Raw genomic sequence first — 144,179 nt, 5'->3', positions numbered from 1 at the left:
AGCCTGTGCATGGGCAGAGCTGCCAAAAGGAAGGAACAATTAAGAACTCAGAGTCGATATGAGAGTAAGGCCACAAGTGGACAATGAATGGCCCTTCCCATCAGGATTAAAAGAGGAGCAAAAGGGGTGGGGGCTTTTGCAGGAAACAGCTCGCTCATTCATTTATTCCAACCTCATGAAGATTTGTCTTTGTAACCCAGCCCTTCCCTGTCAGCACTGTGCGTGGAAATATTTACTGGGGAACTTTCCAGGATAGATAAGGTCTGAGCTGATTAGTATTCCTTTGCAAGACTGTTTGCCAAGCCATTGGCTGAATGTGAATGCACTAAATTCACATAAATTTAATAAAAGAGGTTTTGACAGGACTCAGAGTTGCTTAGTGGTTTTTGGGGAAGCCTAAGACAGAACATTTATGGCCATTGCAGCATTTCCATGGTCACAGGATCAAAATTCAGACGCTTGGCAACCGATGGTGGTAGTATCCCATATGTCATGTTTCCAAATAACTCCATAGAAAGCAGGACTCCGAGGCAGGCAGGTTCTTCAAAGAACAATTTTATTGGAGATACCATATTGGCGCAAACTGGTGAAAACCGATTCTGAAAGTTCCCATGGTTTTCAACTGATTAAAACATGAAAGTTCCCCCTTTCCCCAAACAATCAGTTACATTGTCCAATCAAGGTTCTGGCTGGTTGCCTAGTTACTATCTCTCCTCCTCTCTCCAGCCACCTCTTGGAATGTCCTTGGTTCCCAAAAGAAACTATTTTGTTTGGGCTATAAAATCCCCCTCGATGTTCCCCCTCCTTATCCCTTCTTCACATTGTGGCCTTCAAAAGGTTCACTTCAGAGTTGACACGAAGGTCAACTCCTGTGTGATCTTCTGACAAGCAAAGTCAATGGGATTCATTGAACAACTGTGTTACTGACTTAACAATGATTCACTTCACAATTGCGGCAAAAAAGTTCGTAAGATGAGGCAAAACTCACCGAACTAATGTCTCACTTATCCACCGAAATGTTAGGCTCAGTTTTGGTCATAAGCTGAGGACAATCTAGAATTTCAAGCGGGATTCTTTACGCTTGAGAAATCCCAGCACAGAAGAGAACAAGGTGGTAGCAATTCTTGGTTATAATCCATGGATATTTATTTACTAAATTTATAGGCCATCCATCTCACCCTGCAATGCAGTTCTTGAATCGTATCCTTCCTTCTCATGCTTTGTTCCTTCTTGGGAGTCTCATCAGAGCTGAATTGTGATGTTTCCACATGTTGGTGAAAAAGAGAGAATCTTGGGCTATATACCATGTTAAGTTGTGGGTTTTTTAGCTCTATTTTATGCCATGAACCAGAACAGACAGAATTTATACAAGCCGTAAAGCATGCTTTACATAGCTCAAAGTGGCAACACAGTCAGCCATTAGCAACACAAGCGACAAATAAACCCTAGCATGATGTATGAGCCTAGCCAGTAAATGTCTGAATATATTTTTATTTGTCTTTTCGAAACGGCCGAGAGAGTGATTTGAAGGCAGGCCGACTAAGCAAATCAGAAACTGAGCTTCTGGTTGAACGTCAGTGTAACTGACTCAAATCTCTGCTCCTCGCCTCTTCCTCATCTCATTCTCAAGATGCTTCAAAGTTGCTTTAGAATTCTTTGGAAGACATTTTGGGGTTTTTGGGTTTATTGTTGTAAGGAAACAAAAGGAGAAAACAATGACTCTATCGCTTTGCAGGTCTCTGTTGTCCCACTTCCTGGTCTGAAAGAATCCAAAGGAAGAATTTATCTCTTCTCTCATGGTTGCATCAAGAAATTGGGGACAGGTAGAACGCAGAACATGAAATTGTAGAGCTGGAAGGGATATTGGAGGTCTTTTAGTTCAATCTCTTGCTCAAGGCAGCAGACCGTCTTTCCCCCCCTCTCTCTTTCCCTCTCTCACTCTCTCTCTCTCTCTCTCTCTCTCACACACACACACACCTTCAGGAGGCAAGCAGTACCATTCAAAAAATTTACTACCAGTTCCATGGCCAACTCACTATGGCCAACTCACTATGGGACAACTTACTGTGGGACAATTCAACAATTCAGTTTAATTATTTAAATTAATTTTAAAAGTTATTTTAATTTTGGCATCCTTTCTTTAATGATTCTATTCCACTATTTTTTCGATATTAGTAGGACTCTTGACCGGCAGTGAATTGTCCCGTGGTGAGTTAGCCATGATGAGTTGGCTGTAACAAGTTGGCCATGGAGAGTTGGCCATGGAGAGTTGGCCACCGTATGTTGGCTGTGGAGAGTTATCGTAGATGCTCACCCTTCAACCTCCACAATGGATGCCTGGAAAAGAACAATACTTACGATCTTCTCTCTCTGGAGATGCAGCAATGAGCGGTTTTCTCAAAAGAACTCTCTTTGCAGATGACATTTCCATGATGCATCTGTGGATTTAGAGGGCAATGTAACCCACCCTCTGAGGCTGGGTTGGGTATGCAGGTGGCATAAATCCTGCCGAGAAGCGAGGTGCTGCCAATGGCCACCAGATGGTCAAATTCGCCCGTTATTTATACCTATAATTAGCAACAAGCTGTGATCTCCGGCCTGTAGACCCTGTCAGTTTTCTATACAATGCTTCTTGCTGGGGGGTTTTTTGGGGGAGGGGGGAGAGAAAATCTGGAAGGCGAGGCTGAGTCTTTGGGGAAAGCATTATGAGCGCAACGCAAGCCTCTAGTGAAGAAAAATGAGTCTTGAAAAATCAGCATATGTTCCCCAGGAGGACAGTGCTGAAATTATCCCTTGTAAAGATTTTATCTTCGCTTCCCCTGGATTTCAAGTATTCACGGGAAAACTTTAAAGGTTTTGATAGCTTTGATTTCCCCAATTGCCTTTTTTTTTTTTAGTGTACATATAACATCCCTTTTCTTCGGCCCGTTGCTTGCAAAAGGCCTCGATCAATCCGACCATTAATCCTATCCGAGGTTTTAGTGGGAGCCCTGACGACACACAATCCTTGGATCCAAAACCGACTTGCTGAGAATATATAGGATCCCCGGCTGCTTTCTCAAAGTAAGCCAACTCTTAAGTACTCTACTTTCTCTAAGTAAAACCCCAACGGTCTCCCATCTTTTAACGCCTCCTCCATTGAGGTGCTGCGCATTAGCAGGATTATCTTGGCTGCTTCATCCGGTCAATAGGGGAAGCGATGCTGCCCCTTTGCCTAGATTTCTCGGTGAATCCTGTAATGGAGAAACTTGCTCTTTCTGATGCTCTTTCTCTCCAGCTTGAACAAAAACCGATCAATGGTGCTTTAGGTCTTCCTAAAAGGCAAAAGACAGCATGGAGTTAGCTCAACCTGATCCATAGACTGGGCCTCTTGGAGGTTAAATTTAACCTTTGGGGGAATACCTTACTGGGTCAGCTGATCTCTTTTTTTAGACTTTCTGTAAGAAAGAGCTCTACCATTATTTATTTAACGTGCTTTCACTGGAATAGTCACTGGAAGTTTTAAAGGAGAGGTTGTGCAGCCAGAAGAGTCTCTTGCATCCCTTCCAACCCTGTTACTCTGTCTCAAATGTGGGACTCTGTGTGGCTCACGATGTAAACAAGAGTTTTAAAAACCCACCAGCATTTTAAAACAGCCAAAATAACATAGATACAGTGGCTCTCCTTGTTCAGTTTCCATCCATTATTCCTTGTCCGGCCTTCGGGTGCTTTGACCCTTTCCTCCTCTCTGTGGCAGCCCCTCAAATACTGGAAGACTGCTATCCTGTCTCCCCTGGACCTTCTTTTCCCTAGACTAGCCAGGCCCAGTTCCTACAGCCATTCCTCATACATTTTAGCCTCCAAAACAAACACGCTCACAGAAAACAGGTGAAGCCTCTTTTATTCCTTCAGTTTGCTTCCAAGCTCCGAATATCTTTGACAGAGGACAAAAACACTCCCACACAAACAGCCCATGAAGGGGATCGAGGCCCTCTCCTCCCAAGGAGACCACGTCTCTCCCTTATCCATCTCTTCCTTATCCTCTCCTCCCTGCTTGCCCTAGGATGGAGAGGGGATGGGCCTGGGTCCTCCTCTGACTGCCCAGCCGGTCTCTGCCCTTCCCCAGCCTCCTCCGCAACCTCCGGAGCCCCACTTCCACTCCCTGTTGGCTGTTCCTCCTCTCCCTCGGAGTCCATCTCCACCAGGGGCACGACAGTCCCCACAACAAGTGAGACTCTTACAATTGGGACTCGGAGTCTAACAAGACAGAATGTGCCTCCTTCTCTTTATCATCCCTTGTCTCTGTCTAATGGCAAACCCATTAGGTTGAAGTGTACCTGGCTAGTTTTTTGACAAAAACTGCTAGACAAAACCATCCTTGTCCATGCCATACAAGAGCCTGATAGAGAATATCCCTTAATTGCTTCTCCTGGGCAATAAAACCAGCAAAATAATACATATTTAAAAGCTCTCCCATTCTCTCTAGCTCATTTGCAACACGCACGGCCTGTCTATTAGAGCAGTTAGCTTGAATACACATCCATGTGCTATTTATAAATTAGGCCAAAACCAAGTGGAAATTTTGCGGGAGAGCTTTGGCTTTCAAAGCTCCCTGCGATACAGACGTTGCTCTCTTTCCTCTCAGAAATAAAAGAAAGAAAGAAAAAAAATGTTTTTTAAAAACTTCTCGATGTTTAACCATGGGTGTTGTTGCTCTGATTCTGCAGATCTGCTCCCCGTAACAACATTAAATCTTTAAAGCTGGATGGTTAATATCGGTGATAGGAAGCTCTCATTTCTCAGGTACTTCCAGTGGATGATTTTTGATATGTTACTTTTAGATTTCTGACTTATTTTATTGGTGTCCTTGGATTGAAAAACTGTTCAGAAACTCGTGGGAAACAATCAAAAAGTCCCAGGTGTAGGCAGATGTAGGTGTCGCACTAGGGTGATATGATAGCAGGCATCCAGTACTTGAGAGGCTGTCACAGAGAAGAAGGGATCAACCTATTTTCCAAAGCACCTGAAGACCAGACAAAAAACAATGGATGGAAACTAATCAAGAAGAGAACCAACCTAGAACTAAAGAGGAATTTCCTGACAGTGAGAACAATTAAGCGATTTGACTCCAGGAGTTGTGGGTGATCCATCACTGGAGGTTTTCAAGAAGAGACTAGACAGCCTTTTGTCTGGAATGGTATAGGGTTTCCTGCTTGGGTGGGGGATTGGACTAGATGACCCCAGGGGTAGGATTCTACAGATTTGCACCTATTCGCTAGAACCGGTTGTTAACATTCTAAGCAGTTCGGAGAACTGGTTGTTAGAAGAAATTACTGGACTAATCCTGTAAGAAAGGCAGGAAGGAAACGTTCTGGTGTTGCTTACAGAAATTGCCTCTCCGTTAACCCTTATTACTTTCTTGGCAGGACTAGACTTCCTGTCTCTGGAATTTTTTTCCCCTCCTTTGCTGGTACTTTGCTTGTGTGGAGTGACCATTCAAAGTTACAATGGCACTGAAAAAAGTGTCTTATGACCATTTTTCACACTTACGACTGGTGCAGCATCCCCACAGTCATGAGAGGCCAGTCCAGGAGATGCGTGCCTCAATGTGAGTGATGTTGAGTTGGCCATGCCCAGCCAATAACAAGCCATGCCCAGCCAATAACAAGCCATGCCCACCAACTAAGCCACACCCACAGAACCAGTTGTTAAAAAAATTGAATCCCACCCCTGGATGACCCCCAACCCTATTATTTTATGTTCTAGGGTGTGAAAGGTATGCATACACCAGGAAAAGAAAGGATGGGTGTAGATCAGCCTTTCTCAGTGTCCATATCAAATTTCCCCCACTCTCTGAAATATGAGTGGTAGGCCAAAGATGATATGCAAATGAGATGTTAATAATTCATCACCGATTTGAGCAGGACCATAGCGGGATACCGCTTGCAGATGAACCACGGAGCCATTCCTTCTGTCAAGCACGATCGTAGGGTCCTCTCCGCAGTCTATCAAGGTGTCTTTCCGGGAAGCTAAAATTACCCAGCCTGGCTTTGACTTTCAGACCATAATGGTAGCATATGGCCTCTTAAGCCCCTCGCGACGTCTCCCTGTGATTCACTTCGCATTAACAAGCAAGAAACAGAAGAGAGGAAGGGAGGGGAGATGGGAATCTGTGTTCCAGTTCACTCCTTGTCTCGGTGAATTATTTATTAACCTCCTTGTTTATTCCCTTCTCTCTTGTCTTCTCCGGTGGTGAGATTATGCATAATCAGAGCCATTGAGATGATCCATAACCACAATTATCCACCGGTGTCAGCTTCGTTAGAAATTTAGATCAGGGCGTTCAAGTCAACGCATTCAAAGTTTGGGGGGTTTGGGGGTGACTCTAACTGACATTCATACTCATTCATGGATCGTAGCATTAGAGAGCTGGAAGGAACCAAGATGAACTTCTACTTCAACTCCCTGCTGAATGTTACTAACGCAGGATCCTGCTAGAACATCATTGCCCAGCTAAGAATAGCCCACCACACCCCTAAGCAATTCTCTAGGCTCTTTTATTGAACTTCCTTCTCTACAATTTTCACATATTAGTTTCAGGCCAAGCATCTGGAGTCCTCAGAATGCTATTATACGTCTTGTCCCAAAAGTGCTTTTTCAAAAGGCAACCGGACTTTGATTTTCCTTGACATCTATGGAGAGTCTCAGTCTTCCCAGTCATGGTTATCCCAAAGGTGGTTTTTCAGGAAGCAACTGGACTTTCTTGGTTTTTTTTTTCTTTGAAGACATTTTGCTTCTCATCCGAGAAGCTTCTTCAGAACTTCTTCCAAGGTCTACGGAGATTCTCAGTCATCCAAGTCATGATTGTCCCAAATACGCTTTTTCAAGAGGCAACTGGACTTCCTTGCTTTTCTTTGAAGACATTTGGCTTCTCGTCCAAGAAGCTTCTTCTAGAGAACTATCAGAAGTGAAGAAGCTTCTTGGATGAGAAGCGAAACCCCTTCAAAGAAAAACAAAGTCCAGTTGCCTTTTGAAAAAAAAAAATGGGACAACTTTGACTTGGATGACTGAGAATCTCCTTAGATATTATGCCTCTTCTTCTTCCTCTCTTCCCAAAGCTCCATGTGCTCAGCTGTTTCAGCCATTCCCCATAAGATTTAGTTACCAGAGTCTCCACAACTACAATCTAGCATCTCTAGAACTCCTACAAGAGCACAGTACTGGTAGGTAGGATCAGTGGTGGGATTCAAAAATTTTTACTACCGGTTCTGTGGGCATGGCTTGGTAGGTGTGGCTTGGTGGGCATGGCAGGGGAAGGATACTGTAAAATCCCCATTCCCACCTCACTCCTGGGGGAAGGTTACTGCAAAATCCCCATTCTCTCCCCACCCCACTCACCTGCTTTCCAGCTCCGTTCTCCTGTGCAGGGCAACCAAAGAAGACCCAGCCGATCAGCTGGGACTTGGGAGGCATGGCATAGATGGGGGCGAGGCCAGTCAGAGGGGATATTTGCCAGTTCTCTGAACTACTCAAGATTTCCGCTACCGGTTCTCCAGAACAGGTCAGAACCTGCTGAATACCACCTCTGGGTAGGGTGAGGATGAATGTATCTACACCTGAATGAAGTTCTTATCCATGTCAAGGTGTTCTACAGCATGTGACCTTGAGTCAATATCCAGTTTTTAGAGAAGTTTGCAATGGGGTAACCAAACAAAGGGACTTAGAGGTGTCCCTTATACAAGATCAGCTTCCACAGATGATAATTCTGGAGGAGTGGGCTCATATTCATCTCTCAAAAGAAGACCCTGCTTTGTTTTTTTCAATGTAATGAAAGAGATTTCAATTTCAATAATTCCTTAGACATCCTCATTGCCTGAAGACCTCAACAATCTTTGGCTCCTGCTTTCATTTTTTCCCGTAACTATGATCCTCCCACACGCCTCTCTCATGCTTTGTGCCTCTACTGGTCTCCATCTCTTTCTCTGCCTCTCCGAGCAGCTGACATCTTGTTTACTCTTGATGTAGAAATAAAGAAATTTCATTTCCGATGCACATTTTCTTTCTGCTGTCATCACACACAACAGTAGGGGAGGGGAAAAAAGAGACAAAGGATGATACTTCAAAGGCGCCAGTCATCTTGAAATCAAGAACACAGACAGACAAAAGGCCATTCAAAGTGGGCTCCCCCTCCCCACATGAGTGTGTAGTCTAGACGGTAGGACCAATTTCTTGATTACTCATCTATTTTACTTAAGGAGAGCATCTCCGGAGAAAAGTTGAAGGAAGAGACAGAATCAGCAGGAGTATTGGTAATGGAGGTATATCAACCAGCCCTTCAAACTCCCATCTCACAAGTCCCTCGATCTGAGGAATCCTATGCTAATCCAAGAATAATTTCTGGAAGAGAAGTCCATGCTTAATGCACTTTCAATTATTTCCTCTTCTTCTCCTTCTCCTTCTTCTCCTTCTCCTTCTCCTTCTCCTTCCTCCTCCTCCTCCTCCTCCTCCTCCTCCTCCTCCTCCTCCTCCTCCTCCTCCTCCTCCTCTTCTTCTTCTTCTTCTTCCTCCTCCTCCTCCTCCTCCTCCTCCTCCTCCTCCTCCTCCTCCTCCTCCTCCTCCTCCTCCTCCTCCTCCTCCTCCTCCTCCTCCTCTTCCCATTCCCCCCCCTCCTCCTCTCCTTCGCTTTTACATTTTGCTGAATATCAGGTGTTAAGCCATAACCTGGTCACCGTGTGTGCAAGCAACACCATCCTTCATTCTCATTATCAATGGTGTTGGCTCCTATAGTTGGTTGGAGAAGTTGTCATAGATAAGTGGGGGTTGACCTATTTGACTCCTCATGCAATTCCCATTGTACCATACTGCTTACAATGGTGATAGGGTACATGGGACCATCAATCAACTTCCTCGAAGAAAGGGCTGTTGATCTACTTGTTCAGGAAAAGAAGGACCAGGGATGACATGATAGCAGTCTTCCAATATTTGAGGAGCTTCCACCAGAGAGGAAGGGGTCAAGCTATTTTCCAAAGCGTCTGAAGCCAGACAAGGAATAATGGATGGAAAGTGATCAAGGAGAGATTCAACCTAGAAATAAGTTGACATTTTCTGACAGTGAGAACAATCAACCAATGGAACAGAAGTTGTGGGAGCTTCATCACTGGAGGTTTTCAAGAAGAGATTGGACAGCAATTTATCAGGAATGTTATAGAGTTGTGAGTTGTGTGTGTTTTTCAGATCCTGCCACTTGTGCAAGGTGGAAATTTCAAATTTATTATCTCTTCTTCAACTTTTCACCTTTTATTTAGAGTGGGGATTAAATATACTTTGCTTCAGTCTTTTGAGAGCCCTACCATTTTAAAGGAAGCAGGCAACAAGGCCAGAAATACGATTGAGAGTGTACTTGTTTTCTTTCATGATAGAATATGGGCATCCATTTAGAATATCTTGAAGTAAATATATTTCAAGAATATACAGCGTGGGTTACAAGGTTTAGAAATTTAGAATTCTCCAGGAAAAATCCAAATGCAAACACACAAATATATGCTGCGACCATTTTTTATTACTGTGTTGTTTAAAAAGGGAGTATAACAGAATAAAAACAGAGCTGGAAGGGAAATTTCTCCTGATCTCTAGGTCGCTTCTCTCCTTGATTAATTTCCATCCACTGTTTCTTGTCTTGCTTCCTGGTGCTCTGGAAAATAGTTTGACCTCTTCAAATATTAGTATGACTGGTTAAAAAAAAGAAAAAGAAATGTTAAAACATTATCAGTTTGCTTGCCTCAGCTTAATGGGAAATGGGAAGAGGAGTTTGCAAACAGGAGACTGAATTTACGATAAATCATCCCTCCTCTTGCAAAAGTCAAAGGTTGGGTGATATAGACATCTTCCACACCCAAGTTCAAGTTTGCCAAGCCACCACTGATCCCACTGTCTTTTTCCACAAGGTGCTCGATGGAGGACATCAAAGATCAGCTGTGTTCCAAATCATGGCACCCGCCAGTACCAGTTCATACCATTGGATAGTTTTGCAGAGGAGTTGACAATCCATCTCTGTCAGCCAGCCGCCCCCAAGGAATGGTGATATTTACGAGGGATAGTTACTGCATTCAGAGATTCTCCCAGCTGTTCTGATCTCAGTGTAAATATGGACAGTCCCATTCATCATCCGCTTTCCTTCTTCAGCACGCATCTCGAAGATGGGACTGGATGATTTACTGCCCACAAGTAGAACTGCTACATCTTTTTCTCTGAAACATCAGCATTTATAGAAAACACACATTCGCACACAGAGGAACTCCCATGCCTATACAAACCCATAGGGTACAGGTAGTCCTTAACATATGGCCATAATGGAGCCTGCCCATGACACTTGTATGTCGTGAAGATGTTGGAAAGAGACTGGCTGAAATAAGGGAAGGAGTCAAGCAGGGAAATAGTCTGGAATCTTTATGTAGTCACAAGAAAGCAAGATCTAATCTCTCTTGGATGCTGTTGAACCTTATCTAGTCTGGCTCAGGTGGTAACCATCAGTCTGGGAAAATTCCTGCAAAGCAAGCAGAAGCAATAAAGTAGCTAATTGAATTCTTCACCCATGGGTCTCATCGGCTGCATCTGACAGGGTTGTAAAAAGGGTTGGTCACATGAATGATTTTTCACAGGGGTCATTAAAACACAGCAGTTGTAAACTGAACACTGCAATGGTTAAGCAAATGCCGTGATCATTAAGCAAACTAATAGTTTGCTGTGGATGCGTTTTTCTCAAAACAGGAAGACAGTTTTGGACAAAAACATCATAAAACACAATCCTCTTCAAATGGCCATTAATGATCCATTGTTGGACACATTGTGTTGGCCCTAACAGAAGCTTTTTCTTGCATATTTTTGGTTTATTAAAATCCCTTGTATCCAAGAACTTTTTTCTTGTATCCTTTGAATTTACTAAAGGATACCAGAATTTACTATTAACATTCCAATTATTTATTTACCCTCCCCAAACATGAAAACACAAAGACAACATTTAAAACAGGAAAACCCAAATTGTAACAGTAATGAGATGGGGATATTCATGGGCTCCTCCTACAAGCTATAGCGACCGCTTAGAAATTCGGCCACCTTTACAGCTGGAATTGGAATTTGCTAATGCAAGGCAAAAGAGTGGATAAGAATTTGGTTATTTGGGGAGAACTGTGCTGTCCCATTTCTGCTCAAGTTTTGAGATCCTTGAATGTAATGGTTACGTTTGTCACTTGTTCCTCCTGAAAGAACTTTTCTTGTGAGAGTAAGTATACTTTGATATAAGACCAAGGATCTTTTTATGCCTGGAACTACACAGGGATGAGCAAGGTTAATTAATAGTGAATGGAAGAGATTACACGCACTTCTTTACAACACTTTTTCTTATACACAACAGCTTGGAAGACAGACATGCCTTTTTGTTTTCTTCGGCGCTCTTTAGTTCCTTCGTTGCATTTCTCCAGCAGTCGCTTCTTACTCTTCGGTGCAATTCTTGAAACATTTTAGTTGGCCTCCTGCCTGCCTTCTCCTCTGGCGAAATGCCAACCCCCCCCCAAAATAGCAATGTTCAGGACACAGCCAACCTTTGATGAATAAGCAGAGAATTGCTCCACGGGGCCAAGTGAGAAATTCTGACGGACGGTGTGAGCAGCGCATGACCTGAGTGTTGGAAGCGGTTCAGGAAACAGGTCGCATCTACGTAGCTCTCTGTTCTCCAAGAGTGCCACGTTTATGGAAGAGAACAAAAGGAAGCATAGCAAGGAGGCTGCTGATTAGCAATTGAGCTAATTAAAGCCATTCTTGGTTTGGTGGCAGTCACTGAGTGCTCAGAAAAATGGACCAGAAAAGATTTATGCACCTTTCTCCAGGGTGGTCCAAAGTATTAGGGTATTCTACTGGGAAGATGAATTAACAGATTAACAGAGTTGGAAATGACCTTGTAGGGCATCTAGTCCAACACCCCCATCCGAGCAGGAGACCCTACACTATTTCTGACAAATGATTGGCTGTCCAGTCCCTTCTTGAAAGCCTCCAGTGATGAAACTCCCACAACTTCTGAAGGCAACTTCTCTTCCGTGGGTTGATTGTCCTCACTGTCAGAAAATTTCTCCTTATTTCCATAGATGAATCTCTTCTTGATCAGTTTCCATCCATTATTCCTTGACTGACCTTCGGGTGCCTTGGAAAATAGCTTGATCCTTTCCTCTCTGAGGCAGCCTAATCAAATATTGGAAGACTGCTATCCTGTCTCCCCTGGTCCTTCTCTTCACTAGACTAGCCGTGCCCTGGGTGTTCATATGTTTTAACATCCAGGCCTCTAATCCTCTTTTGTTGCTCTTCTCTTCACTCTTGCTGGTATCAAAGCTTCATATGTTCTCTTCCCCAAATTTAATGTATAATCCTGCTGCCAGTGAGATACTTCTGACAATATTGAATTGGCTACTAGTTTACTTGGGCATCACTGTGGCTCATGTGGTTAAGACGCTGGGGTTGTCAGCTGGAAAGCTGGCAGCCCGGGGTTTGAGACCTGAGCTCTGCATGACGGGATGAGCTCCTGTCCTCGCTCCAGCTCCTGTAGTTTGAAAGCACTCAAGCGCAAGTAGATAAATAGGTACCACTTCGGTGGAAAGGTAACACCACTCTGTGACTTCATGCTGGCCACATGATAGCAGAAACATCTTCAGACAGCGCTGGTTCAATGGCCTTGAAATGGAGGAGCACAACCCCCTAGAATTGGCTACTAGTGGAGTAAAATTCTCAGGGACTCCTTTCCTTTTTTTTTTTTAACTTATTAGTTTATTTATTTAAGCACGCCAGACTAAAATAGGAAAGGATATCTCTCATGGATTGGACATGTTGTGGGCATGTTGTCTGTTACTGATCTATTACCCCAGCTTTCCTTTCCGATCCATCACCCTCACTTTGCCAGGAAAAATATAAAAAATAGAGTAACACCCCTTTGAAGCTTTGGAGAGTTGAAATATTAACACAGGCAGTCCGCTAGGCTAAATTTATATTGAGCTGCCTCTCTCTTAAATAAAGGCTGCATCTGAGTATCCTTTTAGGAGTGCAAGAATTGAAAAGGATGTTTGTAACCCATACATAATATCCAATCTATGGATTGGACAGCAACTGGAGTATCTTCCTAAGAGCTGTAAAGACCTGAGGAGCCTATTCATAAAATGTAATGAATCCAGACTGTTGAAGAATAGATCCTCATTCTTTTATTTTTTTATTTTTAGCATTCCATGATTGAACTTATTGAATAGCATTATCATTTTGCTTGTGGCCAAACTCATCTATATAGAATTCTTTATAGAATTCTTTACTGGCCAAGTGTGATTGTACACACAAGGAATTTGTCTTGGTGCAGATTTCTCATCTTTCTAGTCTGTTTGTGTACTGTCACACATGAACGTCAAGGTTCTATCAATGTCGGTGAGATATCTGTCTGTCCAATCCGTCTATTGGTGTATTGATCTATCTATATTGATCTGTCTGTTATCTATCTCCCGTGGTTAAAAAAACATAATTACATTCTCATGCAAAAGAAGACCACTCCACATCTAGTGTGAAATTATCAGAAGTCTATAATAACAATGGGCTGGTTTTGTCTAATTTTCTCTGTTCTCCAAAGACTTCAGTTAGACCAAACACATTTAGATTAAGATGGCAAAAGGCTCAACTCAACTATGGGGTTATTTCCTCCCTCCTCCCCTCCTCCTCCTTTTCCCTCTTTCTCTTCCTCATCCCCCTCCATCTTCTCTTTCCTCCTCCCTCTCCACCTCCACTTCCTCCTCCTCCTCCTCCTCCTCCTCCTCCTCCTCCTCCTCCTCCTCCTCCTTTTCATCTTTCTTATCCTTCTCCATCTCCTCCTCCTCCTCCACATGAATTACACCTTTACTGTAAATTCAGAAAAACAGAAAGCAAACGCATTGAAGAAATATGAAATTATTTTGGACAGGAGTTAGAATCCACATGCTTGTTAGATGCTTACAGAATGAGTGGGGTCCATATTCCTTGGCCTTCCTTCCTTCCTTCCTTCTCTTCTGCAGCCTCTCTGGCTTCCCCACTTTCATTTTACCCCAAAACAACTGCTCTCTTGGAGTGTTTTCAGATCAAAGAAAAAAAGGCAGCTTTGGAGGCTTCAAGGGGTGCCAAAATGCTGAATTGTACCCAACCAACTTAACTCTCTGTCTCTGTCTCTGTCTCTCACTCTCTGTCTCTCTCTGTGTCTCTCTGCCTCTCTCTCTCTCTCTCTGTCTGTCTCCCCACTCTCTCCTCCAAAATAAAATTTTAAAACCTGTTCCTTCTGCCACACAAATGAAGTCTTCAAGGAGGAATTCAAACAGAAATCTCTTTTGCTAGGAAATAAACCTGTCAGGAAAACTGGAAGATAGATTTCGATCACTTGTCTTCATTTCTTCTACTGTGCGTGTAACTAATTTTGTAGGAATGCTGAATAAGCTTAAGCTTGCATGTTGTACCGTTCGCATCCAGCAAAGAGCACAAATCTATTTACTCAGCCCAACTGGGATTCAATACTCCCTAACATTAGGGTACAAAAATCTGGATAACCACTAAATGACAGAAAGAATTAGAATTTGTGCCATCGTACTGGGCTGTCATCCAATGAGAATTTTGCACTTGGACATGGAAACCGATGTATGAGGCTATCAGTCATTTTTGTAAAAAAAAATGGACTTGAGAAGAAACACAGTTCAGGCCAGGAGAGATGACTGACTGGCTGTCTGGCTGTCTGGCTGTCTGGCTGAATGAATGAATGAATGAATGAATGAATGAATGGATGGATGGATGGATGAATGGATGGATGGATGAATGAACGAACCCTTTATTGGCCAATTGTGATTAGACGCAAGAAATTTGTCTTGGTGCATATGCTCTCAGTGTACATAAAAAGAAAAAAAATACATTCATCAAGAATCATAAGATACAACACTTAATGATAGTCATAGGGTACAAATAAGCAATCAAATCATACTAGGAAACAGTCCATATAAATCATAAGGATACAAGCAACAGTGTTATAGTCATACAGTCACAAGCGGGAGTGGATGGGTGATAGGAGTGATGAGAAGATTAATAGTAATAGTAATGCAGACTTAGTAAATAGTTGGACTGTGGGAATTATTTCTTTTAGCAGAGTGATGGTGCTGGGGAAAAAACTGTCCTTGTGTCTAGTTGTTCTGGTGTGTAGTGCTCTATCGTGTCGTTTGAGGGTAGGAGTTGAAACAATTTGTGTCCAGGATGTGAGGGGTCTGTAAATATTTTCACAGCCCTCTTTTTGACTTTTGCAGTACAGAGGTCCTCAACGGAAGGCAGGTTGGTAGCAATTTTTTTTCTGCAGTCCTAATTCCTCTCTGGAGTCCGTGTCTGTCCTGTTGGGTTGCAGAGCCGAACCAGACAGTTATAGAGGTGGAGATGACAGACTCAATACTTCCTCTGTAGAATCCTCTGTGGATAGATATTTTAAAAAGTTGTGCTGTACTTATCATTTAGGAATGCATCATCGTGACCTTTAGTCGTGCTGGCAGGAGGGGATGAAATCTCATGAAAAACTTCATGGGTAGATATCAGCAACCTTCCGAGAAGATGGACATCCAACTGTTAGACAGGCCAACTTGAAAATCAGGAATAACTAGCCTAAGATCATGTGGTTGGCTTCAGCTTAAAGCTTGAACAAGGGAGGGAGTGAAGACATTCAAGAAAAACATTCTGTACAGATAGCTCTTGACTTACGACCACAAGGGAACCCTCACATTTCTGTTGCTAAGTGAGATCATTGTTAACTTAGCTTTGCCCCATTTGAAGACCTTTCTGGCCACTAAATGAATGATTGCATGCTTGCTTGTTTGGAGTATATCCTGCCCTTAAGCAGCATAGGATAGGATAGGATAGGATAGAATAAGATAGGATAGGATAGGATAGGATAGGATACGATAGGATAGGATAGGATAGGATAGGATAGGATAGGATAGGATAGGATAGGATAGGATAGGATAGGATAGAAGATGGAATGGAATGGAATGGAATGGAAAGGAGAGTAGAGTAGAGTAGAGTAGAGTAGAGTAGAGTAGAGTAGAGTAGAGTAGAGTAGAGTAGAATAGATGGGATAAAGATTAGATTAGAATAGAATAGAATAGAATAGAATAGAATAGAATAGAATAGAATAGAATAGAATAGAATAGAATAGAATAGAATAGAATTCTTTATTGGCCAAGTGTGATTGGACACACAAGGAATTTGTGTGGTGTGATGGCCCCTCCTCAGCAGGCTTGAAATCATGTTGTAGCTGCTATATCAAACACACACACACACACACACACACACACACACACACACATCAAATCGCACACTCAATCGCCCCGCCTTGCCCTTGATAGAAAGAAGCTAGCACTTGCAAGGCTTTAAAGAAGGCAGTTGGTTGCCTCAACCTCTCTTCTGCTGCGAGCCGGCTGCTGAAATGTTTATTTCCTGTCACCTTGAACATCGTATCCCCACTCTGAAAAGGAACAAGTGTCCCCAGTATAAAAATAAAAGAGACTTCATCAGCCTGGGGGAAAGAAGGGGCAGCCGGCTGCAGCATCTCCACCACGGTGCAGAGAATCATGGAAAAGTTATTGATTTCTCCCTTCCCTCGGGCGAGAGAACCCTCTGCCTCAACCGCTTGCCAGCCGAGTTGTCAAAAAGCCATGAATTATGAACCCGCAGGAGCCTTTTTAATTGGGGGAACTGTGGGTTAATAATTTAGCAAAGGTGCTGCAGAGGAAGAAGGCAGGGGCTGAAGTAAAGAGAACCTGGAGCCTAGCTCCTGTGGGTGTCACAGCACAAAAATAACTCGGAATTTAGGAGCGTTTGGAGATGAGGCTTGGAGGCTATTGTGGTTTCAGCCTGCATTGGCAGGTCGTCCAGCCCTCTGGAAGTCACAGTGATTTGTGCAAATGTGCTGGAAGATTCTTGCTTCCAAGGAACCTTTCATGATTCAGCCCGTGGTGGAAAACGTGGTGTCCTCGGAAGTTACACTGTTATTGCCACGCGCCAGGAAAATCAGGGGATCCAGGTAGTTCAAATGGGTATAAAGATTGATTACAAGCTTAAGCTCGCTACAAAAACCTGAACTACTAACAGCCAAAGGGAATTCACAGAAGATAAGAGTAGAAGGAATTCAAGATGGGCTCAGATCTCTTGTGGGCACGAAGGGACTCAGAACTGATGACACATTTGACCCCTCCATCAGGCTCAAGCTGGTCATCTCTTACAGTTATGGGTGAATGTGGTTCCATCCATCACCTGGTAATTATTGGAAGGGGAACATTTTTTGGCAAGGAGGGTTTGAAAAATGCTTACCTTGTTTTTTGAGTTTTGTTAAGATCCCATCGAGGGGCTCCTTTCTGAATGGAATTCTTCCTGCTAAGCAGCCTTCCATTTAAGTCCATTGCTTCCCTAATAATAGACAGGGGAGAGAAAGGATGCATTGATAAAGCAGAATATTTTTTTAGCTCAGGTTGAAATGAGGGATCTTTGGTGCTGTCTGAGCATGGTTGTTTTCTTGCAGATATTTCAGGACCCAACTAGATAACATCATCAGTGCTAGAAGAGAGTAGGGTTTTCAGGGAGGAGGAGGAAGAGGAATAAATTATCTTGTAGTTGAGCTGAGGAGGAAAAGGACTGTGTTGTTCTTAGTGCTCTCTAAGCTGGGTTGTTTTCTTCCAGATGTTTCATGATCCAACTTGGTAACATCATCAGTACAAAAAGGGAGTGGGATCGGAGCAGGAGGAGAAGGAGGACTGTGAGGTCCTTGGTGATATCTGAGCTTGGTTGTTTTCTTAAGAGGTTTCACTACCCAACTAGGTATCATCAATGCTTCCACCATCACTAGCATTTAGTCTGGGTTGTGAAACATCTGCAAGAAAACAACCAAGCTCAGACAGCACCAAGGACCCCCTCAGAAAGGATGCATTATGGGAAAAAGAGAAGCAAGCCAACACCCAAAGAGACAAATTAAAGTCAGGAAAAGCCACTGTGCAATTATCCACTCCAAACCATTTCTACCCAACTGAAAGCATCCATGCGGAAAAGTTCGTCCTATCTTCAGATCAGTTTAGAAGCTCTTGTTTGGACGAGCGAATTCAGTTCAAAGCTGTGATTCAATCAAATTGCCTTCGGATCACATTGTTAAACGAAAACCTTGCCCGGCCCTGATAAATGCAATAAATAGATAAGGGGCATATTAATCTGATAAAGCGGCTGAATTTCTCAGCAGCGTGTTGGGAAGCAGTATCTTTCCATCACACTTGCCATTTCAATCCCCTCTTCCTCTTTCTCTCTCTTTTAATCTTCCTGACATAGGAGAACAAATTTCACCACGAGACCCCTGTTACTGTTTGCAACATGTGGAATAATTAAATTTGCATCACTCTCCGTTGCTCGATCAGCCATTTGGTTGGAAATGTATTGCTGGGGCTTGAGCACAGGGAGTTTTGCTCTGCAAATAAGGACGGTCGGATGAGATGTAGGAGAATTTCTGAACACACACACACACAAACATGCACGTGCACACAGACACATACAGAGACCCAAACAAGACACACGCACAGACAAATACTTAACCAAAACCCGTTTGAGCCAAACTAGGCACACACTCAGCGGGTGGTTGTGGCTATATCTGCCAAGCCTTTGATTGATTTGCATAAGTGTATGGCGTGACTACAACCACTGTGTACTTCGGAGAGGGATTATAAAGATCAATGTTCCTGTGGATTACAGAGAGAGTGGCCTTGTTTCCACAGCAAGACTGTCAGTCATTCTACAAAAGGGAAACGGCGAAAAATACCCTTAGCTAGGGCTGTCTAATCTCAAAAGTATGATTTTCAGCAGCAAAAACTACCCTGCAAAGTTCTTCCAAACACTGTCATTTTCGTGCTGATCCCAAATGGTTTGTTCTCTGCAATTCCATCTCTTTTTTTTCTTTCTTTTTTTTCGTCTCCTTCCTCTTATCTCCACAGCTCCCCTCCTCCTTCTCATACCTGAGTGGAAACGTAATGGAGTTGCATTAAAAAATGTTTCCACTCCCCGAGATGCCATCCATCAAGGCACCGGTGTTTCTTCTGCAGAAATGAATCCATTTCAGCCAAAGATGCAGATAAATCAATTTAAGTGGGAGATTTCTTGACGTTTTAATTCAAATTAAGTCTACTTTGTTCAATTAAAAGGGGGAATGAGTGGTGGGAGAGGAAGAACAGAAACCAGGAGCAGAAGAGAAGAGTGGGGGGTGAAATACTCAGGAGAACTCTAACCCCAAGAGGTTGTGATTGGGTTTAAAATATGCACCTAATAACCAGCTACTGTTTTATATGTCAGAATTGAAAATGATTTCATCTGTTTCCTTATTTATGTGTGGTGTTTAGCAGGCAGAATGGGAAGCAAAGAGATGGACCTTTGAGTAGACAAAGCTTGACGCTCTCATCTTGCAAATTTTATAGTGAATTTTACTCAATGCCATAGTCAATCCCAGAGGCCCTGCAACCCTGGGCAAAAATCCTCAGATGGGAGACAACCTTCAAAAACCCACTAGAGTGTTGAACATCACATCAATCACTGCACTGTCAGGGAACCAGTAATTAGAACTGATACAGTGTGCTAGAGTTAAGTGATGTAGAAGATGTAGGAGAACAGCAGGCAGTGGTGGCGGAGTGAAATGAGTCATCAACCTAGAATCTTTACGTTCACGCAAACAGTCTTAAGTTCAGCCCCTCTTGAATTCCGTTGACTCTGATTTGGCACTGATGTAATATTGAACTTCAGTCAACTAGATTTGTGCCTACAGCCATGAGCAATAAATCTTCTGGACTGCAACTTAGCATATGATCCCGATTCTTTGCTGTTTTGGTTTCTCCAAAACCACTCAATTATTGGAAAAAAGAACAGCAGAATCCTACCGGCAGGGCTATTCCACTCTCCTTAATTTAAACATTAAGCGTCTTTGTCCCCCTGCTCCCAGATCTTGCTACACTTAAGGAGATATTAAGAGGTGCAAGAAGACAGGCCCAATTCATCCTCTAAAGCAAGGGTCTTCCAACTTGACAGCTTTAAGACTTGTGGACTTCAACTCCCAGAATTCCTCCTCCAGTCATGTTAGCTCAGGAATTCTGGGAGTTGAAGTCCACAAGTCTTAAACTGGCCAAGTTTGAAGACCCCTGCTCGAAAGCTTTTTCATTTCAGGTCCAAATAACTGCACAACTTCACTGTTTGATTTCCCAGCCATTTATGGCTCTCTGCCCCCAGGAAATGCAGTGTCTCTTCTCCCCATTGAATCTCTTCATTAAGAATCACTATCCATCATTTACAGGTCAAAAGTAGTTCTTCTCCCTCCTTCCCCATCTCCCGAAGAAGCCAGAGACCCTTAAAAGCATCCTTTCCCAACGGTTGCAACCTGTCCCCTTCAGGGAGTCGCTACACTTCTTCCAAATGGATTTATGACCCTCTAAAACTCTGAATCATCGTGCATAATAAAGAGTCCAACCAGATCTGAGTGCTCTCCAATTTAATAATTAGTGGCTTAACTTCATCATTTTTTTTCAGATTGGTTGTCCTAGACTTAAGTAGACCTTTGCAGGCCTGTCTAGGAATATTCAGCAGTGAGGTAATATCAATAAAAAGCAACTGATCATCAGTCCAGCTGAGCAGAATAGTCACCCTTCCCCACCCCAGACCATCCACAATTAAATAAACTCTCGGTTGAGCATCTGCTGATCAAAAAGGAGAAATGTTTTGATTTGTTTTTGTTTTTTTAATGATTTGATTGTCTTCGGCAATGCAGAAGGTGATTTCTCATTCCATCTTTCACCTAGTCACAAAACAATTCTACCAAGCAAGACATTTTCAGGAAACAATCTTAGAACACAGAGTTGGAAGGGACCTTGGAGGTCTTCTAGTCTAACCCCCTGCTGAAGCTGGAGACCCTACACCATTCCAGACAAGTAGCTGTCCAGTCTCTTCTTGAAAACCTCCAGTGATGGAACACCCACAACTTCTGAGGCAAGTCGTCCCACTGATTAATTGTTATCTCAGGAAGTTCCTCCTTAATATTCGGTTGGATCTATCTTTGATAAGCTCCCATTCTTTATATCTTGTCCTGCCCTCAGATTCTTCTTTTCTTAATCCAGTTGGTCACCACAATGTAAAGAAGATGTTGAGACTCTAGAAAGAGTGCAGAGAACAGCAACAAAGATGATTAGGGGACTAGAGGCTAAAACATATAAAGAACGCTTGCTGGAACTGAGTATGTCTAGTCTAATGAAGAGAAGGACTAGGAGTAACATGATAGCAGTCTTCCAATATCTCAAGGTGCTGCCCCAAAGAAGAGGGAGTCACGCTATTCTCCAAAGCACCAAAGGCAGAACAAGAATCAATGGGTGGAAACTAATCAAGGAGAGAAGCAACTTAGAACTAAGGATAAATTTCCTGACAGTTAGAACAATTAATCAACTTGCCTTCAGAAGTTCTGAATTGCTCCAACACTGGAAGTTTTTAAAAAGATGTTGATAACCTTTTGTCTGAAGAGGTGTAGGGTTTTCCTGATTAGGCAGAGGGTTGGACTAGAAGACCTCCAAGGTCCCTTTCTAACTGTTATTCTATTCTATTCAGTTTAGCTCACTAGCACTAGTATGTTTTAAATCAATGCACCAAATACTACTCCATGGACTTTCCACAGTGCAATAGTGGTGATTATCTATAGCTCAAGGGGAGGATGAGGGTGAAGGTTCATTCTCACTTCCCACAATTTCTGGAAGAGTGTGAAACAAAACTCCTGGATTCAGATCAAACTATAGGTGTCAGGATTCTGGCAGTTACCCCCAATTAAATCATGAGTCTCGAGCCAAACTTCCAAAACTTCAAAAGGATTTATTGGGAGTTAAAATGTTTGGCATTGCCTGGGTGTAGCCAACTGTGAGGCACATAATTCATTGTCACCCTTGACCCTGGTTTTTCCCCCACCCCCTGGGTGTATCGTAATTCATATTCTCCAATGAGACACGTCCATAGCCAAGAGTCATTAATCATGCTCTCCAGTTAGAATTTTGCACGGCAAAAACTTCAGTCACCTAATTACTATCTTTGAAAACATTTATGGAATGCAGTTTTGGTTTGCAAGCTACCATACTGCTCCCGTTCCCTTTCTGTTGGCAACTCTAAAAAGACCATAGCAATATTTTATGAGTTGACAATAGGTTAATTTTCGCCAACCTTTAACGGTGGCATGTGTCGCTTGACCTGTCACACCAAGACAAATCAAACGACAAATGATTTTGTAATTCCTCAAGAGGACGGGACATTGATGGAGACCCCATGCATCACAGCAACGGTCTCCTATTTGCTGAAGTTGTCCATTTTGATTCTTAGGATCGTTTATTATCGCTCCCAGTTAATCTGGCTGACAGTCTTTTGCACGAAGTGGTTGCTTGGGTTTTTGTTTTGCTTTTTTTCCCCGCTGCATTTTTGCAATCCGTTTCCAGAGAGTTGCCAAAAGGGGCGTTTTATGAAGGATGTAACCCTTCCAATTTTGAATAGAATAGAACAGAACAGAATAGAATGGAATAGAATTCTTTATTGGCCAAGTGTGATTGGACACACAAGGAATTTGTCTTGGTGCAAATGCTCTCAGTGTACATAAACGGAAAGATACACTCGTCATGAGTCAAGAATCATAAGGTACAATAGAATAGAATAGAATACTTTTATTGGCCAAGTGTGATTGGACACACAAGGAGTTTGTCTTGGTGTAAATACTCTCAGCATACATAAAGAAAAGGAACATTCATTAAGAATCAAGAATCATAACGTATAACACTTAATGATAGCCATAGGGTACAATCAACAATCAAATCATACTAGGGAACAGTCAATGAAAATCATTAGGATACAAGCAACAAAGTTACAGTCCTACAATCACAAGTGGGAGGGGATGGTTGATAAGGAGTAATGAGAAGATTAACAGTAATAGTAGTGTACACTTGTAAATAGTTGAACAGTGTTGAGGGAATTATTTGTTTAGCAGAGTGATGACTTTCGGAAAAAAACTGTTCTTGTGTCTAGTTGTTCTGGTGTGCAGTGCACTATAGTGTTATTTTGAGGGAAGGAGTTGAAACAATTTATGTCTGGGATGTGAGGGGTCTGTAAATATTTTCTCAGCCCTCTTTTTGACTCGTGCAGGTATACAGGTCTTCAACTGAAAGCAGGTGGGTAGTAATTGTTTTTTCTGCAGTCCTAATTATCCTCTGAAGTCTGTGTCTGTCCTGTTGGGTTGCAGAACCAAACCAGACAGTTAATAATAGTTAGAGGGTAACAATAAGCAATCAAATCATACTAGGAAAGAGTCAATATAAATCGTAAGAATACAAGCAACAAAGTTACAGTCATGCAGTCAATAGAAAAACCATCCTTTCCCATAGGGATAATTTGACTTCACCTTCTTAACGCAAGGAACCACATGACAGCCTGGATGCCCACCGGCACACCTGCGAGGCATAGAATTTCAGAAGGAGACATTTTACTTTTAAAAATGGCCCATTTCTTATATTTATCTCCTTTGATCTTTTGGTACAGCTGAGCCTGATATGAATGGAAGCAAAAGGCCTTGTTATCGATCTATGGATCTTTTCTGCTGAGAAAACAGATGACGCGATAGTCAGAGCTGGCATCTGCTCCAAACGCAAAGGAAGCTTGTTTTATGTCCATCTATTAAATCTTTGATCTTCTTAGTCTCCATAAATCTTTATAAAAATAAAATTAGGAGGAGAAAAAGGATGATCTGCTACCTGGGTGCCGTTTGTCTAACCGAACTTGTTTAAAAAAAAAAGAAAACCATTATTTTTATTATGCAAATGTTGAATCTGGCAAAATCCTATTGAGTATGTATTTAAGGCTGCTCTAGACACTGTGGGGAGAGTGCATGGGTATTTGATTACAAGTTATTAGGGCCAAGGATTTTCCTCTCTCCAAGCAGAGCCAAACATTTCATATTATTTTATTTTCTCAGAAAATATAGAGTGTTTCTTTACTGCTTTTGGTTGCTTCAATTATTGGAAAGGATTTTGGTGAAAAGAGAAGAATAGCACAAAATGAGAAACCCACACAGAGGTGGGGAGGAATTGCAGTATGCACTTGGAAAAAAAAATGTCACCCTCCCCCCAAGCAGAATTGGTCATTCTGTCAAAAATTCAGCCGTTTCCCTCAGGATATCAGAAGCGGGACTTATAAAAAGTACAAGTTGATTTTCACCTGGATAGAGGAAAGGGGGACAAAAAACCCTTACTGGTATAAGGCTACACTTGGAGAAAAAAAATAAAGTAATGTGAAACATTAAAAATGTTACTTTGAACCAGGAAATCAATTTTTTACCCACAAAGAGACTTGTTTGGCGGGCACCATAGTGCTGATTAATGCATTCTGAAGGTATTTAACTTTACCTCATGCCTTTTCTCTCAGGGCAGAAATTAATCAAATTGGCCATGATATTCGTCATGTCTCCCTGCTTAAATAATTTCCATTACTGAAGGTAAGTAATACAGTCCCTTGCAGGCCTACGAGCTGTTGATGGAATTTTTTTTTTTTTTTTAAAAGGGACACGTGGACATAAGGAATTGTGCAACAAAAGGAGAACACTTGTGCAAAAATGACTTGGCCAGCTCATTGATAAGGGATATACAATTCTGGTTCACCTCATGCATGAGAATTACACTGAAATTTTCTTTTAATAGGCTGTTAGTAACAAACCCATGAGCTGGGGCTTTAAGTCTGTTGTGTAATATTTATTAAATGTTTTACTCGTTAAGTCGTCCCATCCAGTGTCAGCTTTAGATTAGGTTTGTAACTTGCTTTGGGACTTCCTGGCTGCAAATAAAAATTGATGGATCGAGATTTCTTCTCTGGCGAAAGCAACAGCCTCAAATCTTCCCTCGTGAGCTAAAATGTGACTCAGTACATAGGTGTGTGATCGTGGCAGTAACAATGACAATGATAACATAGGAGCAGGAAACATTATGTCAAAAAAAATCTCCAAAGCAACGGCCCATGTTACGTATCAATCGATCGATTCATATGAGGGAAGGTGATTGTTCCCAGATTTTTTTTAACCCAAAATGTTAAATGCAATTGTGACAGTGGTGAGATTCAAATTGTTTTACCACCGGTTTGGTGGCCATGATGTGGTTGCCATGCTTTGCCTAATTGTCTGTGGAGCTTTCTTTTTTACTACCGGTTCAGTTGAACCGGTCTGAACCGGTAGCATACCACTACTGAATTGTGGGGACACTCTGACCTTCCAAATAGTGTTTGGGTCAAGAGTAATCCATGATTTAGGGCAAAGATGGACAGTTCAACCCTCAAGGTCAAACACTATGCCAGCTGAAACATTCTGTGCCTGCTCAACTCCCAGAATTTGCAGTGATCCACGTTTTAAACAGGCTAAACTTATTTGTAGAATCCTGGTTGCTTGGTTGTTTTCTTGCAGACATTTCATTAGATTGTCTGGTGTTCATCCCTGTTTATCTGGTAGCTGGAAGATATGTGTTCTATTCTTTTTTGTCTTCTTTTGTTTTTTTTTTAAATTGTCTCCATTTAACAGTGTGTAAATGTGGTTTATTTCTATGTGTCTGCTGATGGCTGATTTGTCTCAGTGCCAAGTGTCCAGGAATTCCCTAGCATTTTTTTTTTATTTGGCTTGGTCTAGGAGGCCCAGAGTTTCCAGATGAAACTGGGGCTTAATCTGCCCATAAATTGTGAGATTAAGGAGTTTCATTGTGTCTTCTGACTGTTAGTTGTTGTTCATGGATGTCCTTTGTTAATCTTCTGTCTGGCTGCCCTACCTAGACACCAATATAGTCTTTACTCTGTATATAGGAGATGTTCCCTATTGAATGCTGTCATAAGAAAACTACGTGGATACAATGAGCTCAGTGACATGCCCCAAAACGTGTGTTGAAACAGAGAAATTGAATTGAATTCTTTATTGTCATTGTACGTATGTACACAATTTACATACAAAGAAATTCACATAGCACCCAGAGACCAGTCTCAACATGCACACACACATGACAATCCCCAAACACCTCCCCACCCTCCAAAATCCCCTGCTTCCTAAAAACACACAAGCATCCACATGACAGACCAAGTAATACAGCTCACCGATGGTGGTCCTTAAGTTCATTGTTAAGTGTAATTATAGCTCTGGAAAAAAAACTATTCAGAAAATGTGTGGTCCGAGTTTTAATTGTTCTGTATCTTCTGCCAGAAGGCAACAGTTCACAAAGATTGTAAGCAGGATGGGAAGAGTCTCTGAGAATGTTGTGCAACTTCCCACAAAAAATGAGCTGTGAAGATGTCATCCAGGGTTGGTAGCTGGAGGCCGATGATATTCTGGGGAGTTTTAATGATTCTCTGCAGGGCTTTTTTGTCCGCTACAGGGCTGCTCCCATACCATACAAGAATGCTGTATGCCAGGACCAACCTAAACCAACCAAACAGAGAAACCAACCTTAAGAAATTCATTCACTACTCATCCATCATCTGGCAGGTACAGATAATAGGCTTTCTGTACCTTTCAAAGCAAATCTTTTTATATAATATCATAATTATCTAAGCAGCCATTCATCCAGCATACTTACCATTCTTCCAGGTTCTAAAACCACCAGCCGTTCAACAGCTAAGAAGTGGTGACCTCTGGACACAATTTTCCAATGTAATTCTTACATCCATCTTCCTTCCCTGGGTTTGTGTGCAATTTTGCATCTGTGAGTGGATGCGAAGAAACTCCTGAGTCACTGCTGCACGTAGGACCTAATTAAACAGTATAAGGAAGCCAGCAAAGGTCAGCTTGTCAAATTCACTCCCATATCTTTCCTGGCTTGTATTTAGAAACTGATTGCCATGGAAATATATATATGTGTGTGTGTGTGTGTGTGTGTTTTCTTAAGTTTTCACGGGTACTTACATGTATGGTATTCGGCTTTGTTTGGATATTTTCCCACGTCATTGTAGTTGTGCTTTTAAAGTTGTAGCAATGTTTCGGCAGAATCTCATCTACCATCATCAGGCTTCTGTATTGTGTTCGTCTGTGAGTCAGACTCAATACAGTTTAAAGTTGTAGCAACGTTTCGGCAGAATCTCATCTGCCATCATCAGGCTTCTGATGATGGCAGATGAGATTCTGCCGAAACGTTGCTACAACTTTAAAAGCACAACTATAATGACATGGGAAAATACCCGAACAAAGCTGAATGCCACACATACATGCATACATACATACATGACTCACAGACGAACACAATACAGAAGCCTGATGATGGCAGATGAGATTCTGCCGAAACGTTGCTACAACTTTAAAAGCACAACTATAATGACGTGGGAAAATACCCGAACAAAGCTGAATACATGTAAGTACCCGCGAAAACTTAAGAAAACATATACGTGTGTGTGTGTGTGTGTGTGTGTGTGTGTGATTAAAAAAAACTCAGGAAACAAATAGTGAGAATAAGAAGCAAGGTGGGTGGAGAAAAGATATATGTGAACTATAAGCAGCAGATACTCCTGTGAGGTTGAAAAGGATCTCAGCAGAAATTAAAGCAGGAACAGAACCTCTGACAAACCAAGATAAAAAGCCAGGAACTGAGAAAACAAATTAAAGAGCCAGGTGAAGAAGTACAGGCAGTTTAAAAACAACACCATTGACAAAATGATCATAAATAGAAATGAGATGAAGGCAAGAAAGGTAGCTGGGTACCAAGGAACAGAGAGGACTCTCTTTTTTTAATGTCAGGAATGGCACAAGATTAGCTACAGTTCCTTTCAAAGCTTGGGGGAATAATAAAAACGGAAAACGTTTTTTTAAATGCAAAGATTGCACCTGAGCAGACCTAGTTGTATTTAAGAAGTGAAGAGGCGAACTATGACTTGATCCAATTTTGCCACTTCCTTGTGAGAAATTGGGAAGACTGATTTGATGATCCAAAACAAGGACTTCCTAGAGTAAGAATTTGAAGATGTCATTGGACAACATCAACTCCGATCTTCTGGGGACCACAGAAATCAAAGCACCCAAGACCAGATGACTGACGAACATAATGTTGAACTCTTTCAGTAAAGGATTGTTCTCACACATGGTCATTGTGACCACTGCATTAATTAGGGCATCTTCTGCATTCATTTCAAATCTAGAATCGATCTTCCTGAAACGTGACTATCATTTCATATTCTGCTCTCTGAGACAATTGAGTTCTTTATTGTTGGAATGTATTTTTATGCAACAACTGCAGTAGTATTCAGCCAGTAGATGGCAGTGTTTGCAAGTTTGGATCTATGGTATGTATTCTATGTGCTTTTGTTAAGTAGAGTTTCCTGTTTCCTGTTACAGTTAAAACAGTTGAGAAGTAAAGCACATGATGACTGTCCTCTCTGTTTGGTTTAGGGTGCTATATATAAACAGCAATTTCTAACATTTGCCATCTGCTGTTTGATACCCATTTTGGAAAATTCTACCATATCTCACTTATTGTGACCATTGCATTGCATGTTGGGACATCTTCTTACATTTACTTGGAATGTAGAATTGATCTTCCTGAAACTTGTCTATTACTTCATGTTCTGCTATGCAATGCCCATTTATAAACCTGAAAAGTCCCACCAAATCTCACTTCATTCTTCTCTAGATTGAATCAACCCATCTTCCTCAACCACTCTTTGTAGACCACAGTTTCCCATTACACAATCATCTTGTCCTGTCCCAAACTCTTACTATATGATGCTTAGAACTGGCCAAGCGTTGATCTTGCCAGAACAGAATGAAATACTTACTTTCTGAGATTGGAAACTCTGTTTATTGGAAATTCTAAATATGTGAGTGTAAATTAAAAAGAGGGTGGGGGGTAGGAGAGCGCTGAGTAGACCTCTTTTCTGTTTGTTTCAGACTCCTTATGGATTGAACACAATTCTGGAACTTTTAAGTTGATTATTGGATTCAGCTTTTACTATTAAGCTGCTGCTTCAGCTGGGGAGAGCTGCAGATAGATTTTAATTGGTTTATGGTTTTAGTAGCGAGTCTTTTCTTCAATTGTTTTATGATTGATCTGTTTTCTTTTAATTGTTCATTGCCTCAAAAGGACTTTTCAGGACCAGAGTGACATAATGTTTAAAATAAATGGATTACATAGCAATCACAGGCAGGCCCCAACCAGTTCACCCTCAACCATGGGTGAAATGAAATGATAGTCATAGTTGCAAAAAAACAACAACATAAGACTCTAGAGCCATATTTTTCAACCTTAGCAACTTTAAGACCTGTGGACATCAACTCCCAGAATTTCCCAGTCAGCATTTGTGGGTGTCAATTTGCCAAATATGCCAGCCAGTATCTAGATCAGTGATGGTCAACTTCAGAAACTTTCAGACTTATGGACTTCAACTTCCAGAATTCTCCATCCAACATTTATGGACTTCAATCCTCAGAATTCCCCAGCCAGCATCTGGACCAGTACTGTTCAACCTTAGAAGGTCCCAGGATTCTCCAGCCAGCATACTTGAGAATGCTTTGATTTAGATCTCTGCACAAAAGAGAAGGTTTAACACAACAGTGATTCCTTCCAATGTCTATGAGTCCAATCAGAATAGAGAGCTGGAAGGGATCTTAGAGGTCTTCTAGTCCAACCCCCTGCTCAAGCAGGAGACCCTATATACCAGTTCAGATAGGTGGATGTCCAGCCTTTTCTTAAAAACTTCCAGTGATGGAGCCACCCACAACTTCTGTTCCACTGGTTAATCATCCTCCCTGTTTGGAAGTTTCTCCTTAATTCCAGGTTGCTTCTCTCATGGATTAGTTTCCATCCATTGTTTCTTGGCCTGCTCTCTGGTGCTTTGGAGAATAATTTGACCCCCTCTTCTTTGTGGCAGCCCCTCAAAAACTGGAATATTGCTATCATATCACCCCTGGTCCTTCTTTTCTCTAGACTGGCCACATCTAATTCCTGCATCCATTCTTCATACATTTTTGTTTCTAGGCCCCTTAAGAGTCCAAATAAATTCTTAAAGCTTGCCACATTTTGGGAGAAAAAAGCAAAGTAAAAAAATATCTCAGAACTAGGAAGAAAACTTTCAGGAAATTAGCCAATGAAAAGAAAAAGTTCCTCACTTTTTTCTAACACACACACACACACACACATATATATGTGTGTGTGTTTTCTTAAGTTTTCGTGGGTACTTACATGTATGGTATTCAGCTTTGTTCGGGTATTTTCCCACGTCATTATAGTTGTGCTTTTAAAGTTGTAGCAATGTTTCGGCAGAATCTCATCTGCCATCATCAGGCTTCTGTATTGTGTTCGTCTGTGAGTCAGACTTTTACGGTGTCTTACCTTAAAATAACATGAATACATATCCCAGTGTTCTCTTACGTGCTGGGACTAAAAACATAATAAATATACATCACAAATAAAGGGTGAGGTCTTATTTCACCTCCTTTGAAAGGCAACATTAGCTACTTCTGACACCTCATAATTCATTGCTTGCTTAGCAACGGCTCAATTACTGTGATTCACTGTTTTTAATTTTAATGATCACGGCCTGATTCCTAACACGTAGTTCTAAGGCCAGCGGTGGTGTTCTACATTCCTCGGAGGGGTAAAGTTTCATCTCCGGAAAAGAAAACTGGGATAGAAAAACAGCATCTAACTTTATTTTTCTCACTACTTTGGAAAGATGCTTGTAAGCAGGAGGGAAATCAGGCAGCAATACTGTGCAGGTTCAAGACGGGATTTAGAGAGATCTCTCTTTTGCGGGGATCAAGGTGTTTTCTTGGCCAGTTGTGAGACTCGGCAGTGTATATTTGCTGAAAAACAAGAAGTAGGAAATTTATTGCAGCGTTAGAAGTATTCTATTTGGATTAAGGTTGGCTTTGGAGGATCTGTGCGGGCAGCAGGAGGGGGAGTCGGTCATCCTCCCTTGCAAAGCACTATTCGTTTCTCGTTATTTCGGCTGTGATGAATTCAGTGAGATGAGGACAGCTGCAGCCTTGAAAATTCAACAAGGGCTAATCTTGGTGTACACGGAACACATTTTGATGGGAGCCAGGGACACTTGATGGAAGCTTGCTTATGACCCAGACAGATCATGCAGTGAGGAGAGAGAATGAAATGGGTTGATTAAGGCTTTAGAGAGGCAGTTTGGTCTAGTGGTTTAAGGCGCCAGACTGGAAACCAGGAGACAGTGAATTCTAGTCCTAACTTATTTATGAAACTCAGCTGGGTGACTTTGGATGCATCACCAGGTGGTTGGTAAGTTCTAGTCCCACCTTAGGCATGAAAGTCAGCTTGTTGTCCTTGGGCCAATCACCAGGAGATGGTGAGTTCTAGTCCTGACTTTGGTATGAAAGCCAGCTGGATGACTTTGGGACCATCACCAGGAGATGGTGAGTTCTAGTTCTGCCTTAGCCAGCTGGGCGACTTTGGGCCAATCACTACAAGATGATGAGTTCTAGTCCCATCTTAGGCATGAAAGCCAACTGGGTGATTTGGAGCCAACAACCAGGAGATGGTGAGTTCTAGTCCTGCCTTAGGCACAAGATCTGGTTGGGTGCCTTTGGACCAATCCATCTCTCTCATCCCACCTCACCTTACAGAATTGTTGTTGTTGTGAGGAAAATAGGAGGAGGAAGATGTGTTGAATATATTTGACACCTTGAGTTATTTGTAAAAAACAATAAGGGTTGGGCTAGAGACAAACAATAAACAAAACGTGACCAGCACACAAGGAGGGAAAAACAGTTTTCATATCGATTTTTCTGCACAAAATTTGGGGCAGAAGGGACATTCGAAGGAGAAAGAACTGCAAGGAATTATGTGGTCCTTTTCATCGCCAGAGCTCTAACACTCATTGGCAGGAAATCCCAAAGAATTTCCATCTGGCTTGACACGGCTTCTTTCTAATTCATCGGTGGTGATGGTTCCCCACTCAATGCTGCCTTCTTCACCATTTCTTCCATCTAAAAATGAATGAATAAATAAGCCAGCAGCAAATCTTTCCGGGGCTGAGCTGAAGAAGACAAAAAATTGAGGGGGAGGGTGTGCGGAGGAGAGGCAGACTGCTCCCCACTCCTGCATCATCAATAAAACCATCAATTAGCTCCTAATTGCTGGATTTTTATGGCCAAGGCTGGTATGTAAGAGGCAGAGGCAGCCCAATTCGATTAAAACATTCTAGATAAAAGCAGGCTGGCTGGCAGACAGTTAAGACATACAGAAAGGTAGGCAGGCAAAAACGCAAATATTGCTAATGAGAAATAAAAGGCATTTTTTTGGGGGGGGAGTATGGATTGCTCTTGTCAACCCAATTTAAGTGAATGAATGAATGAACGAATGAACAAACGAATGAATGAATGAATGAATGCTTTATTGGCTAAATGTGAGTAGACACATGAGGAATTTGTCTTTGGTGCATATGTTCTCAGTACATAAAAAGAAAAGATACATTCATCAAAAATCATAAGGTACAACACTTAATGATAGCCATAGGGTACAAATAAGCAATCAAATCATACTAGGGAACAGTCAAAAAGTCTGTTTAATGCAGTATTTGGTGCCAAAAATCAGGTCAGGTGGCTCTTCACACTCCCCCCAAAAAGGATCACTGTATGGCCTCCTTTTCCTGTTGCTTGCTTTCTATTTTTCTAAAACTTGCTCTCCTTCGGAGGCTGGGATCTCTCTGACATATGATTTGTTTCTTGACTGGCATGGAATATCTCCCAAAAATATGTTGGGATGACTGTCCTTCTGTAAGTTTTTCCTTCTCTAACTGTTCTGCTTCCAGATTGCGAAGGGAAAAGATTTTGGGAGGGGGTTGTTGATCCCTCCCCCACAAGCTGTGATTTGATCTGGTGGGGAATAATCCCAGTGGTGGGATTCAAATAATTTAACAACCGGTTCTCCGCCCTAATGATTTCTTCCAACAACCAGTTCACCAAAACTGCTCAGAAAGTTAACAACCAGTTCTCCTGAACCGGTGTGAACTGGCTGAATCCCATCACTGAATAATCCACAATAAGAGGGAAATGGCTTGAGAGGCTCAAGTAAAAAATTGCCTTAACTTTCTACAAAAGGTTCTTTTCCTCTGCCAAAAATGCAACTTTTTTTTTTTTTGCAAAAATTGTTGTGTTTTTCCTTATCTTCAGGGTTCTCGGTGAGTCTGTTTTCTTTTCCACTTCTCATCACAGAGTTCTCCAGTTGACTTTAATGTCGGAGTGAGAGGGAGACAGGGAGGGAGGAAGGGAGATGGAGAGGGGGTGAAGGAGGCCTGGGGAGAGAGAGAAGGAGGGAGAGAGGGAGGGAGGAAAGGGGGAGAGAGGGAGGAAAGGAGAGAGGGGGAGAGAGGGGGGATGTAGGGATGTAGGGAGGGAGAGAGAGGGAGAAGGAGAGGGAGGGAGGGGGAGAGAGATGGAGAGAGAAAGAGGGATGTAGAGAGAGAGAGGGAGAGAGAGAGAGGGAGAGGATGGGAGACCCTAATGAAGAGGAACTAATAAACATTCATTTTGAGAGCATTCCTCCTCAAAGGAGACAAATGTTCCATTAGGAATATATGAACATTCACAATTCCTCTTTCTGTGACCAAATCTCCATAAAATATACATGGTCCCTTCAGAGCTGAAGGCTGCTATGATATCAGCATAATAATATTACAGGGAGCCACGGAAAGGCCTCCCACAGTCAACCTGCCTCGTGTTTTGGAAAAACCGAGGGGTTAGGTTTCTCCCCGACGGTCCACATCTAGCAACCCACAACCATATCCTCTCCCCTCCTACAAGGAGGATCTACTCTTGAGCTTAAAAGCTGGGGCGGGAGGCAAAAAAAAAGTGTGAGAGAGGAAGATGAAACTCACCATTTTTTCCCTCTGCCCTTCACGGAATCCGCATTTTCCTCGTGTGAAAAATATCTTAATTTTCACTTAGTTGGCTCGCCTGTAGCTAAAGGCGATTACAACTAATAAAGCTAACTCATTTCTGACAGATCTTAGGAGGAAGGAAGGGGGGAAAAAGAAGCAGTTTGGTGGTACCCCACACTCTGGTGTTCATTAGAAAGAGTGTGTGGTTTTTTTTCTTCTTTCCTCTCTTTTTTCCGTTGCCTTGTCAGAGTGTGTGCCGAATGCTTGCAAACATGTTCTCAACCCCAACTTTTTGACAAGTTGCATAAGCTTTTGCAGATGCCATTTGACGTGGGGAGAAAGACCAGCCTGCTGCCATAATTGAGCACAGTTAAAGACAAGTTGCAGAGGAAGGGAGTGAAGGGGAAAAAAAAAACAACCCACCAGAAAAGCATTAGGACAAATTATGGTGATAAAATAAACACATCAACACGTTGTTTCTGAGCTTTAGCAGTTCCTGGCACCCGTCTAAGCGAGCCATAAGATTTGTAATGCTGCAAATTAATTTGAGACTTGGCCTCTCCTCCCACAGCCTTTCCAGAAGTGACAGGGATTTTTGGGTGGAAATGTGGAAGGAATAGCAATCACCCAGAGTGCATCTGGAAGCCAAGCGTCTTCTCAGATACCTTGTGTAGAAATTGAAGACCAACCTCTTCCTAGGAGAGGAAAACTATGCTGGTGAAAAGTGAAAAGCAGAGTGGGGAGGTGTTCAGATGTAGCCTTTGCCCAAGATTGGTCTTACTAATAGATGTTTTTTGTTGTTCCGTTGCTAAGCTGTATGTGACTCTTTGTGATGCCATGGACATCCCCATATGTCCTCTATGGTCTCCCCGGCTTTGACCAAATTAACGTTCATTGTGTCGATGACACTACCCAACCATCTCATCCTCTGCCGTCCCCTTCTCCTTTTGCCTTCCATCTTTCTCATCGTCAGGGCCTTCTCCGAGGAATCCTCTCCTTTCGTTTGGTGGACGACATATTTGAGCTTCAGCTTCCAGGATCTGTCCTTCTTAAAAAAACAAAAACAAAACAGGGTTGATTTCCTTTAGGATTGACTGATTGAATCCAAGGGACTCCAAAGAGTCTTCCCCAAAAACTATTAGACTTGGACACTATCTTCATGGGGAACGTCTTGGGAGGTGTCAAACGATGGCAAGGTTTTGAAGGCTATCAAGGCCTGGTATGTGAGAACCATTTTGCAGGACGGCGGTGGAAGAGCCACACAGTATGCAATGGTTGTATAAATGATAGCTGTACTTGCAGAAGGAATGTGGGCTGTAAGGCAAACACCTCAGAAGGAACCCTCTCAGATTCTTGGGCTGTAAGGCAACAAATATACTTTTAAGGCTCGCAAAATACCATTAATAGAACTTTACAATAAAGCAGAGCTGGTTGATCTGAATGAGCTTTGTCAAATCACAAAATATTTCTATGGTCTTTTTAGAGTTGCCAACAGAAAGGGAGTGGGGGGGGGAAGGGCAGGGCGGCAGCTTGGAAATCGTAAATGCATTCCATAAATAGTTTTTCAGAGATTGTAACTAGGTGACTGAAGTTTCTGCTGCGCAAAATTCTAACTGAAGAGCATGATTGATGACTCTGGGCTATGGAGGTGTCCCATTGGAGAATATGAATTACGATACACCCAGGGGGTGGGGGGGAAAAACTAGGGTCAAGGGTGACAATGAATGATGTGTCTCAGAGTCGGTTACACCCAGGCAGTGCCAGACTTTTTAATTCCCAATAAATCCTTTGAAGTTTTGAAAGTTTGGCTCGAGACTCATGATTTAATTGGGGGTAATTGCCGGAATCCTGACAAGCTTCTTATCTCACAAGCAGTGGTGGGTTTCCAATTTTTTTTTTCCCTACCGGTTCTGAGAGAGCGCTTTGCCCGTGCACACGTGCTTCATGTGTATACATGCCTAACGCACACTTCACGCACATGTCCAGGGCTCAAAGACCGTGTTCTCTATCAATGCTGGTGAGCTGTGCTATTTTTTTAGCTCAGCTGAGGCACGGCAATCCATTCTGCTGTGCGAATCAGATGAGCTAAAAAACGAGGGAATTTAGGATAGGTAATGGCGGGGGCAGGTGGGCAGGGCCAACCAGAAGTGGTATTTGCCAGTTCTCTGAACGACTCAAAATTTCCGCTACCAGTACGTCAGAACCATTCCAAACTAGCTGAATACCACCTTTGCACACAAGGCTGACATAGGCCCTTGTGGCTCATAAACCACCAGAGTAGATATTCAAGCAGGGAATCAATATATCATGGTTTACTCCAGCACTGAAATATCACCGGTCTGAGCCCAGCTAATGACATGGAAGAAAGTTGTTGCCACCCGCCTTGTAATACATGCTCTCCAACTCAGGTTGTTTGACAAACTAAGTGGGCACAACCCACCCACCTAAACCAATGTTCTTGCACTTAGTATTCCTGCTGGCTCTGCCTTTCCCAGGATGAGTGGGAACACACTTAATTTAAAAACAATGGAATGGATGGGAAAGAAAAATGATAATAATAGAATCTCCCTGGAGATTCTCAATTATCCAGGTCCCAAAAGTGCATTTTCTAAAAGGCAACTGGACTTTCTGGGTTGTTTTCTTTTGAAAACATTTTGCTTCTCGTCCAAGAACTGAAGAAGCTTCTTGGATGAGAAGCAAAAAGTTTTCAAAAGAAGAAAAACCTCCCCCCAAAAGTCCAGTTGTCTTTTTGGGAAAAGCGCCTTTGGGTCTTCTCCAGCAGATGAGCTAGAAAAATCCTTGATATTTTTGTTTTCCTGCTAAGGCAAGGATCTTCAAACTTGGCAAGTTTAAGACTTGTGGACTTCAACTCCCAGAATTCCTAAGTCAACATGACTGGAGGAGGAATTCTGGGAGTTGAAGCCTTGTGGACTTCAAGTTGAAGACTTGTGTCTTTAAGCTGTCAAGTTTGAAGACTCCTGTACCTGGGTATCATTGAGACCAACAATGGACGCTGTCCTGGGTTCTGATTTCTTGCTTGGATCCAGCTCGCATCCGGAAAAGCTTTGTTGTCTGTTCTCAGTTTGGCAGGAAAAAGATTTGGAAAGTGAGCAGTTGGAAGGATCCCTTTGTCGGCTGGTTGTAAGCATGCTTCATTAATCTTACAAGGCACTTTAGTTAAATAAATGTGGTTTGAGTTCCAGCTGCCCTGTTGAGGAGGTACATTGTTTTTTTCTGCAAAATGATACGCCAAGCAGCAGCATCGCACACAATCTAGACCGCAAGGAAGGACAATATTGGTGAAGATGTATCTCCCCATACCTGGAATTCTGCCTGAACTGGTTGCCCTTCCAGAAACTCAGCACCGCGATCCCTTCCAATTTCTCTGCTTATCGGAATTGTCCTTGTAATAACCTTGTGAGGCAAAGTAGAAACTTAATGGCTTTATGACTAACTAAAATTAGGGTATATTTTTTTAAGGGGAAAAAAAATCACTCTTAATTGTTTTTTAATGGATCATTTGCCTGTTTTTGAATTGCTTCGAGTTTATAAAAAAAGCAGCTTCATCAGTAAGCACCACCTCTTCGTTAAGGAGTGTATTTTTCCTCATCCTGAATCCTTCTGCTATTCTGTAGATTGTTTTCATCCACTATAATAGCATGTGGGAATGACCTTGGGAGACAATGGTCAGATAAGAGGCAGCTGAGCCCACAGAATTGAGACAGAAAGCCAGAGGAGAGAAGCCCAGAAAGGAAATCTTGTCTGAAAATATGGCGTACATGGGATATACATCCCTTTGATGAGATGTTCATCAACATCATCATTTCCTAAAAGCTGGACGCTAAACAGTAAGATGAAATCCCTGAAGAACTGAAGGGATTGCAAAGTGGAATAAGACAGAATAACAGAGTTGGAAGGCACCTTGGAGGTCTTCTAGTCCAGCCTCCTGTACAGGCAGGAGAACCTATTCCATTCCAGACAAATAGCTGCCCAGTTTCTTCTTGAAAACCTGCAGTGACGGAGAACACACAACTTCTGGAGGGAAGTCATTCTAAAGGTTAATGGTTAACGGTCAAGAAGTTTCTCCTTATTCCACTGTCAGGAAATTCTCCTTATTTTCTTATATTTCCTTGATTAGATGGGAACTAATCGAGAAGAAACTACTTCTTCTGCCTTCAGATGCTTTGGAGAATAGGTTCATACTTGGCAACCCCTCAAATATTGGAAGACTATCATGTTACCCCTGGTCCTTCTTTTAATTAAACTAGACATACTCAATCCCTGCAGCCATTCTTCGTATGTTTTAGCCTCCAGTCTTCTAGTCATCTTTGTTGCTCTTCTCTGCACTCTTTCCAGAGTCTCAACATCTTTTATTCATCATGGCGACCAAAACTGGATGCAGTATTCCAAGTGTGGTCATTATAAAGTAGTATTAACACTTCACCAATCTTGATTCTGTTCCTCTGTTAATATTCTGTTCCTCTGTTAATATCCTCTGCCTAGGATTGCATTGGGTTTTCCTTTTGGGAGCTGCAGCACACTGCTATTTCATATTTAACCACCTGTTGGTTAATATGTGTACACTTCTCGAATGGATCTAGCCCTTGTGCAACAGAGTGATTAATTAGGATGCTGGTCTGACCTTAACATTAGATAGGATGTTGGTCTCACCAACCACAGCTCTTTTTACATTCTTACATCTGTGGTTGATTTCTTGAAAATGCTGTCAGACTCATGGCCAGTCTAGAGAAAAGAAGAATTAGGGAGCGACACAGGAACAGTCTTCCGGTATTTGAGGGGCTGCCACAAAGAAGAGGGGGTCTCAAGTTATTTTTCCAAAGCACCAGAAGGCAGGACAAGAAACAATGGATGGAAACTAATCAAGGAGAGAAGCAAGCTGGAATTAAGGAGAAACTTCTTGACAGTGAGAACAATTAACCAGTGGAACAGAAGTTGCCTCCAGAAGTTGTGCTTGGTCCAACACTTGAGGTTTTAAAGAAGCGATTGGACAGCCATATGTCTGAATTAATATAGGGTCTCCTGCTTGAGTAGAGGCTGGACTAGAAGACCTCCAAGGTCCCTTCTAGCTGTATTGTATTCTATCTAAATATCCATCATCCGTATCAGAGGCAGGACCCCTTTTCCCACACTGTGTTGTTCAACAATGGTCCTTGCCACAGGTCTTGACAAATTTTTTGGAAAGAAGCATATCAAAAGACCTTTTGCTATTCTTTCTTCGTTTCCTCCTTCTCCCTTTGGTACTTAGTTCTGTTCAAAGGCCTTAATGACACATGTTATGGAGAAGAACAGATAGGATGAATTATCTTCCTTTTCAGGAAAGGCATCAAATATTTGGCTCGAATTCCATTATAAGCAAGAAACATGCTTAGATATCAAAGGGAAATTTATGTAATGTATTCCTGCATTGTTTGTCGTATAGTGTCATGTTTTATGCAAGCAGAGGCTGCAAATAGAATTTTTTTTTACCTTCTCTGCTTTCAAAGGCAACAAAGAGGCAATGACACATCAGACAGGAAAGTAGGAGAAGATAAACTTGAAAAGAGCACCGAGAAGATGCAGTGGGACGAAAATTAGAACCAGAATGATACTTTGTTTATCATTTGTACATCTCAGCTTAGATCCAGAATATCTCCTCAACGGCTTGAGTGTCTGAAACATTTCTCTTCCTCAGGTGTGTTGCCTAATGTATGAAAAAAAAAATACTTTCTGATATGATATCCAGACCAATAGAACAGAAGGGAAAGTTGGCCAAAGAAGACTCCAGAGAGAAGTCAGTGACCAATCACTTTTCTCCTGTTATCTAAACAACTTCCTGGCCACGAAGTTCCCAGACTTGGATCTGTCTAGTTTAAGTAAAAGAAGGACTAGAGTTAGGGTCTTGCTTACATTGTGATAAGTGGAATGTTTGGTTTAATTGTATTTGTATAAATTTATTTAATAAAGTATTTTTATAAAGAAAGAAGAAAAGAAGGACTAAGGGGTGACATGATAAGGGTCTTCCAACTTCTAAGGAGCTGTCACAAAGGAGAGAGAGTCAAGCTATTCTCCAAAGCACCTGAGGATAAGAAGCCATGGATGGAAACTAATCAAGGAGAGAAACAATCTAGAATTAAGGAGAAACTTCTAACAGTGAGAATGATGAATCGTCACCATCTTCTTTGTACAGGCTTCTGGTACAGGCTATTTTTTCAAAGGCAGGACGAGAAGCCATGGATGGAAACTAATCAAGGACAGAACCAATCTAGAGTTAGGAGAAACTTCCTAGTTAACTAAGAGAAACTTCCTGACAGTTAAGACAATCAACCGGTGGAATGGCTTGCCTTCAGAAGTTCTGGGTGCTTCAACACTGAAGGTTTTTAAGAAGAGTTTGGACAACCATTTTTCTGCAATGAGACCCTAGGATCTCCTTCCTGAGTAGAAGGTTAGACCAGAAGATCTCCAAAAGTGCCTTCCAGCTATCCTGAGACTTTAGCAACCAAATATTCCAATTTTTCCATTAACCGGACGGAAAAGCTTGATTTAAAAAGAAGTACGAGCATCAGCAAAAATTAAATCTAAGAGCCTGTCCATCTCATGTCCATCTGTGCGAGATCTGACAGTTCCACTATTTTCGTAGATGTGGCAAAAAGACAGAGAGGGGAAAAAAATATTTTCTACTTGGCTGGTTCAGGTATCACTCCAATTACCAAGAGAACAAAATCTTATCTCTCTTTTTTTTTTCTCGTGCTGTTTTGTTTCCATATTTTTTCATTTGTGTATTCTTGGCTTGTGCATTTGTTTGGGCTCTGCTTCTGTTTCTCTTTGTGCAACTAAGTGCATTCTTCTGCCTAGGAGCCTGTGATACATCTGTTATGACTTCCTGGAAATCTTGGACATGAGCAAACAGGGCAGCAAAGACAAAAGAGTTTCTCTCTTCTTTCTTTTCTCTTTCCAACAGATTATCCCAGGGCCCAAAAGCCCTCGATTGCCATGGAAACTGACTTAAACTTGGCTTCCTCTTCCTCCTTCCTCTCCTTCTCTCTCTCTCTTTTCCTCCTCCTCCTCCTCCTTTTCTGTTCATTATCTTTCTCCTTCTCCATCCTCTCCTTCTCTGTTCATTATCTTTCTCCTTCTCCCTCTCCTCTTTCTTATTCTTCTCTTCTTCACATCTGTGCCCAAAGTACAATATAGTGGAGAATTTATGCCATGCACAAGAATATCGATGCAACATGGGTTTGATCCAGGCTGTGGGATGCAAAGCTTTACCCCACCCCACAAAGTGTGAGAATCACAGAACTTGCCCTTCACCCAAACTAGCCAAATATTTTACCCAAAGAGTCTGCTGTCAGACCCTGTCAAATGCTTACCAGTTATCTTGTCCAATCTTACAGCAGTGATAACTTGTCTCTTGTTAGGGAAATACTGGGCCTCTATCCCAGCTAATAGCCATTGTTCAATCTGCTTAAATTTGCTGGATCGGTTTATGTTACCCAGGCCAACAGCTACACCCCACAGTGCTGAGCCCCCAAAAGGACTTTCATCTGCAATATCCCCCCTTTCCTAAAATTGTTTTTTGCTTCTTCTTCTTCCCTTCTGATGTTTTGGAATCTTAAAACATTTGGCATGGTATACTCAGTTCTTTAATTCATGGTGAGCGTAGGCCATTTGCCAAATCAATGGATTAAAATTGGAAAGCAACATTAAACAAAATACTACAGGGATCCAAGCTTTATTCTTGATCTGATTTTCAGTTTTTTTCTTTTCTTTTTCCTTTCCATTCCCTTTCTTCCTTCAAGCCCGGTCCTCTTTGGAGGGTTAAACTTTTATGTTTGAATGTCTTTCATCTAGCTACTCCCTAATCTCAGATAGTGACAGGCTATCAAATCAAGGAGTTGATAGGGATTGGGGATGGATAGAAAACACCTCTCAACTTGTATTAGTTAAACACACACACACACACACACACACACACAGGCTTGGATTGAAGCTGTTGTTTTAATTTCTACTGACAGGTAGAAAGCGCCAGGTAAGAACAGCCAGTGCTCTTGAGTGCTTTGGTGCATTGCCATTAAACAAACCTTGCACATTCTTCCCCATAATGAGGTGCATATAAATAGCAGACGATTAGCTTGAGTTGAAAGTTGCATAGAACATCGAAGAACAGAGTTGGGAAGGACCTTGGGAGCTTCTAGTCCAACCACCTGCTTAAGCAAGAGCTGTGGTGGCGCAGCGGTTAGAATGCAATACATTACTGCAGGCTACTTCTGCGGACTGCCGGCTGCCTGCAATTTGGCGGTTCGAATCTCACCAGGCTTCCATCCTTCCGAGGTGGGTAAAATGAAGACCCAGATTGTTGGGGGCAATATGCTGACTTTGTAAACCCCTTAGAGAGGGCTGTAAAGTACTGTGAAGCGGTATATACATCTAAATGCTAGTGCTGGTGCTATATCATTTCTGACAAATGGCTGGCCAATCTCTTCTCTACCTCTAGTGATGGGGCACCCACAATTCCTGAAGGCAAACTGTTCCACTGATTAAAACCCCCTAGCCTACTAGATATATCCTGAGAGATCCTAGAGTGTGTCTACCCCAAAACATTTGAATCATAGAATCTTAAAAGCATAGAGCTAGAAGAGACCTTGGCGGTCTTTTAGTACAACTTCCAGGATTCCAGGAGACCCTATACCATTTCTGACAAATGGCTGGCCAATCTCTTCTTTAAAATTCTTCTTTAAAATTCTCCCTAACCCACAAGTTCTGGAGGGAAGCTGTTCCACTGGTTGATTGTTCTCACAATTAGGAAGTTTCTCCTTAGTTGTAGGTTTCTTCTCTTGGTTAGTTTCCAACCATTGCTTCTTGTCTTACCTTTTGGTGCTATGGAAAATAAGTTGACTCTCTCATCTTTCTAAGAGCCCATCACTTATTGGAACAGTGCTATCATATCCCCACTTGTCCTGCTTTTCACTAGAGATACCCAATTCCTGTAACCGTTCTTTGTATGTTTTAGCCTCCAGCCTCCTAATCATTTTTGTTGCCCTTCTCTGCACTTTTCTAGGGCCTCCGAAAGAGTGCATAGTGTGATGGAGAATAGGACCCACAACTGATTGCCAGATTGAATAATGCTGTAAAATTATCCTGTTCCGTTCTTTTGTGAAATTTTATATCCCATTTCTAAGAAGCTGACATGCTTGAATTTTTACTGCACGAGGTCCTCTCTTACCAAGATGGTAACTAAGGATAAAGGATTTTACTCTGCTAGTCATTGCCATCTATACGGAGCGATGTTCAACTCTATTTCAAGGCCATTGACTCAGGGCTGTCCAAAGCTGCAGTCATGTGGCTAACATGGCATCATAAAAACACTGCTACATTCCTACCAAAGTGTTACCTATTTATCTACTCACACTTGCATGCTTTCGAACTGCTAGGTTTGACAGGAGCTGGAGTAAAGAACGGGAGCTCACTCTGTCACATGATGCTCGGGTCTCAAGCCTGATTTGGCCAGTGTTCCAACCGATGAGTCCAGCATCTTAACCGCTGAGCCACTGAGCCACCTTCCAAGATGGTACTTGGGAGATAGTTTACATACTAGCTCTCAGTTCAGAATCCAACTCCAAGGCTTATCTGATCACACCTCAGAATTGCACCGAAGCCACGGCTCAATTCAAACCCCTGAATTGAATTAGACATGTCCAAATCAATTGGATTCAATTTGGATGTTTTGTTTTGTTGTTTTTAACCATGCACGCCTCCAATTTTAGCGCCTCATTTGACTCAACTGTTTGTCGGAAAGGGAGTTCACCTGCCCAGTGAAAAAGGCAAAAGGTAATAACACTCCTTTTTTTTTCAATGAAAAAATCCAAAGAATTTTGCTTTTTTGAGAGCTTGATATGCCTCTACCCCATGCTTGCTGTACAAAAATAAAAAATAAAAACTATCCCACCTCTATTTCAGTTATTCCCCACCCACCCAAAAAAAAGTTCTGAAAAGGTTACCTATCTCTATGAGAAAACTTAATCAGTTGAGCTCTTACAGTATATTAACAGATAACAGAAGAACAGAGTTGAAAGGGGCCTTGGAGGTCCTCTAATCAAACCCCCCTTCTCAAGCTGGAGACCATATGACATCACAGAGAAACAGCTGTCCAATCTCTTCTTAAGAACCTCCAGTGTTGGGAGCACCCACAAATGGTGGAGGCAACTCACTCTACTGGTTAGTTGTTCTCACTGAAACTTCTCCTCAGTTCCAGGTTGCTTCTCTCCTTGATTAGATTCCATCTGTTGTTTCTTATCCTGCCTTCCGGTGTTTTGGAGAATAGATTGACTGCCCCCCGCCCTCTTCTTTGGGGCAGCCCCTCAAATATTGGAACATTGCCATCATGTCCCCCTTGGTCCTTCTTTCCCTAGACTAGACCTACCCGAATCCTGCAACCATTCTTCGTACGGTTTAGTCTCCGCCCTCCCTAATCTTATTTTAATCTTAATATTTTAAAACAAGGAACTGGTGATACCTCCACACGCATTCCTTCTCTTCCCCAAATTTCAGAGATTTTTCTCTTGGGGAACGGTGTAGATCTTCCTGCTGTTTACCAGCCAGCCTAGCCAGGAAAAAAAAAAAAGACAGCTATTGCTTCTTTCTGCAAAAAAAAAAAAAAAAAAATGAAATGAAAAATAAACATGGAACTATTTCAACAAAACAGATCCTCCAGGTGAGGCATACTTTTTATTATTATTATTTTGATAAACTGAAATTATCTCTATTAAGCAGCCGTATCCCTATTCTGGGTGTTAGCCATATCTCTACCCCGGAGTCAAGATTTAGCTGCTGACAACATGCATCCCTGCATATAAAACCCCCATGCGGTTTCCCCAAACTCTTTAGTATACAGAAAGGGCTGCTAACATCTTAGGTGGTATTGTAATTTCTTGTTCATTGCTCCCTCTCGAAATAGGCTGCGCACTCCTATAGCCTGTGGCAAAGCTCTGTGGAAGGAGGATGTAACCATAACAAGAGACATCCATGTTGCTGGAAATGCATTAGAATTTTCAAGTTGTTTTCTTAATGGCTGCCTTTGTGGGGGGATTGAGTGATTGAGCAAGGAACGGATTTCCTGGCTTGCAGCCTTCAGCTCCAGAATTTGATAGCCTGCTCGGATCTTCCCCAGAGGAGATATTTTAAGGAACGGCATGGGAGAATCAGGGCCTGCAAGAAAGCTACTCTGGAATGTTAGGTAAAGGTAAAAGTTCTCCTCGCACATCCGTGCTAATCGTTTCTGCCTCTAGAGGGGCGGTGCTTATCTCCGTTACAAAGCTACAGAGCCAGCGCTGTCCGAAGACGTCTCCGTGGTCATGTGGCTGGCAGGACTAAATGCCTTTGAAGGTGCATGGAACGCCGTTCTCTTCCCATCAAAGGGGTCTCTATTTTTCTACCTGCATTTTTACATGCTTTCAAACTGCTAGCTGGGCAGAAGTTGGGACAAGGAACGGGAGCTCACTCCATGACGCGGTGCTAGGGATTCAAACCGCTGAACTGCGGACCTTTCTGATCGATAAGCTCAGAATTTTAGCCACTGAGCCACCGCCTGCAAAGCAGTTCCATTGATTGATTGATGAAGGGAATTATTTTGGCTTATGTGGTCCAGCTAAGAGAATAATGGAGTTGGAAAGGACTTTGGAGGTCTTCTAGTCCAACCTCCTGTTCAGGCAGGAAACCCCATACCATTACAGACAGATGGGTATCCAATCTCTTCTTAAAAACCTCCAGTGTTGGCGCACCCCCAGATTCTGGAGGTAAGCAATTCCACCGGTTAATTGTTCTCACCATCAAAATATTTCTCCTTAGTTCTAGGTCAGTTCTCTCCTTGACTAGTTTCCATCCATTGCTTCTCGTCCTACCTTTGGAATATAAGCTGTACCAGAAGCATACAAAGAAGATAGTGATGGATAAAGGGTAGCAGCCATTTTGATAGCACTTTCAACTTCTCAGGTGGAGGCTGCCCTCCAGTTGAGATTTCTTTTAGCAGTAAATCAGGTGAAACAATCATCAAGTTAATTACACGAATGTGATTGTTGTCTCTGAACTGATGGGAAAATCCGTTCTCCTTGGAATTTCACCACGCAGTTTTCCAATCTCAAATGGTCCAGTACAGAGGCAGGTAGACACCAAAACAATGTTAAATGGCGCAGGGTGGAATATCTGTGTTGCAACAAGTTCAGAATTTGGAAAGGGTACATGTGTACGAAGCATTCCAACTTTTGAAAACATAAAAAAAGGAAAACAAAATCGTATTTGGGGAAAGAATTAATTTTTAATGTGAGAAAGATGGATCATACAGTATTATAACAAATTCTGTTCAATCCCTACAATTATGGGATTAGTTGTTTCTCCTCCTGCTCTTCTTTTCCTCCTCCTCTTCCTCTTCTTTCTCTTCTTCTTCTTCTTCTTTTTTCCTCCTCCTCCTCCTCCTCCTCCTCCTCCTCCTCCTCCTCCTCCTCCTCCTCCTCCTCCTCCTCCTCCTCCTCCTCCTCCTCCTCCTCCTCCTCCTCCTCCTCTTCTTCTTCTTCTTCTTCTTCTTCTTCTTCTTCTTCTTCTTCTTCTTCTTCTTCTTCTTCTTCTTCTCCTCCTCCTCCTCCTCCTCCTCCTCCTCCTCCTCCTCCTCCTCCTCCTCCTCCTCCTCCTCCTCCTCCCTGGACTCTATGAGGACCTGTGTTCCTCTCATCCTTTTACTTTTCACAAATCCTGATTTTAATAAACTGGATCATTGCTGATTCAGCCAGGTCACCAAGTAGAAAACTGTCTCCATATCTGGGAATGATAAATCACACGCGAGGTAAAGATATGGAAATCCTTTCAGACCATACAAATAAAAAGGTGACATTATTTTTTTAAATCACTGCATTCAGAATGTACAAACCTCTCTTCTATAATCAATCATGCCAAATAAACCGGTTTTATTTAGATCCTGGGTGGCAGCAGAGACAACCATTTACATGCAGGGAGAATGATGTGCTGCCTTGCTTATGTTCTGTACCTTCATATACTGCATTATAAGAAGCGAAGACAGTTTTTCCTGCTCAGCTTTCTTTTCCGGGTTAAAAATCTGCCCATGGTACACAAAGTCTTCAGCTTACAACGGTTTATTTATTGACGTTTGAAGCTAAAGTGGCTCTGAAAAAAGTGACTTAGGCCCACTTTTCGCACTTATGACCATTGCAGCATCCCACAGTCACATGATCCAAATTTGGGTGCTTGGCCACTGACTCATATTAATGACGGTTGCAGCATCCCAGGGTGTCATGCCCTTGGTAGAGTTGGATTCTGAGGGAGAGGAGGAACAGTCGACAGAGAGCGGAAGTGTGGCTCCGGAAGTTGTGGAGGAGGCTGGGGAAGGGCAGAGGCCGGCTGGGCAGTCAGAGGAAGAACCAGGCCCATCCCCTCTGCATCCTAGGACACGCAGGGAGGAATGGAGAAGGAAACAAGTTGGCTTGCGAGAGAGGAAGCGGCCATGATCCTCCTCAGTGGTTACAGCTGAGGAGACGAATATATAAGAGAGACGATTACAACACAGTGTTGCCAGAAGCAAAGCGTGTGTTATTTTGGGCTGAAGTTATCTTGGTTGGCATCCTTCCAACAGACTATGCCTTGTTATCTCCTTGAAGTTGGTAATTGCTTATTCTAGTCCATTGTGAAAATTCCTTCATTGTAGTTTATTTGGTTTTTTTATTTCACTTCTATCTACTCATTAAGTTCGGACTGTATTGCTTTCTTTTGAAGACTATTTCTGAGTACATTTTATCTCCAACTGAGAATTATTGAACAGTGGGGCCAAGTTGGAGGCATTAAAGGACATTTATTTATGTTTTAGATTTTGTTACGTTTGTGTTACACTCTGGGTCACCACACAGGGTCACATGATCTATTCCCTTTTGTGACCTTCTGACAAGCAAAGTCCATTGAAGCCGGATTCACTGAACGACCGTGTGTGTCAGGGTTCCGGTGATCGCCCTAATTAAATCATGAGCCTCAAGCCAAGCTTCAAAAAAATTCAAAAGATTTATTAGGAGCAACATGCCGGCATTAACCTAAATGCAGCCAACTGTGGCATACATAATTCACAGTCACCTGTGACCCTGTTTCCCCTCCTCCCCCCTGGGTATGTCATAAATCAGATTCTCCAATGAAGCACGTTCACAGGCTGGGTGTCATCAATCACATTCTCCAAGAAAGGATTTTTGCCCTAGCTACAATCTTTTTAAGATAATGGTGGAATTTACTTCTGGTTTTACTGCTGTACGGCTCCTTCAGATTCCCCCCCCGCCCTTGTTTATGGCAACCCGAAAACAGGCTTACAAGTTGACAGTGTGACTAATTTAACAACCGCAATGATTCACTTAACAACGGGGGCAAGCAAGGTCATAAGATGGGGTTTGGGGGGCAAGGAGGAAAGAAGCTTTAATCTACTTCAACTAATGGTTTGTTCTCTCTCTCTCTCTCTCTCTCTCTCTCTCTCTCTCTCTCTCTCTCTCTCTCTCTCTCTCTCTCTCTCTCTCTCTCTCTCTCTCTCTCTCTCTCTCACCTTTTCAGTCCCAAGGGAATCTAAAAGAAAATATGCTTTTAATGCAAGGGAAACCCATTCCCCCAAGTTGATTGCTGGAAGAGGATATGGCTTGTTCTCTGTCTTTCTCTTTCTCTCCACTAGATGGCACCCGAGCATCTCTCAGGCTCCCCACTTATTTATTTTTTTCTTTCCCCCTCCCTGAAAAAAGAGAAGAATTAAAAAAAAAAAACAACTAAGTCACACAGAACCTGCTTTTGTTTTCCAACAATGACTATTGTTCCTGGGTTGCCACTGATTTTTGCTAAACTGATGAATCAGCATCCTCCAAAAATTTGGGACAGGCCAAGGAAGGAGAGAAAAGAGGACAAAAGTTTAAAAAGAAGGAGGAGATGAAACAATCAATGTTTCAACACTTCTGGAAGTGAATTGGTAGATTTGATAGATGAGAGACAGAAGATAGATAGATAGATAGATAGATAATAGATAGATAGATAGATAGATAGATAGATAGATAGATAGATAGATAGATAGATGATAGAAGATAGATAAATATATATAGAGATAGATAGATAGATAGATAGATAGATAGATAGATAGTAGAAGATAGATACAGATGTAAATAGATAGATAGATGATAGATCACTAGATGATAGAAGATAGATGATAGAAGACAAATGGTAGATAGTTACAGAGATAGATAGATAGATAGATAGATAGATAGATAGATAGATAGATAGATAGACGGACAGAGACAGACAGACAGATAGATATGGATGGGTAGGGTAGATAGACAGACAGATAGATGATAGAAGATAGAAGACAGATGATAGATGATAGATAAATATAGAAGATAGATAGATAGATATGGATGGATAGATGGATAGATAGATGATAGACAGATAGATGGTAGAAGATAGATACAGATGTAAATAGATAGATAGATAGATGATAGATCACTAGACGAGAGAAGATAGATGATAGAAGACAAATGGTAGATAGTTACAGAGATAGATAGATAGATAGATAGATAGATAGATAGATAGATAGATAACGAAGATGCTTTCTTATCCTTCAATTGAATATAAAGTGCTTTTATCAATCAAAGCAGAATGGCCTTGCTTAGCATCATGGGTAAACTTCAGAACAGGAAAAAAAAAAGATGACAAAAGATTGTCTTGGGGACGACCAACAAAGGGAACGTTGTCTTCTCTCCCTTGCATTTCTCACTGGCAACAGTTGACTGGGAATTGGAAGGCCCTTCAGTGGGACAGCCTCATGCTTGAGAGTAACGAGGAATCTGCACAGTGTCTATAGCAAGTTGTCTCCTCCTCCTGCTCTTCCATGCAAACCCCACTCTCTTCTAGCACTGAGGATGTTGCCTAGTTGGGTAATGAAACATCTGCAAGCAGACAACCAAGCTCAGTCCTCCTCCTTCTCCTCCCTCAATTAAACCCTAAGAAAGGACCTTATAACTGGAGTCGGTGAGAAAGACTGATGAAAGATGGAGAGAGTCCTAATAAACAGGAGCACCAGACCAACTCTGGAACATTAATGCTTAACATCATCCTCAAGATAAATGGTGAAGACCTTTGGGTGTGCAGCAGAAAAAACAAAATTCTTCTTTTTTTGGGGGGGGATCCTTGGAAGACATCTTGCAGCCCAGTATTTGTTTAATCCTCTATTCTTCATTTAAGTAGCATTTCCTCCGCTCGCAGTGACACTTGGCAAGCACCCCAACCCCGGGCTTCTCAAAGCCGTGTGCCCGATAATGTCCCACCATTCCTGGTTCTTTTCAAGCTCATTTGCATTTCCTTCCCCTCCTTGTTTTCAACGCTCCCATGAAAAGTTCCTTTCTTTGGCTGTGGCTGTTTGCTTGCCTTTCGCTTTTCTTCCTGCCCAGAGATGAAAGGATATTGATGTGGTGGAAGGCTGGTGCATTAAAATTAAATTTATGTTTCGCCACGAAAAAGCAGAAACATAAATTAACTGAAATTTGGCTCCTTCGGAGGGCTTGAGAACTGGGGAGTGTTGCTACAACCGCTCCGTCCAAGCAGCCAGGAATGTCTTTTCCAAAAGGAAATGTGATGGATTGTGAAGAGCAAGCTTCACCGCAAAAGAGGTTTTGGCACACGCAGGGCACAGCCAAAAGAGTAGAGTTAATTAAAAGAAAAGTGAAAGGTTAAGGCATGGGAAAACGGGAGCGTAATGTTTCCCCTAAGAGAAGGTTGACAGAATGGATAATAAAGGAAAAGAGGCACATCAAAGAATCCATTAGCAAACAACTTGGATTCAAGGCCTTCTCTTTCAGCAAAAGAACCTGGACTCCTAATCCAGACTGGTATGGTTGTCGTGGTCCAGAATTTCGTAAAGAACTTCCTTTTTAACCCTGTTGTTTTAAAAGTCCAAGAGTTAAATCGGTGTCCTTTCTACTATAAATCACGGCCACCTCCCATTATAAATTAAATTAAAACAAAAACAAACAAAATTCCAATCCTCGGGGGATTTGAACGGATGGCTGTGTCAGGGGTTGCAAGGAACACACCCAATGGAATCAAACTCTGCAAGGCAGGCATATTCCTCAAGGTACAGATTTATTAGGCATGTCATACTGGCACATCGGGGAAACCCGACTCTAAATCAGAGGTGGTATTCAGCCGGTTCTGACCAGTTCTGGAGAACCAGTAGCTGAAATTTTGAGTAGTTCGGAGAACCGGAAAAATACCACCTCTGACTGGCCCCGCCCACATCTCTTCTCTGCCTCCCAAGTCCCAGCTGGTCAGCTGGGTCTTCTTTGGTTGCCCTGCATAGGAGAATGGAGCTAGAAAGCAGGTTAGTGGGTGTGGAGAGGGAATGGAGATGTGATGACCCAGAGTGTAACACAAACGTAACAAAATCCAAAACATAAATAAATGTCCTTTAATGCCTCCAACTTGGTCCCACTGTTCAATAATTCTCAGTTGGAGATAAAACGTACTCAAAAATAGTCTTCAAAAGGAAGCAATACAGTCCGAACTTAATGAGCAGATAGAGGTGAAATAAAAACCCAAACAAACTACAATGACGACATTTCCGCAACTGAACAGGAGTAGTATTTACCAAATTCAAGGAGATAACAAGGTACAGTCTGTTAGCCAACCAAGATAACTTCAGACCAAAATAAAACACTCTTTGTTTCCAGCATTTGCTAGCACGCAGGTCCAAATTCTTATGCAGTTCTCACACCTGCAGCCCATGAAGAGGATCAAGGCCCTCTCCTCTCGAATAGACCATATCTCTCCCTTAACCTCTCCTCCCTGTATGCCCTAGGATGGATAGGGGATGGGCCTGGGTCCTTCTCTGACTGCTCAGCCAGCCTCTGCCCTTCCCCAGCCTCCTCCACAACCTCCGGAGCCATACTTCCACTTCCTGTTGGCTGTTCCTCCTCTCCCTCAGAGTCAGTCTCCACCAGGGACATGGCAAGAGATTTTGCAGTAACCTTCCCCCCAGGAGTGGGAGAGGTAATGGGGATTTTACAGTATCCTTCCCTTGACATGCCCACCAAGTCATGTTACACCCACTAAGCGATGCCCACAGAACCGGTAGTAAAAACATTTGAATCCCACCACTGCTCTAAACTCTCCCTGGGTTTCCCCCTAGTTAATATTAAAGTTTTCATTTCCCTGCCCATGCAGTTCATCACATGGTCTAATCAGGTCACAGTCCAAAGGTCACTTGGTCTCAAATCCCACCTCCTCAAACCTGGTCGGAAAGTCCTTGGTTCCCAGAGGAGAGAATTTTATTTTGGCTATGGTCCCCAGCTTTCTCTACCTCCCTTCTCCCATTCTCACAGCTTGACTCATCTCTGCTGTGGCTGCCCTGGAGTTGCCAGGGGAAAATGACGCCAGGGCAGACCAGCTGAACCTAAGAAAATTCAAACCACTGTTATAATGATCTCCCCTATCGACACCAAAGCAAACAGGCAAACAGAGAAAAACCAACTGAAGACAGGCCCTTCATTCCATTGAACCTTCGTCCTCCAATCCAGTAGCAAGTACATGACCCTTTGAATAGATCTTAAATTTCACTTGGGTTCATTTTGTAAAGACTAAAGAGAGTTCCACTTACAATACATCATCATTGACCTTGCCTCGTTTCTTTGAGTTTGTGCATTTCTACAAAACATGTATCTTAGATATCTCCTGCCAGTAATAAGGTCGTATAAATGCCATATTTATTTTACATCGGACCGATTTCCATCACATTATCCTAGCTGACATGGTAAAAGAAAAAGTGACCTATTTTTTTTTGGCTAAATTCAGGAAAGCTTCTGAAATGGTTCTGGGTGAACTCAAGAGCAACCCTTCTACAACATTATATTATAGTATGGAGAAGGCTGTTGGAGAGGGTTGTTTGATTAAGTTGGGTTGGCTAGCTAGAATCTTTATTACCTGAACAGAGTGGGCAAACACAGCAAGGCTACTAATGTCCTCAACTCTTTCCCAATTCACTTCTGTAGTTGCCTAGGAAACCACAGGCCTGGATGACTCCCCATGCTATAGAACATCATTCGGTGCTGACTTTTTTTTCTCTCTTCCTAACCGCTGTTTCCTGAAGAAAGACAATCTATGAATACAGATTGACTCATCCAACGGTTAACATTTACACATGGATATAAGCAATGATGGATCCAGCTGAATCGTGCTTCAGCCCTCCTGGATTCAGTGGGATTATTATTGTAGTGGTGGGGAAGAGGAAGAGGAGGAGGAGGAGGAGGAAGAAGGAAAAAGAAGATAACAGATAATCAGAGTTGGAAGGGACCTCGTAAGTCATCTAGTCCAACCCCCTGCCCAAGCAGGAGACCCTACACCATTTCTGACAAATGGAAGTCTGGTCTCTTCTTGAAAGTTTCAAGTGAGGAAGCTCTCACAACTTCCGAGGGCAACTTCTATTCCATGCGTTGATTGTTCTTCCTATCGGAAAATTTCTCCTTATTTCCAGGTTGAATCAATCAATCAGAACAGAGCTGGAAGGGTTGTAGGTCAACTAGTCCAACTAGTGGCAAATACTACCTCTGACTGGCCCTGCCCCCATCTATTCTCTGCCTCCTGAGTCCCAGCTGATTGGCTAGGTCTTCTTTGATTGCCTTGCACAGGAGAACGGAGCTGGAAAGCAGGTTAGTGGGGTGGGGTGGAAATGGGGATTTTGCAGTATATCCTTCCCCTGCCATGCCCATAAAGCCACGCCCTGCTCACCAAGCTACGCCCATAGAACTGGTAGTAAAACCCACTACTGGCTTGCACATCCGAGAAAAAGACAGCCCATCTAGGTTTAGCCCGTAAAGTTGACTAAGTATGGGAGCGTTATTATTCTTTAACCTTTCTCTTTAAACTAACTAATGAAGTGATGCTTCGTATTGAAAATCTGTTGAAGAAGATCATTCATCCCTAACATGAAAATAGCTCCGCTAGTGATGACAGGAGAAAAGTAGACCAAATGACAAAAGAAGAAAAGATACGTTAAGCGGGAAAAAAAAACCCACCTTTGATATTCCGGGATCCTTAGGCCGGTCATTGCCCATTTTGTCAAGAAATAAAATGCAGTCGTGAATGATCAAGGAATTAGATTGGCTGCTGAAGTTTAACTTCAATGGCTTAAAAGATAATAAGAGAAATTGTTGAAAACCATTGAGTTGTGATGTTTAGGTCAAGCCAGCAGGATTCCTGTCAAAGTACGCTTTACAACGAGCTAACTATGGATTGAATAAAAGTGGCCCGGAATAACCATTACACTTCTGCATATGGGTGGGGAGGCCCTTTCAAGATTAAAATGAAATAAAAAGAAATCTCATTATAAAGCAGGGATGATAAAAAAAAAGGACAGAAAGAAAGGATATCAGAGGAAGAATAGATACCAATAGGCCGGTGTATAGATATTGATATATACAAAATTTCCCTGCTGGTTTAGCTGATGAGAAGGCAGCCATTTGATGTCCAATTTTGCTCTACATTTTTTTAAAATCATACCTTACTAAAGTAAGGTGTGATCCATAGGAAATCTACCAAATCTGGTTTTATTATGGTTTCCCAGGAAAAATAAAAACGCATCAGAATAATAGAATAACAGAGTTGGAAAGGACTTTGAAGGTCTTCTAGATCTGTCAGAAATGGTGTAAGGTGGGGGGTTGGACTAGATGACCTACAAGGTCTCTTCCAACTCTATCAATCTATAATCTATAATCTAATCTATAAACCCTCTCTTCAAACAGAAGACCCTATACTATTCTGGAACAAATGGTTCCCAATCTCTTCTTTAAAAAAATCCAGTGATGGAGAACCCACAATTTCTGGAGGCAAGTTGTTCTACTGGTTTAATTGTTCTCACTGTCAGGAAATTCCTCCTTAGTTCTAGGTTGCAGCAATTGCAGTCATTCCCTCAACATCAGAGGCAAAGAAGGTCGTAAAACGGGGCAAAAATCACTTAACAAATCTTAGCAGCCTAAATTTTAGGTTCAATTGTGGTTGTAAGTCAAGGACTACCTATAGTTGATTGATTGACTGAATGTCTGACTGACAAATTGACCGACTGAGAGAGTGGATGGATGGATGGGTGACTGAATGAGCGAGCGAGTGAGTGAGTGAGTGAGTGAGTGAGTGAGTGAATAAGTGTGTGTGTGTTGAGTGGATGAATGAATGAATGAATGAATGGGTGAATGAATGAATGAATCAATCAATTAATAAGTGTATGTGGGTTGAATGGATGTATGAATGAATGAATAAAAGAATGAATGAATGGGTGGATGAATGAATGGATGAATGGGTGGGTGGGTGAGTGGGTAAATGAATGAATGAATGAATGAACAAATGAATGAATGAACAAACAAACAAACAAATGAATATTCTTCCAAATTGGCAAACTTTGGGAAACTTTGGGAAAAATCACATAGATTAATTGCATTTCTTTAGGCCCCAGAGTGTGTGTCCATGTCCTCTTTTTTTAACATACAATCTTCCTAGCTTCCTAAATCCTGGGCTCAGTTGTTGTCATAAGTCAAGGACTTCACTTGTGCTTCCTTGTGCTTAAGTTTCTTCTCCAATAATTCACCATTTCCTTGGAAGGAAAGATCTGTCTTAGTAGTAGAACCGCTTTCCTTTGGCCCCCTTGCTCCCATCAGTGTTTCAAATCATGATTCATTCTCTTGGCATCATGATCAACATTTTTCTTCTTTTGCAATGGCCCTGACCTGCTATTGTTCCAAAATGTTTGCAGAAGAGGGAAATAATAAGGGCAGCATGGAAAGTAATTGTAGACGATGTGCATTAAAAACAAAAAAAACCTACAAAGCATGCTTCTTTGGGGAAAAGAGAGTTAGAAAAATATCTGAGAAATGTCATCTAACTCCAGTTGACACAAGATAGTTGGTAGAATTAATTCTGGCCCTGGAATTCAATTTCTTTGTTTCATGGCTGGTTGTATTTTATCAGTAGGCATGCACATTTTAATGATGTGGAGAGAGGAAAGAACGGATGACAAAGAATAGTCTAATCACAACATCTTGTATGAAGTCCATAAAACTAAAAATAAACACTGGATAAGTAAAACAGGAGACTGTCCGCTGTCGTTCAGAGAGAGAGAGAGAAAAAAATATATATGTCCAGATAACATGAAAGTTCCAAATCCCGAAAATTAATTCCAATATGGAGAATTGTGGTGGTAACCTTACCATTTGTAAAACGAGATAAAGCGTTTCATTGAAAAGAGCAAAGCAATTATGAAAAGTTCAAGATAAGGTCTCAAACTCTCAGCTACTGTTGAGTTAGGCAGCAGGGAAATTGGCAGGAAAGGATATGACTCTGGAAAGGAGTCCAGGGGTAGAAAAAGGAGAGAAAACAAAAGGTAGGTAGGTAGAAAGAAAGAAAGAAAAAAAAAGCACTATATATATGAATAAAGAAGGTGAATTGTGTTCAAAGGGAGCAAAGCTGAAAATTAGTTCTTGGTGCTCTCGGAGGTTGGTTGTTTTCTTATAGATGTTTTATGGCTCAACTAGGTTCAGTGCTAGAAAGGAGCGGGGTATGGGGGAGGAGGAGGAGGAGGAGGAGGAGGAGGAGGAGGAGGAGGAGGAGGAGGAGGAGGAGGAGGAAGTGGTTGAGAAGGAAGAAGGGGGCAGAGGGCCCAGTCATCTGGAGGCTGCATGTAGTCCATGGGATGTAGGTTTTCCTGCTGTTGGCCAAAGAGGTTTTGAAAAAAAAGCAAGAAACAGATGGGTGAAACACATCTTGCTCCTTATACAACTCTTTTGAAATTTAATTGACGTATGACTTTAGTCCCTGCTGTTTTTTTCTCTCTGTGTTATTGGGAGGTGGGAGGGGCAGCTGCGGAAACATTTTAAGGCCAGAAAAAAAGGTAATTGTAATGGCTGTTTTAAATCCTGCTCTCTGAAATGAGGGCAGTAAGGAGGAAAGAAACAGCAGGGAGGTGTCAGCAGTAATTTTCGGCTCTGCCTCCATCACCTGTTGTGTCATCCTAATAGGCAGGTGGTCTGCAGGCAGAACTTTAGCCCCGTTGGAGAAAGTTGGGTTGGTGTCCTCCGTGACTTTCACCAGACAATCTAAGGCCAACTGCTGCCCCCCACCCCCCAATCCCATCAGGCAGAGATGAGTTGCCACCTGGGCATGGGTCATCCAAAGAAAATGGCATTGCACCATCTGCTTAAAACAGGAGAAGAGGAGGAGGAGGAAGAGGAGGAGGAGGAGGAGGAGGAGGAGGAGGAGGAGGAGGAAGAAGGGGAAGAAGAAGGAGAAGGAGAAGGAGGAGGAGGAGGAGGAGGAGGAGGAGGAGGAGGAGGAAGAGGAGGAGGAGGAGGAGGAGGAGGAGGAGAAGAAGAAGAAGAAGAAGAAGAAGAAGAAGAAGAAGAAGAAGAAGAAGAAGAAGAAGAAGAAGAAGAAGAAGAAGAGGAGGAGGAGGAGGAGGAGGAGGAGGGAGGAGGAGGAGGAGGAGGAGGAGGAGGAGAGGAGGAGGAGGAGGAGGAGGAGGAGGAGGAAGAAGAAGAAGAAGAAGAAGAAGAAGAGGAGGAGGAGGAGGAGGAGGAGGAGGAGGAGGAGGAGGAGGAGGAGGAGGAAGGAGGAGAAGAAGTGGAGGAGGAGGAGGAAGAAGAAGAGTGTCTTCTTGAGCAGGGTGTTGGAATAGAAGACCTCCAAGGTCCCTTCCAGATCTATTCTGAATGAGATAATTGGATCCCACTCAATACACGCCACATAAGGCTGCAGGGGGGACATCAAGTCACAAGCCTTGACTGATAGGATCAGGCAACTACCTGGTGGTTTATCATTCATTAAAAAAAATAACAAAAGCCAACAAATAAATGTCCTGGTGGAAACTGGAAGAGATTTTAGCTCATCTCCTGCTGTTTTGGCACTTTGAAATCTTATAGATTTTCTAGGAGCCAAACACACCTCTGTGGTTTCCTTTGTGAAAAGCTACAGCCTCTCTCACCTTGTTGCTCTTCGAGGCCATTTGTTTACCATTCGTATCCACCTCAGCCAGACGGCCAACGTCTTGGCCGCTGAAATGGTCAAAAGCGACAATAATTCACAATCCATCTCTGGATACTTGTCTGGAACGCCATCTGACAGACTGATGATAACAGCCTGAAGACTTCCTATAAGTCCTTGGCCAAGTGCGCCAGGCTGTGGGACAGGAACCATCGCTGTTGGCCAAGGAGACCGCCTCGATACCTCATGGTCAATTGAATTGATCAGACGAGACAGCCCAGGGCAAAGGTGTCTTTTTTTTTGCATTGTTGTTGTTGACGTCGTCAGTTGTGTTGTATTCTAAACAGAACGGGGTGGAGGAAAGGAACATAATGAAAACCAGCAGGGAGGGAACGAAAGGCTGTTGCAGCAGCTCAGCTTGAGGAGAAAATTTCCAAAGACAAACACCGCTGTCCAGGGTGCTGAAGTGTCACTTTGCTCGGTGGTATTGTTTCAAAGTCTTCCTGAAGGCTTTAACCTTCATCGTGGTCAGGGCTGTTGAAAAGGTGCCATTTTTCTTTTTAAAAACACGCCTCCATCAACACAAAAAGCTTTGCGTTTTTTTATTTTTTTAGGTACTATATTTACATTTTTAACAAATGGAACAAAATCCACCGGATCAGAACTTTGACCTTCTCTAAACCACTCAGGCTTGTCAGTCACAACCAGATCGTTCGCGAATGTTGAAACCAAGGCATCGTTCTCTCAAGAATGGCATCGTTTTTTGATGAGGAGGAGCCAAAGAGTTACTTTACAAGGTTAAAATCCAAGAAAGGAGTTTCTAGAAGCCACAATAAAAACCCCTACATCAGGGAACTGGGGACAGTGTTGCTACAGGGTGTTCCTTGACTTACGACTACAACTAAGCCCAACACAGTTGTTAAGTGAATCTGGATTGCCCATTAATTATGCTTGTCAGAAGGTTGCAAAAGTTCAGGATACCACAACCGTCATTAATACTATTAATATTAATCATAATTTGAGCGCTAACGCCAATATCAATTCAATATCAGGGGTTTTCAATCAATTGCGTAGAATGTGAAGGATGTGTGTTCATGTTTATTTTCACAGTCATAATGTACACTGAAGATGGTGTTCAATTTCATTGTACGAGGTGCAATGACAATAAAGTAAACTAAACTAAATGCTCAAATTTGACCATGCCTGCCGCAACCGCCATAAGTGTGAAAAATAATCATGTCACTTGTCAGCCTTGGGAGCCATATTTTACTTGGAAGCTTGAAGGCTGTCGCATTCAGTGCCTGGGAATTTGGGAGGGGGGAATTTCATAGAGAGTAGAAGATTAGACTCAGCAACATTCTTTTCTCAAAGAGTCAAGGACCTGTTGCCCTGCACCTGGAGAGGAGTGCCTGGAGAGACGTCTTCCGTTGGGACGATGATTTGGTTGGGCCATGTGATAGAGTGATGGGTGCAGGGGATGGATCTTTGATTTCTCTTTGGGGAAGGGAAAACTCGGAACTCTCCGATTCGGGTTTTCCCAGATGTGCCAATATGACAACTCTAATAAAATGAAACTTTGAAGAAATGCTTGTCTCGGAGTTTATTGGGTTGGAGTTGGTTAGTTGGAACAATGTCATCACTTTTTCTTCAGTGTCTTCGTAACTTTGAACAGTCACTAAACAAATCATTGTAAGTCAAGACTACCTTTAAAAAAAAAACCTGCCTCAGGGCATGGGGACTGCATTGGTAGTATCATCGTTCGTCTAGATTCCAGCACCCAGTTTTGGGTGGTGGCTGTTGTTGTTCGTTTGCTTGTTTTCCAGTGCAAAAGCATACACAGTTCAAAGTATTGTGGACAATTGAAAGGATAGCTAGAACGACACAAGGGCCTTTACAGCAAAACAGTTCGGTTGAACAGGCTTCCAGATGGAACACACATCACGGCAGCAGCCAAGTCTGGTGCCAGCAGTTGGCAAGGTAGGGCAGAAGCTTTCACCCTGTAGCCCCAGCAGGGACCAACTTTGGGCACATGCCCTGATTCTCCATGTTGAAAATATTCCATTTAAATGTATTACCTCCTCTGGCATGACGCTGTGCTGGGTGATTCAAGCGATGTTTGAAATCCCTACTGATTAAAAAAAAGACACACCATTTATCTAACCTACACAGTTGTCTGTGTGTGTATGTGCCTTCAAGTCTGTGTTGACTCCTGGCAACTGCATGGACAAGTCATTGCAGGTTTTTTTGGCAAACTTGTTCAGAAGTTGTTTGCCTCTAAAGGAGAATATTTGTAGTTTTCTTGCAGATGTTTGCAAACTAGGTAACACCATCAGTGCTACAAGGGAGGGGGGCTGTTGAGAAGAAGAAAGGGAGGAGGAGGAGGAGGAAGAGGAGGAAGAGTGTAGGTTTCTTGGTGCTCTCTGAGCTGGGTTATTTTCTTGCAGAAAACATTACCCAACTACATAACAACATCAGTGCTAGAATGGAGTGGGTGTTTGTGGAGAGGAGGGGGAGGAGGAGGAGGAGGAGGAGGAGGAGGAGGAGGAGGAAGAGGAAGACTGTAGGGTCCTTGGTGGTCTCTGAGCTGGGTTGTTTTCTTGAAGATGTTTTATGACCCAACTAGGCAACATCATCAGTGCAAGAAAACAACTCAGTTCAAAGAGCACCAACAACCCCACAGTCCTCCTCTTCATCTTCTTCTTCCTCCTTCTCCTCCTCCTCCTTCTCCTCCTCCTCCTCCTCCTCCTCCCTTTCTTCTTCTCCACAATCCCCCCTCTCCTTTTCTGCTTTGCCATTGCCTGCTCCCTGGGGCTGGGACAGAGGTGCTAGTCCAAGGTCACCCAGCCAGCATTGTGCATCCGGCAGAACTAGAATTCACAGTCTCCTGGTTTCCAGCCTGGTGTTTTAAGCACCACGTGGCTCATTAGAAGAGAGAGAGAAAAAAAGAAGAAGAATGGCACCAGAGTTCCTTCACGCCTCCGGTTTGGATTTCAAACCCTCTTGAAAAGAGCCGACATGACTCTGAGAACAAGGAAACCATGCACATGTTCCAGATACAGATGTCTTAACCACAAAGAATTAGGATAGCAGATGAATGGAGAGAGCGGTAGGCTCCCGCTGAGAGTAATTTCCATTTATTTCCAGATACCCAGCTCGATTGCTAGGCAAGAGAGATTCTGAGATGATTGCATGAATTAAACCAATTCCACATCCTTTTCTTTCCTGGGCTTGGATGTCATTCTATTGATTATGTCGCAGTGGAAAGGAAGGAGAGGACGGGTTCTTTTTTTCCTTCCACTGATGTCACTCTGTGCACTATGCTCTCTCTCTCTCTCTCTGTTCTTTTGGGAAACTTCAAAATTGGAGCTGTGTTGGCGAGGCAATCCAGCGTCAATTCTTCTCTCTTTCCTTCTTGCTTGAGCCAATTCTCTTGGAGATCTTCCTTCTCTTTTCAGTTCTGGGTTTGTCATTTGTGGCTTTGAGCTCTCTTCATCCCCTCCCCTCTCCCCCGGATACATAAATCAGACCCGTGGAATCAAAAATAGAATTCTTTATTTATTGGCCAAGTGTGATTGGGCACACAAGGAATTTGTCTTGGTGCAAATGCTCTCAGTGTACATAAAAGAAAAGATACTTTCATCAAGAGTCAGGAATCAACAGGTACAACACTTAATGATAGTCATAAGGTACAATAAGCAATCAAATCATACTAGGATAATCATACTCAATAAAAAACGTAAGGATACAAACGACAAAGTTAGAGTCATACAGTCACAAGTGGGAGGAGATGAGTGAAAGGAAGGATGGGAGGATTAATAGTAATAGTAATGCAGACTTTGTAAATAGTTGGACAATGTTGAGGGAATTATTTGTTTAGCAGAGTAATGGCCTTCAGGAAAAAACCTGTCCTTTTGTCTAGTTGTTCTGGTGTGCAATGCCCTATAGTGTCATTTTGAGGGAAGGAGTTGAAACAGTTTCTGTCCAGGATGTGAGGGGTCTGTAGATATTTTCACAGCCCTCTTTTTGACTCGTGCAGAATACAGGTCCTCAATGGAAGGCAGGTTGGTAGTAATTGGTTTTTTTTTTTTTCTGCAGTCCTAATTACTCTCTGAAATCTGTTTTCTGTCTTGTTGGTTGCAGAACCAAACCAGACAGTTATAGAGGTGCAGATGATAGACTCAAATGGGGATCGGATTAAATTCTTCAATGAGATAGAAAGAGATATTCAGAAGGAACCATCTTAAGAATCAGCCCTACCATTACGGAGAGTGAAGAAACTGTCTCAGATAGCAATTTATTTATTTATTTAGAGAACTGATACATGGAAACAGCTTCTGGACTTGGTGCTTGAGGTGGAAGGAAAAAAAAATGAAACTGATTTTGGGTTTTACTCATTAGATTGATTTGTTGTTAGAGAAATGGCTAGTTGATATACTGTAGTTTATATATAGTTTATATATAGTCCATAATAATGGAAAAGTAAAAGTCCTGGAGTCTGGGAAAGGCTCTGTTATCAGCTGCCTTTGGAGTTGGAGATCAGTGGGGCAGAAGAACAGCTGGAGCCTGTTCCCAATGGGTGTATGTGCAGAGCTGCCAGAAGAAGGGAACAGTTAAGGAACAAGGGTTTACTCCGGAATAACGGGACAGGTGGATGGTGAATGGCCCCTCCCACAGGGAATAAAGAGGAGCGAAAGGAGAGTGTTTGCAGGAGACAATCAGTCCATTTACTTAGAGTGAAAATCTGTTCATGACTCCTTGCCAAGTATTTCCTGCTGTAGCGTGGCACTTGGAAGCTATCGGCCTGGCAACTCTCCAAGCCTGATAAAGGTCTGTAGTTGTGAAAACTACACTCTTGAAAGTTAGCTGAGACTTTGCTGGATGTGCATGAGAGGAATTCACATTAGCTTAATTTTAAAAAGGCTTTTTTTTTTTCTCCCTTGGGACGAGGAGTCTGCTTCGTGATTTTTGGAAAGCCTAGGTCAGAACACCCCATACTAACACTGAAGGCAGAAGGGAAGAGCTGTCTGCCTTAAAGAAGAGATGATCCACACGTTCAGAAAACCGGCATCTTCTGAATCACCCCCCAATCATGCACAGCCTATTAACAATAAACAGCTGAAGGAGTTTAGACTAAGGCAACCCGGGGCTTGTTCCTTGCCTGTGTTAATGAAAGATAAATATTCTCTCTGCATTCCCTCTACTCAATCACCTGCTTTCCATCAGAGAATGCACAGATAGAAACAACCCACAGAGGAGCAAGTGGTATTGATTTGGATTCTGGGCTTCTCTCTCTCTCTCTCTCTCTCTCTCTCTCTCTCTCTCTCTCTCATCCTACAGTATTAATTGCCAAGCCCCTGGCCTCACCATGTCATTTGTTATCCAAATATAGCCACGCAACCGACTGTCACGAGGGAACCATTTTTCATTAACATGAGTGACCAATCCCTTGATAAGCTGCCTTCCAGGTTTGGGATGGCGTTCAGTTAAACACTGTCTGGTAGATCGTAAATCATTGCCACGTTATAGAAAAATTCTCCGCCGCTGAGCAGCGGGGAGCCGGGCTCTGTCTGCAGGTTTTTAATTGAGTAAAACAAACAAGAGTTGAAAACCTCTTTAGATGCTCTCAAGCCATTTCCACTGGATTAATTTGAAGCTGCATCGTTTGGAGGAACAGATAACGACGGAAGTCTATTTCTCCTTTTCTCCCTTCTTATCTCTCCTTTTTTAATTTTTTTTTATTTTATTCCCCCCTCCCTTTTCTGGTGTGCAGCAGGGTGACAAGAATAGGATGGGCAAATATATCTAGCCTTATTTCTCATTTTCCTTGACTCTGTTAATTCCGCTGGTTGAATCTGAACATTTTAAGGCGTGCTTCTCCTAACATATACACAAGGATGTTTTTGTGTGTGAAAAAGTTTCTGAATACTATCAATTTTTGTGGATCTATGTGTTACATTAAACTTTCTACTAATACAGAAATACTTACTTACATGCCTACCTACATTCCTACCTATTAATCTACCTACCTATCTTCCTATGCACCTTTCTTCCTACCTATCTATCTACTCTTCTTACCTACACACCTACAGATCTACCTACTAATCTACCTACCTACTTACCTACCCACCTACTTACCCACCATATATTCCTACCTACTAACCACTCCTAGAGTACTGCATCCAGTTTTGGTCACCACATTATAAAAATGATGTTGAGACTCTAAAAAAAATACAGAGAAGAGCAACCAGGATGATTAGGGGACTGGAGGCTCAAACATACAGTGAACAGTTGCAGGAACTGGGCCTGGCTAGTCTAGGGAAGAGAAGGACCAGGGGAGACAGGATAGCAGTCTTCCAATATTTGAAGGGCTGCCACAGAGAGGAGGAAGAAATCAAACTATTTTCCAAAACACCTGAAAATCAGAGCAGGAATAATGGGCGGAAACTGATCAAGGAGAGATTCAACCTAGAACTAAGGAGAAATTTTCCGACAGTGAGAACAATCAACCAATGAAACAAGTTGCCTTCATTAATGGTAGCTTTCAAGGGGAGATTGGACTGCCATTTGTCAGGGATGATGTGAAAGAGACTGGACTGCCGTCTCTCAGAAATGACATAGGGTCTCCTGCTTGGGTGCGGGGGGGGCAGTTGGACTAAATGACTGACGGTCCCTTCCAACTCTGTTAGTTTGTTAATAACCTCTCCGAGAAGGATTCTGAGAGAGTTCCTTGACAGCTGTTCTCTAGCCATGACATCCATGTCCGTGTCTGAAACAACAACCTTCCTTTCTCTGCCAAAATGAGTTGACCTTTCCTTCTCTAATGGGAATATGCACAACACAAGCAATTAGGAAGGAGGCGCCGAAAGAGCTGAGAAGGCTTTGGCAAGCATCTGACGGAAACAGCAGGTGATGGGTTTTGACACATGCCTTGTGTGTTGCTGTTTGCTCAACACTACGCCGGCGTCCCTCAAAGTGTTTTCCAAACCTGTTTCTCAGCTTTTCTGGATTAAAAAAAAAGAGAAGAAGACAAATTCATATCAGGAGATGCTTGTGAGAAGCATGATGGTAGCAGTCACAAGAACAGCCATTGAGGAGCTTAGAAAATAGAATAATAGGGTTGGAAGGGTCTTGGAGGTCTCCTAGTCTAACCTCCTTCTCTAGCAGGAAGCCCTATATCATTCCGGATAAATGGCTGTCCAGCCACTTCTTGAAAACCTCTAGTGTTGAAGAACCCACAATTTCTGGAGGCAAATTGTTCCGTTGACAATTGTTCTCGCTGTCCTGTAGTTTTTCCTTCATTCTAAGTTCTAGGTTGACTTTAGTAACTTGAGCTACTAAAAGGACTGTTTTCACTTTTTTTTACTTCCTTGGGCCAGATCTATGCCTGTGATCACACAATTGGTTACAGATTACAGAATAACAGAGTTGGAAGGGACCTTATGGATCATCTCATCCAACCGTCCGCCCAAGCAGACTCCACACCATTTCTGACAGATGGCAATCTAGTCTCTTCTTGAAAGCCTCCAGAGATGAAGCTCCCACAACTTCTGAAGGCAACTTCTGTTTCATTGGTTGATTGTTCTCCCTGTCAGAAAATTCCTCCTTATTTCCAGGTTGAATCTCTCCTGGATCAGTTTCCATCCATTATTCCTTGTCTGGCCTTTGGGTGCTTTGGAAAACAGCTTGACCCCTTTCTCCTCTCTCTGACAGCCCCTGAGATATTGGAAGACTGCTATCCTGTCTCCCCTGGTCCTTCTCTTCACTAGACTAGCCATGCCCAGTTCCTGCAACTGTTCATCGTATGGTTTAGCCTCCAGTTAACTCTCTCAGGTTATTCCCCTTGTAGCCCCATGTTACTCATCCTTTTCTGGAAGCAGTTTTCCAAAAGTTCTTCCCATTATTTGCTGTCAAATATTTCAGTTGGAAAAGCTGCATGTCCTGTTGAGATGAAGCAGCTGTAGAAACCAAGTCCATGTCTAATAGTCAGAGCTGTGAGAGTGCTGGCTGGACAAAACATAACTTGCATATGGTTTGTCTGTAATATAGATCCAAAGATGTTTTTTTTTCCCAAAAGGCAACTGGACTTTTCCTTGAAGATGGGCTGAAGATAATAGCAATAGCAATAGACTTATATATTGCTTCACAGTGCTTTTACAGCCCTCTCTAAGAGGTTTACAGAGTCAGCCTTTTGCCCCCAACAATTTGGGTCCTTATTTTACCCACCTTGGAAGGATGGAAGGCTGAGTCAACCTTGACCCTGGAGAGATTTGAACTGCCAAATTGCAGGTAGCTGGCAATCAGCAGAAGTAGCCTGCAGTACCGCACTCTAACCACTGCACCACCATGGCTCCAAGATAAACCTCCAAGTGGCCTCAACGACTCTCAAAAAGAGTACTAATGACCGGAGGACTGCAAAGCTTATAAAGGAGGCTGGACTAGAAGACCCCCAAGGTCCCTTCCAGCTCTATTCTGATTCTATTCTGCATGCAGAGGCCTTCATCAAATTACTCGGTGTCATCGTGATTGGCTCCTGCGGGGAAAAAAAAACCTCGCATGATAATAAAAATCATTGAGTCTATTGCTCACTGCAATACGAATAATATATTCATCAAATTCTGCTGAATGAGCTGATAGTTGGGCTTATTCTTTGCTTCTTGTCTAATTTTCCTCTCCAGGAAATCTGCCAGAAAGGGGAATATAACCCGTCCCCTTAAATAATAAAATCAGGGAGATGCTACAAGGACAGTGGCCAAATAGCCTAAAAGACCAGAAAGCTAAATCCAGGGTGATTATTATGATTATTGTTGTTATTTTTTTTAAAAAAAACAATTAATTGTTTCTTCTACAAAAAGTAGAGGGCGGGCTCTGCATTGTATGGGGAAAAAGGGGAGGGGAGATACATTTGGCTAAGGGAGGGAACCGATATGGAGGCGGCTTCATTAAGATGGATGGATTGGAGGTGGCAGGTCTTCTATGCTGAGCTATTCAAAGCGAAATGAGATAATTGCCACCCTTTTTCAACGAAGCTGATCAAGCTGAGAGAAACAAGGTTTAAATTGTACCAATCACTCCTAATCCGGCAGAGTTATTAACAGCACTCTACCCTGGTGAGACGGCATCTGCTAACTTGAGATAATGATTTATATCACAATTTATGAAAGTTCCAATTTATCCTAATTCAATAAGTGAAGAGCGAGCAAGCTCCGGGGTGACGCAGAGGGAGATTCAAACGTCGACATCGCCTTCTTGACCCGACAAATCTCCTCTCTCCCCACCCATGCCCAAAACCCAGCTCAGCAATTTCCCCTCCAGTCAAGAGTTTGGGTGGGGGAGTTGGTTCTTCATCTCAGAGTCAGTCCATGGGGTAAGGCTCCCTAACCGTGGAAAAAACAAGGAAGACTTTCTATAGATCTTGACAGCTCAGCATTATTTGATCCATTTTTAATGGAGTGACAGGACAGATCAATCAATCTCTACCTGGACCTGTTTCCATCCCGAAAAGAAAAGAAAAAAACACTCTGTCAAAACTCTGCAAATGAAAAGTCAATGAAAGAATGTTTGCCCTTCATTCTGACATTCTCCTTTCTTAGGGTGTGAAGTGGAAGCCATTTTGCTTCCCTTCCCTACAGCCAATCAAGTCCAAAAACACCGGAGAATTTCTAGAAGCCTGCCGGCAAATTGGCCATTGACAGACACGTAGACATAAACGGCGTTTACACACTGTGCGAAAGAGACCATCAAACCAGCCGAAAAGGGAACAAAATGACCAAAAACATCTCCCCATCAGTAATCAATATCTAGATGTGTATAGATTAATTCAGGGGTGGGATTCTACTGGCTCAGACTGGTTCAGGTGAACCTGTAGTTCTGGTGATCGTTTGGCCTCGCCTACCCACCCTTGCCCTTTGTTTCCTTATTTTTGAGCACACCGATTTGCTGTGCATCAGCTGTTTTACTCACTAAGGCTGCAGCAGAAGATAAGTATTACAGCTGAAAATGGTCTTTTCTAAATGCTGTGTGTGCGTGCAAAGCACACACTCGCTGAACCGGTTGCTACACCAGTTGAATCGCACCACTGGATTAATCCCAAGATTAATCTCAAACCAACGATCAAGTAAACAACACTTCAATCGAGGAACTGCCAAACAAACCAACAGTAAATAACCCAGCCAAAGATCCTCCAAGACCACTTCCCACAAACCCTGGCAGGGCAAGCCACTAGAATATAAACTGAGAGTCAACCCCACTCCTTACCAGCACTGATGATTTTACCTAATAGGGTAATGAAATGTCTGCAAGAAAATAAACGGACTCAGAGAGCGCCAAGGAACCTGAGCTACGAATATTCTCCTTTATCTAAGCCATTTTTCTTGGTAGATATGATACACTCAGGACTTTTCCTAAATTCACACAGGGAGCACCCCAAATCTGCAGATTTTTGTAAATCTGATGCACTGCTTAGATCCACTGCTCAGCGCACTGGAATGCATTTCAGATGGATTGTATATATTCAGTTATTATTACCTTAGTGTTATTCTATGCAACGGTTTGGAATGGGGGTTTTCTGCCACAAAAACCCTGCTTTTTTCTTCCTCCATGCATTTCCTCACCTCTTTTTTCCTTACCGTGTTACTTACGTTTCTCCCTTTCCCCCAAAATACATATATTTTAATTGCTTTCAATTCCTTGAGTGCCAGATGTCACCCTTTCTCGACATCCAATCTTTAACAGCGAGGGAGAGATTTCTTTAAAAAAAAAAAAAAGAACCCAGTGGCAATGAAATATTTATTAAAATGGTTGTGCTGACCTTTATTGGTTTTTTTTTTTTTTGGACAACCGTTTGCACACTTGCAAAGGCGTGGAAGTACAAAGGAGTGAATATCTAGCAATGCATCAGCTTTCATCTCTGTTTTGTACTTTCTTACATTCCCCCTTTTTGAAATGGGGTGAACAGATACCCCAATTTCCTTCATCAGGGCTTCTAAAACCAGCAGGAAGCTCTCTGTCTCGTTCTTTTTTGAGAGCAACATATTGTAGCAGCAGGAATAAGCTTCTTAATAAATCTCATTTTGGAAATTCTTTATAAACCTCATCTAGGCTGTTCGGAGAAGCGCATGGACTTTCCTATTCACACCAACTTCTTAGCTGCCGCGAAGAAGAGGGAGTCAATCAACCTATTCTCCAAAGCATCTGAAGACAGGACAAGAAGCAACTAGATGGAAGCTGGAGTGAAGCAACCTAGGATTAAAAAGAACTTTCTTGATAGTGAGAACAATTAATCAGTGGTACTGCATCTCTTCAGAAGCTGTGGTGTTCCATCACTGGAGCCTGTTAAGAAGAGATGGGATAGCCACTTGTCTGAAATGTTATAAGGTCTTCTGCTTGGACTGGAAGACCTTCTAGGTCCCTTCCAACATGTTCTATGTTCAAAGTCAAAGCTTAATCTGTACCTCTTTCCAACTTTGGTCTACCTTGGAGGGCTGACAGCAAAACAACAACAACAAAACCTGGGTATGTCTAGAGAAAAGAAGGACGGGGCCGGGAGACGTGATAGCAATCTTCCAATACTTGAGGGGCTACCACAAAGAAAGAGGAGAGTCAAGCTATTCTCCAAAGCACCCGAAAACAGAGGAAAAAACATTAGATGGAAACTAATCAAGGAGAGATCGAACTTAGAACTAAGGAGAAATTTCCTAACAGCTAGAACAATTAATGGTTTGACTTCAGAACTTATGGATGCTCTATCACTTGATGTTGGTTTTTTTTAAAAAAAGAAGAGACTGGACAATCATTGGTCTGAAATGGTATAGGGTCTCCTCCCTGAGCAGGGGGTTGGATTAGAGGACCTCCAAAGTCCCTTCCAACTCATGGATTATTCGCCTCCTTGCAACATAAAACAATAATGTACTCAAAACTTTTTTAAAAAAATGTGCGGATCAGGAAATCTGGGCAGCCAGGGAGGTTAATCAATAAATGTGCCTCTAGCTACACATATACATTAGAAAATGCCTACACATTTCAGTTGATGAGTTGAGTCCCAGAAGAGTAAGTACCTGTGTCTATTATCAGTATATTGGATATTTTGGCACTGGAAAGTTCTGCGGTTGAAGTTTTAGGTATTGCTAATGTTTGTGCACAATGGAGAAAAGGGTGAAAAGGGTGATCCTTTTGGAGGAAGTAGTAGTGCAAGTTTGAGTACAAGCTCAAAAAAAAAGAAGAGGCTTGTCATTACATCGGAACAAAACGTTGATTTAATTGAACAATGTGAACTTGGCCATAAAACAAACTGACAAATAACTACATTCAAATTCTAAACTATCTTTAAAATGAAGCTTAAAGAGAAAAAGAATCTTTGGTGGGAAAATAGCAATAGCACTTAGATTTATAAACCGCTTCACAGTGCTTTATATCCCTCGCTATGCACTTTACAGAGTCAGCCTCTTGCCCCCAACACTCTGGGTCCTCATTTTACCAACCTCAGAAGGACGGAAGGCTGAGTCAACCTTGAGCCGGTCAGGATCGAACTGCAGGCAGTCAGCAGAATTATCCTGCAATACTGCATCCTAACCACTGCACAGGAAGGAAGGAAGGAAGGAAGGAAGGAAGGAAGGAAGGAAGGAAGGAAGGAAGGAAGGAAGGAAGGAAGGAAGAGCAATAGCATTTAGATTTATATACCACTTCGCAGTGTTTTACAACCCTCTCTGCAGTTTTCAGAGTCAGAATATTGCCCCCAACAATAGGATTCGTATTTTACCGACCTCAGAAGGATGGAAGGCTGAGTCAACCTTGAGCCTGGGGAGATGAACTGCCAAATTGCAGGCAGCTGGCAGGTAGCAGAAGTAGCCTGCAGTACTGCATTCTAATCACTGCGCCACCATGGCTCAAAACAATTAAGTTTGGGGACAATTTTCATTAAGGTATCGTACCATTTTTTAAAAAGTGGGTTGTTGTCAGAACACTGAGTGAGTTTGGAAATGGGTTTGAATACAAAACATTTGAGGAAGAGTAGGATTGACTTTCTTTAAGAGCATTTAGGAGGCCAAATCCTAAGCACAATGGGATCAGAGCTTATCATTAGTTTTTGTTTTAGTCTTTTGCGCAGGGTTTTCCATCCCACCCCACCCCCAAAATGTAGACTAGAATCGGTAATCTGAAATGTGATTTGGCATTTGTGGGGAGTGTGTGTGTGTGTGTGTGTGAGTGAGTAAGTGCGTGAAGCTATTCGGTGAACTTTCCAAGTTAACCTCCTTCATCCCATTCCTCAACAACAGCTTGTTCCATTGGGTCCAACCATCTGGCTGGGACTCCATATCTGGATGATCTGTTGGCCACAGTCAGGCGTGGCCAAACCAGTCACCTGTTAAATTTAGATTTCTTGAACCTGTCAAGAGCCTGACACATTGATAAACTGCCATGTTTTTTTAGTAAAGGTTGGGAGAATTCACTCGCTCATGGTTAATTGCTTGGTGGTACTGGACCATGAAAACATCTCTGGCTCTATTCGGAGCAATCTTCCCCTTGCAAAGAATTGAGGGTAGAGAGCAGCTAGTCATCACGATACGAAGGCCAGTGTATCATTGTAGACACTGGGGTCAACTCACCTCTTTCACAACAAAAGGCAGCTCAGAAGTTACTGCCGGGCCATGAAGAGGGAAAAGAGAAGCAATGGTCCCCAGGCCAACATTCACCAAATCATAGACCTTCAGATGGTGGTTCACTAATCTATCTTGTGATCCTTCGAGGAAGGTGACTTCAGAAGTATAAATAAGGTGTCTACACAAGGTTCTTTCTCCACAATAAAACTTTTCCTGAGTGAGACATGTTTAGACATGTTTAGAGGTATTTCTCAAGAAGAGAAGTCCACTCCTCCACTCACCATAGAATTCCCTATACCCCCAGGCTCAAAATTTTGGGCCTGGACAATCTGGAACTGCGCTGCCTGCGGTCTGATCTAAGCAGCACTAAGAAGACCATGGATATATTTTATGAGTTGACAGCCATCTCGTTGTCTGTTTCTTCCTCTTCCCTGTTTTCATGGCATTATTTTAGATAACTCTGCTCTTCCCCTACAATTTAACCTCTTGGGAAAATCCATCATAATGTTCTCTAGGCGATGTTCTCCTTTCTGTTCACCTTCCCAGATTCTGTCACCTTTTGATACTCAAATCTCCAATTACATACACACATGCATGCACGCACACACGCACACACACAAAACACATGTTGATGGATGATGTTTTAATCTCTTCCTTTCTGCCCATCACTATTATGCCTGGTCAAAGACAGTGTAAAGCCCCTGCTAATTAAACCAGATAAATAAAATCACATTGCTTATAATTACTAGGGACAATTTGGCTTAATTAGATGTTAAGCTTACTAGCCTCTCTCCTTTACAGGCCCGGATAAATACCTGTGCATCACCCTCATAGGTGGCTGCTTAAAAACTCTAACAGCTTTGTTGCTCTTTCTATAATTAATGACCATTAAAGCCACTAATTAGGTCATAACTTTTAAATAAGATGGTCTAATTATCTCTGGGTACACGGTGAGCTGATTTGATAGGGACAAAAGCCTTCAAAACAATGAGGGATATGCCATTCAGCAGCCAGGAGAGTTCTTCACCATGTGCCCATCTCCAGGACAAAAGAGGTAGTCAATAATAGCTTGCGTGCCTATAAAGAGAAGTCAAGACACAGGATGTGAGTTGCAGTCACTTCCTGTTCTGTTTATGAGAGTTGGAGAAGTAGGGCAGACAGCACAGTAGAAGTGCAAGCATCACAACGAAGGAAGAACTGAGTGTAAATGCCTTTCAAGTGTAGTAACAGATGGACATCCCATTCACTCCACTGTATTTTTTTAATACTACACTAGCCGATAACCCAGTGTTGCCCAGGTATAAATTTATCGCAATCCTGTATTAGACAGGAAAATCCTGTAGTTGGGACTCAGGCTGTTGTACTGTCTCTCGCACAGCGTCGCAAGTCTTCTATTCCTCTCCTCGGGAATTTCTTGTGTTTCATTTTTTTGATTGCACTTGCCCAATCACCTGAGGGCTGAGAGGGATTCCCCCTTGTGGAATACTGGAGTGCTATGAATCCATTACCAGGGCTAGTCCACTGTGCTGTACAGTAGAAGCCATTTTAAGGCAAACACCCCCAAGGGTTAATAGGGGTGCCTTGCTCCCTACAGTATTTGTTTCCAGAGGGTAAGTCATCTGTGTATCAAGTTTGGTTGGAATTGCTTGAGAAGTTCCAGAGTTATGCTGGATAGGAGGAGGAGGAGGAGGAGGAGGGAGGAGGAGGAGGAGGAGGAGGAGGAGGAGGAGGAGGAGGAGGAGGAAAGGAGGAGGAGGAGGAAAAGGAGGAGAACGAGGAGGAGGAGGAGGAGGAGGAGGAGGAGGAGAAAAAGAAGAAGAAGAAGAAGAAGAAGAAGAAGAAGAAGAAGAAGAAGAAGAAGAAGAAGAAGAAGAAGAAGAAGAAGAAGAAGAAGAAGAAGAAGAAGAAGAAGAAGAAGAAGAAGAAGAAGAAGAAGAAGAAGAAGAAGAAGATTAACATCAGGAAGAAGAAGAGAATGACAATCCAAAGAAGGCTCCAGGCTCCCATTTAGAGATAGTGACAAATGTGTCTGCCATGCGAAGATATTATCCCCGCTGACGCACATAGTAGCCAATAATGTTTTCTTTGGGGAAAGCTTGAGAACATTGGCTTGGCTTCATTCCGTATAGTCAATAAAACCATCTGTATCAGTGCAGATTGTATGGTGTATGTGTGTGTGTTTTTCCCGGACGCACAACAAGACTATCTTCCTCTGCCTTGGGACCGACGCTTTGGGTATCTCATTTCAAGAAGAAGAAAAAAAGAAGGAGTTGCCAGGCTAGGAGATGGTTTTCAGCAAATCTTTGACCTTTCTGAGAGGTCCCAGGTTGCCAAAAATATTTACAGGAGTGAGGAATTCAATTACTTGTTACGTGATACCGCTCACAACACTGAGAGGCTCTCAAAGTGAAGAGGGGGAGAAAAAGTATTGTAACCGTAGGAACAGTTGAACTTCTCCTTCGAGACAGCAACATCCAAATGGACCATTTTTTTCCCATCCTTAATTAGGAGGACGCAGAGAAACTAGTTAACTAATCTGGATTCTTCCATGTCCAGGAATCCAAATCTGAAATTCATTCCGCATACTCTGATTCTTCTTTGTTCCCACAGCAATGCGATGCAGGTAGCTTTCAATGCACAACAATTTAGTGACCATTCAACGTTACGATGGCACTGAAAGAAGGAAATGATGACCGTTTTCCCTATTTATGACCTTTCCAGCATCCCTATGGTCACAGGATCCCAATCCAGATGCTGGTTCATATTGATGGGATTATAGAATAACAGAGTTGGAAAGGACCTTGGAGGTTTTATAATCCAACCCCCTGCTCGGACAGGAATTTCTGTATCATTTCAGACAAAATCAACTGAAAGCAACTTTAGATAGATAAATATATAGATACAGAGAGAGAGAGAGAGAGAGAGATACTGTAGATAGTTAGATATAGATAAATGATCAATGATAGATATGGATAGATAGATGATATAGATAGATAAATAGAGATAGATAGATAGATAGATAGATAGATAGATAGATAGATAGAGATAGAGATGATATAGAGATAGATAGATAGATAGATAGATAGATAGATAGATAGATAGATAGATAGATAAATACTAGATAGATATAGATATAGATGATATAAATATAGATATAGAGATAGAGATAGAGATATAGATCAGAGGTGGTGTTCAGCAGGTTCTAATCAATGCTGGAGAACGGTGGCAGAAATTTTGAGTAGTTCGGAGAACCAGCAAATATCACTTCTGACTGGAGATTTTACAGTATCCTTTCCCTGCCACACCCACCAAGCCATGCCCACAGAACCAGTAGTAAAAATAATTGAATTCCACCACTGATATAGATGATAGATGATAGCTAGCTAGCTAGCTAGCTATAGATAGAAATGATATATATAAAGATAGATAGATAGATAGATAATAGATAGATAGATAGACAGATAGATAGATAGATAGATAGATAGATAGATAGATAGATAGATAGATAATAGATAGATAGATAGATGATAGATAGATAGATAGATAGATAGATAGATAGATAGATAGACAGATAGATGTAGATATAGATAATAAATTCATTCTATATAGAGATATAGACATAGATAATATAGATATAGAGCTAGTGCAGTGCTGGCAAATAGATTTCTTTTTGTGTATTTCCTTCCTAATCTGCACCTCTCCACCCTTAAAATCAGCACCTTAGCCCATCCTGGCTCTCACACTCGTTCCTATATAAATATATCTGAACAAATTAGAGTCAAAGATAATTGCAAGCACTCCGATCTGATTTCTGCAAACTGGGGTCTCTCTCGTCGTTTATTGAATCTGCCAGTCAAATCCACTTCCCAGATTTCTCGTCTCCCAACCAACGACTCCCGTCGGTCTCTCCTCAGCCCGCTTAGGCCTGCTTTATTTATTTATTTTTGTTCAGAAACAAAAGCACAGCGGCTTCCAGTAAATTCCCTTAATTAGTTAATGCTTTCCAAAGTGCCCCGATCAACTGCAGAGCGATATAATTGCAGAGTTCCCACTAATATAATTGAAGTTGATTGTGCCGCTTCTTCGGCTGGCTGGCTGGGTTTTTTTTTTCTCTTTTTTAAAAGAAAATCACCTTTTGTTCTACAGCTCTGAGCATGTGGAGGAAGAAGAAGAAGAAAACCATCTCGACTTATGATGACAATTGAGCCCAGAATGTCTATTCCTCTGTCAGATTTTGCTTCATTTTATGACTCCTCTTGCCATGGTTGTTAATTGAATGACTGCAGCTGTCCAGTCTGCTTGTCTGAAGGTTTCACATCCCCAGGACCCTGCAACCATCATAACTATGAGACGTGGTGCCAGATGTCCAAATTTTCCGACCGGAGAAGAGCCGAAGTCAGAACTGAAGAAGCTTCTTGGGTGAGAAACGAAACGTCTTCAAGTCAAAAACGGAGCTTTGAAAAAGCACTTTGGGGACAAATGAAAGGAGTGTAAACAGAACAGAGAGAAGATAGTAGAACAATAAGATAAACAATGTTAAAAAAAAAAAGAACGTAATGCTATAGGCGAAGAACGGTATTAGGGTCTCCTGGGGGTTGGACTAGAAGACCTCCAAGGTCCTTTCCAACTCTGCTATTCTCTATTCTGTCAAAGGAAACTACCAATCTATCAGAACCTGTGCATTTTCCAAAGACAATTTCGAAGGATGATTTGCTGGGAAACTAAAGAGGAGGAATCTGTGAATACAGGCAGTCGGTGATCCATGTCTACCTTCGGAATTGATGTACGTTGTCGACTCTTCACCAGATATTATTCCTCTCTCTATGCCTTTGCAGTATTGTTTTCACCTCTGCGTTTCGCACTGGCCCTCTTAACAAGAGCCATCTCCCTCCTTCCATTTTTCTTTTTTTTAAAAGCATCACTCTCTTGTCCAATTCCTTTTTCCGAGTTTAGCCTAAGCATCAAATTAGAATGCCTTCAGCAGACCAGAAACAGATAATAACACCTTCTGGTATTCAATGAGTCCATAGCCTATTAAATATTATATACGGGCATCCTTGTTTGGTGCAGGTCGGATTATTTTTTCCCCTGCAAAGGTTTATGCAGAGGCACGCAGCCAGAATCCGCAATATATGGAGACCAATCTTGTAATGGAAAGAAAATCGAACGGGTTGCTTACTTTTTACCATAACTCTCTTGCTGTTTCCCCCATTAGGATTCCTTCTGTTTTCCAAGCTGAAAATATAAGGTGTTTTTTTTTTTAAACCACCATCCTGAGTTTAAAACAAAGAATGTAGAAAACCCTCTCTGGAGAAATTTCTTCCTTCCTTCCTGAAATCCTTTTAACTTCTGAGACAGAGATGGAGGTTCTGAAAGGACTGCAAAATGTAATATATTTCCACAATGGGACGGGGTGGGTTAATGTTGAGGGCCAGAAATATTTAATCTTAATGTTGAGAAAGTCCAGAAATATTTCACAAGAAGAGTTCTCCACTCCTCTACTCGTTGCAGAATACCTTATGCCACCAGACTCGAAATTCTAGACCTAGAAAATCTAGAACTATGCCGCCTTTGGTCCGATCTAAGTATAGTATATAAAATCATACATTGCAATGTCCTACCTGTCAATGAATACTTCAGCTTCAGCCACAACAATACAAGAGCACACAATAGATACAAACTCAAGGTAAACCGCACCAAACTTGATTGCAGGAAATAAGACTTCAGCTACAGAGTGGTCAATGTCTGGAATACTCTACCCGACTCTGGGGTTTCTTCCCCAAACCCCCAAAACTTTAAGTAAAATATGATTATTTCCTAAAGCATGAATGAATAAAAGTATAGTCAAATGATTGATTAATAATGATAATAATGTATTTAATATTTGATGGAAAATACAAGATTATATACAATATAATTGTAATTGAAGACTACGAAAGGGAAGCACAAAACAATTTGTAAACCAGCTGGCACACTGTTTGGATATATATGGAAGATGGCTTGATGTTTTTATGTTTTGTTTGTTTATGTTTGTTTTAAAAACCAATAAAAAAATTAAAAAAAACAACAAACCAAATGATTCTCTGATGCAGGACGCCCGAGTTATGAGTGCTCCCAATATTGAATTTTAAATAATATATCACACAAAAGAGCTTCCAATTTGATTTGGAAGGGGAATATATTTTCATGAATTATTGAAGATTGGATTATTGTTTGAAGGACTTTCACCAGCGGAGCTACAGAAGGAGCCGTTCTTCGAAGGCTGTGACAGACTTTGGTTATCAATATTTTAAAGCAACAGTCAAATATAACCCACATCCGTTTTGTCATCATCAGCACTTATGTGCACTTGCGCCAATTCGGCTCCAACTCCATGCGCCTGAAGGCCGAGGTAGTTCTAAAACTTCGCTGCTGTTGGACTTTGAGTTAATACTTCTGGTGATGATCTGTGATGAAATCCAGGGCCCTCATATGCCTTCCTTCCATGTAGGCAGTTCTTTAAAAGTTGTGGTCTACTTTAGCCTTGAACCACGTTTTTCTGCTTCTATCTACTCTGCGCTGCTCATGTATTGCAAGGTTTCTACTCCTTTTATTATTTTAAATGATTTTACGGTATAATTTGTCTGGAGAACTGGATTTACTGGACAGATTAGCAACATAGTAAAACAGTGCGGTGGTCTAGAGGTGGAGCTCGCGCCTCACAATCAGGAGGTTGTGAGTTCAGTCCAAGGTAGAGGCTGATATTTCTCTCCCTGGGCACGTTGAGAATATATCTGCCGCATAGAACTCTGCATTGGCGACAGGAAGGGCATCTGGCCATTACAACACTGCTAGCTCCATTCAGTTGCCCAAACTCCACCCCACCAGCAACGTAGTAAAGAAAAATAATTCCAGAAGTCAAGGCAAAAATTATCTTCATTTCAAGATCATCTCAGTACAACCGGTCCTGAAAAACAAAGGAACAAAAAAGGCTTTCACCGGATGGCAATCTCACCGCCTCCTGATCCAAAGAGTTTTTTGTCTCTTCTCCAGGGCTGAGCTGGTTTGGAAAACGGTGAGCCTCACTATTTCAAACTTGGTGTACAGCTAAAGCTGCCATTTGTAAAGCAGCCCGGAGACTGACATGCCCAAAGAATTAATTCAGAATTGATGGCATTTTCCAGGGATTTATTTTTCAACTGCCCATCTGCATTTAAGCTTCGTGCAATATCACACCGTGTGCCGTGCCTCAGCTACCGGAGCACAGGAAACCATTAATCCCTCTCATGGCATTTTTCAGCATTAAACCTCTGTGCATATTATGATTACAGCATGTCAGCTGGAAAGCTTCCACCCATCCTTTCTCACCCCAGGCCGGGCACAGCCAACCGTCTTGAATGATTGGAAAATGGCACGAGGAAGGAAGCCCTCACACACACACACCCGTCTTCTCAACAGGTTTATGCAAATCAGACAAATTAATCCCAAAGAGTTGACCTTAGCCATAAAATAAATCCACTTGACGTATAACTAAGGGAAAGCAAGGAGGGGCAAGGGAAGCAGGAATGGAAAAAGCTTGCAAAAAAGAGGAGGAGGAGGAGGAGGAAGGCCTTTGGGTGGCTTTCTGTGCTGTCCATTCCTCAGTTCTCTGAGTCATTAACCAAGTCATTTTGCAATGTGTTTAAACCTCCCTGAACTCAGCTTCAATCAGCAATGAGGGAGAAAAGGCAATTTAGCAGAAAGCTATGAAGTCAGCAGAAAGAACAGGGGAAAAAAAAGAGAAAAGAATGGGGTAAAGAGAAGGAAGTGTCTCTCTCGATATATATTCACATTTATACAGCTTTTTCCATCCCATTTGACCACACTTCTTGAGGAACAGCTCAGGAAAAAAAAAAGAGGTTTTTTTTTCTTCTTTCAGACTCTCCTTCTTGTGCAGGATGTGGGTTTCACACTGCCCAGGTCCATGCTTCCAAATAGCAGAGAACATTTGTAGCTCAGGATTGACTTGGGTGGGTCCTTCATGCTCTCTGAGCTTGATGGTTTTCTTGCTGATGTTTGATTACCCAACTAGATAACATGATCAGTGCTAGAAGGGACTGGATATGTGGAGAGGAGGAGGAGGAGGAGGAGGAGGAGGAGGAGGAGGAGGAGGAGGAGGAGGAGGAGGAGGAGGAGGAGGAGGAGGAGGAGGAGACTGATGGGTTTTTGATGCTGTCTTAGTTTAATTGACTTCTTGCAGATGTTTCATTACCCAACTAGATAACATGATCAGTGCTAGAAGGGACTGGATATGTGGAGAGGAGGAGGAGAAGGAGGAGGAGGAGGAGGAGGAGGAGGAGGAGGAGGAGGAGGAGGAGGAGGAGGAGGAGGAGGAGGAGACTGATGGGTTCTTGATGCTGTCTTAGCTTAATTGACTTCTTGCAGATGTTTCATTACCCAACTAGATAACATGATCAGTGCTAGAAGGGACTGGATATGTGGAAAGGAGGAGGAGGAGGAGGAGGAGACTGTTGCTGTTTTAGCTTTCTCCCTCCCACCCCGCCAAGTGACTGCACTGTTATTTTATTCCTAAAGGTGACAGCATCTTCAATTGTTAGAAGTTTCATTCAGGTCAAGCAACTTCCTAGCATCTACCTATAGATTAATTCACCAATCACCCTGCAAGTTCAAGTGGTCTCCTTTCTTTTCTTAAACCAGATAACAAAATAAAGAGAGAGATTTTGACCAAGGTTTAATTAAACCAGGCAAAATAGTTTGATTGGAAAATCCATCCACCGTCTTTTTTTTTCTCTCCCCAGGACCATAAATTAAATCCATCTTGGAGCTGGCATGATTGGCAAAGAGGTGTCGATCTTGAGTAACTTTCTGCATGCCAAAATCTACACAATCAAAACAGACTTGGGAAAATGATTATGAAAAAGGTTCACTGGAGGAAGAATTGTTTGAAGAACAATCTACAGTGTGGGCCTCTTTTATAGCACCTATTAAATGCATCTGTTGGTTTTTTTTTCCCTAGAAAATGAATATTAATGAAAACAGAACACAAAACATTCACGTTATTCAGTTTTATGGTTCTCCGCAAATGTAAATTTCCTAATCTTGGAAAGCTATTTCTAAAATGATCTGCGGTATCAAGTACAGAGAAATTGGTGACACATAGATTCAAGGTCACCCCAAAAGGAGGACTAAAACAAGTATAGAATAACAGAGTTGGAAAGGCCCTTGGAGGTCATCTAATCCAACCCCCTGCTTAGGCAGGAAACCCTATACCATTTCAGACAAATGATTGTCCAATCTCTTAAAAGTTCCAATGTTGGAGCACCCACAACTTCTGAAGACAAGCTGTTACACCGGTTGATTGTTCTCACTCTTAGGAAATCTCTCCTTGTTTCCCAGTTGCTTCTCTCCTTGGTTAGTTTCCACCCATTGCTTCTTGTCCTGCCTTCAGGTGCTTTGGAGAATAACTTGACTCCCTCTTCTTTGGGGCAGCTCCTCAAATATTGAAAGTCTGCTATCGTGTCTCCCCTGGTCCTTCTTTTCATTAGACTAGACATACCCAGTTCCTGCAACTGTTCTTTTAGCCTCCAGTCTGTAATCATCTTGGTTGCTCTTCTCTGCACTTGTTCTAGAGTCTCAACCTCTTTCTTACATCATGGTCACCAAAACTGGATGCAGTATTCCAAGTGTGTCCTAACCAAGTTAATGGTAGATATGATGCTGTGATGCCCTTTAGTAAGCGTGTCTACATCATATGTATGTCGAAAGAGGTGGGGTCTGAATTGTGACGCCGGGACAGCCATCTTGCCTGTTTTGACCCCTGTTGGCTGCCACCACCTTTAATTTCACCGATTTGCTATTAAAAGTGTGGTTATTCTTTTGAAACCTGCTATCTGTCCATCCATTTTGGCTGTTGGTTTTTCTATTAAAATCACTGCCAAGGTCAAAAAATATTATTCTAGTTTGTGATACAGCTATCCGTGTTGGTCCCTTTTGTGCATTTATGACAAATCTCAAAACAACCGAGTTTTTAAAACATTAATGGCCGAGTCCACCTTCCTGGCTACGAAATGAGAGGCTGTGAGAATGAACGACCCGTAACATTTCCCCTGTTCCACCTCTCCACTCTTACTTCACTCCAGACAATTTCTCAACAAGGAAGCTGGAGTAGACAGAATGGTTGTGAACCAATTTTCAGAATGAAAAGCAATGATTCAATTAGAGAGATGTTCTAAAGCCTTATTAAATGGAGAAGTTTTATTCCTCTGGCTTCAGGCTCTGAAGGCGAGGTAGTCATAGAAAGGAACTCTGAGAACACAACATCTTCCATTATTTCATAAAATGGTGGCAACCAAGCTCTGTTAACAAGATCCATAAGCATTTATTATGGGACTAGAAAATAATTGATCTTCATCCTGCTTCACAAGGATAGGAAATAACCCCCTTCTTGAGGGATCTCCGTGGAGATCTAAATCTAAGCTTTAAAACATAAGAAGAATGGTTGCAGGAACTGGCCCTGGCTAGTCTAGGGAAGAGAAGGACCAGGGGAGACAGGATAGCAGTCCTCCAATATTTGAGGGGCTGCCACAGAGAGGAGGGGAGTCAAGCTATTTTCTCAAGCACCTGAAGGCCAGACAAGGAATAATGGATGGAAACTGATCAAAGAGAGATTTAACCTGGAAATAAAGAGAAAGTTTCTTACAGTGAGAACAATCAACCAATGGAATAGAAGTTGCCTTCAGAAGGTAGCTTCATCATTGGAAGCTTTCAAGGAGAGACTGGACTGCCACCTGTCAGAAATGGTGTAGGGTCTCCTGCTTGGGTGGGGGGTTGAATTAGATGATCTACAAGGTCCCTTCCAACTCTTGTTATTCTTTTATTCCGAGATCTGAAGCTTCTGATATTATTTGTAAATAAATTATGGGGTAGCGTGAAACATTCCTGTTTTTCTAGTTCATCACATCTACATAGTTGCTGCAGGATCCAATCTGGGTCAGTCACCGGCACCAGTGAGAGAAAGAAGAAACAAAGTACAAGACCAATCACATGGCACACCCTGCCACGCATCAAAAACATTTCAGAAACCATAGAACGCAGCTTCCGAGACATGCAAGTGAGCATCGCACATCACCCAGACGCTACCGTACAAGGACAAATTATGCATTGTAAAGATCGCTTGGAGGTGGGAGATACTTCCAATGTAGTCTACCGGATCCCCTGCATGGATTGCCTTGTGACTATGTAGGACAGATAAGAGGAAGCTAACCAACCGAGTGCAAGAACACAGGCAAGTGTTGAGACCCGAGGAGACCTGTACTCATTGGTAGCTTCACACTTTAACAAACAAGGATATACTGTACGTTCAATTTTGCCACTACTAAGATTGTTGGATGAGCAGGCACAAAAACAGCCAGGGAAGTGATTGTTGACTGGAAAAACAGGCCCTTCATCAGTCAACAGGAGTGCTGATATACCACCAGCTTATCAAGTACTTAGACAGTGAGGGCTGGGCAGCACAATCAAATATTTGAAAATTGGTCCTAGTGACCGACCCAGATTGGATCTTACAGGATTATCACATACATTCGCCTTCCTTCTACAGCCTTTCATTCAACTCTAAGGGCCGCTGGAGCTAATTTCCGATTCAGAAATCCAGATGAAAGCAATGCTGAGAAGCAGCTTTATATTCAGGAACCCTGAATAAAAATCCCAGTTCATCCACCACCCCCTCTTATCTTTCTTTGAGCAGAGGAGGAAGAGAAGGAGGAAGGTCTCAGCTCTGTTCTGAATCTCAAGACTCGCCCTTGTGATAAGAAATGAAGTCTGTTTCTGAGCTGTTCTTTTTGTTTTTGTTTTTTATGGCATAAGTAATGAACCAAATTGAAAGACAGATCAGCCATTGGCTGGAATTACTGCCTCATCCAGGCTGGAGATAATCGATACGGCGCTCACTTACCAATCTCATCTGCATGTTGACTCCATCTCACAGGCCGTTTCTCCACAAATTCATCTCACCGGAGGTCCAATAAAGCATGTTGCTGGCATTGATCCGGTTTATTCATCACCGGGCATAGAAAATGCATCACTTAAATTAATAGAAGGACGGGCAATTAGGCTATGAAAAGTTAGCCTGCTCCCAGAGAAACAGGGTACCTTGTGCAATTAAGGAAGAAAATATTAGAAGGGCTGAAGAGATGCATCTCAGTTCCATCTACATATCCGTGTACCATTTGCCTAGAAGGAGCAGATGGGCAAGTGAGTTTTCAAGGACTAACAGATTAACAGAGTTGGAAGGGACCTTGTTGGTCATCTAGTCCAACCCCACCCCAACCCTGCCCAAGCACGATTTCTGACAAATGGCAGGTCAGTCTCTTCTTGAAAGCAGTGATGAAGCTCCCACAACAACTAAAGTGGGATCCTGAGAGCTGGCCATTTTTTTTTTAATTTTCTCAGAGAAGCAGAATAATAGAGATGGAAGGGATCTTGAAGGTCTTCTAGTCCAACCCCTGCTCAAGCAGGAGACCCTATACCATTTCAGAAACATGACTGTCCAATCTCTTCTTAAAAACTTCCAGTGTTGGAGCATTCACAACTTCTAGAGGCAATTTGTTCGCAAAGATTAATTGTTCTCGTCAGGAAATTATTCCTTGATTCTAGGTTGCTTCTCTCCTTGGTTAGTTTCCACCCATTGCTTCTTGTCCTGCCTTTGGTGCTTTGGAGAATAGCTTGACTCCTTCTTCTTTGGGGCTGCCCTTCAGATATGGGAAGACTGCTATCCTGTCACCCTTGATCCTTCTTTTCACTAAACAAGCAGATCGAAGGCCGTCGATTTCTCCAAAGAGGTTGATTGATGGTTCCACACAGGCCCTAACACCATTGTGAGCAATATGGTATAATGGGAATTGCCGGCGAGCTTAGATGTTGCATCATTTGTCTGGAGCTCATTTGGGGTATTGAGATAAACAGCGTCTTGCAAATGCATTCGAGTGAGTCAACATCTCCAGAGGTTGTGTCTTTATCTCCTCTTCTACAGAGTATTCCTCTGGGAGGTGTTACTGCTCTCCCAACTCCCATTAATGTCATCTGGAATTAGGGATTCCTACTTAGGGCACCTGCCCCTTGAATTTTTATTGCCAGGATCACGTCTTGGCTTGGCTGCAGCATCCTGTTGACGAAATTTGGATTCCATCAGCATTTGCTTCTGACGGTTGTTTCCTCGCCGGCGAGACCAGCCGGGCGAGCATCAATTGTTTAGCAGACCCTCTTTAGAAATTAATTTACAATGATACAAATTCAAAGAATATGCAAAAGTGAAATTAAAAAAAAGGGTCTCAATTAACATACAAAAGTCAGACTGCTCCGCCTGCTTGGCTGAACATCTCCGCCGGGGCCTCGGCGGCCGATGGAACACGAAAGCGCATGGATTGAACAGGCCCTTGTGGGGAGCAGCAATGGGGAGAAGTCACAAACGCGGGGTTTTCTCTGAGGAGGCCTCAAAAAAAAAAAAAGCTTTATGGCACAGAAAGCTCGTTTCAGAACGCAGTGGGGGAAAATGCAAATGCGACTAAATGGGTTTTGCGGAAAACTCATTTGGGGGTTTGAAATGAGGTGGTGAGTATAAATGCCATCTAAGCAGGCGAGAAGTCAGAAATCCAACCATTATCGTTTGTTCCAAGATTGGAGGGTATTAAAAAAAATAAAATAAATGGCAGGGTGAGAGGCCTTGTGCAATGGAGGGCGGAAAGTCAAGAATTTCCCCGCCTGTTGTAGGATGTCATTGTGAAGGATCAGGGAGGGAGGGAGATAAGACGTTTACCCCGCCCATATTCCAACTGTGAAAGGGTTGTTATTTTCCATCTTGGTTAAGGAAAAAGCTCCCACTATAGAGTGGTCTTCCTAGATAGTTTTCCTAGGAGGGATCTCAGGAACCATTGTGGAAGCCAACCTACAATGAACCTAGAGATCCAACCTAGAATTAAGGAGACAGTTCTTAACAGTGAGAAAAATTAACCATTAATTTTTGCCTCCAGAAATTGTGGGTCCTCCATCACCGGAGGTTTTAAGAAGAGATTGGACAGCTATTTGTTTGAAATAGTGTAGGTTTTCCTTCTTGAGAAGGTGGTTGGAGTAGAAGACTTCAGAGGTCCCTTCCAACTCTGTTGTTCAGTACGTTGCGGGGTTGTCTTTTGGTGTGGATCCAATTACTATTACCATAAACCATGCAGAATTAGTAATTTTAGTTATAAAATTTATTTATAAAATTTAATTTTATATATGCCACAAGAAGGGCTTTACAAATATGGATGGAAGATTTGTTTCCTGGCTTGTGCAACAAACACAATGGGATTTGGACAAAAAAGGAAGGGGGGAAAAAAGACTGCACATCATGACAACATTCCTAATCCCAAAGCCAAATGGAAAGACTCCTGAATAGGATCAATGCAAAAAAAACCCAACCCTCTTCATCGTTTCAACAGCACTCAGGCCTCAACCACATGGCATTTAATTTGCAAGCTGCCTGAGAGAATGTGCGAGCTAGTCTACATGTCTGTGGGGCAGCTACATGTACAAAACATTTCCATTCTTCTGCTTTTCACACGGGAATTGTAACGAAGCTTCCATCCGGTTGAGACTGGGCAACGTTAGGATGTGCCTGGGAGTTAATGTGATCTTGACAAACAACATCATGCATTGAATCAAGTTAAATAGCTTTACTGCATCCTGAATTGAGCTGAGGATGAGGACACAAAGAGTGAAATTGTGAAAAGAAGGAAATTGCAGGGATTGTGTAAGTCTAGTCTAGTGAAAAGAAGGACGAGGGGAGTTGTGATAGCAGCGTTCTAGTATTTGAAGGGTTGCCACAAAGATGAGAAGGTCAACCAATTGCCCAAAGCATTCGAAGGCAGAACAAGAAGCAATGGATGGAAACTAATCAAGGAGGGAACCAACAAAGAAATAAAGCAGACATTTCATGAGGAGAACAATTAACCAGTGGAACAGCTTGCCACCAGAAGTTGTGAATGCTCCAACGTTGGGAGTTTGTAAGAAGAGATTGGACAGCCACTTGTCTGGAATGGCATGGGGTCTCTTGCTGGAGCAAGGAGTTGGATTTGTAGACCTCCAAGTTCCAACTCTGTTGTTTTGTGTTCTAGAAATCCTGAAATGCGGAGAACCGTCCATGGTTCTGAAGTGGTTCTGGAAATACAGGGAAATGGCAACACTCTCAGAAGCAGTGGTGCAAAACTGTGAGCGAAGCAAGCAGACTGTTCCCATGGACAGCTGAACAAAGTAATTTTCTGCTCAGGACTTAGGCAATTATGCAGATTGCAACTGGCAATTTCTCTGCCAGCTGCCAGAAACTCATTTGCTTGCTGAATCATACATCTTGCCACTGGAGATGGGGAGGTGAAAATGGCAGATTGAAAGCACCTGGCACTTCTACATGTGCTTGCTTGGCCACAGTATTAAAAAAGAAGAGGATTCAAAATCAAGTGCAATAAAAGTTTGATTGGCTTGTAACATACAAGTATATCTCCCCGTGGTTCAAGGGGGTGAAGGGAGAGCTGCTTTCAAAATGTCTTTCAGGAGATAAAAAGACTTGGAAGAAATTCTGGACACATCCTGGAGAGAGAGAGATGAGTTCCCAAGACAAAATCCGTGGTCCCAGTGACCGATCCAGGTTGGATCCTGCAAACATTATCCTGGGACACATAGATTCGCCTTCATTTGTAGTTGGAAGAAATGCTCATGGGAGGATTTTGGTGGTCTTGTATACAAGATAGGTGCATGTGGAAGTTGTGTTTTTCTTCTGATCATCTTCAACCTTCTTAACTTCTCCTGTTTCCATATGATCCCAAGGGAAGACTTCAGGAACCCACTGTATTCCAACTGGGAACTGTGGCTGTCTAGGGATGTTTCAAAGGTGCTTTTTATTTTCTTTTTCAACAGGCAACTGGACCTTCTTGGTTTTTCTTGGAGGACGTTTTCTTGGAAGACGTTTCACTTCTCATCCAAGAAGCTTCTTCCGCTTTGACTGGATGGTGGGGAATGGAAGGATTTCTACTCCTTGCAGACAGCTGGTCATTTGCATCCTTTTAGAGAGTTGTTGAGGTCACCTGGAGGTGTGTCTGTGTCTTCAGAGTCACCTGAGTGGTGCAAATGGGTGTGGAGCCTTCTGACCAGATGGTGGGGAATGGAAGGATTTCTACTCCTTGCAGACAGCTGGTCATTTGCATCCTTTGAGAGGTCATTGAGGCCACCTGGAGGTTTGTGTCCTCGGGGTCACTTGAGTAGTGCCAATGGTTCCTGCAGTCTGCAATTTTAAATACTGTGGGAGTATGAACAGATTTTCAAGGAAAAAAAAATTGCAGGCTGTCAGATTCTGTAGCCTGACACAGGCTATAGGAACCAGGAGCACTACTCAGGTGACCCTGAGGACACAGATAAACCTCCAGGTGGCCTCAATGACTCTCTACAAGGATGCAAATATTCCCCACCATCCAGTCAGAGCTAAAGAAGCTTCTTGGATGAGAAGCAAAATGTCTTCAAAGAAAAAAACAAACAAGAAAGTCCAGTTTGCCTCTTGAAAACAGAAAAGAGCATCCTTTGGGATAACCATGACCTGGATGACTGAGAATCTCCATAGATGTCCGTGCAGGGATGGTACAAATAATGGTCCACGCTAAAGAACCTTTCAGACACAATCTGAAATTCTCAGACACCCTAAGACTGAGGTAGAAACTGTTCGAATATTGGAAGACAATTTGAGAAACCACAAGACAATTTGCTTTATAATATACCCAGTTCCGTCTTGCCTTGGCTTTGAACTGGATTGGGCTAAGAACTGCCTCCTTTATAATATGGGATGCTTCCCTCATCCTGTCAGTGGTTGCGTTTCTCTCAAAGTTTAATTATTATCTTCCTATGCTTTTGTAAGCTATCCTGGTCTTAAAGGAAGAAGCCACAGATCTATTTATATATATGCATTTATTTAAAAATCCAGTTCTTGGGGTAGTGGAGGTCAACCTAATTCCTTACATCCATCTTTTTTTCAAGGTCTACAGTTGCAAAACCAAAAAGGACTCTCTTCTACTGAAGTGGGTACAAGACAGGAATAGGTGCCAAGGTATAAGGAAATATTATGGATCTGTTCATTCTTATCACAGGAGGAAAAAGATTGTCTTTTTAAAGAAATAAACATCACCACACGAGCACATGACTTGCCCTGTTATAGATCTTGCTAGTAAAAGAAGTCTGAACAAGCAATCTGCCTACATATCTATTTTCTTGCTGTGCTGGTATTTTTTTCTTTTCTTTTCTCAAAACTGTTGGCATGGCACTTTTAGGTTGTCTGCCAATTGTACAGAAAATGCAGAGGAAAAACAAAGGGTGACTCGGTCCGTCAACGATTGAGACACCTTGTCTTCCCCGTGTCCCATATTTTCTCTGACCTCGACTTAAATAAAGTTGAAAGAAAAAGCTTGAAACAAACAAACAAGCAAAAAAAAAAAAAAGAAGGACCGCTCTTCTCCGTCCCTCCCACCCACAGGAGCCATGGCTGAAATTGCTAAGTGAGAAGAGATGATGGAGGTCGAGATAAATAACAGAACAGAATAACAGAGTTGGAAGGGACTTTGGAGGTCTTCTAGTCCAACCCCCTGCTCAGGCAGGAAGCCCTATATCATTTCAGATAGATGGTCATCCAATCTCTTTTTTAAAACCTCCAATGTTGGAGCACCCACAATTTCTGGAGTCAAACAGTTCCACTGATTAATTGCTCTCACTGTCGGGAAATTCCTCCTTAGTTCTAGGTTGCTTCTCTCCTTGATTCGATTCCACCCATGGCTTCTTGTCTTTCCTTCAGGTGCTTTGGAGAATAGCTTCTTTGTGGCAGCCCCTGAGATATTGGAACATTGCTATCATGTTACCCTTAGTCCTTCTTTTCGTTAGACATACCAGTCCACCAACCGTTCTTCATATATTTTAGCCTCCAGTCCCCTAATCATCTTTGTTGCTCTTCTCTACACCCTTTGTAGAGCCTCAACATCTTTTTTTACATCATGGCAGCCAAAACTAGATATGGTATTCCAAGTATGGTCTTACCAGGGCATTATAAAGTGGCATTAACACTTCCCGTGGTCTTGATTCTATCCCTCTGTTAATACAATCTAGAACTGTTGGCTTTTTGAGCAGCTGCAACACATTGCTGGCTCATATTTCAGTGATTGTCCACTAGGACTCCAAGATCCCTCTCACAGGGTTAACTCCTGGTTGGTTAAATTTGCAAGGAAAGCTTAGAACACCCAAGCTTCCATACCATCACCCATCCTATGTATTAATTTTGGTCTAGTCCTAAGTCTAGAAGACTGAGAGTGGGGACTTCTGAGCAGTGTACGACAAGGGAGATGTGACTTGATCTCCAACACCCACTTAAAATAAGTAGCAAATGCACAAAGATCAAACTGCCATTGGAAACATCTCCCAACTCACACCACAAAATGCTAGAACTCTCTTGCACCATGTTTTGTTTTCTATTGAACTGTTGCCGGTTCTCTTTCTCTACACCCACCCTTAGAAGCAAGGATGGACTACAAATTAATTAAAACCAAAAAGGGAGGTGCTTTGTCCCCAGGGATCAAGAGCTGAGTTCTCTCAAAACGAAGGCTTTGCAGGAGCAACAGATACTGCCAAGACTCCCTTAATAACTTACAATTACTTAGGCATTGAGAAAGTTTAAAAAAAGCGGGGGGGGCATAATAAATACGGGAAGTCTGTAGCTTGTGCCGAAGCCCGCCTTGGCTACGATCCCAAGAGCTTTTCCCTGGAGGCAGATTCTACAGCTGAGTTGCAAATGCAAAGAGAGGGGGAAAAAACACAGAAGCAGCACAAGAGTCCAGGATGCCAAAAGGACATTCACGCAGGAGTCCTGGTCCAGTAAAAATAAGCATGTTGAAACTGTTCGCCAGCTTGATTCATTTCCAACCCCAAAACGTTAACAAACACCAGGCTCTTAAGTACGGCATGATTAATATTGATTTTAATATGCAATGAGTTTCCTTCTTGGTTTAATTGACCTTCGGAGTCCTATACAAGGAGCCGATGTTTACACAAACCACCGTAGAGGTGGAATTTGAAATGGTGTCAGGTGTTCCGGAAAGGAAGGCTTGGGCACTGCCAGTTGCTTAGCTCAAAATCCCATTTGGGCCCAGCGGGTTGCCATCTTGAGGTACTAGAGAGAAAAATCTAATTTGTGCTCCGAGCTTCTTTTCAATCCCCATCCCTGCCACGAAAATAACATTTTTGGGGGCTCTTGGCATGCTTCTCGAGAAGCGAAAGCAGCCATAAATTAAGCACGGGAAAATACACATTTGCTGAAGAGAAGCCATTTTGCCTGTTTAGAGAGAAGGAGGAGATGTACATTTACCTCAATCAGCCTCCCACTCTGTTGAAATTCCTCATCCAAGTAAGAAGAGGCCAGATGTGCAACCACCACCTACTTGTCTCTCATGAGTGGTAAATATCCCGAGAGCCTCTGCTCTAAAAGCATTGACAGAAAAACCTCCATTCTTTCTCACCACCTTCCTGTCCATCAGCTGGGTCCTTGTGAAATGACCTAAACAAAGAAGAACCACTTGGTCATCCTATGTCGGATGCAAGCAACCAGAAACACTCCTGAATAGCCCAGCTTTATTGTTGTTGTTAGTTGTGAAGTGTCCGACCCATTGTGACCCCATGGACAACGTTCCTCCAGGTCTTCCTGTCCTCTACTACTATGTTTCTCACAAAATAAGGCCGGGCCTTATTTTTGTTTTGAGCCCCGAAAAAATGGCTAGGATGTCTTTTCGGTGGTGAATTAATTCCCCCCACCCCCTGCACGCACCAACAACAGCATCTAAGTTACTCCTGCTTTCCCCCTGTCCACATAACACCAGGAAAAAAAAAAGATTGGTTCATGCTTATACCCTTTTTGGATGTGCAAGGATTCCAAGCTAGGCCCCTGCTTGGCTCCTCCTTCCAGCCTGGCGAGCAGTTTCCCAACAGCAGAACTCCTTGGAAGGAAAACTAAGCTTCACCGTGAGGGAGAATAAGGAAAATGCAAAGGAAGCAACTACCCTAGCCCTGAATCTCAAGTGAGCATGCTTTAGCCCCAAAGGAGAAGGAACAAAAATCAAGGGAAAACATCTCCAATAATTCAGAGGACATCTCAGACATCCAAGGCTATCAGATAGCAGAAGGTGAAGCAACACAAATCAAAACTCTGCCTGGGCCTCAACGGAGTCCTTGAATCATCCTTTGCTTACTTTTGACAATCTAGAGCAAAGAGTGCAAACATCTTCACATCTTGAGCCCAGGAGGTTTTACTGCGTGTTTTTTTCCACCTGGAATTGTGTGTGTCGTAAGTGCTGCTGGAGATGTTTCTGCAAACAGATTGAGAGGAAGACATTTAATGAGCCCCAGCAGAAAAGAGACGCATATTTGCTTTCAGGACTCTAGGAATGGAATTCACCAATGTGGGTTCAAGCTCTTCCGCTTGCTCTTTCCTTCCAGCTCTTGTTGTTCTCTGAGGACTAGGCAGGTAACACCTGACAATGGGCCGGGTTGGTCCAATGGACCACACAGCTGACTGGGGTGAAGTAGCTTTAGCCCTGGGCAAAGCTGGAGCTGACTTTCAACTCTATTTTGGAGCTAACTCGAATCTAATTAACTCTGCTAACATTCCCATAACACAGTAAGCTCCCACTGACCATAGCCAGCCATCCTAAGGCAATCAGATAACTTTATCTGCTTATTAAATCTAAGTGAGCAAGCTCAAAACAAACCCAAAATAAAGTTCTGGTCCCCAGAGGATGCTGAAATCAAGAGTCCTCTTTTACCCAAAGCGGGGAAAATGGGAAACTATCTTCAGGTACAACTAATACTAGGAGATGACCTGGAGCTTTGATAGAAAAGCAAGTCTTCAAACAAACAGCTTTTCCCCAAACATATCAGAAAAGGGATCTGAATTGTCCAATTGAATAAAATGCCTCCAAAGCATTTTGAGAAAGAAAAAAAACAACAACAACCAGGGCATCACACTGAGTTTCCTAACTGCTCCAATTCTGTCCCTAGCAAAAGTTTAGATTAAATTGAAATTAATCTCCCTATCCCTCTGCAACCTCTGTGGCTCCTCCCCGCCTCCTTTGAGATCAATTTCTTCCTGATCCCAAAGGTGCTTTTTCAAGAGGCAACTGGACTTTCTGGTTTTTCTTGGAAGACGTTTTCCTTCTTAACCAAGAAGCAGAGCTGAAGAAGCTTCTTGGATAAGAAGAGAAACGTCTTCAAAGAAAACCAAAGAAATTTCAAAGAAAACCAAAGTAACTCCAGTTGCCTCTTGAAAAAAACACCTTTGGGACAACCATGACCTGAATGACTGAGAATCTCCATAGACATATAGCTATGCCAGAGCTGAAGAAGCTTCTTGGATGATCTTGTTTTAATGTGGGTTAATACTTTTCAGGTCTGTAGGACAACAGTGGGCAGAGTTGGGCAGAATTAAGAATTAACAGTGGGCAGAATTAAGCAAGTCATCAGCTGAGAATCGTTAGATTGCCACAAAGGGTTTAAGTCCAACTTCTCTTGAATTCCCTTGACCCTTATCTGGTGTTGATTTAGTATTGAACATTAGTTGACTAGATTCTGGTCTGAGCAATCAATCTTCTGAGTTGCAATTTCCTGTAGGGCCCTGATCCTTTCCGCCTGACAAGATCTACACATCAGAAAACCTGGTTGGTTAGAAGTACAGAAAGAGCCATGTTGAAAGAAGCAGACGATTCTGAAGAGCCCGTTGCGTTATGACCACAAATGCTACCTCCGCACAACACACGTAACCAGCTCACTAATTAATCCGCTTTGCTTCCACTGACCTTGCTCAATATGTTGTGCGATCCCATCGCACCTGTACACAATCTGTTGGGAAAACTTTCCCTGGATATTCCGAGAGAGAGGGTGAACAACACCGGAGAGTCCTTAACATCATTACCTGAATTAACAGCTCATTTTCTCAAGGTTGTCCAAAGTGAATGCTCATCACCGGGATGAATTATTATTTTTTAAAAAAATAAAAATAAAAAAAGGCACACATACAAGTGAGGCCTCACTGCAGGAAAGGGGTTTTATTAACAGGTCACTGCTCCTGCGGTGGCATAACAGGGAATCAGAGCTTAGCTGGCGAAGTGTGACATTTGATTAATTAACGCTTCTGCAGCACTTAGCAAAAACATGAGCAAAGCGCTAAACTTCATTAGAAGAGGAACACAATGATATTTATATCCTCCCTATGCCAACCTAGGTAGGTTTTTCTCCAGAGGGACATGTCAGCTTGGAGATCTCAAAGGGGCTTTGTTTCAAGAGGTAACTGGACTTTCTTCGCCTTTCCTTGAAGATGAAAAACAAAGAACGTTCCAGTTATCTCCACGACAACCATGACTTGGATGACTGAGAATCTCCATAGACATGTAGCTATGCCAGGGCTGAAGAAGCTTCTTGGATGAAAAGTGAAACATCTTCGAGGAAAAACAAAAAAAAAAGTCCAGTTGCCCCTCTGAGATGATTGAACAAGTCAGTTAAAAAGGTGGTTTAATAAAGCGCCTGAAATTAAGCAACATGGAATGGGTCACACTTTATTGCACGCACTCGCAAAAACAGTTGACTCTTCCGAGAAGCTGGCCTTGTATCCTGGAGTCGGATATGACTCTAGACATGGGGATGGCTATCAGTGATAAGAAGGTTGGTTGAAGTTTGGGACATTTGCTTGGAGTCTTGCAACAATTCTTGGACCATGTTGAACATTGATCTTCTGAAGTAGTCAAGCGGGCCAGATTTCCCGTCCCGAGTTTTCTTGCATCCTTGTGCGGTGAGATGCAATCTTGGGAGAACGGACGAGAAACCTTCAGCCAGTTAACCAACGGTTCTAAACAGCCAGAAACAATTGTCGAGGCATTTTGTCTGAAAATACAGACCCCCTACTGACAAATGAATACCCAACAACAAAGCAAAAAAATAAAAAATAAAAATAAAATTCCAATCCAGCTCTGTGGCACTTCAGCGATCTCTAAGTGCCATCTTCCTAGTTGCTCTCAGCAACCAGAACTGACAAACTGTTCATAACCTCCTTTTTTTACAATTATTGTTTTTACACAAACAGCAGGTGAACATGACAGGGCCAGTCCATCTTTCTGGGGGAATGCACAAGGCCGGTGGCTTTAAATGACAGCCGCAACAATGCGAAGAGAAGAAGGATGACTGTGTTTTTGAACAAGGAACAGCTGGCTGCAGGAAAAACCAGTCGTTCAGATCAAAAGGACACCGATTTAAGGGACGAGGGACAGAATTTCACTCTCCGCCTTGTAGAAAACCACAGGACAGGTGAGCCAAACGGGTTGGGACAATTTTGAGACTGTTTTCATTGGGGAAGTTAAACAATGGAGACAGGAACGGTTTTGGCCCGTAAATGGCAAAAGCATGAAACACATCAAAAATAAATCAAACTCAGTGATGACTTGAAGTGTTGAAGGATCAGGAGTGGGAACATGTCCAGGTACACTACAGGTCAAAAAAAAGAAAGAAAGAAAATCGTTAAGATAATGCCACGGTCGGGTTTTACAGCTAAGAAAGCCACAAATCCCTTATCCAGAAGCCTGATGAGCAGTAGCCAATAAATTAAAGCAAGAAAGAGGCTTACAAGTAAACACTCTTTCACAGTCAGGTTCTTCAGGGTTCTCTTGGCAGTGATAAGTCCACGAGCCAGGCAAGACAAAGAATGTATAATGAAGTCGAAAGACCAGACACATGGCCCAGCAACTACAGAGCAGGAGTACGAAGTCCAGAGATGAAGAAAGCAAGCAAACGGAAGACTGAACAATGAGCATGCTTATATCTGCCAGGCTGGCTGGTTTCAACCCAGGTAATACTTGTTTTGAAGTAAGACAATCTTCCTTTCACTAACTCTCACCTTCAGCTGCCCACTGTGCCTTAATCCTCAAAGATTTTAACCATTTTCCTCCGAGACAAAAAAGAAACTTTAGACAGAAAGTCGCATCCCCAACGAATAGAGTTCCCGGCCTTTATAAGACCTGGTCCTACCCAAGCAGCTTCTCTTCTTTCTCCTTGGAGGATTGTTCAGATCTGCTTGACCTCTCGGCACCTGGAACCTTAATCTAATCCAGTTGGCCTGTCTTTCTGAGATCTACTTTACTTCTTTTCTCAAGTGGTCCAGAAGAAAGCTCCTTTGGAACGCTCCCCTAGATCCACCACTCCAATCCTGAGGGGTTCAAGAGTTGTTTCCTTGGCTTTGGGGCCCCAACTTTATTTTGCAATCTCTGTTCTGCTCCGTGGTCTTCCAACTCTGCTATATTTTGCATTCTGTATTCATTCTCGGCACATTTTTGCTTCAACCAACTCTATCAAAAGCATGCTTGTTTTCCTGATGGCTTTCTGGGTGTCCTGCCCTCTTTTAATGTCAAATTCCTACAGATGCCTCATTAAATACAAGAAAGTTGAGAGTGGGGGGGAGAGTGAGAGACATTGTATTCAGGTGATACATTTGGCTCAGTGCAGTTTTAATTCTTTTTATTTATTTATTTTGTCAATCGCTTACAAGATAATAGGTGCAAGTATAAACATAGTTATGAATACATGAAATGTATACATATAAGAAAAATAAAAAGAAACAATAGGACAGGGACGATAGGCACATTGGGGTGCTTATGCAGGCCCCCTACAGACCTCTTAGGAAAGGGGTGAGGTTAATAGTAGACAGTCTAAGGTTAAAGTTTTTTGGGGTTTGGGGAAGGAACCCCAGAGTCAGGTAGAGTATTCCAGACATTGACCACTCTGTTGCTGAAGTTGTATTTCCTGAAATCAACTTTGGTGCGGTTAACCTTGAGTTTGTATCTAGTGTGTGCTCTTGTATTGTTGTGGTTGAAGCTGAAGTATTCATTGACAGGTAGGACATTGCAATGTATGACTTTATATACCATACTTAAATCAGACCGAAGACGGCGTAGTTCTAGGTTTTCTAGGTCTAGAATTTCGAGTCTGGTGGCATAAGGTCTTCTGCAACATGTAGAGGAGTGGCGAACTCTCATGAAATATTTCTGGACTTCCTCAAATGTATTAATATCAGATACGTAATGTGGGTTCCAAACTGATGAGCTGTATTCGAGTATTGGTCTAGCAAACATTTTATATGCTCTAGTTAGTAGTGTGATATTACCAGAGAAAAAGCTACGTAGGATTAGGTTAACAACTCTTAATGCCTTTTTTGCTATGTAGTTACAGTGGGCTCTAGCACTTAGATCATTAGAGATGAGTACTCCAAGGTCCTTGACAGAGTTTGGATCATCAACAAGGTCTTGACTATTCAGCTTGTATTTTATTTTCTGATTTTTTTTCGCCAATATGTAAGACAGAGCATTTATTTGTTGTGATTAGAAGTTGCCATTTGTTTGACCATTCTGATACATAGTCGAGGTCTTTTTGAAGGGTAGCGGTATTGTCAGTGGTAATTTGTAATCTCTTTCTTTGGAGCAGATTGCATTTGGCAAGAACACTCAGAGGGATGTGTATTTTTTTTTGGTCCCCCTTTCCAATGTACACCTTGGCGAACTTGCAATTCAATTGTCATTCCCTCGGGAGGAAAAAGTTGGCTATGTGCCCCTTGGTGACAGATGCTCTCGTTTCGCTTGACTTGCCAAACTTGTCATGCGCCTTATTAATGTTTGCTGTTCCCCATATTATGAGGCAGCACATAATTCACTGGAGCTATGGAGAGAAGGGTGAGCTGTTCCCGGAGTCAGATTGCAAGCTCTTTAGCACTCAGACCAATCAACTTGGCTAGGGAAGCTCATTTGTATCAATAGTGGCTCTAATTGTGAAAGAGGAGAAGGAGACATTTTGGGTGTATCCAGATGGAACACTGAATAACGGAGTTGGAAGGGACCTTGGAGGTCTTCTAGTCCAACCCCCTGCCCCTGGGACGAGATCCTATAACATTCCAGACTTTCTTCAGTCTTGAACAGATGGGCACACGTGATCCGATAAAAACAATATAGGATAATAGAATTGGAAGGGACTTTGGAGGCCTTCTAGTCCAACCCTTTACTTGGGCAGGAAACCCTATACCATTTCAGACAAATGGCTGTCCAGTCTCCTCTTAAAAACCTCCTGTGATGACCCAAAGGGGCGTGGCACAAAAGCAACAAAGCCACAAAAATAGGTAAAATCCCTTTAATACCCCCAACTTGGTCCCCAATGTCCAGTTATCATCGGCTGGAGAAGAAAACTGTCCCAGGGACAGTTTTCAAAGGGAAGAAATTCCGTCTGAACTCAAAGTACATATAAACTATAAATAAAAACCAACATAAACTTCACTGCAGCAATTAACGAGGCAGGGCACGATAAGGGATTGAAGACATCAAAAGATAACAAAACACACACACTTGGGAGGACGCCAGAACTCAGATAAGACTTGACAAACCAGAATAATTTCATGCTTTGCTTCCAGCAACTTTGCTGTTCGCAGTTTGCCCTTTTAAATAGTCTTCCCAGCTGCAGCCCATGAAGGGGATCAGGGCCCCTTCCTCCCCCATAAACCATGCAACTCACATTGCTCCCTTATCCGTTCCTTCCTGCGTGCCCTAGGATGAAGAGGGGGTGGGCTTGGGTCTTCCTCTGAATGCCCAACCGGACTATGCCCTTCCCCAGTTTCCTCCACAGCCACCGGAGCCACACTCGCACTCCCTATCAGCTGCTCGATCTCCCCCTTGGAATCAGACTCCAACAGGGGCGTGACATCAGGAAGAAACGGTGCCTAATTCAGGATCTGAAGGAGAACGAAGCTTGTATCTGTAATATCTTGGCATACGTGGGACTGATTGGGGGAGATTGTAAGGGTGACACTGAAATATAATCTGATCATATTTAATTTATCTATATATTGAATTATTGTATTGTATTCCAATTTCATTTTACACTGTATTTTATTCCAATTTCATTTGGAATTGTATTTTATTCCCATTCCATTTTAAATTGTTTTTCTTTTTTTATCAGATTTTTTCATAAGAATTTGTGTCTGGGACTCATATTTTATTTTTCTCTATATTAAATTATTACTCCCCTCCCAGGAGTCCCCCACATGGCCCATTTTGGATGCAGGTAAGTGCAGGATGCGCATGGAGGCTCAAGGAGGGTGAAAAACGGGCCTCCCCAAAGTTCGGGAAGACAGGAAATGGGCCCGTTTCCGGCTTCCACAGAGCCTCCAGAGCCCAGAGAGTCTGTTTTTGCCCTCTTGGAGGTACGAAAAAAGCCTCCGGAGCCCAGGGAGGGCAAAAAAGGCCCCCTCCGTCACCTCGATGCAGGAGGCCGACAAGGCCACGCCCACCTAGCAGCTGGTCGGAGAACCCTTGCTAAAACTTTTGAACCCCAACCCTGAAAAGAGACACATGGTAGTGCGGCTCTTTCCATCCCTTCTTCCCTTGGTCCATCAGTATCTGGCCAAGCCGGACCTTGTTTCCATTAGGCCCAAACACCATGAGAGAGAGAACAGGAGCACCTGGTGGATCTTCCTCCCCCACCCCGCCCACCGCCGGAGAAAAAGAGGCGGGCACTTCATCAGTCAGCCTAAAGTCCAGTGGTTTCCCCTCCCCCCTTCCCTAACCTCCCCCCCTTCCTAAACTTCGCTTCATCATAATTAAGGCGGCTCCAGGAGGCGTCGGTATTTACACATTCCGGCGTGACCCGAAGTGATCTGTGTCTCCTCCAGGAAAGATCCGGCCTATTTGTTATCCACTTGGTTTCCCGAGGCCGTGTGATTCTCAGCTGAGACACGTTGTTTTGATGAATACAAATGTATTTATGCAGGGCATATCGGGAGATAAAAGCTTGCTTTGAAATTTACCCACGGAGGGAGGGAGAGTGGCGTATGTGCTAAAAGGAGCCATTTAAATATAGGTGGCAGAGCAAGGAGGAGAGAGAGAGAGAGAGAGACTTATAAAAGAATGCGTTTAGGTCTCTCCGTGTGTGTTCATGCCTACACAAATGACACAAACGAAGGGCATAGGCATGGAGAAGATTGGTTTAGGGTGTTCTTGGTTGTCGTCTCATAGCACAAATCTTAATTACAGGGGAGCAAAGGGAACATCAGATCAAATTTGACACTCCTGCTCAAGGCTGCAAGCCAAGTCTTCCTTTTAATTTGGATCATCTGAGACTGTGTAATAGAGTAGAGTAGAGTAGAGTAGAGTAGAATAGAATAGAATAGAATAGAATAGAATAGAATAGAATAGAATAGAATAGAATCAGGAAAGAATGGAATGGAATGGAATGGAATGGAATGGAATAGAATAGAATAGAATAGAATAGAATAGAATAGAATATAATTCTTTATTGGCCAAGTGTGATTGGACACACAAGGAATTTGTCATGGTGCATATGCTCTCAGTGTACATAAAAGAAAAGATTCCTTCGTCAAGAGTCAAGAATCATCAGGTACAATACTTAATGATAGTCCTAGGGTACAATAAACGATCAAATCCTACTAGGAAACAGTCAGTATAAATCGTAAGGATACAAGTGACCAAGTTACAGTCATACAGTCACAAGCGGGAGGGGATGGGTGATAAGGAGTGATGAGAAGATTAATAGTAATAGTAATGCAGACTTTGTAAATAGCTGGAAAGTGTTGAGGGAATTATTTGTTTAGCAGAGTGATGGCACTGGGGAAAAAACAGACCCTGAAATTGGATTTAAATCATAAGAAAGCTCAATTCTCTCCCTCTATTGTTTTCCTTCCTCTCTCTCTCTCTCCCTTTCCCTCTCTCTCCCTCCCTCTCCCTCCCTCTCCCTCTCCCTCTTCCCCCCCTCTCTCTCTATCCTGTCCAGATTGATTTTTGCATTAGTTCAGAAGGAGATGTCGGCTGGGAGGAAGAGAGGGGGAATGAAAAAAAAAAAACCCACTAAGAAGACAATTACCATCTTTGAGATGCAGACGACATTGTAATTGAAGGCGAGGTCTCCTGACTTTCTCCCGAGTTAATAGAGCGCAAGTGAACACGAAGGAAATAATTCCGATCATTGCCCTTCCCGCAAAGGTTTGTGCCACTTGATGACATTCAGCCTCATTATTTTAGTCACAGAGTGGGAAACAGAACATCTAATAAGTGACAGGGCAGGAGTCCAGCCAGTGTAATAAGGAGCAAGCAAACATTGAAGGGCCGTGACGGTTGACAGCTAAACGAAAGTTGCTGGGATGTCAAAGGATCGCTTTTGAAACTGGGGATTTCTAATCGTGGGGATTAAGTGGGCCCAAACAAAGGTTATTAGGTTGTCAGAGCAAAGAATCCAGGGATAAGTATCGTGTTGTGGCCTATTGGCCACCGGCCTCTCCAGCAAAAGAATCAGAGGAGGAGGAGGAGCCGTGGAAGTCAAGGAAAACTGAGACCTCTGAGGGCAAAGAGAGAATGGAGCTGGCAGAGAGAAAGATAGAGAGAGACCGAGGTGGAGCTTCATCCATCTGTTAGCCCCCAGGTCTGGAGGTGGCTGATGAGGAAGAGGAGGAACTGCTGGGTCCAGTGCCTGATGTGTGGATACGCAGAAGGCAGAGGAGTGGAGAGCAGTGGAAATCTATGGGCCGGTCCTTGGGATGGAAGAGCCACCACTGCTAGCGAAGCCCCACCCTAGCTCTGGGGATCAAAGGCAGGGGGCAGAGATTAATAGATGTGGCAGACCGTATTAATCTTCCAGGCGGACAGCCTTGTTAGCCTGCATTGAGAAAGAAACTCTTTGGTGGGGCGGCTGGCCTTCCTAATAAAAGAATCATTGCTTCAACTACACGGGGTTTCTTGTTTGGAGACCTGGGTCAGAACAGACCATTTTGGTGGTAAGGATGGCAGACGCAGGGTTGAACTCAACAGCCTGGGGCAAAACATGGTGCTTATTTAACCAAGAAGCTTAGCGAATCAAAGCAGGCACGATGGTAATTGAAGCGACTAAATACATTGCCTTTGTGTGAACGAAAAGGATAGAAACAGAGAGCAAACCCTGCTCCCCTCTGTCCCTGATGATGTTACCTAGTTGGGTAGTGAAACGTGTGCAAGAAAACCACCAACCTCTGAGAGCACCAACAACCCTTCATTTCAACCCCGCGCTACAAACATTTCTTCAGAACGTAGAACATACAATATATATCACTGTGAGAAGGGACCTTGGAGGTCTTCTAGTCCAGCCCCCTGCTCAAACAGGAGACCCTATACCGTTTCAGACATGTGGCTGTCCAGTCTCCTCTTAATGAGTGATGGAGTGAGTGATGGAGCACTCACAAGTTCTGGAGCCAAGCCGTTTCACTGATTGATTGTTCTCACTGTCCCGAGTGAGTTGAATCTGTCTTTAATTAGTTTCTATCCATGGGTTCCTTCTCTCGCCTTTGGAAAAATAGGTTGACACCACCACCCACCTCTTCTTTGTGACAGCCCTTTAAATATTGGAACAGATAGAAGCGCCGTGAAGGTTTCTCCTTGCTTTTACCATCCTCTGAGATGCTTGGTGAGGAACATCAAGGGACTATGACCTTCTGGTGAAGTTTCTACCTAAGATCACTTGGTTTTTCTTGATGGTTGCTCCAAGCGACTTCCCTTCCAGGCCATTTTAGTTGGCCTGGGGCTAAGCGAGCTCTGCAGGGAAGACCCGTGGTGAACTCTGAAGGATAATTATATTCCTCTGTTATCTCTCTCCCTCCCCCCCCTCCTCCTTCTTCCTTCGGTATGTCATGGCATAGAGAGACAAAGCAGGTTTGGAGGCCAAATGACTCCATCCGTCTTATTTCAATGACGGGCTAATGGCCATTATGAGATAAACAGAGAGAACATTTGCTGGCAAGCAAGCCTGACAGAAGGGCTATTGAGCTGTAGAGGGCAGGGGGTGCCCTATAGGGAGTCATTTCTCCATTCCCCCACCAACCCCAGGGACCGAGACATAGAATAGAATAAAGAATAACCCTTGGAGCCTTACAGATGTTTGCAAAGGCATTACACACCATCTATCGAAAGCCACAGGGGGCTCCAACCTCTTTCCCTTCAGACTTTGCCGACTCGGTGACTGTCACCGATTCTATTTCTTAAAATTAGGTGTCTTTTGATAAGCCAACCACCTGGCCAACCTTTCAGTGGCCAGCAGATCCTGTGCCATGGGTGGGAGGCATGCTTTTCTCCAAATCGTGGGGGGAGGCTGCAGGATGGACCACCAGCCCTTTATTTAAAGGGCCACCCCTCCCTCCTTAGAACAAGGTTAAGTCATCTCGGTGGTTTGGAGGACTTTGCGCTCTTGATGGATCTCCAGGAGATAATAAATCTCAGATCTTCCCCGTCGAGGTGGCGGAATTATTTAATTTATAATAGGGGAATGACAGATAAAAGTCACATTGGAGTGAAAGAACCCTGTCAAAAAAAAAAAAAAAAAAAAGAACTGTTGAAGACATGCTCTGTGTTTTGATTTATGGATTATTTGCTCTCACCTTCTGGATCTCCACCTACTAAAATCCAGCTGAGATCTTGTTGAAACGTGTATTCGGATTGGCTTGGCTTAGCTTAATTTAGTTTATCAAGGTGGAGCTGAGGCAGTAGGATTTCCCTGTTATTCAATCTCTTTGATTTCCAAATGTTTCTGCAAAGTGATGTACGTGTGTGTATCCTTGTATATATACTTGTATATGTCATGTTATATTATAACATGCTAGCTTGATTGCCTCTGCTTCGCTACAAAACTAGGTGGTTGGGCTTAGTTTTTGGGGAGAAAATGCAGGAGGAAAAATTCTGCCTCTGACTACCAGCATCCATCGGTATTCATCTGGCTAGCATCCAGTGTGTGAGAGTTGTTGAGGGCTGTTTGGAAACTGAAACAGTATTTGCGGTGTAAACAAGAAGGAGACAGCAGGGAGCCTGGGCGTGGCTTAGCTCAACTGTTCTGTACTGAAGCTGTTTGTTGCTGTGAAACTGTTTTGCATTTTGGAACGGAAATGCAATTGGAACCCATCAGGATTTTAAGGCAAAACCCACCCACCCCACCAAACATCTGGAGGAATAATTGCTTGTCTGGTCTAGAATTGGGGTTTTCATCCCTACTTTTATATCATCTGGGCAGAATTATCCACCTCTGCTAGAAGAGGAGAGTTATTTTTTTTCCTTCCGTCTTTGCAACTCTTCAGCTCCATTGGCGCCAAATGCTCATCACTCTGATTTGTGTTGAAGGGACAGCTTTTGGAATTAACAATATACCTCTCGGGGGTTGCAGGCTTGCATGAGATTTACCCTGAGATTCCATCTTCGGGGACCGGAGATGCTCAGAGTTGACAACTTGCTAAAAACAATTGCATAAACAATCCAGAAATAAGAAACATACCCAGGAAAGTACTTATAATGTGATGGATTACGTAGGGGAAAAAAACTCCACGCTATTTCATCTGCCCAAAAGTAGTTTGTCAACAAAGGGGCCATGCATTAGCAGGCGGAGCATTTCTTTGGGGAAGCGACATTCAAAGTGGTTCATATTTTTCAAATTCTAAGTTAAAAACAGACAGGCTCCCTCCTCCCATCTCCCTTTCCTCCCTTCCCTTGCCTAAATCAGGACTAGAACTCACCGTCTCCTGGTGATTGGCCCAAAGTCACTCAGCTGGATTTCATAACTAAGGTGGGACTAGAACTCACCGTCACCTGGTGATTGGCCCAAAGTCACCCAGCTGGATTTTATAACTAAGGTAGGACTAGAACTCACCGTCTCCTGGTGATTGGCCCAAAGTCACCCAGCTGGATTTCATAACTAAGGTGGGACTAGAACTCACCGTCTCCTGGTGATTGGCCCGAAGTCACCCAGCCGGCTTTCATGCCTGACTTGGGACTAGAACTCACCATCTCCTGGTGAATGCATCAAAGTCACCCAGCTGGATTTCATAACTAAGGCCAGACTAGAACTCACTATCTTCTAGAGATTGGCTCAAAATCACCCAGCTGGCTTTCATGTCTAAGACAGGACTAGAATTCACCATCTCCCACTTTCTAGCCTGGTGCTTTAACCTCTAGACCAGACTGAGTTCCGCCGTTTGTCGCAAACCCCACTGGCTCTTTGGGGGAATGGGAGGCTGGGTATTCCAGGAATGATTCAGCGACCCCCTCGTGCCAACCAGTCCAGAGCATTTCTCTTCCCAAGAGAAATCAGGTTTTTGTTCCCTAAAGTCCATCCTCAGAAGGCTACTCTTCAGCTTCCAGAAGTGCCACTTGAAGAAGCATTTCAATTGCTGGGATGGAAAAAAAAAAAATACAACCCAGCCATAATGGCTTTCCAAGCACCGTCTTCCTCTTCCTTCCGATTCTCCTTTCTCGTTCGCCCATTGACATCTTTCACTGCAATTTCCTCTGAAGGGATGGGTTGAGTTGGGGTGTGTGTGTGTGTGTGTGTGTGTGTGTGTGTGTGTGCAGACGCAGATCTCCTCCCCCACCCCCCGTTCCCCCTTTCCTTAAAACCCATCACGTTGTTCGCCCACTTTCTTCCCACCCGACGAGGCTACATCAAGATAATTTTCGGTTATTAGATCTGAAGTGTTTTCGACGCGAAATGCCTTTTCACGGCGGAAAGAATGGAGGCCCGCGAGTTGTAATGGGTTGCTTCTTTGCCGTTGCCGCATGACAGCTTCCAAGTATATTCAAGGTAGGCTAATCTTGGCAGCTTAGCTCCATTAAAGAAGTGATGGTATCTCTTAATGAAAGCATGGTGTTTGGGGTCTTGCGCCTGATGCGAGGGGCACAGGCGCCTGGAGAAAATGATGATAGGATGAGCCCCGTTTCCCTCACCCACCCTGCATCATTGGAAGTTTACAAGACCTACAAAGCTATATCTTTCCCGCAACGACGGCAGCGTATGTCACATTTCTGTGCCACATAATTATATTTCATTTGCACAAAGGAAGAGGGGGAAAAAAGGAAGACATTAGCTAGACGGTATCTAGCAATCTATCCGTCGGGTTGCAAAGTTAGAGGAGGAAACCGCAGCAGCAATCACACAAACACTCTGGGTCCTGGTTATAATTGTTGAAGAGCTATTTTCTTGCGGGCTGTGGGAAGTTTGAGATCTAAATATATTTTACTCTTGATTCCGTTTCCGTCTTCCTTTTAAAATATTAACGGAATCCACATTGGTCTGAGAATCGGGGTCTCCTCTAGATAATCGAAACTAAATTCATCAAGTACAAATAACAAATGGGGGGTGGGGGGAAATCCCTTTCTCAAACCCCCAAATAAGTTGCCCAGGCCTAATCCACATATCAAAGGGTGAGGTCCACAAACGCAACAGAGCTGATTGAATTAGTTGCCTTGATCTAATCCACATATCAACGGGTAAGGTCTGCAAAAACAAACATGGTTAATTAAATGAGGTCTCACAGAGGAAATGCATGTGCACAAGAATAAACATGCCTAAATGCACACAAACACACACGTGTGCCCCTCTTGAGTGTCACCCTAGAATCAGCATATGACATCCCCGACAAACTCCCCCTATTAAAAAAATCTGTTGTAACGTATTTTTCTGCGGCCTCGAGGCAAACTGTTTTGTTTGGGAGAATACATATCTCTTCTTTCATCTTTATTTATTTTTGCGCAGCCCTGGCTCAAGCTAGAACCCCAAATTATTCTTTTGACTGTGTGCTTGTTGTGGCCCAGCAGTGGCCAATGGAGCTGGCAACAGATTCGGACAGTGAGGAGGTTGGGGAGGGACATGGGTCAGTCCTGGAGTCTGGGGAAGGCTCCGATGAGGGCTCTGCGTCGGAGGCATAGATGGGGCCAGGGTTGTATGACAGTCATCAGCTGCCTTTGGAGTTGAAGATTAGTGGGGAAGATGAACAGCTGGAGCCTGTTATCAGTGTGCCCATGCACAGAGCTGCCAGGAGAAGGGAACAGTTAAGGAACAAGGGTCAACTCGGGAATAAAGCTACAGGTGGACGGTGAATGGCCCCTCCCATAGGGAATAAAGAGGAACTAAAGGGTAATGGGGTTTTGCAGAAGACAATTAGTTCATTTGGGTGAAGATCCTGTTCCTGCATTCTTGCCAATTATTGTCTGCCACAGTGTGGCATCTGGAAGATATCGGCCTGGCAACTCTCCAAGCTTGATAAAGATCAGTAATTAGGAAATCTCTTGAAAGACTGTTGGCCAGGACTTTGCTGGAGAGGAATTCCCTGTAAACTAAATAAAAGGGGTTTATCGGGACGAGGGAGTCGGCTTCGGGCTGTTGGAGAAGCCTAGGTCAGAACAGCGCTTTTCACACAAGCTGTGAAAGTGAGATCTAGTCCTTAAAGATATGAACATCCTTTCCTGGGCAAAAAAAAAGGGATGACCTACATCCCATCTCTCCTTTTGGATTGTCACAGGGTTTTACCCAGGGCGCCGTTCACACATTCTTCTGCCAAGGGGCATTCTGGGAGAGCCACAGAGGAGCCATTGCTGGCCAGAGCGCCAGGCCACTGAGGAAATCACAATTCCTGACAAGCGCCTTCTCCATCCATGCTAGATTTCAGCAGAAGGCCAGGCAAAGGTGTTTCGAAAATTGTTAGAGGCAGAAAACCCATTAAACCGTTTGTGTAAGCCACTAGAGATGCTCCACACACAGGTGTTTGCTGGCTTTAAGAAGCAGGAGAAGAGGCGAAACTTCAAACTGTTTTTAACCTGCTGACTTCATTTTATTGCCTCCTTTTCTCTCGAACTGCCTTCAAAAAAAAATAAAATTCAAATAAAAACCTCAATTTAAGGAAGGCTTCCAGCCTCCTCTAATATTTACCCCATCTACATTAGACAGACCAATTATTGGCGTGGAGAAAAGGAAAATATATTTTTGCTTACCGCACTGCAGGTTTAATTCATTGGTGTGCTGTTTAACGGAATAACCGAGCTGGAAGGGACCTTGAAGGTCTTCTAGTCCAACCCCCTGTTCCAGCAGGAAACCCTTTCAGACAAACAGTTGTCCAGTTTCTTCTTGAGAGCAGCTAGTGAGGGAGCACTCGCCACTTCTGGTAGCAAGCTGTTCCACCGGTTAATTGTCTTCACTGTTAGGAAGTTTCTCCAGGTTGCTTCTCTTCTTAGTTAGTTTCCATCCGTTGCTTCTTGTTCTGCCTTCTGGTGCTTTGGAGAATAGTTTGACCCCTTCTTTTTTGTGGCAGCCCCTTAAATATTGGAAGATTGCTATCCGGTCACCTTTAGTCCTTCTTTGCATGAAACTAAACATATCTAATTCCTGCAACCATTCTTCGTATGTTTTAGCCTTCAATCCCACAATCATCTTTTTATTCTCCATGTTCCAGAAAAGAAAACATTGGTGCACTCTGCACCTCGACTTAAGTGAATGAAAGATGCACTTGGTTCTTTCTCGTCACTTCTGCAGACTTTCTCTCCAAGTATTTAATAATGATGTTCCTAATCACATCCTGAGCCACATGGAGTTTGCTCATCATTAGAAATAATCCCGGTGTCTCCTAATTGCTGAAATTCAGGCACAAAATCCAGACAAAGTTAAGCACCTGCTTAAATCTCTAATTAAAATCAATGGAGCTTAAATAAACCCAGCTCAGATAAAGCAGAATTATCCTTTATTACAGTTCCTTCCCTTCCTCTGGAATATTTATAGGGGGTAAACATTCATTTTTGATATCATTTTTAAAAACTTGCATTTTTAAGGGAAGAAGAGCAGGGGTGGGATTCAAATTTTTTAAAATCCGGTTCTGTGGGCATGGCTTAGTTGGTGGGCGTGGCTTGGTGGTCATGTGATTGGGTGGACATGGCTTGGTGGTCATGTGACTGGCTGGGCATGGCCAACTCAACATCATTCACGTCGAGGCACACATCTCCTTGCCTGGCCTCTCGTGACTGTGGGGATTCTGCAACAGTCGTAAGTGTGCAAAATGGTCATAAGTCAATTTTTTCAATGGTCACTCCACACAAGCAAAGTACCAGCAAACGAAGGGAAAAAAACCTCCAGAGACGTTCCTGAGACAGGAAGTCTAGTCCTGCCAAGAATGTAATAAGGGTTAACGGAGAGGCAGTTTCTGTAAGCAACACCAGAATGTTTCCGTCCTGCCTTCCTTATAGGATTAGCCCTGTAATTTCTTCTAAGAATCGGTTCTCCAAACTGCTTAGAATGTTAACAACCGGTTCTAGAGAATAGGTGCGAACTGGTAGAATCCCACCCCTGAAGAAGAGGAGAGGAGATGGAAGGAGAGGAGAGGAAAGGAAAGGAAAAGAAAGAAAAGGGGGGGAAGGGAGGAGAGGAGAGGAAAGGAAAGGAAAGGAAAGGAAAGGAAAAGAAAGAAAAGGGAATGGGAGGAGAAGAAAGGAAGGGAAGGGAAGGAAAGGAGGGGAAGGGAAGAAGGGAAGGAGAGGAAGAGAAAAGAAACCCTGGGACTTCACTTGGAATTGATACTCTTCATGCAAATTCTACATCCAGGTATTCTAACCAGGGTTCAATAAGCAACATCCTTTTCTCACAATACCTGGATGCAGAATTTCCAAGATCTCTTCAATCTACAGCCACAGGATTCTCCAAGGCCCATCCTCTGAACACTGTGCCCTAAATTTGAGTCTTCAATCCTGCCCTGTTTACATTTCCTGGGCAAATACTTGGGAAAATCCCATTGGGGCATCAGGGACGGCAATCCACTTAGGGTTAGAATTCGATCTCGATGAATTCAGAGAGCAAAATCGACATCACCAGTAGATTCATAGTGCATGGATATGTTTAGGAGGGATATGACTTTTCAACACCGCCTTATCTATTTTTTCCTGGGAAAATCCCACTGGGGGCCCGTGTCTTCCTCTCCCCCTCAACTAACTGCCTCGTTGCCTTTATTTCTTTCATCTCCTCATCTATAAGATGCTGCCGGACTTGGTGAATCGTGCAAGCTTTCAATTTCACATGGCATTTGTTGCCATGACGACCATCTTTATCCTACCCACCCACCCACCCCAGAAGATTTACAGAATCAGCTTGGTTGTGTGTTGTTAAAAAAACAACAACAACCCTGGGCTCAATATGGAAGAGTGCCATAATGGGTTGTTACATTTCTCCCACTCTCTGCTATCTCAAAGTTTCCAACATTTGAGGAGCATCTCCCACCGTCTCCGCTCCCGAGGGACAGTTCTCAATATTTTCATTCAGTCCCAAGAATACATTTGTTGGTCTTGAGAGAAGTTCTAAGTGTGGCTGTTTCAAGCATTCGATGGACTTTCTGGGGTTGCTTTTTTTTTCCCCTCGAAAACGTTTCACTCCTCATCCAAGAAGCTTCTTCGGTTCTGACTGAATGTGAAGAATGTGTTCTGACCAAGGCTCCCCGAGACCGTAATTAAGCACACACTTAGTCCAAACGACTCTTGTTTTATTTCAACACTGGGAATTACGTTCATTCTCAGCTGGTAATGAATCTCAAACCGTCCCTCGAGATAAGAGGCAACTTTGAAGACGTTTTGCTCGTCCTCCAAAAAGTTTCTTCCCTTCACATAAATCCTTCCATTCGGCACCATTCAGTCAGAACTGAAGAAGCTTCTTGGATGAGAAGCGAAACGTTTCCTGTCTGATCAGGAGGTTCAGGACTGGAAGACCTCCAAGGTCTCTTCCAACTCTGTTATTCCGATCGTCAGAAATGAAGAAGCTTCTTGGATGAGAAGCAAAATGTCTCCAAGCAAAAAAAAAAAAAAAGTCCAGTTGCCTTTTGAGAAAAACACCTTTGGGAATCTGCTGAAGTGGGCGAAATGTAAACCACTGTTTAACGTCCCCTCCTTCCTCCATCCTCCTCTTCCTCCTGGCCACAGAGAAAGGATCAGCCTGCTTTTAAACTTTACAACAAAGAGCAACCGACGCTTTTTCATTACGAAGATACATGGGGTGTGGGGGGAGCTAATGAATGTCAGCGTTCAAAAGGATAATCTTTGCTTCTCTCTGATACAATTTAACATCGTATTTCCCTAATTTGAGCCTGATTTAGTCGCAGGGGTATTTGGATGCCTCTTCCGTGGTACCGATAGTTAATTAAACAGATGTTGCAGAGGGAATCATTAATTTTAGTACCGCAGATGGGAGTGGAATGACTTTGTGAAGTTAATGTTTCAGCAAAAACAATGGGCTTCTGTCATCAGTTGGTATAAACCAAGTAAATTAAGAGTAGAGTCAGAAGTAGAAGGGGGAGCGCAGAGAGCTATCAATTTTTCATTCGGAGAGTTATTATCTTTGATTTCAGATGGTCACGTGGTAAGGTAACAAAAGGGTTGAGGCACGGAGAGAAGGAGGAGGAGGGAGCTGGAAAAATTTGGAGATTTGCAAATTAGCGCAGAGTCGTAGATATTAGAATTCTGAAAAAAAAAAAAACTTGGATTCATAGATTTGACAGAGAGCAAATTGACTCCGTCTCCGAGACAAATCAACTTTCTAAATAACAAGGATAATTCAGAGTGAATTGTTGAAGCCAAATCAAAGGGTCTTCAATCAATCATTCAACCAATCAACCGTTGTATCTATCGGTGATTTTCTTTTCAGGTTGATTTGGGGTGGTGGTGGTAAATGAACCAAATTCAGCTTTCCAGCTGAGTTGAACCCAATGCTTCAAATAGAGGTGAAGTCTCAGCTAGGATGAGGGGTCATCTGAACAGTAGAAGTATATAATGTTGGTGTAAGAAATAAAACTCAAATATCCAACTCAATGGTGGCAAGGGATGTACCAATTCTGCCAATATCTGGAAAGGCCAAATAATTCCTAACAACAGGTGGACGTGATGCCAAATGAAATAATTGACATGATATTTGCAGAAATTGCTACGTCATCAATACCCCAAATGAAATGGTGCAGTGGCCTAAAGGCGGAGCTCTCGCCACACAATCAGGAGGCTGTGAGTTTGATCCTAGGCAGAGGCTGATATTTCTTTCCCTGGGCACAATGAGAATATATCTGATGAACCAAACTCCGCATTGGGGACAGGAAGGGCATCCGGCCATTACAAAACACTCTGCTAGCGCCATTCAGTTGCCTATGCTCCGTCCCCGCAAAGGATTATGGGGTCCTTAAAAGATGATGGTGATGCTCAATAGCCCAAATAGATAGATGACCAAGGCTTCTGAGACTGTAATTAAGCACGCACTTCATTAAAGATGGGGGCCAATTGGTCAGCACAGACTTTTAAGCAAGAAGGAGTTATCTTGTCTGTCCCTGGTGCTTTTCCTGGCTTCTGTCTGTGTCATAGATCTTGCACTTCTTTTTTCTGTGATCACCAGAGGTTGTGAGCCCAATGGATGGGGGCCAGTTGTAGGAGGCTTGGCTGTTGTTGGTGTGTTTGAGATGTGGGTTGTGTAGTTTCTTTTCAATCTTTTCAATCTGTCCTGCAACATCTCCAAAACCCCGCAAAGCTTCACCTTTTTTCCAGCTTTCTTCCCATACATCATGGTATCACCAGCCAACAGACTCTGCTCCTCCTGCAAGTAATTGATTCCCTTCCCCATTTATGGGTCTAATTAAGTGCACTCGGAATAAAATTCGAATGCATTGGAAGCAATTAGCTCCCTCTTATGTCTCCCTCACCGGAGTCTATAAGGCAAGGCTGTCAGGTGTCACGTTCAACATAGCTGAATGCAATGAAGCAATGAAGGTTGAACATCTACAAAGATTCCCAGTCATCCAGATCATGGTTTTCGCAAAAGTGCTTTTTGAAAAGGCAACAGGACTTTGCTTTTCCTTGAAGACCTTTCGCTTCTTATCCAAGAAGCTTCTTCAGTTCTGACGGAAGAAGGTTCTTGGTCAGAACTGAAGAAGCTTCTCGGATGAGAAACAAAACACTGTGATGACCCAAAGGGGCGTGGCACAAAGGCAACACAGTCAGATAATCAGTAGGAGTCCCTTTATTAGCTCCGACTTTGCCCCCAATGTCCTGGTTACCTTCTGGCTGGAGAAAAACTCTCCCAGGAACAGCCTTTGGCTGCAGAGAATCAAGTCCAAAACATGGTCAACAAAAACTGCAACTATAAGTCCAATCAAGGCAAAATGAGGCAATTAGTCTGGCAGGGCAGGAGCAACAATTCCAGACATGAAGGCATGGCAATAACTCAACATGGTTGGGAAGACACCAGGAACACAGATAAGCAAAGTCAACACAAGATAAACTCACGTTTGCTCCCAGCAGCTGCTGCACTCAGCATGCATTTCTTTTCAACTCTCATTCCCAGGTGTGGCTAATAAAGGGAATCAGGTCCTTTTCCTCCCCCATAAGCCACACAACCCACATTGCTCTCTTCTCTGTTCCTCCCTGCATCCCCTAGGATGAAGAGGAGGTAGGCTTGGGTCTTCCTTTGAACTCCCTCTCCCTTGTTCTTCCTCTCCCCTGCTCTGCCCAGCTGGACTTTGCCCTTCCCCAGTTTCCTCCACACCCAACAGAGCTACACTCCTGCTCCCCCTCAGCTGTTTTTCTCCTTGGATTCAGACTGTGACAGGGGCATGACAAGGAAAAACAAACTCCAGTTGCCTTTTGAAAAAGCGTCTTTGGGACAATGACATTTGAAGAACTCTTTGGAGTGCACCCATTGCTTTAACCTTCTTGCCCAAGTCAGCATGGAGGCCTCTGCTACAGAGCAGAGCATGTAATAAAAGGTGTGTGGCTGACACTTGCTGTCTGTGTCCTGTGCAGCCCTGGTCCAGGGGTAGGTATTCAGCAGGTTCTGACCAGTTCTGGAGAACCGGTAGCAGAAATTTTGAGTAGTTTGGATAACCAGCAAATCCCACCTCTGACTGGAGATTTTACAGTATCCTTCCCCTGCCACACCCACCAAGCCATGCCCATAGAACTGGTAGTAAAAAAAAAAAAAATTGAATCCCACCACTGCCTTGGTCCTAGACTTACATTAGATTAACAGAGTTGGAAGGGACCTGATAGGTCATTAGTCCAACCCCCCACCCAACTTAACTGCCTCTGAATTTAGGAAGATCTAACTCAAAGCCTTCCAACCCTTCAGTTTCAGTTCCCATGGAGATTTCCAGGCATTTGAAGATTATGAAAAATGGTCACCTAAAACATTAAACAAAACTGGCCTTCTATTTAGAAGATTCAGGTCTGAGGATTGGCAGTGGGGTCTTAAATATACCTTTCATTTCTTTGGAAGAAAAAGTCAATGCAAGCCCAGAAGAATAAGATGTCCTTGCTGATAAGAATCAAAGGCCATGTGTCATTGTAAATATCCATAACCCCAAAATCTGAATGATCTCATTTTTAATGAATTAAATTGGAGATGAGCTGAAACTTGTCCTCTGTTGAATCTCTTCATGATTAATCTCTCTGGTCAAAATTCTGGCTGATTTTTTCTCATAAAGCTTTTACCAGAAAAGACAACTTACTGTAGATTGCATGAAAACCATCTCAAAGTCCTCCATCTCTTCATCGGCCACCATGGAGCCTTTCCTCTAGATGTTCTCCTCCCTTCTTCTAACCTGAAGTTCTTAGAAGTTCTGAGGACAACGTGGCCAAGCAGAGTGCCCCAGTCGGTGGTAGCTGGAAGAACTGACATTGCAAAAAGGGCCTTGAACATGGAGAGTTGGCTGAGCAGAACACAAGTTTTATTTTATTTATTTATTGGAAAGAAAGAAAAATGCCGCGATCTTGAGAGAAGGGAGAAGCAGCTGTCAAGCTGTCAAGGATGACAAAGGAATCAAGACTATACAAAACCAAACCAGGACAGGTGAACAAATAGAGGTGGGGGTTGCAATTGTATTGATCCTTGTTGGTGGTAGAGGGGTTAAAAACCTACCAAGAAGGTTAACAAGAGGGATTTGGAAGTTAGTGCAATGTTTAGACTAACCTATTGACTCACTCTTTCTTTCTTTCTTTCTTTCTTTCTTTCTTTCTTTCTTTCTTTCTTTCTTTCTTTCTTCCTTCCTTCCTTCCTACCTTCCTTCCTTCCTTCCTTCCTTCCTTCCTTCCTTCCTTCCTTCCTTCCTTTCTGTCTGTCTGTCTTTCTCTCTCTTTCTCTCTGTCTTTCTCTGTCTCTCTCACTCTCTTTCTTTCTTCCTTCCCTCCTCTCTCCCTCCTTCCCTCCATTCCTTCCTTCCTTCATTCACTCCATCTTCTTTCTTTCTTTCTTTCTTTCTTTCTTTCTTTCTTTCTTTCTTTCTTTCTTTCTTTCTTTCTTTCTTTCTTTCTTTCTATACTATGATCAAATGTTGGTTCAATTTGATTATCAGATAGAGATCCCCTCACCTGTTTAATATAGTATTTTCATTAAATCAGGAGGGAAAACAAACAATTATTTGTAGATCAGTTCTTCTTGTTTTTTCCCGCTTTCTGCAGCATCCAGCTGGGATGAATTTTATGTGTTTAATGTTAAATTTATTTGATATTTGGGTTATTTTTTTTCTTTTTTGTACACATTTTTCCCCATTTGTTGTTGCTGTTAGTGTTGGATGTATGTTTTTCTGTTTTGCATTTCATTCTTGTTGATAAAATAAATGTAAAAGAATAAAAAAGCCACTTACTAGGAAGATTTTTTTAAAAAAAAATTCAAATGAAAGTTAACAATCGGTGGCAGCAAAAGGTATTCAATGTATAAATCCTGTTTTTTTTAGATTGCTATTTTTGATGTTTAGAGGCTAGAATTAAGCAGCCAAGATGGATGTGTAAAATATAAGAAAAGCTATATCCAAACCATGTTTCCTTATTTTATACCTCAAATGTCTAATTTTATGCCTATTTGAAGGAGTTAAACATGACTTTCTTTCTTTATATATGCCTTTCCTATGACCTTCAGACTTAAAGACATTTTCCTCCTTTGTACTAACTAGCCTTTATCAAATTTATCAAGAAAGGGTTTTTTCAAAGGAATTTTCATCCATTACTCATTTATTTCAAGGCCAGGCTAACAAAGCCTGTAATTTAAAACATTTCCCCTTCCCGAAGCACTCATACAGTTTGAAGCTGCCATATTGTAGAAGCTGAGCTCATGTTTATTTAATTTGTTTATTCATTTACTTTTATCATTTTTTCAGCATCTCCCTCCCTCCCTCTCTCTCTCTCTCTCTCTCTCTCTCTCTCCCTCTCTCTCCCTCCCTCCCTCCCTCCCTCCCATGCTGGACACACATCATCCCTGCTGATATCAGATGTTAAAAGTTAAAGGTAATGAAACTGCCCTGCCCATTGAAAGCCGGTATGATAACTCAGAGTCTCTAGGAAAAAATACATACAAATGTTACTAATTCAATTAGACATAGTGGAGCCTCTATAGAACCTCATGAATATGAGATAAGTCTTCTTCCAAGGTCCTATCATATAAAAAGTGATGAATGTATTTTTAGGGTAACTATGATCATGATTTATCACTTATTGCTTATATGTACGCTGAGAGCTTATGCATCAGAGACAGATTCCTTGTGTGTCCATTGTCACATCTGGCCAATAAAGAATTCTATTCTATTCTATTCTATTCTATTCTATTCTATTCTATTCTACTCTACTCTATTCTTCTATTGTATTCTATTGTATTCTATTCCATTCTATTCCATTCCATTCCTATATTATCCTATCTTCTATTCTATTCTATTCTATTCTATTCTATTCTATTCTATTCTATTCTATTCCATTCCATTCCATTCCATTCCATTCCATTCCATTCCACTCCACTCCACTCCTCTCCACTCCACTCTACTCTACTCTACTCTACTCTACTCTTCTCTACTCTATTTTATTCTATATTAAAAGTGTGTGTTTGCTTAACCATGGCTTGTTAACCACAGCATAATCAGGAGTTCCCTGAGGATTTTACTCTGCTGATCGTAGCCAGCTTTAAGAGTGGTACTCATCACCATTTCAAGGCCACTGAGTGAGCACTTGAGATGTTTCCACAGTCATGGGGCCAGCGTGACATCACACTGAGTGCAGAGCTTGTGGTCAAGCAGGGAGTGCTCCTTCCTACCAAAGTGGTACCTCTTTATCTACTCGCATTTGTATGCTTTCGAACTGCTAGGTTGGCAGGTTGGCATGATAACCTGGACCAAAATGGCTGTAGAAGGTGGATTGTGAAGTGTGATGCCTGGATTCACATACTAAATCAGAGCTATGCAAACCATCTTATAGCTCCAGGTGGTGAATAAAGTTCATGATATGGGGGAAAGCTATGTGCCACTTAAATAGGGTTCTACATTTGGTCCCCTATATCTTTTCTTCTCCCTGGAGGGGAAATTCCTTCTATAAAAGTCCAGCAGCTTCCTACAGAATAATTTTTCTTCTGACAGCAACTCTGTTTTTGTTGTTGCTTTTGATTTTTAATTTCAAAAATAGACTGGGTAACCATTTGGCCGGGATGGTATAGGGTCTCCTGCCTTGAACACGAGGTTGGATTAAAAGACCTCAGAGGTTCCTAACAGCCTTATGATTCTATGTTGTAAGTTACTCCTCGGGATCTTGAAAACAAACTTAGATAAGAAGGAAAGTGGCTCTGTCCAGGGTCCTGATCTACAGATTGACAGAGTTGGAAGGGACCTTGTAGAGGTCATCAAGTCCAACCCCTCTCCTACCCAAACAGGAGACCTTACACCATTTCTGACAATCTACTCTAAAACTTAAGTTGGCAACTTGAATTCACTTGAGCTGTTTGTATGCTTGGGTGGTAGAATTTTGACCAAGAAGCACAATTCAATGACCTCATATTATCAATCACCATGGGGAGGGAGGTACCATCTGAAAGACCCTCTGAATATATATGAAGAACACATTTATCCATGTCCCAAAGGTGCTTTTTCAGGAAGCAACTGTACTTTCTTGTTTTTCTTCTAAGACGTTTCGCTCCTCATTCAAGAAGCTTCTTCAGCTCTGACTGAATGGTGGGGATGGAATGGAATGAAATAAACAAGGAAGTCCAGTTACTTCCTGAAAAAGCTCCTTTGGAACAACCATGACCTGGATGACTGAGAATCTCCATAGACATGTTTATCTATCTAACAAAATCTATCTAACAAAATGAAATTCAATGTAGAGAAAAGTAAAGTCCTACACTTAGGCAAGAAAAAACAAAAGTACCCATATACACTGGGTGAAACCAGGCTCAATAGCAGTAACTCTGAGAGGGATCTTGGAGTCTTAGTGGACAACCAGTGAAATATGAGCTAGCAGTGTGCAGCAGCAGACAAAAAAGCCAATGCAATCCTAAGTTGCATTACCAGAAGAATACAACCAAAATCAAGTGAGGTACTACTACCATTCCTTAAAGCCTTAGTAAGATCACACCTAAAGTACTGCATCCAGTTTTGGTCACCACACTTATAAAAAGGATGTTGAGACTCTAGAAAGAGGGCAGAGAAGAGCAACCAGGATGATAAGGGGAGTGGAGGCTAAAACATACGAATAGTTGCAGGAACTGGGCATGGCTAGTCTAGTGAAGAGAAGGACCAGGGGAGACAGGAGAGCAGCCTTCCAATATTTGAGGGGCTGCCACATAGAGGAGGAAGGGGTCAAGCTATTTTCTAAAGCACCTGTAGGCCAGACGAGGAATAATACATGGAAACTGAACAAGGAGAGATTCAACCTAGAAATAAGGAGGAATTTTCTGACCATGAGAACCATCAACCAATGGAACCAATGAGATTAGTGCCTCCTTTGGTAGTTAAGGATCCAACAAGGAAACCTGTGGCCCCGTATGTCCAGCTTCATCACAATGCGCACAGTTCATTTCCTAATTTCATTTCTGCAAGACCTCTTTGTGCTCTTCAATAGCTTGACTAGGGTGGCACATTTGTGGCAGAAAGAACACAACACAGCCTATTTTGGACATATAAATCTAGAATGCAATTGTTTTTAGAAAAAAAAACCCTTCCTGATCAAAGATGACATTTCCAGCTTTAATTTATCCCGTCTGCTTTAAAGAAATACCCAGGCTCATGCTTGTACTTTATTTAACCGACAATAATATGTGTTTTAAGTGAGTTATGGGTTCACATAAACATTCATGTGAAAATTAAAACTGCCTCTGAATACACTGGAAGCATCTCATCACAAGCCATGGCTAGAACTGAACAGCATGTCAAAAAGATCAGAGCAATAAATGATTGCAATAAAGAGAGCAGTTTAATATTTTGTGGAAGTTTTAAGACTGTGTGCTGTGTGACAGTCACTCTGACAATGAGAACCAAAAGTAATAAACTATATTCTCTTGGTGCCTAAAGTCTAAGGATCATAGGATCAAAATCTCCCTGGGAAATCCTGCTTATTTCTACTGGGCCTTTCTTTAAAAGTTTGCAAGGATTAGGAATAGTTCCAGGTTTAAGCCCCGTTTCTAAGATAGGCGAGGCCTTTCTACCAGTGATAAGTAAAGCTGTCAATTTAATATCTTTCTCGGTTTCTCATTTTATGAACTGTGGCTGGGCTTATTTCTGAATTAATTTACTTCCTTGGCCGAGAACTGTCAGCGTAGGTAGGCATCCCTTTTCAAAGCATGTCTTTGATTCTCGTGCTTTTGATATCTGTGTATGTGCTTTTTGCAAATATTTCCCCCTTAATCAATTGCATTTTGTGTGCAGGTTCCACTGAGTTTGGTACATGAGCCTTTACTGAATGTGAACACAGATGCAATACAGAATTTTTGTTTTGTTTTTAAGTGCAAATGTCACAGAATTTGGAAAACTGTGGAATTTAGTCTTGTACAAATTCTGCTTTCGGTGGTTCTGCACTCTCCTTTGGGTGCTCTAGCAAAAAAGATCTTTGCTGGCCTTGCTGGATTTTGAAAAGGTTCTCATCATTGAGTTCGCTCTTTATGGCACTTTTATTGGGGGCTGCATTATTTAATAACAAGGAGTTATGGGTGGAAGCTTGTTAAAGAGAGATCCCATGTGGAAGGAAAGATTGGGAACAAGTAAAGATTGGGTTGGACTAGATGACCTACGAAGGTCCCTTCCAACTCTGTCAATCTGTACCTGTACCTAGCAATTAATCATTGCCTTCTGCTCTCGTGGATGCTCCATCACTGAAGGTTTTCAAAAAATAGATTGGCCACTACTGATAGGGATTTTTAGTGACAGATACCAAAGGTTGTTAGAAAAAATGGTTAGACAATGTTTAGAATTCAAACAGAACTATTTTTGCTAGGATTTGTATCAGAGGGATATAGTAAGGGATCAATATATTTAATATTACACATTCTGACAGCAGCAAGAATGGTATACGCCCAGAAATGGAAAAGTGAAAATATACCATTAGGAAAGGAGATAATGAAAAAAAAAAATTGGTTTGCACAGAATCGGATAGATTAATGTTAGAACTAAAAAATGAAAAGGAGATAGAATATTACGATACATGAAACAGATTCCACCCATGGTTGAAATCGAAAGGTGGGAGTTGGAACATGAAATAACTAGGCCGAATAGACCCAGAATGTGATTCTATATATGTACTAAAATGAATATGTTAATCAAGAATAACTGTACAAAACTAGCAATGTATAAATAGCATATTCACTATTTGTACTTTACTTTAGTGTGCACGGTGAGAGAAATGCCAGGATGGCCACACTGTGTTTGATATTTTTATATGTAAATAATATATATATATATATATATATATATATATATATATATATATATATATATATATATATATATATATATATATGTGGATCTTTGGTTGTTCGGGTTTTCTCCCGCGTAAGATTCGAAGTATCTAGGCAACGTTTCGATGAAGTCTCATTCATCATCTTCAGGCTTCTGTCTCCGGCTCTGTGCTTCTCAGAGTAATATATATATATATAAAACAAAAAAATTGATTGGACAACCATGTTACTTGGATATATAAGGCTCCTGTCTTGGGCAGAGGTTGAGCTAGAAGACGTTTTCAGTGCTATGATACTTGCATATATATAATGCGATGGATGTTGGACAGACATTATGATATCTCAGTGAGATGGCCATCACTTTCTGTGATCCTTGCTTGGTTGACTTTCAAGGTCATTACCAAAAAAAAAAAAAATTACAGAGGAGAAATTAGAAAGCACCATACTTTCTGTGATGTCCCTGGTGGAGACTGACTCTGAGGGAGAGGAGGAACAGCCAACAGGGAGTGGAAGTGTGGCTCTGGAGGTTGTGGAGGAGGCTGGGGAAGGGCAGAGGCCGGCTGGGCAGTCAGAGGAGGACCCAGGCCCATCCCCTCTCCATCCTAGGGCACCCAGGGAGGAGAGGATAAGGGAGAGACGTGGTCTACTCAGGAGGAGAGGGCCTTGATCCTCTTCATGGGCTGTAGGTGTGACAACTGAATAAGAGTTTGGACCTGCGTACTGGCAAATGCTAGAAACAAATTGTGTAAATATTTCTAGTTTATAGTTCCTCTCTGAGCTTGGCATCCTTCCCAGGGTGTGTTATCTGTGGACATCCTCCAGCCCTTATCTTGCCTGGTTTGTGTTGCTTTTTTCCTTCTTTGTGTAACTGTGTGGGAGGTTTTTTTTTTTGTCTTCCATCAAAGATATTTGGAGCTTGGAAGCAAACTGAAGGAATAAAAGGGGCTTCACCTGTTTTCTGTGCCTGTGTTGGTTTTGTATCCCATCCTGGATCGTTACACTTTCTGTCTCCTTCTGGTCTACGCAAAGATTCTTAGCTGACACCTGCAGAGAAGCTAGTTTCTCAAAAGCCTCAGTTGTATTTTTAAATTTGGTCACAGCAGCTTTAGCAGATCCTTCTGATAACATTCAACTAACTTCAATGGTCAGCAGACTGCTCATCAGTATTTGTGATCACGGAAGGAAGATCATGTAGCCTAAATAATAATAATAAAAAAGCTTTCTGTTTCCTTTGATAGGCCTGGAAAGTTTAAAGAAGCCAAAGTGAAGGAGATAAATAGATTATTGATCAGGGAGGCATGTAATTCCTTAGCGAATTGGATTTAGCTGCCGCAGTGTGATCAGGCTTCTGCTATAAATCTCTTGAGGGATCGATAACCCTGCCTCGCAATGAAGCCAGCTTTTGTTGCTAGGACCAGCACAAGCCGAGGCATCAAGGCCAAACTTGAGAATGATGGGTACAGGAAGAAAATGCCGACCACGTCTTTGTCCCAGTGGTTTTCCTCGGTCAACAATTATTCCTAGTACCTGCTACTTAATTATTTTCTCCTTCGGTAGATCTGAGTTATGATCCGAGAGGGAGTTTTATAGAGAGCAGGGATTCAAAGAATCAGAGACTTGGTGCGATCCTTGGGTTACTGAACACATCTTTTGTAAATTCTGCTATGCAGAAAAGGAACAATACAAAAAAAGGATGTTGAGGCTCCAGAAAGAGTGCAGAGAAGAGCAACGAAGATGATTAGGGGCCTAGAAGTTAAAACATATGAAGAACAGTTGCAGGAATTGGATATGTTTAGTTTAATCAAAATAAGGACTAGGAATAGTGACATGATTGTAATCTGCCAACATCTAAGGGGCTGCCACAAGGAAGGAAGGAGTCAATTTATTCTCCAAAGCACCTGAAGGCAGGATGAGAAGCAAGAGATGGAAACTCATCAAGGAGAGAATCAACCTAGAACTAAGGAGAAATTTCCGGCAGTGAGAGGAACAACTTGCCTTCAGAAGTTGTAGATGCTCCATCACTGGAGGTGTTCAAGAAGAGATTGGGCATCTGTTTGTCTGAAATGAGATAGGGTTTCCTGCTTCAGCAAGGGGTTGGACTAGAAGACCTTCAAAGTCCCTTCCAACTCTGTTATTCTGTGGATTGTCTCCAGAAGTTATGGGTGCTCCATCACTGGAGGTTTTTAAGAAGACATTCTACAGCCATTTGTCTGACACAGGTATAGGGTCTCCTGCCTGAACCGGGGGTTGGACTAGAAGACCTCCATGGTCCCTTCCAACTCAGTCATTCTGTATCCTGAGTGCTAAAAACAACACCTCCAAGGGAACCTTGAAAGTTATTCACAGGCGCCGCGAGCATATGGAAGGCGGAGAAGACCTTTTCGCCCAGCCGAGAGCTTCTGAGAAGCTTCAAACATCTCCTTTGTTGTAAATCTTCAGCTCGCCTCAGTGAAGAGATTGCTTTAAGAGGAACGGCCTTCCGTAGTTCCAGGAACTGTGGAGGTTAAGAACAAAGGGGAGGATCTTCCAGTTCAGCCTTGCAAATGAAAGAATCCAAATGACTGCCAACGTCAGCAGGGATATTAGGAAGGATGCGGGGGCATTTGTTTTCTTCAGAAAGGCCTCTCAGATTAGTAGCAAGAGTGGGGCAGTGGTGGGATTCAATTTTTTTTTTTTACTACCTGGAGTTTTCAGGGAGGAGGAGGAGGGGAGGAGGAGAGAGGGGGAAGAGGAGGAAGATTGTGGTGCTGTCCATAGTGCTGCCTTAGCTTGTTTCCTTGCAGATGTTTCATCCCCCGACTAAGTGACATCATGAATCCACTGTTTGAGTTTGTATCCTTTGTAACAGGGGGTCTTCAGACTTGACAGCTTTAAGACTTGTGGACGTCAACTCCCAGAATTCCTCCTCCAGTCATGTTCGCTCAGGAATTCTGGGAGTTGACGTCCACAAGTCTTAAACTTGCCAAGTTTGAAGACCCTTGCTTTGTAGCATGCAAACCTTATTCTACTGCTCAGCAGGTTTAGTAGGGTTTGGAGAACCATTTCATTTAATGTTTTGCATGCCAGTGCAAACTTCCTAAAAATGGATCAATATCTCTCAGAAGTTTTAGCCAAGTCCTTTCCCCCCCGACCTTCTTTCCCTCCTTTTAAATAATGCTGTGCGTTTCAGCCATGCGGTCTCTCTGTGTGTATAATTCAGGACAGTTTATTTTTAGACATGAAATGGCATAAATGAGAATGATATTATTGCCTTGCCCAGTTTGAAGACAGGAAATATAATAAAGTCTGGATTTAAAAAGAGGCTTTCTTGAAATGAAGCCACTGCTGAGTCACCGGTTCAAAACACATCTGTCCATCAGAGCCAAATAAGAACACCGAGGCCTGAATGTTTTAAAGGCACACATCACTTTATCAGACAGTGGAAAGGTAGAAAAGATATTCCAATGCTTTATCCGAGTGAGATCAGTGGCGTATAAATTTAATGAATTAATTAATTTCAGAGCTGTCAGGGAGACCTTCAACCTAGGAGTTCACAGCACAACTTCTTGAAAAAGGTGCATCCTTAAAACATAAAGAAAAGCCAGCTTTGGATGCTTAATTTTTGTAAGGAATGGTAGGTCATGTGAACTGAAGCTGATGTATGTACTGTAGGAAGAAATATCCATCTGGTTCAGTTCCAAGCCGGGAGGAAGGCACTGGAAATAAAACGGAGGCTTGGAGGTTGATTGGAAAGAAGGTCTGTTAGGAATTGATAGTCACCTAACAGTTGGGTTGGAAATATATAAACCAGGATAGACATTTAATACTGTCTCTTTAAGGGAATGTTAAAATTGTAATTGGGTGAGATTGGAGGCCTGGAGTTGAGAAGAAGCTCCAGTAGGCATGTAAAGAGGCAACTTTCAGGGCATTCTTGCATTTTTGAGATATTATTCTGAGGATAATAGGGTATCTCAGGCCTCTCTCTCTCTCTCCCTTCTTCCCTGGCTGCAAATATACGCCTAAATTCAAAAGCCAACTTGCATGATTTAGTTCAGTTTCTTTCCCTAGCCTACCCTTTCTTATGTTTTTCTTTTTTTCTTTTAGAGGCAATGAATAATCTTAACATTTTCTGGGGCACCGAAGCACAAAGAATAGAAGATCAATAGCCAGAGGATTAAATGCAAGACAAGCACTATTTCTAATGAGAGAACCACCCAGATTCTTTATTTAAATTACATATATATATAGGGAACTCCAACTTTGATTTGTTTCTCAAGTAGCTTAGTTCTCTTTTTATTTCATCCATTCAGCCTACAGAGGGTAGATACCGTAGATGATAGATAGATAGATAGATAGATAGATAGATAGATAGATAGATAGATAGATAGATAGATAGATGATAGACAGATGATAGATGATAGATAGAGAGATAGAGAGAGATACAGATAGATAGATGATAGACAGATAGATAGATGATAGATACAGATACAGATTGATGATAGATAGATGATAGATTATATAGATGAAAGATAGATAGATAGATAGATAGATAGATAGATAGATAGATAGATAGATAATAGAGATAGATGATAAGTAGACAGACAGATATAGACAGACAGACAGATAAACACAGATAGATAGATGAGAGAAAGAGAGAGATGATAAATAGAGAGAAAGAGAGAGAGATTAGATGGATGGATGGATGGATGGACGGATGGATGGATGGATGGATAAACAGATTATGAATAGATATAGATGGATGATAGATATAAGACAGATAGATAGTTAGATAGATAGATAGATAGGATAAATAGATTGACAGACAGACAGACAAATAGATAGATGAGAGAAAGAGAGAGATGAGAGAGATTAGATGGATGGATAGATTATGATATTGATAGATAGATAGATGATAGATATGATAAAGAGAGATATGATAAATAGATAGTGATAGATAGATTAGGTAAAGTACTGGCATCTGTGATTTCATGTTGTTGTGCAGGTAGCGGTAATAATAGAAATAATGATAACAATAATATTGCAAAAGGCTCTCCAAAAACTTATCTACAACCAAAGTAACAAGGCTTGCCTGATCTCTCCTTCAAACCAAGCTCATTTCTCATCCCGAGTTATTAACACAATTGGTGTAGAGTAAGAAAACTTGGCTTCGTGTCAAAATTAACGCTGTCCTTATGGCCTCCCCTGACTTATTTCAGAGTTATGCAAAACACAGAACAAAGAGAAAAAGTCCAATTCCTGTGGCATTAACAGTTCTAAAAGAACAGAGTCCCATACTAAGCCAGGCAATTGCCACATCACAATGTCGCAAGAGAGATAATGATGTTCAAACTTGGCTAAGTGAGCTCTCATTATTTTCCCCAGACTCAGAGCTGTGAAATACCCAAATTACACAGACTAGACATTGTTAGATGCCAGCGGATATAAGGCAGAAAATCCAACGTCTCCTGAATTACTTAGAAAGAAGAGGGGGGAAAAAATTAATAATAACATAGCTAGAGGAAACGCCATCCTAAACCCAAGAAGAAAAACGTTGAGAGATTACAACGAACCAGTGGGTGTTTCTGACAACATTATTATGCCTCAGTCTGTTCAACAGAGGGAATCATTTTGCCTTTTGGAAAAATCGGCTGTAATTAACGTATTGAAGAGTGCGCAACCTTGGAGATGAAGATATAAACAGACTCCCTTCCTTACTGATCCAGCAACCAACCTTGGTTGTGATTGTGAGGCAATTTTGATAGACCTGCAGGTTCCTAGTGAGCTCTTTGAATGCATATCATCATCATCTTCTTCTTCTTCTTTTAACAACCCCATAATCCCTTTATGGAGCTGAGTGTCCACTGGCCGGATGCTCTTCTTGTCGCCGATGCAGAGTTTTGTTCAGCAGATAAATTCTCATTGCGCCCAGAGAGAGAAATATCTGCCTCTACCTTGGATCGAACTCACAGCCTCCTGAAGGTGAAGCGAGAGCTCCACCTTGAGGTCAACTCAACACTCTGCTCCTTGAATGCATATGGGTCAACCTAAAAGAAAAATAGAACAACATTGCCATAGTTGTTATTATCCTATGAAACGAAGGAATATTTTTTCAAGACATTTAATGCTTGTAAACTCCAGTCTTGCTGGGTTGTAAAACTCAATTCCTCATCACTTCAGTCTTGTTGCTTGTGTGCCTTGAAAGTCACTGAAAGAAAAGAGAATGGGTGTTTTTTTTTTAAAAAAAGATACTCCAAGGAGAAAAACAGGAAGGGAGGAGAACATTAGGAGGGGGCCATGTTGGTAACGCTGATTGTCTAGACAGCGAGAACAAACTCTTTCCAAAAAGGAAAAGAAAAAAAAATACTTGATAGCATTTGAAGAACCTCGGGAATGAGCGAAGGGGAGCCAGAGTGCTTTTAAATCTGTCTCGTCCTTGTTAATAGCTGATGCCAAATGCATGCCAGCCTAAGCTGAATTCTCAAGAGGGGAGAGATAATCACTGGAGGAAAGATTTGAAGTGTGAGCAAGTTTCCGCCATAATCAGCCAGCAAACAAGGCAGCAGATTTACACCGTTTCCCAGACTTTCTGTCCAAACTGAGGTCTCAGAAGCCAAGAGCTAGGATCTTCTTCTAACTGGGTTTTTCCTTTCTCCAGTTTCTCAACTTCTTTGTTTTTTTTGTTTTTTTGGTCAGGACATTACTCAGGTTATGGGGATATAGTCAGCTCGGCTAGGGCAAGGGTTGGGCTCTGTCTGTGTCTGAAGGCCAACATTATGGTAGGAACCCAAATGTTCTTTTGAGTGGATGGCCAAAGGGAATTATTTTGGGGGACACCTTCTCGAGCTGTAGATATAAAGTACATTAAAAATCAAAGCCCAGGAGCTGCTGCTACTTTGTCTTCCTCCTCCTCCTCCTCCTCCTCCTCCTCCTCCTCCTCCTCCTCCTCCTCCTCCTCCTCCTCCTTTTTCTTCTCCTTTTTTGCTCATTATCTATCTCCTCCTCCTCTTCCCCTCCTCCCTTCCATTACCCTTCTTCTCCCCCTTGTCCCTTCCATCACTCCTCCTTCTAGTTCTCCTCTATAGAAGCTTAAATTAAAAGGCCAGGTCCTTTGGATCTCCTCCTCCTCCTCCTCCTCCTCCTCCTCCTCCTCCTCCTCCTCCTCCTCCTCCTCCTCCTCCTCCTCCTCCTCCTCCTCCTCCTCCTCCTCCTCCTCTTCTTCTTCTTCTTCTTCTTCTTCTTCTTCTTCTTCTTCTTCTTCTTCTTCTTCTTCTTCTTCTTCTTCTTCTTCTTCTTCCTCCTCCTCCTCCTTCTCCTCCTCTTCCTCTATCCCCCTCCTCCTCTCCCCCCATCCTATAGTAAGTAGATCCTCACTGTAGGAAATGTTCAATGAGAGTGTGGCATGCCTTCCATATCTTTGGCTAAGCAAAATTGAAATAAAAGATGAATGGAAGTATCTTATACTTACCTGTTACTAGGCACCTAAACAATAATTTTGCTGGTCAAGACAATTTTTTTGCAAATCCTGGCTTCTGCTTTCCAAGGGCGAATCTTAACTTATACACCGAATACATAATTTTCCTCTGGAAAGTCCCCCACCCACCCCATTTTAATAAATAAGTAAACACTCTAGATTTTGCAACCAAAAGCAGCAGTGATGAGTAACTGACATTCAAGAGCCATTAGCGTCTTCCTTCTGCTCAAATATCGCTAGAAAGAAATGACAGTGACATTCTAAAAGAGTCCATTGTGTCAGTTTATTTTACACACACACACACACACACACACACACACAGAGAGAGAGAGAGAGAGAGAGAGAGAGAATGAATTTTAAATTAAGCAATAAATGGTCAGGAAAGACAGATTTAGCTAACCACAAGGAAACTTATTATCTCAGCTATTGATTTCCTCTTTCAAACAATCTCATCAAGTTTTCTTATTGGTCATCCTAACAATGCCCCATCATCCATCCGGAGCCAATCACCACATTTGGGGATTTATTTATTTAAATGTATTATTTATTAATGTTATTTATTTAAATGTATTGACACTTGGAATCCTGCATCCAGCTTGGGTCACCATATTATAAAAAAAGATGTCGAGACTCTAGAAAGAGTGCAGAAAAGAGCAACAAAGATGATGAGGGGACTGGAGACTAAAACCTATGAAGAACAGTTGAGGGCATGTCTACCCTAATGAAGAGAAGGACCTAGGGTGACAGGATAGTTGTCTTCCAGTAGCTGAAGCTGTTACAGAGAAGAGGGGCATCAACTTATTTTCCAAAGCCCCGAGGGCAGAAGAAGAAGCAATAGGTGGAAGTCATCAGAGGAAGGTCCAACTTGGAAATAAGGAGGAATTTCCTGACGTTGAGACCAATTTATCAATGGGACAGCTTTCCTCCTGGAGCTGTGGATACTCCATCACTGGAGGACTTCGAGAAAAGATTGGACATTCATATGTCTAGGTTAATATAAGGACTCCTGGCTTGGGCAGGGGGCTGAAGATGCGGTGGTTCAGTGGCTAAGACACTGAGCTTGTCGTTCAGAAAGGTCAACAATTCAGCGGATCGAATCCTTAGTGCTGCGTCACGGAATGAGCTCCTGTTCCTTGTCCCAGCTTCGGCCAACCTAGCAGTTCGAAAGCATGTAAAAAATGCAAGTAGAAAAATAGGGACCCCTTTGGTGGGAAGGGAACAGTGCTCCGTGTGCCTTTGGCATTTAGTCATGCCGGCCACATGACCATGGAGATGTCTTCGGACAGTGCTGGCTTTGTAACAGAGATGAGCACTGTCCCCTAGAGCCGGAAACGACTAGCTCATATGTGCGAGGGGAACCTTTACTTTTACTTAAGGTCCTTTCCAGTTCTACGATTCTACGATTCTAAATTCTATGATTCAATGACTTCCAGAAAAATATCAGGTTGGGGGGAAATCTCCAAAAATCCCTGGAGGAAGTCCACGAAAAACCCCTTCCATAAAATTTCCATGAAAACCATGGCCATGAAAGCAGCTTCCCGGAAGTCCAATCAACAAAATTTCACTTCTTAATTTTAAACAAGCAGAAGGACGATACGATGACCCAGCGGGTGGGATACAAAACAAACACAGTCACAGAAAACAGGTGAAACCCCTTTTATTCCTTCACCTTGCTTCCGAGCTCTGAATATTCTTGACGGAAGATAAAAAACTCCCACACAAACAGTTACAAGAAGAAGGGAAAAAGCAAGACAAACCAGGCAAGATAAGGGCTGGAGGATGTCCACAGATAACTGAACACACACTGGGAAGGACACCAAACTCAGACAGGATCCATAAACTAGATATATTTCCACGCTTTGTTTCCAGCGTTCTCCCATACGCATGTCCGTCCTCTTATGTCACAGCTGCGGCCCATAAAGAGGATCAAAGCCCTCTCCTCCTGAATAGACCACGTCTCTCCCTTATCCTCTCCTCCCTGGGTGCCCTAGGATGGATAGGGGATGGGCCTGGGTCCTCCTCTGACTGCCCAGCCAGCCTCTGCCCTTCCCCAGCCTCCTCCACAACCTCCGGAGCCACACTTCCACTCCCTGTCGGCTGTTTCTCCTCTGCCTCAGAGTCAGTCTCCACTGCGGGCATGACAGACTACTACCAGGCCATCCTCTGCAGCGTAGCTATCAACCAAGCCACCAGCCCTCTCCCCTTCCTTGCAATTTTCTTCATTTTGGCTTCATCAAATCTTTGTTCACTTGTTTCCACTTTGGAACAAATTACATTTCACCTCCTTGCTTGTTTCCTCGGGTGCCTCCTTTCATCCTCCATCGTAATCTTCAATAATGACTTATTTATTTGCTTTCCCCCTTTTTTCCTCTGGCTTCTCTTTCTGAAAGCAAGAAGCTGACCTGTCCCTTTGTGTTCTTCAGTGGCTTCAAAACATGTTGTTTGTGAATTTAATTGACTTCTTTGCTCTTTTCTAGTATTCGGCTATTTTTATTTATTCAGATGCGGTCATCCACCCGGCTCTTTTGTTTCTTTGGCTCGCCTAATTTCAGCCTGAGTGAGAAATTAGAAAATGAATGCTCCACCTTGGCTTGTTTCTAATTACTATTGAGTATCTGAATGGAGTTTAATTTTCAAAGGCAAGTAGTACATAGATCTGATCTTAAGATAGAACCAGGAACACACCGGCAGATGTGTTAACGGCCAATAATGACTTTTTTTTAAAAAAAAAAACTTTAATTCTGTTGTAGCTTGAGATGCAGATGCTCCAATATTTTTCTTGTTGAGTTTGGATTTGTTTCTAAGCCAAATTGGAGGACTTAATTTGTGGAGGATTAGATATCTCAAAAGACTCCAATGCTTGGGAGAGTTTCATTTTTTATTCATGCTAAACAGAGAGAAATCTCTTGCAATCTCCCGCACTCTCCACCAGCCCCTGTTCCGCTGGATGAAAGAGACACTTAATTCTGATGAAATTCTTATGGCTTCGTATTAGACCTATTAGAAATAAATGGTAAATATTGATGGAGTATTTATTGTTTTCAATTGGTGAAGTTGAGATTCTGCATTATGCCTGCTTGCGGCTTATGCGTTTATTTCTGAAGGTTTTCTGCATGAAATGGACTTTGAATTGGGCTGTTTATTTAAAAAGATGAAGGCCTTATGCTTTATTTTCTAAAACGAGCTTTCGTTAGTGATGCAGAGAAAAGATCCTGGTCCTTATTACAATTAAGAACGAATTAACACCTTCTATCCTTTTGCAGGCCAGTCTGATTTTAATTTTTCTAAATTTTCTATTCTATTCTACTCTACTCTACCCTACTCTACTCTACTGTATTGTGGCACAGTAGTATAATGCGTTATTGAAGCTTAGTTCTGCCCACTGCCAAGTGTTCGATCCTGACTGGGTCAAGGTCAACTCACCCTTCCATTCTTCCGAGGTGGGTAAAATGAGGACCCAAATTGTTGGGGGCAAGATGGTCGCTCTGTAAACCTCTTAGAGAGGGCTGTAAAACACTGTGAAGCAGTATATACAGTATGTCTAAGTGCTATTGCAATTGCTAATTCCAGGTCTCTGACAACTGTGAAATGTCCCATATTTGACTGGTCTCATAATGGCATTAGCTAGCTGCAGATTGTTTTTTTTTTAATTCTTTCCCCCTAGAATCCAGTGTAAATACGAACTAAGAATAAGTCAACCCGCACCATACCACTGTGTGCACATGGCTGTTTGCGTGTTGGTGTTCTATTTATCTGTTCTTAAAATGGATCCTACATCTAACTCTCTGCTTTTTCAGAGCCTTTAGAGATACCTTGAACATGAAAAGGCCCACTATTAACACGCCAAGAAAATACCTCTCTCACCCCCCTCCCATTTTGATTCTAAAACAACATTTTAAAGCCCTTTTATCACAGAGTGAGGCAGATGCTGACTTATGCTTGAAACAGCAATTTAAAGTTTCCATCAAAGAGTCCACTGGCATGTGTTTGGTATATTTTAGCATAATTCAGAAACTTATAAGTCTACTAAAGGCATCCAACTGATTTCAGGGAGGGAAGACAGGAGAAATTATAGACCAAGTGGGGGAAGGAGATGTACATTGTTTTTCTTTTGGGTTTTTCTGCATGTTATATCATTGGTCTGAGGAGGTCTGATGAAAATGTCGAAAGAAGGACGGAAAACTGCCTGGGTTGTTTGAACTCTATAAAGTATGAATAGAGTAAAGTAGAGTAGAGTAGAGTAGAGTAGAGTAGAGTAGAGTAGAGTAGATGGAATGGAAGCTGGAATATAAACTGGATTAGATTAGATTTAATTAGACTACACTAGATTAGGCAGAATAGAATAGAAGATGGAATACAGAGGAATAGAATAGAATAGAATAGAATAGAATAGAATAGAATAGAATAGAATAGAATAGAATAGAATAGAAGAGTTGGAAGGGACATTGGAGGTCTTCTAGTCCAACCTCCTACCTAGGCAGGAACCCTGTACCACTTCAGACAAATGGTTATCCAACATCTTTTTAAAAACTTCCAGTGATAGAAAAGTGCACTCCACTGGCGTGCACTGAAGAAGCTTCTTGGATGAGAAGCGAAACAACTTCAAGGAAAAACAGAGTCCAGTTGCCTTTTGAAAAAGCACCTTTGGGTTAACCATGACTTGGATGACTGAGAATCTCCAGAGGCAAAAGATGAAGAAATCAAACAACCATCAACCAACCTTGGAGGGAGTAATGGCTTTGAACAATCAGACCTTGAGTGTTCAGCATGGCCAAAATTGCACCAAGAGAGGAAACAAGAGGCAAATTATTGTTGGTCCTGGCATAAGAAAAGAAAAAAAACAGCTGAAGGAAATATCCTGCTTTGTGGCTTGAAAACGAGGTTAATTCACCCATGTGTAAAAAAGATCCATGGGTAGCTGGATCTTTTAACAAATGTCTAAAGGGCAAAAAAATAAATAAAAATGGACCACTGATATTTCACTTTTGTTGTTATTATTATTATGTTTTTAAACCAGAAAAGAGCCTTCTCTCTTCTTGCCTGTCGCTAATTCACGTCATGACCCTTGTCCTCTGCAGGGGTGAAGCAGAGGAGATGCGGCCATACCAAACCAAGGTGGCAGTTTTACAACTGGCATTAAAAATAATTTAGTTGGCCTTTCATTTCAAGGAAACCACAGGGAACCACTGACCCGTCTCTGGCCTGGCTTGCAAAATAAAAATAAAAAAATAATAATCCAGATGTATGAAATTCTGGGCTGCCAAGGCCCTCAGAGCTCAGGAGGAAGAAAACAGAAGCTGCGATTAAGTGATTACGTACATCCAAACGGGAATTGTACGTGAATGTGTTTTTCCCGTTCTCAATGCGACACAAACACCTGAGAGAGATGCTGAAGGTGGCAAGGCAGCTCGTAGCTAAGCCAGCTTTGACAGAAAGGCCCACGTGGGAATCCTACCATCAGTCACAGGGTGTCACTCTCGAGCTGCAGAAAATTCAAGAGAAGACGCTGGCTTGCTGGTTCGGAAACATTTTGCAGTTCAAAGATGGTGGTAAGGACTCCGAGGACTGGTTGACCTGAATTTCCTCCTTCTTTACGTGTGGGAAGTTTTGTGGAAATCACCTCCAGTGCAGAAAAGAGCAATCAAGAGGGTTAGGGGACTGGAGGCTACAACCTATGATGAACGGTTGCAGGAACGGGGCATGGCTAGTCTCGTGAAGAGAAGGACCAGGGGAGACAGGACAGTAGTCTTCCAATATTTGAGAGGCTGCCACAGAGAGGAGGAAGGGGTCAAGCTATTTTCCAAAGCACCCCATCTGGAAGCTTTGGGGTTGCTTTTGAGTTATCCCTTACCGCCACTATCAGATTTGGTCAGTAGTGGGATTCAATTTTTTAAAAAACTACTGATTCTGTGGGCATGGCTAGGTGGGCGTGGCATGCCTTGGTGGGCCTAGCTTGGTGGGCATGGCAAGGAAAGGATACTGTAAAATCTCCATTCCCACCTCACTCCAGGAGAAGGATACTGTCAAATCCCCATCCTAGGGGAAGGATACTGTCAAATCCCCATTCCCTCCCCATCCCGCTAACCTGCTTTTCAGCTCCGTTCTCCTATACAGGGCAACCAAAGAAGACCCAGCTGATCAGCTGGGAGGCAGAGAATAGATGGGATTGGTGGGGCCAGTCAGAGGCAGTATTTGCTGGTTCTTCCAACTACTCAAAATTTCCACTCCTGGTTCTCCAGAACTGATCAGAACCGGCTGAAAAACCACCTCTGGATTTGATTTTTCTTTCCCTGCAAGAAAAGACCTTATTTTTCCTTCCAATGCTCTGCAGATGATTCATAGTCCATTTTTTTTTCAAATTTGATTTTGTGATTTTTTGCCTTCTAAAATCCCACTTTATACGGTTTCCAGGAGAATCTGTCCAGTCCTAGAATGATAAAATTCTTTCTAAGCAACTAAAAGGCTCCAATATTTCCTTAGTCCCATTTTCTTCATTTTTCTTTCAATTTCTGGAGTAAACAAACTCCCTCCATCATCTTCCTACGTGTTCAGCTGGTAGCTTGCTGAACATTTTTAAAACCTCGGGGATGATTTAGGGGTCCCCTAACAAAAGACCTCACTTCCCGAAACCACAGGTTAAAATCCCAACACAGATTTAGGGAGATATTTGGCTTACCAAGTAAGTTTAATTGAGCTCCAAGGGATGGTAATAAATCTGCTTTCTCCTTCTCTCTTCCTCTCCCTGCCTTTGTCCTGTCTGGAGGGTTGCTAGTCCTTATGAGAAATCTAGAAACGAGTTAATTCTCTCCCTTGCAGCCCCAACCCACAGTAAGTACGAGCCATTGGTGTCCTATTGCATTCTGTTTTCCTCCAAAGAAAATTAGAAGGCAAACTGCTGACTTCCTGCTGGAGGAAGTCAAATAATTGTTAAGCATTGACATACGCAAATTAATTTTGGTTGTGAGATAGCCAAGATTTAATTTCAAAAACAAAAACAACAACTCAACCATCCTTGGTCTTGCTCCTCTGGCGATCAGGCTTCATTCTTTCCCCTTGTCCCATTGTCCTGGGGGATACAGTGACATCTTAAACCTCTCCCTCTCTCTTTCTCCTTCATTCTCCCTCTCTCTCCCTCCCTCCGTCTTTCCCTTCCTCCCTCTCCTTTCTGTTTCTTGTTGGAATCTCAACTTCCGTGTGACGGTTCAAAGAACCAAGAGCAGCAGGGGGTTCTCAGAATAGCTGCAAACTTTCCCGTGCGTCTTTCAAGAAAACTTGGCTGCCTCACACGCTCAGCCACCCATCCCTCTGAAATTATTAAAAGTTCCCCCTTCCTTTTTGCCATTTCAAGATTGTAATAATCTACATTCTGCAGGGTGCCGCGGTGAGTGCCTTGCCTGGGATTTAATTTCATATATGAACAGCAAATCCAGTTGCTAAGCATTAAAACCTGCAGTAATGCACTACTCTCCGCAGTTGGTTACCTGGACCAGGAAACCCAGAAATGCAGCGATTAAGTCAAAGCTACACAGAGATTGGTACATAATTCATAGTTTGACTTCTCGGCGTTTGCATAATAGATAGTTTAAATACTGCCGAAACATGGGTGTGAAAGCAGCAAATTAGAATTCTGAATGGAAAAGTTAATTATACCTCCAAGGATATATTTTTTTTAGATATATTGATAATAATAAAAAAAAAGGGGGAACAAAGGCAGCCTAGGAAAGAGTTTGAAGTGGATAATTTAGACTTAACCGAGATTTTTTAAAAATGTGTGAATTGGAGGGAGTGGCACTTAATGGGGAGTTATCGTATTAAGCAAAGTAATTAGGTTAATTTAATTATTCTATGGTGGTGACAAATTAGACACAAACAAGAGACTCCTGGATATGGATTTTCGGATGGCGATGGTTTTCAAGTGGGTGATTCACTTTGGTCATATCATACATAAGAGTGATATGGGATTCCAACACCCACATATATTGTGGGTTCGTGGGTGCGCTCTGAAATTGCTTGTCTTCTGGCAGATGTTTCTTTACCCAATTAGGTAACATTATCAAGGGACGTGGCGGCTCAGTGGATAAGACGCTGAGCTTGTCAATCAGAAAGGTCGTCAGTTCGGCGGTTCGAATCCCTAGTTGCTGTGTAACGGAGTGAGCTCCCATTCCTTGTCCCAGCTTCTGCCAACCTAGCAGTTCGAAAGCATGTAAAAAAATGCAAGTAGAAAAATAGGGACCACTTTGGTGGGAAGGGAACAGCGTTCCATGCGCCTTCGGTGTTTAGTCCTGCCGGCCACATGACCACGGAGACGTCTTCGGACAGCGCTGGCTCTTCGGCTTTGCAACAGAGATGAGCACCGCCCCCTAGAGCTGGAAACAATGAGCACGTATATGCGAGGGGAACCTTTACCTTTACCTATCAATGCTAGAAGGGAGGGGTTGAGAAGAGGTGGGGGAGGAGGAGGAGGAAAAGGAGAAGGAGGAGGAATGTGGGGTCCTTGGTGCTCTAGGAGCATGATTGTTTTCTTGCAGATTTTTCTTTATCTAACTAGGTGACATCATCAGTGCTAGAAGGAAGTGGGGATTGTGGAGAGGAGGAGGAGGAGGAGGGGGAGGAGGAGGAGGAGGAGGAGGAGGAGGAAGAAGAAGAAGAAGAAGAAGAAGAAGAAGAAGAAGAAGAAGAAGAAGAAGAAGAAGAAGAAGAAGAAGAAGAAGAAGAAGAAGAAGAAGAAGAAGAAGAAGACTGTGATGTCTTTGGAGCTTTGGTTCGCCATCACGGACCTATACTATTTCAGACAAGTGACTGTCTAGCACCCACCATTTCTGGTGGCAAGCAGTTCCACTGGTTAATTGTCCTCCCTGTTCAGAAGTTTCTCCTCAATTCCAGGTTGCTTCTCTCCATTATTTTGCGTCGATTATTTTCTCGTCCTGCCCTCTGGGTGCTTTGGAGAATAATTTGACCTCCTCTTCTCTGCGGCCCTCAAATATAAACCCGGCAGAAAAGAACTGTCCCATTGTAGTGCAATGGCAGAGCATCAGCTAATGCGTAGAGAAACCAGCACGCTTTCTGCCCCCAGCCAAAACCGACTTGGAAGATTAAAATCAGCAATTTGACGTTGACATTACCTTGGACCAGCAGCTAGGAAGCAATGCACCTCAAGTGTATTATCAGCGGAGTTCTGCTTGATGTCTCCAGTGTATGCCGATTGGGGTGGAGGAAAAAAAAAAAAGGGAGAGAGATTCCCCCAGAGATGACTATATGTCTTGGCACGTTCCTGCAAGAATACGCGAGCTGGGAATTACTTGCTTGCTTGCTTGCCTGCCTGCCTGAGTTTGCATTCCAAGGCATCTGTTCTCACTGATGGAGACAATGGGGTAAAGGTGGCTCGACCAGTGACAGATAACCTTCCTGTGTGTAAGACGGTTTTCAACTTCCTGCTGTCCCTGGGAGATTTCATGCACCTGTGCACCACCACACCTGTGCGCCTGTGCCCTAGAAAGACCACACTTGGATTACTGCATCCAGTTTTGGTCAGCCCATTATAAAAAAAAAGATGTTGAGACTCTAGAAAGAGTGCAGAGAAGAGCCACAAGGATAATTAGGTGACTGGTGACTAAAATATATGACGGTTGCAGGAACTGGGCCTGGCTAGTCTAGTGAAGAGAAGGACCAGAGGAGACATGAGAGCAGTCCTCCAATATTTGAGGGGCTGCCACAGAGAGGAGGAGGGGGTCAGGCTATTTTCCAAAGCCCCTGAAGGCAGGACAAGAAGCAACGGATGGAAACTGACCAAGGAGAGAAGCAACCAGGAAACAAGGAGAGATTTCCTAAGAGTGAGAACAATCAACCAGTGGAACATCTTGTCTTCAGAAGTTGTGGGTGCTTCCATCACTGGAGGTTTTTAAGAGCTTGGACAGCCCTTGTCTGAAATGAAATAAGGTCTCTTAGGTCCTTTCCAGTTGTATTCCAACTGAAGATTAGAGAAAACCTATTACCCAAAGCGCTAGAAGGCAAGACAAGAAGCGATGGATGGGAACTAAGAAGGAAGCTAGAAGAAATAAGGAGGAATTTCCTGACAGTGAGAACAATCAGTCAATGGAATGATCACAGGAGGTTTTCAAGAAGAGACTGAGCTGTCATTTGTCAGAAACGATATAGGGTCTCCTGCTTGAGCGGATGGTTGGACTAGAAGACCTCCAAGGTGCCTTCCAACTCTGTTATTTTGTTGTAACTTAAGATTCAGGCCCCTTCAAGCTGACATCAATCCCGTTACATCGTTGGGAGGCTGGGGCACTGTTGCAGCCATAGCAGGGTCCTTCGATTATGACCCTGCCAGAAATGGCACCTGCCAATTGGGAATATCTGCTTGGACTTCAACAAGTCTTTGATCACCAATTACTGAAATGATTTATGGACTCACTGGAGGCATAGCCTGCTCCACACAGTCTCGGAAAGGAAGAGATAGACCAGCATACAAAATAAGCTTTGGAGAGAACAAATCCCAAGGGTTCTTTAACACAACGACTTCCCTCCCATCCCCAACCGCAGGATAAGGCGATTGTGAACAAATTCATATATATTTCTTCCCACCGGAAGGAATATTTGGATGCAACAGTGTGTCATAGAGTGGGGGAATTCTAGATTGAAACATGACAAAGAATGGGAATATGATAGAACTGGTAAGCCTAGACCTCTAACAGAATAACAGCAATGGAAGGGACCTCAGAGGTTTAACAGATTTAACAGAATAACAGAGTTGGAAGAGACCTTGTAGGTCATCTAGTTCAACCCTCTAATCAAGCAGGAGACTCTACACCATTTCTGACAGATGGCAGCCCAGTCTCTTCTTGGAAGCCTCCAGTGATGAAGGTCCCACAACTTCCGAAGGCAACTTCTGTCCCATGGGTTGATTGTTTTCACTGTCAGAAAACTCCTCCTTATTTCCAGGTTGATCTGTTTCCATCCATTATTCCCCCTCTGGCCTTTGGGTGCTTTGGAAAACAGCTTGACCCCTTCCTCCTCTCTGGGGCAGCCCCTCAAATATTGGAAGACTGCTACGAGGTCTACTAGTTCAACCCTCTGCTTGAGCCGAGAGACCCTGTACCATTTCAGACAAATGACTATCCAATCTTTTCTTGAAAACCATCTGTGATGGAACACCCACAACTTCTGGCTCCAGTCATTCCGCTAATTAATTGTTCTCACTGTCATAAGTCTAGGTCTACCTGTATTCTGCCCAGGTCTCTCCCTTTCTCTCTTACATGCCCACCTACAGATCAGACCTTCTGCCCTCCCTCAATAGCCTCTCACTTTGTTTCTGTCCTTGTGTTGTTATTGTTAGTTGCAAAGTCATGTCTGACCCATCACGACCCCATGGACAACGTTCCTCCAGGCCTTCCTGTCCTCTACCATCTTCTGGAGTCCATTTAAGCTCACCCTGTCTGCCTCAGTGACTCCATCCAGCCACCTCCTTCTCTGTCGTCCATTTTTGCTTTTGCTCTCAACCATTCCCAGCATTAGACTCTTTTCCCGTGAGTCCTTCCATCTCATGAGGTGGCCAAAGTCTTTGAGTTTCATCTTCAGGATCTGGCCTTCTAAGGAGCACTCAGGGTTGATCTCCTCTCTAGGACTGACCGGTTGGATCGCTTTGCAGACCAAGGGACTTGCAGGAGTCTTCTCCAGCACCAGAGTTCAAAGGCCTCCATTCTTTGGCGTTCAGCCTTTCTTATGGTCCAACTTTCACGGCCATACATTGCAACTGGGAAAACCATAGCTGTCCTTGTACCCTTGGTACAAAATTCCATAGCAGCCTAAACCTCCCTGCATTCCCAGGAAAGAATAAAATAAAAGTGGGTGAAACTGGCCCTTACTTGTTATTCTGCAAGCGCACAACTGCTTGGTAATGCAGAAGCTCGTTCTTGTGGATATTATTCAATATTCCAAAGGCATTCACCGGTCGGCCACTCAGTATTCAAGGATGAAGCTGAATTGCTCGATATTCTGTGGTGTACTGAGGCCGTGAAGCTGGAAATTTTCTTTTTCTTTTCCACTCAGTATTCTTGAGCAGCTCTGGAGGTGCTCGGGGCCATTGGGGCTGTGGAATACATGGGGCTGTTTTTCATTTCATTTCATTTTTTTATTTTTAAAATCTTGGCACAAGCATCGGAATGCTTCCAGGGTTTGCAGGTTTGTCCTTAAGACAGGGTCACGGCAATAGCCGGGGGAGAAATGAAGGATCAGGGGTGCAGCGTGGCGGGATCCTCCCCAGAAAATGCAAGGCGGGATAAAAAAATCAAAGAGATCAGAAGAATAATGTTTGCAGGTTGTTTCAGAGTGGGTTGGCCTCAAGCACAAAGTCCAGCACTGGTTTCCAAGTAGAAACTAAAGTATTTATGGGGGGGAGAATTGATTTTGGGTTTTACTGATTAGGTTTTACTGAAGTTTGTACTACTATGTAAAAGTAAAAAAAGGTTGAGGTTTGATGTTACTATCTTATTTTACCGCACCAAAGTGAATGCCTTTTCTTTCCTTTTTTTCCTTCTTTCCTGCATTTTCTTAAATTACAGAATAACAAAGTTGGAAGGGACCTTGGAGGTCTTCTAGCCTAACCCCCTGCTCAAGCATGAGAACTTCTACCATTTCAAACAGGTGGCTGCCCAGATTATTCTTAAAATCCTCCATTGATGGAACACCCGCAGCTTCTGGAGACAAGGTATTTTGTTGGTTAATTGTTCTCACAGTCAAGAAATTTCTCCTTAATTCCAGGTTGCTTCTCTCCTTGATCAGTTTCCACCCGTTGCTTCTTGTCCTGCCCTCAGGTGCTTTGGAAAATAGCTTGACCTCCTCTTCTTTGGGACAACCCTTCAGATATTGGAAAACTGCTATCATGTCATCTCTAGTCCTTCTTTTTATTAAACTAGACACACCCAATTCCCGCAATCTCTTTCTTCCCTTTTCCCATTCCCTCCCCTATTTTTCCTACTATTTGATCTCATATTTTATATTGTAAACAAGTTTTTTTTTAAAGCAGACTGTTTTGGCTCCTATCAGATTAATCTCTGCCTCGTTGTCCTGACAAACTCTGGATTTGATTGCTTTTAATCTGGTTTTGTGGATGAAAAATGGCAATGAAGAGATATGAATTTCTGCCCATACAGGGGATTAAATCCATAGCCATGGATCATCTTAAAGACCAATTAAGATGTTCCAGAGTTCTTCCTGCTATTGAAAACTGCAGTAATTATGGGAAACAAGGAAGTAGAGTCTGCAGATTTGACGACTTCTTCTAAGATGGAGAAGCCAGCCACTGATGACATCTGAAGTGATGATCCTACTGTGTCCTATAATTGAAACTAGAAACTTAGCAAGAGTAGATCCAATGTGGGGAAGAATAAGGAAAGGGGTGATTTGAGGTTGAGAATCCCCAAGTCTTCATTTAATTCTCTTTTGTTTTTCTTTCTTTTTTTTTTTGTAGAAAACGGTTCTTCTGAAACTTTGACATTGTGGAGTCCCTGGTGCTCTCCAAGCATGGTTGCTTCCATGCAGACATTTCATTACCCAAAGAGGGAATGCTTTCTTGGTGAATCAGGGCAAGGATTAAATGTCTCCAGCAAAACTGCCAAGCCCAAGACAGCACCAAGGACTCTGAGTTATAAATATTCCCTTCCATTGGTACATTTCACAGGGTATCCATTGTTCCTCCTTTCCTCAAGAGATTCTTCTGAACAGCTAGGGCACTATCACAAAGTAGGACCTGTGTTGACTTCTTGTCTCCTTTTGTTTTTACAAAAGCATATAATGTTCTTCTCCCAAACTCAATAATTGATGAGCAGAAATACAACAGAATAACAGAGTTGGAAGGGACTTCTAATCCAACTCCTTACTCAGGCAGGAGGACCTATACCATTTCAGACAAATGGATGTCCAGTCTCTTCTTAAAAACTTCCAGTGTTGGAGCACCCACAATATCTGGAGACAAGCCATTCTATTGATTGATTGTTCTAACGGTCGGAAATTTCTCCTTAGTTCTAGATTTGATTCTCTTCTTGACTAGTTTTCATCCATTGCTTCTTGTCCTGCCTTCTGGTGCTTTTGAGAATAGAGAATCCCTCTTCTTTGTAGCAGCCCCTCAAATATTGGATGACCCTAGATATACCCTTGTATAGTACATAAAAATATGTGTTATCAGAATGACAGTGTTGGAAGGAACCTTGGAGGTCTTCTAGTCCAACCCCTTACTCAAAGCAGGAGACTATATACCATTCTGGGCAAGTTACTGTCCAAATCTCTTTTTAAAATACTCTAGTGGTGAAGCACCTACAACTTCTGAAGGCATTGGTTAAACTGTTCTCATTGTCAAGAAATTTCTCCTTAATTTCAGATTGATTTTCTCCTAGATTACATTCCACCCATTGCTTCTTGTCCTGCCTTTCGGTGCTTTGGAAAATAGCTCGACTCCCCCTTCTTTGTGGCAGCCCCTGAGATATTGGAAGGCTGCAATCATGTCGCCCTCTAGTCTTTCTCATCTTTCTTTGCTCGAGGGGATTATAGATTATAAATAAAGTAGATTATAGCAGTAATACAGTAAAATAAATAGCAAGATGGAGTGACGTGGGATTTACATTCTTAGCAGACCTTTTCTCCTTTGCCAGAGGCAAGACATGTAAACAGTCACCCTGTGAATGAGGTGGGCCCTCTCTAAATTTGATAAATAAATACACTGTACATGCATAATTCACTTTGAAGGAAGCGAGGTTTCTCTTAGGCTACACAGAGGTTTTTGGCAGGCTCGTGGAAGATCGAGATAATCATGGTTTCATGCAGAGGTGGTGTTCAGCTGGTTCAGACCAGTTGTGGAGAGCCGGTAGCGGAAATTTTGAGTAGTTTGGAAAAGCGGCAAATGTCACTTCTCGTTGGCCCTGTCCCTATCTATGCTCTGCCTCCCATTGAATCCCAGCTGATCGTCTGGGTCTTCTTTGGTTGCCCCGCACTGGAAAACAGACCTGGAAAGCAGGTTAGTAGGGTGGGGAGGGAATGGGGAATTCGCAGTATCCTTCCCCTGCCATGCCCATCAAGCCACATCCACAAAACCGGTAGTAAAAAAAATTGAATCCCACCACCAGCTTCATGCCACCTGTAGATTAGATACCAGGTACACCTAGAAGAAGAATAGTTTGTAGCTGGAAGGGACCTTGGAGGTTTTCTAATCCAGCCCCTTGCTCAAGCAGGAGTAGCTACACCATTTCAACATCTCAATGTAATGTACCTGTTTACGGAGTGGACTTGTGAGAGAAGACTATTTTGTATTCTCTTTCTGCGATTCACCTAGAATTCTGGATGACCACAGGGAGAACGGTAGACGAGGTTTCGGCCTCAGCCTTGGCTCCCTGACACACAACCACGTTTTCCTAGCAACTCGGTGAAATACACACACAAAAAAGCTCTACTTTGCAAAACATGAAGTATTTCCTTTGTGGTTCCTAAAGGAAAAATACCGGAGACGTTTCGCGGAGAGCTTTCCAGAGACGGCTAAGACAAGCAGAGTGCTCTGTGGTTTTCACCTTGAAGATTAAATTTGTATTAATCCTAGAACTTCCTCTAAATACAAACACGTCTTCTTCATTAATCCGCACAAAAGGTTGCTATTACAGTTGCCTCCAAATTCGGTTTCTGTGGCCTTGGGGTTTTTTGCCGGGCTGTTTATGAATGCATCGCCACTCTGGGTAGCATCTTATGACTTATTCCACTTTCCCAATCAAATCTAAAAGCAAAAGATGAGAGGAATTACATTAATGATTTTGGTGAATGTGTGCCCCACCTGAGTCGGGCCGAGCAGGCTTAATTCCTTAAGCCTCTATCAAGCAATTTTCCTGAGATTACTGTAGCCTCATGGACTGGCTTAGTTGGAAACGGACATGAAAGACTCAGGATGGGCAAATGGAGAAGGTAGACAGCATTCTGAAGAGGGAAAAGGCAGAAAAATCTATATATAAAAAAGCGAAATACCACTCACGCATCATCACAAAATCTCCAGAACCGTAAAGCCTACAAACTTGAAATTTGGCGCGTAGGTTCCTCTTGGCTTCTAGGTGCTCACTAGGAAAGGATTTTTCGAAATGACCATCAGAGCATTAGTATTTCCATCATCATCATTATTATTATTATTATTATTATTAACACGCTCTGATGCTAAGGAGTTCTACTCCCCCTCCCCACCTGAAAAGAAATCTCTTCCAAAGGCAAAACACAAGCAGAGGAGAGGAGTTTCAGTTTTAGTTTGACAGCAGCACCAAGCAGCTTTAATACAGAACAGTTGAGCTAAGCCACCGCCCAGGCTCCTTGCTGTCTCCTTCTTGCTCACACAGCAAATACTGCTTCAGTTTCCAAACATCCCTCAATGCTCACACACACGGAGAGGACGCTAGCCAGATGAATACCGATGGTAGGCAGAGGCAGAATTTCCCCCTCTTATTTTCCTCCCCCCAAACTAAGCCTGACCACGTTGTTTTGTAGCGAATCATGGGTATCGAGCTAGTATTACATAGATGCACAGGCATCATTTTTTTTTAGCATGGGATAAA

This window comes from Pseudonaja textilis, chromosome 17, assembly GCF_049901715.1.
Source record: "Pseudonaja textilis isolate UNSWEBS1 chromosome 17, rPseTex1.2, whole genome shotgun sequence".
NCBI lineage: Eukaryota > Metazoa > Chordata > Lepidosauria > Squamata > Elapidae > Pseudonaja > Pseudonaja textilis.
The sequence above is the reverse complement of the archived record's forward strand: the minus strand, read 5'-3'. Positions refer to the sequence as shown.